Source organism: Lagopus muta, chromosome 11 (genome assembly GCF_023343835.1).
Source record: "Lagopus muta isolate bLagMut1 chromosome 11, bLagMut1 primary, whole genome shotgun sequence".
NCBI lineage: Eukaryota > Metazoa > Chordata > Aves > Galliformes > Phasianidae > Lagopus > Lagopus muta.
In genome coordinates, this window is record NC_064443.1 from 1,370,005 (window position 1) to 1,490,400 (window position 120,396).

The 120,396-nt window shown below is 45.5% G+C and overlaps 2 protein-coding genes across 4 annotated transcripts; both read left to right on the forward strand.

Moving 5' to 3' along the window:
* The first annotated feature begins 1,669 nt into the window (after positions 1-1,669).
* Positions 1,670-66,775, forward strand: SFMBT1 (Scm like with four mbt domains 1). 3 transcript variants are annotated; one of them, XM_048957193.1, is made up of 22 exons: positions 13,856-14,430; positions 30,714-30,869; positions 36,211-36,305; positions 40,734-40,974; positions 41,266-41,354; positions 42,565-42,811; positions 44,086-44,183; positions 45,182-45,283; positions 46,405-46,555; positions 48,155-48,237; positions 49,579-49,705; positions 50,424-50,537; positions 51,676-51,718; positions 52,946-53,010; positions 54,428-54,567; positions 56,207-56,316; positions 58,628-58,803; positions 59,576-59,754; positions 59,939-59,974; positions 60,083-60,184; positions 60,671-60,799; positions 61,488-66,775. In XM_048957193.1, exons 2-22 carry the CDS (start codon positions 30,842-30,844, stop codon positions 61,626-61,628), a joined length of 2,496 nt encoding a protein of 831 aa, XP_048813150.1. In that variant the 5' UTR covers positions 13,856-14,430; positions 30,714-30,841; the 3' UTR covers positions 61,629-66,775. The 3 variants fall into 3 exon arrangements, with proteins under 3 accessions (XP_048813149.1, XP_048813150.1, XP_048813148.1); XM_048957192.1 differs by lacking the exon at positions 13,856-14,430 and adding an exon at positions 1,670-1,775 and having other exon boundaries at positions 59,939-60,184; XM_048957191.1 differs by having other exon boundaries at positions 13,857-14,430; positions 59,939-60,184.
* Positions 66,776-67,303: 528 nt separating this feature from the next.
* Positions 67,304-96,565, forward strand: STIMATE (STIM activating enhancer). Its single transcript, XM_048957417.1, has 8 exons — positions 67,304-67,497; positions 79,136-79,184; positions 81,247-81,342; positions 84,437-84,558; positions 89,740-89,852; positions 90,734-90,811; positions 91,691-91,840; positions 92,577-96,565. Exons 1-8 carry the CDS (start codon positions 67,338-67,340, stop codon positions 92,691-92,693), a joined length of 885 nt encoding a protein of 294 aa, XP_048813374.1. The 5' UTR covers positions 67,304-67,337; the 3' UTR covers positions 92,694-96,565.
* Positions 96,566-120,396: the final 23,831 nt, after the last annotated feature.

The window sequence follows — 120,396 nt, forward strand, 5'->3', positions numbered from 1 at the left end:
GTGCCAATGCCTGGCACCTGCTGCATGCTCTGGAGCACTTTTTGCGAGGCTATGGCTGGAAGTGGCTGCACTGAGTTGCACTCATGCTGTGTGCAGTCACTGTGCTGCTGCAGCTACAGAGGGGAGGTCTGAACAGCTCATCCTGTGCATCTGTGTTAAGGCTGGGGATGGACAGAATGCCTGTCACAGGGCTGCCAGCTGAGCAACTCGCCAACCTTAAACCTGACGTCATTTGCAGACTCTGTACAGCCTGAAATAGGGAGAGAGAAGCAGAAGTCCAGGGATGTCACAGGGGGTGCCATTTTCTTCTGGCATAGAGAGTGTCTGATGCATTGACCTCAGAAACTCCGACGACAGCCACCTCATTTCAGCAAATGCATCTGGTTGCTGTCCCCAGAGCTGTGTGTGCTGCCCATGGGAACATGGAGGGCACTGAGTATCAGCAAGTCTTCGTTGGCTTTTGTTCTCTAGCACTGTAGAATTCTGTGTATTTTGGAATGAGACATGCAGTTCTAAGCCAGTAGCTGAAGAAATTCAGCAGCATTTGCAGAAGTCCTACAAAGTAAGTTGACAGCCCTGAGCTGAGCTCCTGGTGTGGCTGTGGCAGCCTGGCTCTGTCAGGTCCCTCTGGGCACCCTAAGCTCTCACTGTGCCCCTGTGCTTGGTTTCATAGAATCATAGACTTGTTCGAGTTGGAAGGGACCTTTAAAGGCCATCTGACCCAACTCCCCTGCAATGAACAAGGACACCCACAGCTCCATCAGGTGATCAGAGCCACGTCCAGCCTGACTCTGAATGACTCCAAGGATGGGGCGTCCACCACCTCTCTGGGCAACCTGTGCCAGTGCCTCGCTGCCCTTATAGTAAAAAAATTCCTAATATTCAGTCTAAATCTTCCCTTTTAGTTTGAAACCATTTCTCCTTGCTTTGTCACCACAGACCCTGTTGAAGAGTCTGTCCCCTTCTTTCTTACAACCCCTTTGGATACCTACAGGCCGCTCTCAGCTCTCCCCGCAGCCTTCTCTTCTCCATGCTGCACAGCCCCAGCTCTCAGCCTGTCCTCACAAGGAGGTGTTCCATTCCATCGGTCATTTTTGTGACCGTCCTCTGGATGCAATCCAACAGGTCCGTATCTCTCCTGTACTAAGGATGCAGTACTCCAGGCGAGGGCTCACCAGCGGAGGAGCGGAGGGGCGGGACCCCTCCCTCGCCCTGCTGGCCGCGCCGTTTTTGCTGCAGCCCAGGATAGCGGTTTCCTTCACAAATACCCACTTCTGTCCCATTTCCTTAACATAAGGGAGCGACGGGGATCCCGGGACCCCCATCCCGCACGGCGACACCCCCCTCCAGCTGACGGCCCGTGCCCGGAGGCTTTGTGCGGAGCGCTGCGAGAGCCGCGGGATGCCGCGGGCATCGCTGCGCCCGCGGACCGCGTTCCTCCCGGGGGCGAGCGGAGCTTCGCTCGCCCCCGGGAAGGACGCGCTGAGATGTCGGCGCTCCCCGCCGCCGCGCGGCTTCCGTTAGTGGCTGGAGCAGGTGAACGGGGGGGCAGCCTGGCCGCGACGGGGGAAAGGCGGCGGGTTCGGGAGAGACCCAGAGCGCCCGAAAAGCCGCGAGGGGAGGGGAGAGGAGGGCGGAGGGGCGGGGGGGGGGGGAGAGGCAGCGGCGGGCGCATGCGCTCTGCCGGGCCGTGCCATATTGGAATGAGGCGGCGAGCGGAGCGCTGGGGAGCCGGAGCCCCGGGAACGGCGGAGGGCTGGAAAAACTCTCCGCAGGTGAGGCGAGGGGCGGCGGCGTCCGCCGGCGGGCAGAGCGGGTCTGCCCGCAGCTGGTGGGGACGTTTTGCCGGCGGAGCGCGGGGCCCGCAGGGTTTTTCCGGGCTCCCGAAGTTTGGATGCGGGGAAAAAAGGCGGCGAGGGAGGAGGAGGAGGAGGAGGAGGAGGGAGGAGAAGGAGAAGGAAAAGGGAGGAGGAGGCGGCAGGAGGCAGGCGCGGCGGGGAGACGGCAGCGCGGGGGGAGCAGCGCCCCTCCGGTCGCGTCGCGGAGCGATGCGCGGGGCTGCCCGGCGCGCAACTCGGCGCGCTCCCGCTAGGAGCCCCGTCCCGCGGCACGCCCGGCCCCGACTTGCGCTCCCCGCGCCCGCCCCGCCCGAACGGCCTCGCGGGAACTTTGTGCGCCCCGCGCCTCTGCCGCTCCTCGGCCCGCGTCCGCGGGGGGCCCGAGCCCACCGAGCGCCTCGCGCTCGCCCCTCTCCCCTTCAAAATGGCGGTGGAGGGGGACCTTTAAACGCCGCTCCGCGCTTCTCCGCACCCCCGCCCGGCCCGGCCGTGCCCCGGCGCGCGTCCCGCCCGGCGGCCGTCGGCGGGCGGAGCGGCGCGGCCGTTCCCGAGGCCGCTTCCCGCAGCGCCGCTGCGGGGCCTGCGCGTCCGCGTCGTGTGCGCGCCCGGCGCTTGTCTCCGCTCCGTTCCGCTCCCCGCGGCTCCGGCCTTTGTCCTACGAAGCCGCTGCCGGGCCGGGCCGGGTCCCGGGGATGCGCGGCGGGGCGCGGGGCGGGGCGGGGGGCGCGGCCGGGCGGTGCCGCGCGAGTTCCCGAACTTGGGACCGCGGCTCCGCCGTGAGCGGTGGGAATAGCGAGAGCAGCGGGAGGCGGCGCGCGGCCGTGCGGCTGCGGTCCCGCGCGATCCCGCCCGGCCCCGTTCGTTCGGCTGAGGGCCGGCGGTGCCGCTTCGGGCGCGTTACGCCCGCGGAAACTTGTTGCCGCCGTAGCGGGGCCTCACGCGGCCTCTCTGTGCGGGACGCTCCGGCCGCCTGGCTTTCGGGCGGCGCGGGGCTGCGGCACCTGTCCCGGGACCCGCCGCGCCGCGAGGAGCGCTGTGCGGGACGGCGCTCGGACAGACCGTCGCGGCGGTATCGGGGCCGGGCGGGACGCGGTCCGTCCCCGCGCTCCGGCTGGGGCCGGTGGTTTGGAGCAGCTCGTCCCGGGGCCGGGGAAACCGATGCGGAGATGAGAACGTACCAATTGTCGGCGAAGCGTGCGGTTCCTGCGTGGCCGTTGTTGCTGCCGTAGGGTTTGCAGATTAAAAAAAAAAAGAACGAGCGAGCATCCATCCGTCTGAGAGATCGGCTGCAGGAGGAGAGCTCAGGGGCTTCCTGCCCTCGCTCAGCCATTTCCTCTTTTACTTTTGGTTTGCGAATCGGTGCTGTGATTGAAGGGTGAGAAGATCTGGTTCTTCCCGGAGCTGCCGGCTCCCAGGCACGGCAATATTCCCGCTGCCCTTCTGACCCGCTGGGGGCTGTGCTCTGCGATCCCCATCTCTGAGCTGTGTGCTGGCACTGTGTGTGCTGAGCCCTGGGTGCCGGGGCACTGTGTGTGCACATATAGCAGGCGGGCACTGCACTGATCCATGCCGTTCTTCCTCCGCGGCTTTTTCGCCCTCTGCTCTTAATTTACCACTGCTGAAGGAAGAGAGTACCGCAGAAGCACGTTTGGTAACACGTTGTATCGCCTGCCTGGTTATGTTGTCCTGAGGCAGCTCTGATCGCAGCGTTTGCCGTGTGTGCTGCTTGGTGCTGCCCGGCTGAAGGCACTGCCCTCAGGTGGTGCTGTGCAGGCACCGGGGCTCAATGACACCGTGCTGTGACAGCCTGCTGAGTGAGGAGAGCTGGGAGGTGTTTGGTGAGGGGTGTTCTGGTAGGCGATAATATTAAAGAAGAAAGTTGCATTCGTGTAACAGTGTTTTTCATTTAATTATGCGCTTTGGCTGACTTGAATCCCTCGTTTTTTCCAGTGCTCAGTTTTCTCTATGTTGATAAAACCCTATGAAGGAAGCAGGACTTTAGCTATTGTTTATTTGATCTTAAATTGTTTTTGGTTCCAAGAGTGTGTTTTAGTTATATATATATATATAGGCAGACATACTCTCACGTGTTGGTTGTTTTTATTTTTTGTCTTAATATCTGGTTCCAGATGTGCCCCTATGAAGTAGTGAACAGTGAAGTAGCAAGCTGTTCTGGTGGTGCATTACTGTGAGTGATGAGATGTGCCCAGTGCAGTCCTTTGGGCTACCAGAGCCCTGCCACTGCCTGCAAGCCTGCAGCATCATAGGCCGTGCTGTTTTGTTCCAGGATCAGCTCTTCTCATTGCTCTGCAAAGCATTGCCGTGAGTGCAACTGATGCCCTCAGAAATAAGGGAAGCACAGGTTCATTGCAAGCGTTACATACCTAGTGCTAATTACCCAGCTGGACTCATTAACTCCTTTTAAACCAAGGCAGCAGTGAGCACAGACATGTGAAAGCTCTCCCTGCTTCCAGGGCACTTTTCCTCCTGTACCTGCAGAACAGAACTGAGCCATGTGAGCGGCTGGGCTGTTTGGTCCAGCAGCTGAAAACTGAAGTCTGTTTTCTAAGGTGGTCGTTACATCTTAAATTATGTATCTGTTAAACTTAAAAATATCTTATCTTAAAAATAGGTTTGAAGGATCGGAGGGAGAATTCTGAGTTCTCATTGCTCTTTTGGCCAAATGTTGCTCTTTGTTTGAATGTGCTCTCATGCAAACTGAAGAGTGTATTTTGTCACTCCTCTTAATGAAAACCAGTGTTTTTGGGGAAGCAGCTTGGCTAAGTGCTTGAGTTCAGCATCACTATTGATAGGAAGCCAGTTCTAGATAATTCCAGCCTAAGCACCAGTGTGGAGGGATGATGTGCAACAGTTGGCTGGTTTGGTTTCATTTTCTCAACCAGCTCGGCTTCTTTCAGTAGGAGACAGTGGTGGAAACTGAAAAACCGGAGTAGATTGCCTTTTGTTCTTCCAGCCTGGGTACAAAACTGAGACAGGAATGTAATATCTGGGAGGACGAGGTGATGAGAACAACAATCAGCTTTCCTCACTGAAGTTAATGTTCCTTGGTTTAACTCTTTATGCATCTTAAATTGAAATGTTGTCTTTGCACCTGCTTTTCTGAGGTACAAATGTTACTTAGCTAGGTAAAATGAAAGTGCAGTTTTTATTACTAATTGGAGTCCAATTTCCATCTAAGTGCAGCTTGACGTAAATTATAACTCTTAGGATTATCCAGTGAGAAATACAGAATTACCTTTTTATAGGAAAGCTGAGATTTTTATTTAAGTGTTCAGACAATCTATTGCCTTTCTGCCTTATTTCCAAACAGTGGTTGAATCGTACTGGGAACTGTTTTTAGCCTATTGAGAACTGGCAGTATTTCACAGGCTAATAGGCTTTTGTTTAAAATAATTAATATAAATGCCATTCTTTCATGTTCTTACATAGATAGCGGCATCAAGATATGCTTTGTCAGTCTTGATCATGCTGATATGCAAATGTGAGTGATATGTAACGTAACAAAGCAGTGTAACAACTGCTTCTCAGCTGCTGTGGGCTCCTTCCTAGCAGAGCAGCAGTGCTGGTGCTTCTGGTCGGTGTCCTCGCGCAGTGTTGCAGAGCGCACAGCGGCCAGCCCAGCGCTGTGTGTTGGACTCTGGAGACCAATCCATGCTATGTTTTCTGCTCTAAAGGGAGGAGTGTGTTTTATCACAATGCAAAAACTTCCAACAAACCGCACGGCAGAATCCACTTTAATCTATTAAAATTAACCCTTTTCAGTTCCTACAAGAATAGAGGTACTTGAAAGAGAAACGCCAGCATGGCCACTGCTGGGGGTGGCTGAGAGCTCTCTGCTGCAGGAGGAAGTAGCTGCACCTCAGGCTGAAGCTACAGATAACCCTTCTGTATTCTTATTGTACCAGTTATGATTTTACATGTCTCCTACCTGTCCTCAGCTCTGCTGTCCAAGCCCGTCACTGCCTTTCATTGCATCTCCTGCTCTTGTAGCCAGCGCTGCCTGCTGTGTTGGGGTGCAGGTGTGCTTTGGGTTGATAGAATTGTAACACCTTTTCTGTTTTCTTCTCCGTTCTTTGGGGTGAGCACAGAGCTGATGCTCAGAGAGAATTAGTCATAACAGTTTCAAAATCTTCAGTTGCAGCAGCTGATTTAGGTCTTATTGTAGGCAAGGTCATTTCTTTCTCCATGTCTTATTACTCTGCCTTTAATTTTATCCTCTTATTATCCTTCCATGGTTCTTAGCAACCAACATCAATTTTTCACCTCTTACACAGTTCTGTGTAGTGTTAAAACTTTGTGTTTCTTTCACATTTCTGCACTTGTCTGGATTACTGGAAAAGCAGGACTAGGTACAAGCTCGTTAGTCCTTGTATTAATATTGTGAAAAATGAGTTCTCTTCCTGACATCATCACCTATCTTTATAACTGGCCATTAGGATAGGAGATGACCTTCCAGATAATGCTCCGAAATGCTTCAGGTCTGTGTAGATAATAGCAGAAGGACAGTGGTGTGTCTTTGCACCCCAAGCATTGGCAGGTTTGCTTTCCTCAGCAGTTGTGCGTGCAGTGAGGGTGCCGCAGTCGTGCTGGGTTGTCTCCTTGCTGCTTGGAGCAGGCACTTCTGTCCTGTTCTGCCAGGGAGCACAAGGAGCAGGGGCTCCCCGGTTATATACCAGAAATGCTGCTACCATTTGCTATGTATAATAGCTATACTATTTGCTATTTCCATTCTGATTTTGAACACCTCTGCATCTGAGGTGCCTGTTAAAGTTGGTTTTGGCCTTACTGGGTTGTGTCATATCCTGATGAAAACTGTTACTGTTTTCTTCTGTTACATATCCTGAAAACTGTTACTTCTCCCATTCTCCCAGTCCTTGGGTGAAGTGTTTGTGCTTAGGTCTGCTCTGCTGATGGTGGCATTGAGTTTAACACTGATACTGTCTCCATTAAGAAAACACGATGCAGAACTTCTCAGGTTGTAAGATTTTAAAAATGCTGTTATAGAGCTATGTGTGCCAGGCTCCCAGCCATGCAGCAGTGCGGGTGCATCACCCATACAAATGCCCTGACCATTTTCCCAGGGCCCCTTTCACAAGCCCATTTCTTCCCTCGGCAGCTTTCTGTTCATTTTGTGCCTCTCTGCTGTGTTGCCTCCAACCCCTGTGCAGAGGAACACGCTTATGTCTCCAGTCAGAAGGCCATTTCCATCAGTGTGAGAGCTAACGTGGTGCCCTGTAACAGTTTGGGTTTTGACACTGCAGAGGTGCAGAGCTCAGCTTGGGAATGCTGTGAGGCAGTGTTTTTTCCTAGGCCAGGCTCAGCCCATAGGTGTGAGGTGCTGTAATTTCCACCCAGCATCACACTTTCCCCTGAATGTTTTGCTAGCAATTGAATATCCATACAGAGCAAATAGAGAGAGATCTGGGGTGTCACCAGAAGTGTTTGGTTTTCTGTCTATCACACAATGACAGTTTGGGCAAGGATGCTGAGGTCTTATGGCTTTGACGTAATTATGGAGCAGTGAATTACCCAGTGTTGTAGAATTACCCCATGTCCCAGTGTGGTGGGGCCCTTGGTGCATGGTGAGGTGAGGGCCCCCGCCTGTGGAGCCCGTCGAGGAGATGGACTGAATGAGGTTCAACAAGGCCAAGTGCGAGGTGCTGCACCTCGGTTGGAGCAAGCCCAGATATGTGTACAGAATGGGAGAACAACTCCTCAACAGCAGCACTGTGAAGAAGGTCTTGTAGGTCCTGATGGGTGAAAAGCGGGGCGTGAGCCAGCAGTGTGCTCTTGCTGCCCAGAAGACCAACTGCATCCTGAGCTGCATTAACAGGGAAGGGATTGTCCCCTCTGCTCTGCCCTTGTGAGGCATCACCTGCTGTGCTGCATCTGGGCCTGGGGGTCCCAGCACAAGAGAGACATGGAACTGATGGAGCTGGGCCAGAGGATGGCCACCAGGGTGCTCAGAGGACTGGAGCACCTCTCCTATGTAGACAGGATTAGGAAAATTGGGGTGTTCAGCATGGAGAAGGCTCCAAGGAGGCCTCACTGCGACCTTTCAGTACTTGAGGAGAGTTAATAAACAGGAGGGAGAATGACTTCCTACAACAGTAGGAAAAGGGGGAATGTTTTTAAATTGAAAGAGGGAAGTCTCAGGTCAGATATTAGGAAGGAATTCTTTATTCAGAAGATGGTGATGTGCTGGCACAGCTGCCCAAAGCTGTGGGTGCCCATCCCTGGAGGGGCCCTGGGCAGCCTGAGCCGGGGGGAGCAGCCAGCAGGGTGGGGAGCTGTGAGGTCCCTTCCAGCTTAAGCCATTCTGTGATCCTACCATTTCTTTAAAACAAGCAAGGAAGTGATTTTTATTTTTATTTTCCCATATGATCAGGAGCACATTTAAAATTGACTCTTATGGTGGAAGCGTGTGCTGACAGTAAATACTGGAACTTCTGGTGGCTTATGCTCTGCAGCAGACTTCCACGGGCCTGTGGCTAACTGTGGAGATTGGCATGGGTGAAGGAAATCCTGGAGACCTCATGAGAGGAGTCCCTAAGGTGGCATTGTCAGGAAGAGGGTGTCACTTGATTTTCAGAGACATTTTGTATTGCATCCTGCTGCGCAATTAAAGATGTCTGTCTGATTTAATTACCATGTCTAAGATTCCAAAGTTGGAACTGAGTGGAAGCCTCTTATATCTCTTTCATATTAACATTTTAATAACAGAAATAAAGTTGTATGTGCCAGCAGAGTGATGCCTGAAAAAAAATTCACTCAAGTTTGGGGGGAAGACACTGCACAAATAATAAAATGGAAAAAAAAATTGTTTGGATTTCAGAACAATTTTATGAGTGTAAATATTCCAGCAGGATCAAGCTTTGAAATCGTACTCCTAAAAATAGAGGAATCTTTTGTAGCTGCTCTCTGTCTCTTAAGCCCTTGGGCTCCAGTCTTGTTTTTGACTCTGAACAAACAGAAGTGAAAAAGAAGTCTTAAAATGACAACTGATTTTCATGTAGTTGCATCACTGCTGATGCTGTGGTAGCAGGCACGCCTGCGCTCCCTACGAGATGCTCACTGAGACCTGTGCTGTTGCATTCCCCAGGCCTTTATTTATGCCTCTTGTGATTTAAAAGTTGTATTGTTGAAAGCTGTTGTCTCTTTGTGTTTTTTTTTTTGTTGTTTTTTTTTTCCCCCTAAGCTTTAGTTATTTGTTAGAGGAGGAACAGGAAGGAAGCATATTGTTTCATGCACGATAACAAAGGCAAGGCCATATTTTTCTGACATTGCCTGGAGAGAGAGAATTTCATCACATAGCATGGCTCACAGAGCCGCAATTCTGTGCGTAAAAGCAGTGCAGGAAGCTGCTCTGCCATCCCAGTGTGTGGATGCAGAGGGTGGGAGGTGTCAGGGGTCCATGGGGGCCTTCAGGAGCGCTGTGTTTTGACATCTGAAGTTTCTAGAAATTAATATACCCAGTAACACCTATTCTGGCTTCAGAGCCAACCCAGTGTGTGTGTTTTTCCCAGTTTTCTAGATTTAGTGCGCCGCATTTAAAGCCTTCTTGCTCCAAAATGTTCTTAGCCACTTATGAACCTTAATGTACTGAACAGGAAGGACTCGGCTGCTGCTTTACACCAGAAGTGTGTTCTGTGATCCAGTCTGTGAGCTGAGAAATAGCTGTGTTCCTGGGCTCCCAGCTCCTTGTTATTGCTGCTTGGGCACGGAGTTGCAAGGTGTGCTAAGCCTTGTGATGGAGCTTGGTGATGATTTTGGCATCCATTCGGGCACAGAGAGGAATTCTTTGGATTATTGTTGTAACATTCCTCCTGTAGATATTTGTTTCTTTCCATTAAAAACATAATTGGCGATCTGAACTGAAACCCCTTGGAGACAAACAAGTGAATTGGAAAGCAGTGGGAGAACTCAGGGCTGCAGCATGAGGGTGGACCTCAGCCGTACGCAGCCTCCCCTGCTGAAGTTAGTTAGCCCTGTGAGCACGGAGGAGGGCACGGGAGCACAGCAAGGAGAGTGCAGGGGTGTGATTAAAACACACAACAATGTTTTCAGTGTGGTTTAGAGACAGAACAAACAGTGCTTTTTGAAGCAGTCTGCTTTCTATGTGAAGTTTCTACTGCTTAAGATCATTGATTTCTTTTCCCAGGGGAAACACTTTTTATGAAGATGCAAAGGGATTCTGGTGGTGTCACCGTCAGCGTATTGTGACACAGACATTGCTTACATGGGCAGCTTGGTGGGCAGTTTTCCTTTTAAAAATGGAAGGCAGAAAAAGAGGTGGGCTTGTGCACAGCAGGGACTGGTTCCAGCTCTGGCCCTGGGTGGTGATGCCTCTGCTGGCTCGAGCTACAGGTGCTGCTCTGGGTAGCACTCAGAAACCCAGCTCTTCCCCAGTACTTGGGAGCTCAGCATTACAATTTGAAGTACTGTAAGAAACCGTGCTATGTTCTTGTATTGGATGTATATATGCTCACTGCTTGCAAGTTCATAGACAAGCTTCTGCTACTAAGAAAATGCATTCTTCCCTCGTTTTGTCTTTTGCTTGGTATACCTGGTGCCTGCTTGCCTGTTTTTATAGAATAGCTTGTGCTGCCAGTTCAGTTGCTTTCATAAAGCTAATAATTAAACAAATGTGCAATTAGAAACTGAAAGCAGCTATGCTTTCAGCTAGAGAGAGCAAGTGTATAATCATACTGTTCATCCAAACGGCTTCCTGGGAGCATGAGGTTGGTGGAAACCCATGCATTTGCATTTTGAATGCAAAAAAAAAGGTCACAATTCTTTCAGCAAAAATCACCTTTTTCTACCAAAGATGGGTGTGCTCGCTTCCAGCCAGTCAGGTCTGAAATGGGAAGCACAGGTGGCCCATGGTTTGGAAAAGTTCACACGTGACAGGGGTTGGGAAGATCAGGGCCTTACTGTGCTGCGAACACACAGCAGTGCATCCTCCTCTTTTTGTTTTCCTGCTGCTTGCTAGTCAGCCACGAGCTGCTGACTCCTAGCAGGATGGTTTTCCCTACTTGTCTTAAATGTCCCTGTGCCATGAGTTTCTTACCTTGGTCAGGAAGACTTGGTGTGACTGCTCCTGAACCTGACTTCATCAAAATATTGCTGCACCGTTGAAAGTGCAGTAGTAACTAAAATTTTCTGACAGTTTTTCCATGAATCTCCGTTAATTTTGGTTTAAGAAACAACAGGAGTTTAGGCTGAGGCTGCTCCCGGGGATGTAGGCATTGCGCTGGATAAAATGTAGCACTGGGAAACCGAGCTTAGCTGGGTTAGCTCTCCCTCTGAGCTGCTGCCTCTCCTGGGGAAGAAAGGACGAGACCGATACAGTTGGCTCACTGTTAAAGCAGCACAAATGCTCCAGCAAGGGCTGAGAATTGTAGCAGGCAGGAGGCAGGACACATCTTCTGGGGCTCTGCAGGCTGCCTGTCGGGTTTTAAACACTGACATGGAATATTGTGTTAGAACAGGAATGAGATCACATCTGCCCAAATGCAGGAAGCCCTTAACAATTCTGTGGAGCGGCATGAGGAAGGTTAGATTTCCTCTCTGCAATTTCGATGGGTTTGATTTGCTTGCAGTGCATTAGATGTAATGATTTGCACTGCTTACCTGCAGCTCTTGTTTGGAGACCCTCCTTAGCAGCATTTTCCTTCTGAAGACAAAAGCAAGTAAAAGGATAAGAAGAACTGCAGCTTTGGACTGTTGAAGTTTTTCATTGTCATCTGGATGTAGTTGCAATGAATAGTTTCCTCTTTTAGTTAAACTGGTGGTGTGTTTAATTTTGTTCCTGATGGTTAAGTTGGGTTTCTGGCCAGTATGAAGTCTGCAAAGAGCACGTGAGAAAGGCTGTCATTGCTGCCTTCTGCACCTGGGCCTGCGTTAGGCCTTGTGGCAGGTTTTACAGCCTTGGCTTTGGAACTCCCAGCCTGAGCTGTCCTCACACAGGCAACCCCAGCTCTGTCACACACCTGTCTTGCTCTGTTAGCACTGGTGCAGGGACAAGCATCCTCCTTGCATCTTGTCAGGGTACGCGAGGCACTCGCACTGCTCAAATGTGCAGTGGCTCCTGTAGGAGCTCTCATGTCAGGCATCCCTCCTTGGAGGTTTTCAAGAACCGTGGAGATGCAGCACCAAGGGAAGTGGTGGCGTAGTGGCATGGTGGGAGTGGGTTGGTGGTTGGACTTTGGAAGTATCCATGATCCTTCCAGCCATCCAGCTTTCAACACACACGACCCAGGTGGCTTCCAGCTACCTGCCATAACCAATGATTACTTTGGAGAAATTGATGTGCTCTACAAATTTCTATCTTCCCTCTGCTTGATGACAGTTTCTCCTAACCATCAAGTCTTCTGTCTGTGGAATATTCTCCCCCTGAATTTTATGTAATCCATTTATCCAAGATATACATGTTTTGTAAGATATACGCATGTGTGTGTGTAAAGCTGAAAGATGCTTCACCAAGCAGGTGAGAAGTTGGATGTTGAGTCTTGTTTGAACTGTAATCTAGGACAAAATGTTGATAAATATGTTGTAATAATGTAATAAGCACTTTAAGGCTCATCACTTAATGTATTTTAATAACTGTGGTGGCAGCCAGAACTTGCTGCTGGTGGAAATGCTCTCCAGAGGTCACATAGAAAAGCTGGGCTGAGGTGCTGAGTCAGGAAGGTGTGGGTGAGTTCCTGTGCCGGGCTCTCAGGAAGCGCTGACATGTCCCACGTGCTCAGGGCACTGCTGGGCCATGAGTGCTGGGACCATGCTGAGCTCTTGATCCCTCCAAGCTCTGCTTCAGTCTCCGTGACATGTCGCCATGTCTCAGCCTGTGTGACATCAGCAGTGTCGCACTGAGGGGGTTCTCCTCAGGGTACCATTCTGCTGCACCAGGAGTACTGTGTCCAGGTGAATCTGTGTCCCAGGGACTGCACTGCAGGGGGAGATGCTTTTAGAAAGGACTTAATTCCCTTTAGCTTTTAAAAATGCACTCCTGCATTGTGTCCTCAGTGATGGGGAGAAGTATGTGCTGTTAGAGTTAGAGGTTCTTGGCAGCTTTCCTGTTCGTAAGATCTGCAGCAGGAGCTGGTAGCCCCTTACTGCTGAAGCCTGAAGTGGCAGTGAGGAGTAAACTCAGTTCTCACTTCCTACCAACAACTTCCCAGCAGCACTGGATGTCAGCAGTTTTATTTAGATACTGGTATTGGTTTCATTTAGTTCTACTATAAATTAGTAAGTCCTGATTGCATTCAAATTAACTCCCGCTTTACTTAGTCCTGTTGCATTTATTGTCTTAAATGTCAGTGCTGCTACAGATGATGGAAACAGATTTATGCACCCTCTGCCTGGATTGCTATCTGTAATGATGACTAAAAGCTGCCCTAAGAGAATTGTGATTTTTCTTCTTTTTTTCTTCTGGACAAGGTTTCAGTTTAAGAACAGGAGGATGTTCCTAAAAGCTGCTGTCATTGAAGTGTTGGTGGGGTAGCTCTGAGTTCTCTACAGTAGATGTCTGTGCTGTGATCTCTCTGTTGTAACTGCTGCAGATGGAGCAGCTCCAAACAAATTAACCTCGGGCAGGGTGGTTTGCTCAAGCCGAGAATGTGTCCAGTGCTGCGTGGTATCTCTGAGCTGCTCTCAGATGTCTGCATTCAGTGACAGCTAAATCAGAACTCACTGAGTTTTTGGTCATTTGGATGAACAAAGTATGCAGTTTTAGTTTCAGCAGTGCTGTGCATTACTGTCTGACTGTTCTTTGTCATACTTGGGTCTGTAGCTCTGTTAAATGAGAGCTGCTCAGGTGGCATTGCCACCTGAACCCAGGGCTGGGTGTGCTTGTGCCAACAGCAGTGGCTGTGGCTCTGAGGCAGGGAGGCCACACCAAAAAGACAAGCTGGGTGTATGGCAGCTCTTGTTCCCTTTCCTCTGGAGGAGATGTGGGAGGGGAGGTGGCTCTGTGCCTCCATCTCAGGAGAGGGGCTGCAGCTCACAGCCGGTCCTGCTGCGCTCTGGAGTCAGTGGTCCTCTTGTTACACTGGCCAGTAGGAGACTGTTGCACTTACGTGTTGCTGCTCTTTGTATGTGTTTGGCACAGGTCCCAGGAGAGATTGCCCACGCTCACCATTCCAAACCAGACCCAGCACGGTAAGCCAAAGGGAGAGGAGTTACCTTCAGTAAGATAAAGGAGAGGTGGCCCAAGGAGAAACGTTAATGTCACCAAACTGACTTTATCTTGTATCCTAGGCAACAAGTGGGATGGCCAGGCTGAAAAACCATTGCCTTCTCTAGTGGAAGAGACGGTGCTGTGTGCCAGGAGCCCTGGGGCCACCTGGCTGTGGTGTTGTGGGTGTTCCCAGCTCCTGGGCGAGGCGTCCTTGGTGGTGCTGTGGGTCAGCAGAGGGCAGTCCTGCTTGGCAAGAGCTGAGAGCCTGGAGGTGAACATGGCTGTGCATGCTAGTGCAAGGCCGAGGGTGTCCTGCAGCTGGGGCTTGTTGCTGAGACAGTCCTGTTGTGGTGGATTTGGCATCTTCAGTGTAACATATGGTGTATTTTCCAGGTAAAATCAAGTTGATGTTTTTCCATTCATGAATAATGTTTAATGGATCTGACCAAGTTGACTGCATAGTGCAGGATAGTTGTCCAAAGCTGCTGATAGCTCTAGATAACTTATTTCCTATTCTGTTCAATGAATGTTAAGGGGAGAAAGTAAGATATCCCCTGAGCCTAAACTGATAAAACGTAAGGCTGAGTTATCTGATACTGGACTTTGTTCAGCTGAAGAATGCGTCACAGGACAGGCGCTCAGCTCCTGTGTCCTTACTGACAGTGACTGATGGATGTGACTCACACTCTAAATGGCAAACTGGTTCTTGTATTGATTGAAATGCGTCTGTGTTCCTCGCTGAGGGAGAAGGGAAAAGTTTGATTTGGTGAGTGCAGATGCATTTCCATATTATGCTATGTATGAATGGAACATCAGTTTTCAATCCATCTTGTTTTCCATGTTAAGCGTCCACGCTTAATGAAATTGTGGTACCTTTAAAAGCAGCTGATTTCGTTTTCATATAACACAAGAAGCTACAGTATGTTTTTTCTCCTAATAGTTTTTCCCTTGGAACCAGCAGATGCTGTCGGGTTTAGGTCTTACGTGAGTTTCGGAGGTTCCAAACTCTGCTGCAGTGTAAACACAGCTGGTAGTGAGTGAAGAGTGTAGTAGGCTCCAGTCTTCTGTGAAATGTACAAGTTTAGTGTCAGTGCAATAATAAATACTTATTTTATTAATTTCTAGTCTGCCTGTCAGCCCTGGCAGACTAAGTTGATGAAAAACACTACATGCCTGGCCTTCCCTTAGTCAGTAAAGGATGGGAATGGGGAGCACTGTTGGAGCTTGGTGGAGAAAAAAAATGCATGTTCTGGTCATCCAGAGGAACAGATAAAGGGGCTCCTTCCTCAGTAGGATTGGAGGCCATGTTTGTAATGATGTGCAAGCCACATGACTAACGCTCGTTAAATTAGTAATAAATCCACACTGATCAGTTCAGTGATAGTCCCACAAAGCCCAAGCTGTCTTCCCACATCTTCCTTGCTCTGTATTTTATGGACCAAGCTTAAGTATTTCTTACTCCATGGTGCTGAACTCTGCAAAACAGGCATTACTGCCCCGGCAGAGATGGGAATTGGTGTTATGTGATAGCTGGGATGCTGAGGCACTAACGGATCTAGAAATGGCTAGAGTTTGGAAAAGTCATTCATCTTGCTGCTGGGATAGAAGGCTGTAGCCAGTGGGGTGGATGTGCAGCAGTTTCCTGTTAGCAATGAAGAAATTAGCCGATCAGCCATCATTAGATCTCAATTGCTGGCACATTTTTAGCACAGGTCTGGGGGTTTAAGAGGGTCAGTACTTGTGAGAGCATACCAAGGTGAAATGCAGAAACAAAAGCAATATTTGTATTTGTATGTGTATCTGTGCAAATCAGCACATCTTCACCGGTGCAACACTGCTGAGAAGCAGATGGAAGTCATGCTGGAATAAGGATGTGTTACGTGAGTTTCTGGATAATTATGTGGAAGAAACAGTCCTTGCTTGAAGCAAGGGGTTGTGTAATCAGGATGTGTGGCTCTGGGGATGTCAGCACGGGGAGAAGGACTTCAGCCCTTTGAAACAGCAGGGCTTCAGTGTGTGTGAAGAAATAAAAGTGGAGCTGAAGCTTTCCTGCTTTCAGTAGACCTACGTCTTTAGGAAAATGAAGTGGCTATTTTCCTTCCGTAAGACTGAAATTGCCTTTAGAAGAGGGGGTGAATTTCTTTCAGCAAGAAAATGGATTGTTTTCAGTAAATAAGCTATGGTGAGCACCATGTGGTAAATGCAGTGTTTTCTGCCTAAATCAATCATCTTTACAGGCCTTTTTCTGCACAAGCACGTTGTGATTTGACTTAGTGATGGTGCAGTCCTTGCCCAGCCTCCCTCGAGCCTGGTCCTTATGCCCAAGGCCTGGTGCACACAGAGAGGTGCGAAAGACCTTGTCCTGAGACTAACAGCAATCAGGGTTTCACTGAGGCAGTTAACCACCACCATGCTGTCTCAATCCAAGCGTACAGACACCTGGTTCAGTAGACCCAAATCTTAGTTGCATGAGTCAATCATCTTACCCCATAAGTAGCAAGCAGCCCAAGAAGCCCTTGGAGAGTTCCTGCTGCAGCGGGCTGTGCACCAGCATCACACCTTGAGTAGGGATCTCCAGGGAGGTTACTGAACGTGTGCACAGAAATTCACCAGGATGCAGTGATCCCTACTGACAGGTCATTGGTAAGTGAGTTACTGTTTTTGAGCTGTACTGGCTTTGCTAAGATTTGAGCTCAGATTCGTTGTGCACCCCCACCCTCTGTGTAGCAAACAGTCAAGGATATTTAGCCGTTTCAGATCTTGTTATGTTGCTGTTATCATTGTTCAAATTACCATCTTAGATCGATTTATATCAATACATATATTTCTTCCTTCTTCTTACAAGTGAAGTGCACAGTGCTTTGGTCTCCTTCCACGACAGAAAAATAAAAATAAGAGCTTTGAATTTTACATTTTTGTGCTGTAGTTCCTTCCACAGAGTTTCACCTGGCTCTGCAGGCAGGTGATGTCCAACATGGTACAAATATTGGTGTTATTTCTATATGCTTCTTCCCATTCTCTGTTCTGTGATGGTTCAGGCTGTTCTGTACAGTGAATGGTTGATCTGTTTTGCCATGTGCCACGTTCTGCATTTTCACTCCTTGAGCCTCTAGGAGACAAGGAGAAATGAAGGGACACAATACTGATTTAGGAAGGGCACTGTGTGTGAATTGCACAGAAGTGAGATGCAGTGTTTTCTCCTCCTACTGAGAATTTTCAAATGTAGTTCTGTCAGGAGCTATGGAGCAATGTTCAGTTCCAGTTACCTGTTGGGTGGCAGGCTGGAAATAACAGAGTTACACAGATGGGGATTTTTAGGCAAAGCCTCTAGCATTGGACAGACATATGAAATTGTAGGGGAACTGGAGGTGCTTAGTGCTGAAACCTATGTGAGAATGCAGATTAAGATGATAAAATATGTTCTTCCCCTGAGAAAGAGGGTTGTTGAGCTAGTGTTGTTACTGGTATACAGCTGCAGGTTTTCTTTTTTTCCATTTCTGCCCATCTGACTTCATCTTCTAGTTAATAGACATGCTTCTTGGTTGTGTTAAAAGTTTGTTTCTTGATTAACCTGCTTAGAAATCATGCCATTTGCCGTGACATAATGCTCAGGTGTAAGATAATTAGGTTACCAAACATTTGCACTTCTGCCATGCAGATGAGTGTCCGTAAAGCTTTGCATCTGACGTGCACCCTTCCCATGCAGGGGCTCACTGAGGGAATACTGAAGCACACAAGTGCTTTGTGGGCACAAGAGAAAATGAATACAACAGATTTTCTGCGATTTTTAAGCACAACTTTCAGCATTACCCAGAGGAAATCCTTTGGCTGTTGCCACCTGTGCTGGCACAAGCATTTTTGAAACAGGGTTCAGATGAGAACGTGAGGAGGTGGATAGATTAAAAACTGTTGGGTCTGCTGGGCTCTGGGACCCTGTGGTGTCTCATTGGAGGTTTGCAATGAATCACAGATGGTCTGGTCACTACCTGGTAAGTAGGGACACAGCCTGGCCACAGTCTTCTGCTGGGCTTTGCTGCGGGAGTTTGCTCCAGGGAGATGTGTAGTGTGGGGTAGGAGTGAGTGAGTGGCTGTGGCAATGGCTTCTTGGGATCGTGCAGGCTAATTGTGGTTTGATTATGTGTGGAAATCATAATCCAGAATGCTCACAAAGCTTTCGAAATTGGACAGTGGTACTGTCTGGAAGCAGCCAACCTCGTACAGTAGTGTAGTCAGCAGGAGCAGGAGGTGATAGTCTAGCTGTGCTCAGCTCGGGAGAGGACTTGAGTGTTGTGTTCTGTTTTGGGCCCCTCGCTATAAGAAAGACATGGAGGCCCTGGAGAGCATTCAGAGAAGGGCAGTGGACCTGTGGGGGGTTCTGGAGCACAACTCTTATGAGAAGCAGCTGTGGGAACTGAGAGTTGGAAGCATCAGCTGCACCCCTGGTCCTTCTGGGCAGCCCTGAGCTTGTCCTGGCTCTGTGTGCACGATATGGGCCACGTGCAGCCAGCAGGTCATTTTCCTTCTCAGAGGCTGGATTTTACTGCAGAAACTGACATGCTAATGAATGAACTCATAATTAATGTCAATGAGAGTGTAACTCACTTGTTATTAACTAACGTAGTGATCTTGATAGAAGTGTGTGGGGATTCGTGTCATTGTGTAATGAAGACTGAGTGTGGAAAGCTGAAGATAGAGAACAGGAAAAACCATAGAGAACTAACAACAGGGAAAGTGTGTATAGGAATTTACAGCATTAATTATAGAAATAAGAACTGCAGAGCTCATGGATGCAGAAGGTGAATAAGCTCTGTGCAGCAGAGGTGCAGTGTGATGAGTTCATTTGAACTGAAGGAAAGCCTTGGATCCTGAAGGAAGCTGGGCATGTGGAGCTGGGATGCCCGCGGTGTTGTCTTAGTTTCAGCTGGTAACAAACAAGAGGTTTTGTGTGCTGTTGCTTGTAAAAATGAGGCCTGCATAGGAAGCTTGGTCTGAATTCTTCCTCTATCTTCTTTACTTCCAGTTTGAGGTGCCAGAAAGCGTGCACTGTATTGCGCAGTAAAAAGCATTTGCTACTGCAGCATGTTGTAGATCAGTAAAATAAAGCCCCAAATGTTTTGCTAAAGCATTTCATTTGCTTGGGCATCAATCCTTTGGGGAAGTCTCTAGATCTACTAGTTAATGCCCATAAGGGAAAATGGTGTTTCAGAAGCAACTGCCTATGTTCTGGTGCTTGTTCTTTCTTTCATCTTTTCTCCTCAGATTTGGAGAACATTGCTATGGTTGCTATGATCCCACCCGTTTCCTCTTTTTTCTCCTGCTTCCCCGCACACCCAATTTTATGTGTGCCAATGGAAAGAGCTTAACACGCTTTCCTTCTTGGAGCTTTTCTTATCAAATTTAAGCTTTTCAGGCATGATAAAATGCTTCTGCAGTTAGGGAATCGAGTGGGGCTCAAAAATAATCTTTTTCTTGTTGTCCAAGGATTATTCTGGTGTTACTGCTCTTGAATGCAGACAACACTGAGGATGAAACAATGCTATTTGCAAAGCACTGTGCAATCACTGCAACCAAAAATGTTGAGAAAGTGACTAGTAACACTGAATGAGCACGCACAGCAGATAATGTGCTCAGAATCCTGTGGGCTGCAGAGAAAGATTGCTCAGTCCACCTTCCTCAAGATTTCAGACCAAGGTTTTCAGAAGAAAAGCTCCTGCTCCCCCTGACCCATTGCATCCACAGCACTTGAAGGGCAAACTGTATTTGTGTGATTGAGCCACCAGTGCTGCGTGGCCCTACAAGGCTGTAGGGCTGTGTGATTTTGCAACTGAAGTGCTTGCTTAGGAATACAGGATCCAAAGCTGCAGCACCGATAGGCTCAGAGGTGTCAGTGTGGTTTGTGGTGATCTTTCAGGCTGTTTGGTGCAAGCCTGTTCCTTGGGGAGACCTCACCAGGTTGGACTTCTGGCTGCTTGGCCAATATATGCTTGTCCTGACGGCTGGTTCATGGGTATGGTGCAGGCATGGCATGGCAGCAGGCATCTCCCTCTCCTTCTCACATGGACAACTTCTCATTTAGACAGCTACCAGTCACAGTGTTGTTTTGCTCAGCAGGTGACACAGCCCGCTGCTACCATAACCTTGCTGTGGTCCGTCACAGTCTTCAGCTTTGCTTTCTTCCCCTGAGAATCTGCAGAAGCGATCCAGCCCCCTGTGACAAAGTGCCTTCTGCACCTTGAGTCCAAGGATTAAAATTAACCCAGGTCTGGGAACTGCAGGACACATTCCTAATGCACGCTGCTTCTCTTCTGTGGGAGAGAAATAGCTGGCACAGATCATCTGCAGCACAAATCTCTGAAATAAGTTCTGCAGAATTAAAATTCAGGTGGGGGTTATGCAGATTGCCTTATTTGAATATTGAAATCTTCTTTAGCTTTTTGATGACTGCTTTATCATTGTTTTCCATATATATGCAATGATGCTCATTTACAGCCTTTCCCCAATCAGTTCTACAGCAAATACCACTGCTATAAATAAAATGTCATTTGCAGGAGACAGAGTTTTGTAAGTTAAATGAGGAAGAAATATTCCCTTTGAAGAAATGCTAGCCATGATCAGTTGGTTTCTGTGCTGGATGATTAAAAGGGGTGGTGAAGTGGCCATTCCCTGCTCTTCTTCCTTGATGCTGGTCAGGGAATACTGGCTTTTTTTCTTTTTTTTTTTGGTAGTGTTTCAGGAAGGTTGTCTAAAGAAAGGAGTCTCTGACCGCTTCTTTGTGTGCAGCTCAGGCAGGGCAGTGATCTGCTCCCAACAAAGTGCAGAGCTGTTTGTCACTGTCCCTGGCTGTGCCCTCACATCTCCCCTGACACGGCTGCCCTCCAAGTCCTGCCATCAGTCTGTTCTTCTGTGCAGCAGAGAAGCTAACAGTGCTCTTTTTTTCTTACTCTCTTTGTTTTCTCAGCCAGGTCATACTTAGGCTTTTTTTGGTTCTTTCTCCTTACTATACATGCTGTCCACTAAATAATTCAGAATTGTTGGCCAGGAGATATGTCTGCCTGGATATTCACTGTCACCATCTCTGCTGGTAGTATTTGAGTAGTGTCAGTGAAGTTGTATTTGTCACTGTTGGGCAAAAGCAGAAGTGGTGCTTCAAGTCATAACAGCAAAAATAAGGACACAAGTCATGCAGCCACTCGTCAGCCCCTGAGCTGCTCCCGATCATCATTCTGCCATGGGCTTCCTTGCAACTTCCCTGCAGGGAAATCGCTTCACTTCCTCAGCAGCTTGCCTTCATTTATGTGGGAATGGTGAATGCGCTGCGCTGGTGAACCTTGTGGGGTCGTTTCTAAAGTTAGACTCAGGGCTTCTGGCTTCTTCAAGCACTGAGAAATTTCCTCAGCAGTGCTGGCTTTGGAAGATACAGAGCAGCCCAGGTCAGAATTCATGTCTTGGTAGCAAAACTGCAGCTGTTTGAGCGCAGGAAATTCTATAAAACAGAATGGGGGCTAGGTAAATACAAGAGCAGGAAACTCAAACTGCAGGGAAGCTGCTTCCAGCCCTCTTTTTGTTCAAGGGTACTTAAATATGCATTGTAGGAAGTTGAGTTTTCACTCACCTAGGATTTCTAACTTGATTTAACAGTCTTTACTCAAATAGTTGGGATGGAAGGCTTACATATGTAATAAAGAAAGGAGTTAGTAGTTCCAGTGTTCACGTTTGCGGATCTGAGTAAAGTTATCCAAAGCCTTCAGTTGCATTCCTCATGGAGATGTATTCCTATTGGCCATGGTGCATAATAGAATTGTGGTTTAGTTTTGGGCATCTCCCCCCACTTGAAGATGGCAGTTCGTGGTCATGTTTTTGCTTTTAAATGAAGGAATACCTCTGAGTAGGAAACTGTATGCATTTGTGTCAAGGCCTGGCGCTTGGGCGTACTGAGAGCTCTCCTTGCGGTGGCCACCATCTGGTCACCAGGGGACCATCTCCTTGCAGGAGAACATAACACCTTAGCTTTCAGCTTCTGCAGACATCTGCTCTGTGCTGAGACATTGGTCCTCTTTCTCCCTGTGCAGCACCATCTCACAGCCATCTCGTGCAAGGCTGCCCTGCCCATTGCATTGTTATTTCGTCCCATTCCAGTACAGCTGTAGCCATAAGACACTGCCATGCACGGCGGTGAAACACAGTGAGATTAAGCTGTAAAAATAAAACCTGAGGCACAGAAGTTCTGAAGTGACACTGAGCCCTAAAGCCTGGTTCTGTGAGGAATACGGCTCAGCAAGCCTGGCGTCCTGACCCTGGGGAGTTTGTAGTCTCTTTTACTCCTGTCTCATCTGAACCAAGGAGCTGCTTGTTGGCATTTCTGGAAGCATGGCCTGATCTTCGCAGGTCTGGGTGGTGAGAGCTTCATACAGCGTGTGCAGGGAGTGCTGGGTGTGACTGGCTCCTTGTGAAAGCTCCTTCTGCTTACCCTGCCCCAAACACATTGGCCATAGGCTTCAGCACGAGGCCAGTTGATAGTTGAGGGTTAGCTCTTGGTTGGAGGTGGTACCCAATGCTTGCTAGGGTACTTGCAAGGTACTTGGTTTCACACCAGGTGTGTTTTCATTCCCTTTGTATTGTGAGCTGTGCTCACTGCCAGGTAACCTCACAGGGAAAGCAGTGACTTAGGACTTTGTTTTGGTCCAGCTCTTTGCCATGAGTGATTTTGGTAGAGCAGCGCAGTTTCCTATTTCTTCTGCAGCTCTTACAAGTGTAATTGTGTTGCTTTCTGGGTGTTTTGTTTTTTTAGTGCTGCTGCTTGTTAAAAAGGCTCTCTGTCTGACAGCACTTAGGCAGGTGGAACTGCAAGTCAGCGTAATCGTGAACTCAGAAACAAATCAGTTGGGCGTTAGCATGCTTAAAAACAAATATGTTCTTAGTGCAGTTATTTTAAATTGAAATGATTTAAGCTTAGTATAGTACAAAGCCTACAAAGTTAGGAACCACCTATTTTCTATTTTACTTTTCAATCTAGCCTGCCACTGAGAACTGGATTTACTGGAGTTAGTTACTTGCTCAAACCAAGACTGTAAGAAGTGTGAATGAAGTGCTACTTCCTTTGTTGCCCTCAAATATCAGTGCCAGGATTTTTAAAATACAAACCTAATGCTTGACTCCAGATTCTGTTTTCAAACCCAGATCTAGAAGAGTGGTGCTCACAAGCAGTAAGCACCAGACAGTGCCTGTTGAGATGGATTTGATGAGTTCTATGACTGGGTGTCTGTGTGTAAGTAAGTAGGCTTAGTTCCTAACCTTTAAACCTCTGGAGTGGAGAGAAATAAGTGTCCTAGGCGATAAAACCTGAGTTTGTCCTGTGGTTGTGCTGGTGTCTGGGGGAGAGCTGCTCTTTCTGTGTAGCTGGTTGTTTGGAAGCTCTTCTTAGAAATGGGTATAATTTTATTTTATTCATTTCTTTATTTTTGTATCGTATAATATTTCAATGACATGACAAATGAGGGATGCTTTCAATACCTGAAAACATTTTATGTGATTGACTTTTTTATTTTTCAAGTCAGATTTGCAGGGTACCTTCCTCCCCTCTCTGCTTCTTTCTCCTTCCGTTGCTCTGCTGTCTGTAGTGGTGACACCCATTAGGTGCTTAAAGTTCAGCTTCTCCAGAGTGAGGAGTTCAGCTTCAGCAAAGGCCTTGGGAGATGCTGCAGGGTTTTTCACTTTACATGCTACGAGTGTCCTGCTAAGATCTCGTTCAAAGACTTTCCTGTAACATATTCACAGAATATATGAGTTAGCAAAGAGGACCTGTTTGAATAAATAGAGCCTTTCAGCAGCGTATGGAGCTATTTATTGTAATTTAGTTAAGACTGCACTGACCTTCACATTTACCTGCAGGACTGACATCCCTCGTGCATTGAAAATTAGTTTCCAAATCAGTTCTAACAGACAAATTTTTACAGATTTCCCCAGCATTGTTTGTTGGTGTGTTTTGTTAGTTGCCTAAAATATGTGTGCAATTAATGTATTTTTAGGTTTGGAACAGCTTTCGCACAGTGGATAGCTGAGTTTAGTGTCCTTAGTTGTGCTTATCTGCTGCTACTTTGTCTTCTTCCACTTCGCAGTGGAAGTGCTAGCCCTTGGCACCACAGACAGGACCTGGCTTGCTTTTTGGGAACGAGTAGCTGTTGCAGCAAGGTGTTCTCACAGCCCTCTGCCTGGTTGCTCTCTAGGTCTCTGTGTGGCTTATCTCAAATCCCATCCATTGTTTTCATGCTGTAATACGGATGGTACAGAGTCTTTGGTTAAAGCTGAGAAGTCTGTTCTGTCTTGTTTCTTTGCTTGGCCACTGGCTGCCAGTATTGTAGCCAGTATGCAGGAGAAACTAGCTGGAGAAGGCAGAGGAATGCTAGAGTGGGTAGCACAGCATGGGCTGCAAGAACAGATCTCAGCATTTGTTTAGTTGGAGCTGAGTGCTTCAACGTTTATTAACCAGGCTTCCCTGTTCTAAGTGCATTATGTGTCTGGTGGAACTGCTGTAAGCCCTAATTGCTATTGATGTTTACATTCTGTGTTCCTCCTTGGACATCTTCGCTCCATTTATATTTTCCCAAGAATTTCTACAGAAGCACAAGTAAGTGAGGTTTGTGTTCTTTAAATGCGCTTCCCTGGGGGAGTCTCAGTGTTGTGTTGCAGTGGTGTGATGGACAACTTGGAGCTGTCTTGTACCTGAATGGATTGAATGGAGGAAGCACAGAAGGGTACATCTGAGATGAATGCCTGTCAGCAAGAGGGGGTTGCGGTGCCAGTGTGACAGAGAAATACAAGAAGTTTTAGTAATTAACTCTAGTGATAGCGGTTCCCATGTCATCCTTGTGTTTGGTGGGTTTTATGCATGCAGACCATGTGGGGGCTGCTTGGATAAGAACACTTGACTGTCCTTTTGGCAGCCAAAAAAGTACAAAAGGAGCCTTTGCCTTGTATTTGGGAAAGTTTTCCTCGCAAAGAGCAGGAGTTACACATTAGAAGAAAGATAGGCATTGTCCTCAAAGGGACAAAAAACAGATTGACAGAGACTTCTAGAGAAATTTTGAACATGTCTAATGAAAGAACTTCTCAGAGGGGTATCTGGCTGCAGGGTTCTAGCTGCAGGTTGTAGCTGTGAGTGGCTGTCTCCAGGCAGAGCTGTGGAACAGGAGCAGGATGCTGAGACAGTGCTTGGCATCATAGAGGAGCACATTGGTATGGCTTGGCTGGAAGAGGCAGCTTGGGGCTGGGATAACCCAGGTTGGTGAAATCAAATGGGCTACGTTTGGTCACAGTCTAGCAGCTACAAAAACCATGGAAGCATAGCTACCACTGTTCTGTATTTTATAAAATAGCACAGTAATAAGGAGGGTTTTGCTTTTGTTGTATGGCTTCCAGTATGCTACCAAGATGGCTCAAAAGAAATGTTGGTCAACACATCTACAGTAAAAGGCAAATCAATGAGTGGCAAATCACAAGAGTGTAAAAGTAATACTTTAATGAACTGGAGGTCATCATAAGGCTTCTGTTCTCTGTGTTGGACAGGAAAATTTCTTCAACAGCTGACACTTTTGTGAAATTGGTAGCATTTCTTACTGCTTTGTTACAGAAGCATCAAACTTTCTTTTGCCTATTTATAGTTGACGTTCTGGGCTTTGCAAGACTGTCTTAGAAAGATTTACTGTGTGATGACCATCCTGAGCTGAGGGATCTGGGGCAGATGGTGGCTTTGCAGGAAAGAAAACCAAAATTGCTGTTTGCTAGTCACTGGACAGCACTTAGAATGGCTTGAGAAAATTGAAACTCCATCATAAATCAGAGGTTGTGACACATCTCCCACTCTGTCTTTTGTCTAAGGAGGGTCAGGTGCAAGGGAAGCACATGCTTCTGAAAAACCTTGCTTGTACAGATGAAAGATAGAAAACATGTGAGTGGTATCCAGGCTTCCAATTCAGTCACTGAAGACTGAATTACAAGGAAGGTCTTAAAACCTCTCTTGACTCCAAAAGACTTAGAGAGGCAGGAGTGTGCCTGAAATCTAAGCCATGCAGCGTGCACTGCTTGTGGACTTGGGCGAGCTGCTTATCCGTGTGCAGCAGCAGTGCTCGTGCAGACCTCTGCTGATGTGTGAATTTTAAACAGCTTCTTCCCACTGCAGGTTTTAAAGATTGCTTACACTGTTCAGAATATTCGTTTGCTTTTGCCTCTCTCAGTTCTAGATTCAAAGAGGAGATTTTCAAAGCAGCAAACACCTCCTGCTGGGTCCTGGCAGAGGGCAGCTGGTGGCTGTACCCTAACCCAGCTCTGCATTTCCCCATAGAGGATATGGCCCTTTCCAGGAGCCAGTGACCTCTGATACGGGATATCTGGGCATTTCTGTACTGTCAGTATGTTGCTACAAGAGAATGAATGAAACTGAGCAGCTTGGTAGCTTTGGAAGCCTTCTTCAGTGCTGGGGATTTGGGTTCCGATTTCCAAATTTGCTTGCAGGGTATCTTACCTTGTTTTTTTTTGTGCTGAACATACTAACTAATGGGAACTGCAAGCTACTGCAAGCTACAAATCTCACCAGTATACCTGGAATGGATTTCCTAAAAACATTCTGGTACATCTAGTACTACAGATTGCAAGATGTAAGGTAAAGTTGGCTCCTGAAGTATTTTCTTATGTTGGGTTCTGCTTGTGCTATAGAATTCTTTTAAGTAAATTCTATTGCTCAAACAGAAGACTGAAAAGTGAATGCTTGTTTCAGAAGAAACTTTTCAAAAGCAGCTCCCATCCCAGAGGCCCGGTCTGTTTCTGGCCCCCAGGCTGCTGGCAGAGCTCGGTCAGAGCACACTGCCCATGCCCTCAGCTGGGTGCTGTCCCCAGCACGATGTTCTCTGTGAAGGAAGAAGAACATGGATTTCCCTTTCCCGGGCTGGGGACCACATGCCAGCCGTGACGCTTGGCCTGCTGTGTTTGGTGCCGGCGCAGGGCCTTGCTGTGAAAGAAGTCTCCTTCCAGCTCACTGTGTGATACGAGATACGGATCTTAACTGCAGAAGGCCCTTCTAGAAGGTGGATGTGTGAGGTGGTGAGATGAATCGGGAATATCCCCCAGAAGGATGGCTGTGCACGTGGAGGTGTGAGCACTGGGGCTCGGCTGCTGTTGGTAGCTGAGGAGGGGCTGCTGTGGGCTTCCCCTGGGCTCATTCTCCCCGGGCTCATTCTCCCCAGGCATCCTTCAGGCTGGCAGCAGAGGGCTGCTTTGTCCCAGGTGCCTGCTTGTGCTGAAGTGCCAGCAGCGATCCACCACGGGCACCGGGCCGAGCGGGATGTGCTGAGCAGGGCACAACTAAAAGGAAGAGCAGGACTCTCACAGTAAAGAAGTTACCTTCTTTACTTCATCTGAAGAAGTTATACCTTTAGATGCAATGTGTGTGCTATCTCTCCTAAGGAACGCATAATTTGTATTTGCTTGAAATGAGAGGGCATGGGTATGTATGTGTATGAGTGGGCATGGGGCTGGGAGCACCTTCACCTCCTCTCCTCCCACTCCAGGTATGCTCACAGGACAGCTGCAAGACAGTCTGGTTGCAGGATGAGCCCGATGGCAGAGCTAAGGCTTTCAGGTGCTGAGGAACTGCATCTCATGCAGCAGCAGGGTGCTCCTGGCTGTGCTCTGGGCCGTGCTTCCACTGCACACGCAAGGCTTTGCAAGAGATTTTGCTGGATTCTTTTGCATGAAGGAATTTGTGCAACACGACCCTTGTGCAGTGCCCTGCCCAGCCCCTGGGAGTCCCGCGTGTCCCCCTGTCTCGTGTGCCTTTGTTTTAAAATAATATTAAGCCTCAGACGCCAGCTGATTTACTTTAATTCAACATCCAACTTATGTTTGATTTCTTTTCATATTCAAGTGAGCCATCTGGCTTTAATGAACTGTAACTGTTTTTAATGCTGCCTCCAGTTGCTAACATCTGAATATTTCATGTGCTGAAAGGAAGTTTGAAATGCAGAAGTGAGACTGAGGAGTCCAAAGTGTTTCCAAATCATCTTTGCTCCAACAGCACTCGTGCTCCCCTCCTCTTGAGGTTTATCAGAAGATAATCTTTGGGGGTGCCAGACTGTAAGCATCCACAGTGGTGGGTGCTAATTACAAGTGCTTTTACTGTTGTGTACAGAAAACAACAGTGCTGCTTATCGAATCCTGAATAGCTGCCCAGCCCGGGCAGAATATCAATCAGCTTCAGCAGGAGCTGCCAATGTTTGGCATCTTTAAAATAAACAGCCTCTTAATTTTGGGGATGTTTAAATACTTCAATGTTGTTTAACAAAAAAAAAAAAACCACCACCAGATGAGGCTATTTCTATATTGTCTACTTTAATTCTAGAAGTTAACTGAGAGCTGGATACCATAAATTGAAAATAACTTGAACTTCACATACATTTTGAGGGCATTTTGTTAGGACCGCGCTGTCCGGTGTATCTCCACCTTGTTGGCCAGGGTGCTTCATGGGGTGTTTGTCACAGCACTGCCACTGTCTTAGCAGTGTGCAGGTGATGGGCGTCCTACAGGCCGTCACCAAGAAATACTTTGATTAATGATAAAAAGCAGTTTGGTGGTTGCTGTGTGCCAAGCTTTGCGCAGGTTATAGAATCACAGAACCGCCAAGGTTGGAAAAGACCTCCAAGATCTTCCAGTCCAACTGCCATCAGTGTTTCCCCACCAAACCACGGCCCTCAGTACAACATCCAAATGTTTCCTGGACGCCTCCAGGGACGGTGACTCCACCACCTCCCTTGCAGCCCATTGCAGCACCTGACTGCTCTTGGAGAAGAAATTTTTCCTAACCCGAATTTCCTGTAACACAACGTGAGGACATAATATAGAATCATAGAATGGCGTGGATTAGGACCTCAAGGGTCATCAGGCTGATCTCCTAGTCCTGTTTCATAAAGGATAAAAGGAACCTTAGAAGCCTAGACTGAGGCTGTCTGTAGGGTGAAACCACCTTCAGCCAGGGGAGGTGAGGAACTGCTGCAGCTTGCACTGCACCGTGCTGACCTGAAGGGCGTGTGAAGAAGTGATGGAAGCTGGCAGAAATTGGTACCTCTGCTTGGTGGGTCAGTAACGGCAAGGGGGGACGAAGTGTGGGAGTGAAGCTGACTGGTGCATGCAGGAGAGCCCAGGCAGGCTGTGCAGTTCCCTGAAATTGATGCCAAACCCTGTGGCTCAGCCTGCGGAGCAGCTCTGTATGGGAGCACTTTGCAGTTGAGTTGAGCTGTGCGCTGGGGCCACCTCGCAAGCCTGGGTGCTCAGAACACAAGCATTTGCATTCTGCTGCACTCAGCATTTTACAGTTACCCCATGGAAATCCTCCACAAACCCAGATTACAGAACTTTGGGATGATTTTTTTTCCCCATTTGTTCTCTGCCCACTCTGCTAGACCTGGGAGGAGTCTGGCAGGCATGGGCACCTCAGGCCCTTTTCATAGAACTGCTGCTTGAGGATACTTCCATTTCTAGCAAGGGGGCAAATTTTCAAAGGAAAAAACATGGTGTTAGAATTTTTCAGACCAGCTGCTAGTCACAATTTGCTTATTTGAATGTCGGTACAAATGGAAGTGCAGCCTGCAGAAAGCTACTTAAAGTCTGCTGGTGTTTGTAGTGGGATGCAAAACGATCTTTTAGTCCTTTGTAGCCATCTTATGCCAAGTCCAATTAGAATCTCAGAAGTGAAATCATAGCTGCATCTCCAAAGCATTGCCATCATGGAGAACATTCACCCATTTCTGATGCTTATTTTGAAGTCAGATTTTGTGTTTCCATTTGCTCAGCAAATGGTCTTTCTGAAGGATTTGTCTTTGCTATGGCAGGGGGTTACTGTACTTTTAAAAATCTTTAAAAAAAATAAGAAAAGGAAAAAAAAATCCCTCAGAGGACTCTCAGGTGATCTTCTTAGATATCCCAGCTGAATACAACTCAGAAAAATATACGGCTTTGCAAATGTCTCCAGTTTCCCTCTTGAAAACCATAGTTTCTCAAAGTGTGTTTAAGTGAGAAATGCAACCTTTGGTTTTACAACCTGCAGCCTTTTTAGGGGTCTGTAACTTTTTAGAAACTTCCTCTGCTTCTTCTAGTGCTTCACATAGAAAAGAAGGAAAGAAGGGAAGAAGGGAAGAAAGAAAGTGCTTCCCAGGCATTCAGCAGAAGTGCAAAGGGTGTTGGAAAATTACCTTCTTTAAAAAGCATTTCTAAGCTTAAAATGTGGGGACAAAAACACTTGCAGTGGGCTGACTTTAGACCTCACCTTTTACTTTCTACCAGTGATAACAAAGCGATTTAATTGCTCGTAGGAATTGCAGTAGTTTGGTGCTGGATTAGGTTCCAACAGAAATCTCCTGCTTACAGGTTTGAAAGCCACAAGTTCTCATTGTGGAATGTGTAGGACTGTATTTCTGCCTTCTGTCGTTTGTTTATTTGGTTGGCTGGTTTGATCTGAAAGGTTTAAAAAATCGTTTCTTTTCGCCTAATGGACATTATGGGCAGGAATACCTTTAGACTGTACGACTGTGGAACACTCTGTCTGTGTGTGCGCACTGCTTTTGGTGTATTTCAGAAGTAGTTCAAGACCAATAAAGATTTTCATAACAGTATTTCTTCTTACTTTTTTTCAGGATCCCTTCATGAATGTCCTGGCTGCCAGCAGGGTTTAAAGTGGGAGGCAACTCATGACCACTAAACTGTGACAGTTTTGGATTCTCCTGCTTCTGGCTACTTGGAATAACATTGGGCTGCTGTGGAGATGAATGGAGAACAGCGGCATGATGCAGGTAGTGGGACGGCCCAGCTGTGGGGCTACAGGTTCTCAAAATACTTGACAAGTAAGAGGGAACAGCCCTGAGCACAGGGAATGCTCCATAGTGTGTTGTATGCTTCAGTCATGGTGAGTTACGTTCTGACTGCAGGTCTTAAGTTTGCCAAAAGCAAGTTATCACTGGCTTAGAGGAGAACAAAATATGACATCTATGATTCTGTGACCCACAGAGCTGATTACATTTGTTAGAAACTCTGCTTTCCCCTTCATGATGTCAGCATGAGATGAACTTATGGAAAGTTTAGCACTACTGTTTTAAGGCATTTGCTTATCAAAGTGGCTAATATTATCTTTTTGTGCCCTCGTTTGCCTTTGTGTTGTTTGTAATATTTTCACAAGGTCACGTGCTGGTTTGAAGCCAGATAATTGAAGCTATTTGGTGCCACTGTAATCTGTCCTGGTTTTTTGATGTGCCTTGCTGCCCCTTTTGATGAGCCTGGGACATCAGCTCCTAACCTGCTACAGAGTGGTGAATTTTGATAAATTAGTTCAGGTTTTGGTTCACCTTGTAGCACCAGGCTGAGAAGAGTGTCTGGGATGGCTGGGAATATACCAACAGCTTTCTTAAATAGAGTTCTTAGATTATATGCCCTAATGGGGGATCATCTGTTTTTCTGACTTTTCCTGCCACGATTTGTTTACTTTCCTTGAGAAGGTCCCTACCCTCAGGATTGGGACAGTTAGTAAAAAGTAAATTTGCTGTAACTACTGTAAACCATTGGATTAGCATTTCTTTCCTTTGACACTTGTCCAACAAGCAGCCTCTCATTAGACAATTTATGATTAGTGATCTTTCTGCTTCTACCTTATGGAAGACTAATTGCTCTGCTACTGAAGAAATGTTAAACATGATTTTAATCTGTGGTGCTTCTGGCAGAATGATATCACCTGCTGTCTGATGCCAAAACGTGCTTTCTGATTATTAATGATAGCCAATCGCTCAGGTTATTGTCAGCATCATATCCTCCAGTGAGCAAGAAAAAGCAGCGTGGATAAATAGGCAGAGTTTCCTCTGCCACTGGAATGTGCTCTCTTCTGTCATGTAGTGTGGAAAAGAGTTTTTGGAGCTAAGAACAGCAAGGAGCTGTGCAGCTGCTCAGCAGCAGGCTGACTGCACGTCCCTCTCTACTTCCTGTAAAAGTTGCAGAGGTCACACAGTCCTCTCTGTGCTTGTGGAGTAGCTTTGGAGGGTTTCTCGCTTTCTTGAAATGACTGAACAGGAATTTTCCTGAAGTTAGCATCTGGTTTGAGTACAAGCTGCTGTGAAAAGCAGCAACAGTAACTGAGGAGAGCGTTACGTGCTCAGTTCAGAGACAAGTTGCAGTGAGTGTTCCCCATGTAAACATATGCACAGTGGTTTTGGTGTGGTCCTGTGATACGTTCTGCAGTGTCTTGAGTTAGACCAGTCCCAGCTCATTGGGAAGCATTCCCTCCTTGTTGTTTGTCATGTCGCCATCTGATGTTTTATAGCAGATTTTGGAACGTCCCCTCCACCTTTTTGTTGTTCCTTTCTGTTTGTTTCTTTGCTGGCTCTCTGCATGAGGACCCAGGCAGTGCTCAGGGTGTTAGCTGTAATGCTTTCCTGCGCTAGCAGTGGAAGTGACAGCTTTTGTCCCTGTCACAGACTTCCTCAGCTGCCCAGATTCCAACCTGCCTTTATTTATTCATGGCCTTGCAGCTGGTGTTGATGGAAAAGATTAACTGCTGTTAAAATCAAAGTGTATCTGAGTTGCAGGGTGAGAAACCTTTAAGTAAGCTTTAAATTGAAGTTCTTGCAGACTTCATTGGGATGTACTTAAATGTCCAGTATGACAGGCTTCAACTCAATCACATTAAAGATGCATGAAAGTTATTTGCAGGGAGAATTTAACTTGAGTCCCAGGAGCAAAGCAGCCTGCACTCCTTTCAATTCAGGTACATGCAAGGGCTAATGCTCTTAGTAATCCCCTGCCTTGTATCCAGATGGTGCCATTCAGTGTTCTTTCTCTGCCTGAACCTGTCAGAGAGCAACAGGAGATAACATGGTAAAATTCAAAAAGGAACAGTTGGTGTTGAAAGTGATGTTGGTAGAAGCAGCGATAAATGGGAAGGGAGCTTCAAATGTTCTTACAGGTGACTTCCTGCCCTCCGGAGTCATTCTCTGTGCATTCTCCACAGAAGCTCTGTGGGATGCTTCTCACATTTTACTTACAAAACAAGTTAGCTTGATTTGAAAGCTTTATGAGCAAAAGCCGGTTGTATGGTGAGGCCATAGGGAAGAGAACGGCATCTGGTTTCTCTCCCTGCCTTTGCCACTGTTGTGCTTTGCCACCGAAGTAACCTGTGCTTCAGCCATCCGGCTGGTGCAGAACAGTATGTCCCACTGCATAGTGAGAAGCTGGACTCATCTGGGACTTATAAGCAATGAAGGATGTGGAGAGAGAGAGAGAGAGAGAGAGAACATACATACACGTATATACAGCGTTACTTTAAGCAATTGTGCTTTAAGAATAAGTGGGCTGAACATGTTTTTCCTTGTTGTCATCTGTCATCCTAAACTGCAAGTTTTGTCATGGCAGAAGTGAGTTGCTGCTGTAAATTTCTGACATTTCCCTGGGTCATTTGAGCTTGGATTGATTTGGATGTTTAATGCAGGCCCTCAGGGATGCAGCTTGATTTAACAGATCCTCTGTGTGCCCCAGGATCTGCTCACCCACTGAATGGAGCCGAGCTGCTGAGGCTGGTAGAATGCAGTAACAGAATGGGTCAGAGCCTCCTCTGGAATGGGGCCCTGCTCTGCCGTAGCTGTTCTGCTGGTGAGCAGTGAAGGGACGGGATCTAACCCTGATTTCCAGCCAGCCCTGCTGTGGGGGCAGTGCTTTGCCACATCTGGAAGTGTTTCTGCAGTTGGGTACAGAAAACTAGACAGTGTATTTCTGAGATTTCACACATCTGCAGGACGATCCTAAGGGCACCTGAACTTCCCTCTGTGAGGCTGAATGGTCGAGGTGCAAGGCTGAGAGCCCAGCCTCATCCAACTGCAGAGCCCTACCTGCATGTGAGTGAAGGCAGAATGGGCTGAGAAGGGTGGCAAAAGCTCTGGGTGCTTTTTTCAATCAAAAGAAGACTTCTGACCCCGCAAGGAAATCCTCTAGAACAGAGGGTGGAAAGTGTTCATCTTGGCAGTGAGCGTTGAGCAAGAATTTTGGTGTTTTTTTTCTTCCTGTGGCAAACCAGTTTCCAGAGAAGCTGAGTGCTGGTGGGGTTTGGCCACGTTGGGCCCTTCTGACCATGGCAGAGACCTGGCAGGATGTGGCTCTCTTGGTGTGGGAATGTATATGGGGCTGGGAGCGGTGCTGTGAGATGGGCTGTGGCCGCTGTGCCTGGGGTGGGAGCTGGTGGGAGGTGGGGGCAGCAGCCAGCAGGCCTGTGCCGGGCTGCTCACAAGTGCTTGCTTTGAGCTGAAGTTTCATCCCATTTCCTGAACGTAAGCATTTTTATGGCTATATTATGTTCTAACGAGTTAAGCAATTCGTACTCTGGCTTTACAGTGAGGTTAGGTTATCCTTGGGATGACGTGCAGCCAGAGCTTCGCCCCGCTTCGTGCTGGTTTGCAAGCAGCTGTGCTCTGTGCCTGGCCCTCTTTGCTCTCCCGGAATCTGTGAACTAGGATTACTTTTGTCCTTTTCCAGGTCTGTTTCTTCAGTAAGTTAAGAAGGTATCCCATCAAATGGATGATGATTAGAGGAGGCCAATCTGAAAATAAAGGGAAGTGATGCTGGGCTGGGGAGTGATAAGAGCCACCCCTAAAACAGGCACTGTCATCAGCAAACAGCACAATTTGAAGGTGCATTTCTGAATTTAGCAATTGGCCATTCCTAGAGTTACAGTGAGAGTCAAAGATGAGCGTAACATGAATTTGAAGTCTGAGCACTTGCAGGTTTTAAATGATTGAAAGCTGGTCAAACTTTGGGCAAACATTTGCCCCTCTCTGTTCAAGAGGTAAGAAGTGCTGTGGAGCGTGCTTGGCAGATCTTGCAGTGCCCACGGCTCAGATAATGGCGTGTAACAGTATCTCATCCCTTCTTTGGACACTTAGTGTTTCCCGCTGCTACTCCTTCTAAGAGGAGTTTCCACCTGTCCTAATACAAGCTGGGAGCGTGGGGAATGTTGTGCACTGAGCTCTCCTGCATGTCCAACACACGGAGATTTCTGTTCTTAGACATAAAGCAGGGGTTGGTTCCCTTGTACACAGGGTGAGCACCTCGTGTTTGTTCACAGAGGTGGCTCTGGAGCAGGCTGTAGGATTGTGTGGAAATGAAAAGCTTTGCTTGCGTCTCACGTCACTGCTGTTCCTTTTCATTACTGAAGCTGTTGTTTTGTGTTTAGCTTAAAGCTGCTCCTTGCATAGAGTGGCAGCAAGCCTCCCTTGTCATCCCACACTGTGCCAGCCAGAGAAAAACCAGTGTGGCAGCACATTGAACAGAATAGGGGTCCAAATCTACCCTGCTGGAGCTTTCAGTGGGTGGGTTTGCACATCAGAGAGAACGCAATGGAAGGGGGAACAGGGAGGTGAGCCAGGAGCTGAAGGGGAGACTGTGAGGAGGGGCAGGTGTAGTAATAGTGATAGGAAATGTGGCTAAAGGGGAGCACACAGCTCACACTACAGGTGCTCTCTTTCCTGATAGCATGAATGTACAATTATGGCTTGAGTGGGTTTAGCCCATTTTGGCTTTAAATATCTCTAGAGATAGGTTTTCTTGCTTTGAAGAAGCTGTTATACTTTATGAGCTGGTATTTTTAATGACCCACTTGAAAGCTCTTGATTTCAATTGTTCAGAGCTGTGTTTCTTAAAACTACCCTGAATTCTTCTCTTTGCTTTTGGTGCCTTTTAACACCGAAGTAAATAACCTTCCAGCTTAAAAAAACCACTTTCAAACCACTTATGGTATTGCATTTTCTGGGGTGGTTTTTCATTCAATTCTTTGAAGGTCTGGTATGCCCAGAATTGTCAGTCTTGCCCTAATTATTTGTTGGAACAGATACAGAACTTACCCCATACTCCCCTCGCTTAGGTGTGTAAATAGTTTGTGCTTAACCAAAATACCCAAGGTCTCACTATTTCAGCACAAATCCAACTTAAAGTGTCACATACAAGTGAAGGTGAAACAGCGTTATCTGCTGCGAGTTGCATAACTGAAGTCCATTGCACACTTCTGTGGTCAGTCACCTAGAAATGAAGTCATCTTTGCTGAAGTTCTTAGTAGCCCCGTACTTAAGCTGACAGGTTGCTGAAGGTGTTTGGCTTCTCTTCCAGATGCTGGTTCTGGTGTGGAAGACATGGAATTCAGTTGGGATGAGTATCTAGAAGACACAGGAGCGGTTGCAGCCCCTCATGGGTCTTTTAAACATGTGAGTAAGGGAACGTCTTTACTTACTGTCTTCAGCATCACATTTTTATGCACTGAATGTTGAAGGTTTCTTTGAATGAGTGATGTACTGAATGTACTGGAAATCTGGATTTACTGATGTACTGAAATCTGGAAGATTCACTAAAATTATGCTTCTTAGAGGAATGGGAAATTTGGAATTTCACCTTTTTTATTATTATTTCTTGCCTTCCATTCTGAACAGAGCAGAGTAGCACAGAGTGACCCCATTAATGGCCCAGGTGCAGAAAGGCTCCTAGTCTTCTCTGCACCAGAGCATAAGCTTGGTTTTTCTCATGAAGCCTGAGCAGGTGCTGGTCTCGGTTTCCTCTGAGGGATTTCTCCTTGCCAGCTGCAGTAGAGTGGCTGCACTTCAGACAGACGTTGCCATAATTCTTGAATAGCAAAAAGCAGAATTCAGGTGTGCTCTCAAAGAGCATTTCAGTGGTGGTTCTCAAGGAGGCCAAGGAGAAATAATAGCTCCACCATACACTTGACTGCAGTAGTTAGAATACTGATCAGAAAGTGTAATGAGTAGGACAAAGTCTTGGCTTTGCCTTTGAATACCTAGTAAAGATCGTCAGTAAATGGACTTTTTGCTGAGATTCTTCCATATACTGTAACTGTAAGTTGTTCATTCAGTGTAGGCTTTCAGACCTCTCATTTCTGGAGGGGAGAGACCTTACATTTGCCTTGGCTTTTGTTGGTTTACCGAGGCTCTAGGAAGAGCAAGCAGAAGTGCTGAGGAATGGCGTGAAAGTAGAGCAGGGGCATGTTGTAGCAGGACTGCCATCTGTCTGCCTCTCTGGTCTGCTTTACCTTGTTTGGTATCTCTTACAGAAGCCTGTCCTTATTGCTTAATTGTCACACCAGCCCACCAACCTTACTGTCATGGTCAAGGGAATTAACATGGTGACTGTATTTCAGTCATCAGTAGGAGACACAGTCAGAATGACTCTGACACCCCTGCCTGCTGCCCTGTGCCGAACAAGAGCTCCCACCAGTGTCCTCGTGGGCAATAGGAACATGAGGGCTGCTCCAAAAGTAACGCCTTCTATTTTATTATGTTGGCCCATGACATCAGAGGCTGGTGTTGGTGGGATGGCAGGAGAGCTGAACCTTCCTGCCTATACTCTGTGTGTCATTTTGTCACCGTGCGACAGATGACAGCAGAGAAGCACTCTGTCAGAATGGCGTTTGACATGGAAGTGTGTAACAAGCAAAGGTGTGAAATTTATTTCTTCCGTGCCAAAAAAATGGCACCCATTGACATTCGTTGACACTTGCTGAATGTTTAGGGATCATTCCTTATGTGGAGTGAGCAGTGATGGGTGAGTGGTGTGTTTCAGCAATGGCAATAGCAACTGCGGTCACCTCGCTGACACAGATGGTTATAAGCAGCATGCAGGCTCTTGCTCATCACTGGCAAAAATGCTTCAATGATGATGGTGATTATATTGAAAAACAGTATTTTGTAGCTAAGAATTTGCTGTATCAAATAGCGTTATTGTGCTCTTTGTATGTTGTAGTTTCCACGGAAATAAATGGGAGGCATTACGTTTGGAGTAACCTACATCAAACTCGGTTTAAAAAAAAATCCACATCTTTGGTTGGGATGATTTCCTATTTGTGTAGAACACTGCACGGTTTTGCTGATGTAAGTAATAGAGGCACAGAGAGCTCTTTGTGGATCAGGATGGGTGCAGCAGCGTCATCCCATGCTGCTGTGTTGCACTGGGAGCCCTCTGGAGGGGAAACCTGCCCTAGAGAGGGGCTGCCCAGGGGCTCAGGCTGTCAGGGCCTGCATGGGGGCATAAAAGAGCTGAGAATAAGGCCTGGCTGTGGACTGTCAGTTGTAGACTATCAAAGTAGCAGAATTCCCTTAGGATCTCTGAAGGCCAGCCTTAATATTCTCTGTAATACACTTGGCAAAAAAAATGGAGGTGAATGCTGACCCAGAACTGCCCAGCAGAGAGGGGGGGGCGTTTACAGCACTGTCACATCACCTACATCTTGCTGCTCAGAGAAATTCGACAATGTGAGGCCCTGCGCTCAAGGTTCCTGCTGTCCATTAGAAGGCACCTGTGTAGAAAAGGTAGAGGAGGGCGAGCTCAGTGCCTCCTGGTAGGCAGCAGCAGCCTGTCTGGTGAAGCCATATGTATGGCTGTGTGACTGCAGGATACGGTGCAGGAGAGGCTCAGAGCAGAGCGCTGCAGGCCCAGTGCTGGAGCCCCATCCCTCCTGCTGGAGCCTCCTGCTGCTTGGTGCTTCCCTGGGAGAGGGGCACATTTCTGTAATCTAATGCCAGGAGAGCTGGGAGGGAGCGACTTTTGTACTTTTAAAAAAGAGGAGTGAAAAACACTAAGCTGAAGAATAATGCTGGCACAAGAAAAATGGGCTGGTATTGACTTGAAATAAATTTTGGATGGGGGCTTAAGGCTTTGTTTTGTTCTTTTGAAACTGTAAGAGCCTGCCATTATGAGCAGTGGGTGAGAAATACTTCACCCACAGCACAAGAGAGCACACAAAGCAGGTTGGGAAATGTAACCCATGATGACACAGCCTGTGTTAGCAAAGTACTAGCTGTGCTGATGGGAGCTTGCATTAGTTTTGAATGTTTTGCTCTTACCAGGAGTAAGAGGCATTGGAAAATGTAAGCTGTTCTCTCAAGTTAAACATGTTCTAATGTTTAATTTGTTTGCATTTTAAAATTTAAACAGTGTTAAGATTCAAGGGGCTGTTTTTGCGTATGATCTGGCAGGAAGCAGAGCTTAGCAAATACCTGGAGTTGTACTGATGCCAGTGCTGTCATCCTACCTTAAGTACACTTTCTCTGGGACTATTTAATGCTCTTCATAATTCCTTTCTGCAACTTGATGTGCGTACAGTTATCTATCAGTTAGTCGGTGGTGTTATCTTGCCCAGCTGCCAGGAGGGGGTGCTGACTTCTTGGGCTCTGCTTCATCTGCTGGGATCATAGGTGAAACCATCTGAAGAACGCGACTGACTTCAGGGATAGCTCCATCTGCTGCTGCTGGTTTCCTACAGTACAGTTCGTGAGGCTTTGCTGGAGGCTCAGCTAGAGAGAGCTGCATCGACTGCTCAGTTCTCAGGCTTTGTGTCACTGTGGCTTTTCTCTTGGGGTCAGACTGCAAGATAAATAATGAAATCTCTTCAGCAAGGCAGTTACCTTTCTGAACAAGTTGCCTCTGAAACAGCACTTCAGGTAGTCTGCAGGTATTGTGTTCTGCTGATTCTGTTTTTATGAAGGGGGTTCTCCATGTGGTGGATATTAACCTAAAGGGTGTAAACAGTTAACAACAGCCTCATGTGCTTTTCTTCCTGCTGTGGTTTTCTTAGTTTTATTTTTAGCAAACCAGTATGTGCTGGATGATGAGACTATAACAGCTATGGCAGTTACTGAGCTGTCTTCACAGCACTGGTAATAAATAACCCAAAAAACAGCTTCCACATCTGCATCATACCAAGAGCCTTATTGCAGCTGACTCAAAAAAGAAATGGAATTTGGGGCCACTGAAGAGCACAAGCACCAGTTACATTTGGCTGAGAACAGGGGATCGACATGTTTGACTTTTAATTATGACTGAGGCTGTGGAACTGAACGTGGCTTGGAAACTTGCTTTAGTGGGAGCAGCACAGGGTCCTTCTGCCCTTTCAGGAGTGTGTGAGCTTGCAAAAACTAGCGGGGTGAGGAAGTTGGTGTGTTGCCTTTCCTTTTTAAGTTGACATTTCAGTATCGGAGTGCTGGGCAGTTGGATTCCTCACCTGCACACATGAAGTGCATTCACTGTTTAGCACTTAGCTATTGCCTAGACGGAAACTCACTGAAAAATCACTTAAGCTTTTATTAATCTAAGCATTCATGTAACAGTGTTGCACACAATTATTTAGATTGTTAGATACTGTAAATGTCCTCATTCTGCAATTTGTGCAGGTTCATGCCTTCTTAAGCATGGTAGCAGAGACAGTGCTATCATTAACTAAAGTGTATGTATATATTTTAAGTAGACTCTTAGCACAAAGAAGTTGAAAGAAATAGTTTAACACAAGAAGTGGGTGAGTGTGACCTTGATTTTTGTCTAGCTTGGCAGACGAGCTGTGAGTTAGAAAGCTTTTCAGTGGTGGGTGAGGTGCTGTCTGGGGCAGGGAGATGCCTTGCAAAGCCTTAAGCAAAGGTTGGAAGGATACTCTGAAATGCAGAGGAGGTTCCATTAATGCAGGTTCGGTTTTCAGTCTGATTTGGGTCACACGGTGTGATGAGGTGGTTCCTCTGAGGAGACTGAATGGCATTTGACTTGAGGGCCTTTGCTGACGAATGCATCTGAAATGTTCTCTCCCCTGTTCCACAAAGTTCTGGGAGGTGCTCAGGTGCGATGGTCTTTCTCTTCAGGTGGACACAAGTTTGCAGAATGGTTTTGCACCTGGTATGAAGCTGGAGGTTGCTGTCAAGTCTGACCAAAACACCTACTGGGTGGCCACCATCATTACTACCTGCGGGCAGCTGCTCCTGTTGCGCTACGATGGTTACGGGGAGGATCGCAAGGCTGACTTCTGGTGTGACATCATGACAGCTGATTTGCACCCCATCGGCTGGTGTGAGCAGAACGAGAAGGTTCTCAAAGTGCCTGAAGGTAATGCCTCCATGTGCAGAAGAGGGAGGTAAATAAAAAAAAGTATTTTCTTGTCCTTTGTAAGCATTGTCTTCATAGTTGCTTTTATGAGGAGAATGTGGTTTTGCTCTGATGAGGAGGTGAGGTTATCTGTCATGTTTTTTGGAAACCCCGTGACTTTCAGTAGGATGCTACTCTTCTACCAGGGAGAGTTCTTAGCTTGATTTCAGAAGTGGACTTAGCTTTACTCGGAGGCTTGTTGTTCATTTAAACCCACTAAATCCTATTGCATTTACTTATTTTTTTCACTAGGTATCAAAGACAAGATACCTGACCAGGAGGAATTCCTTCAGCAAGTGCTGAAAGGAGCATGCAGTGCCCCTGCTAACCTGCTGGAGGGGGTAAGTGCTTGAATATGCTACATTTTGGTTTTTGGTTTTTTTTTTCCCCTTGTTACTATTCAGATTCAGTTCCTTTTTTTTTTTTTCCTTTTTTTTTTTTTCCCTTAAGTTTTAGGAGCAATGTAGTATGCTGCTGAGCTTAACATTTCCAAACATCAAAACATCAAACAGCTTTTGCAAACATCAAACTATCAAAACATCGCATTGTTTTGATAGTGTTGTGCTGTATAAATAAACTTATAATAAGTTCATAATGAATAAACTTTTCACTGCAGGTTTGGACTGTCTGTCCTGTTCATAGAATCCTAGAATGGCCTGGGTTGCAAAGGAGCACAGCGCTCATCCAGTTCCAACCCCCTGCTGTGTGCAGGTCACCAACCAGCAGCCCAGGCTGCCCAGAGCCACATCCAGCCTGGCCTTGAATGCCTGCAGGGATGGGGCATCCACAGCCTCCTTGGGCAACCTGTTCCTCTGAGTGAAAAACTTCCTCCTGATAGAATTAATGTGAAATGTTCATAAGCCCTATAGAAGAAAGACCTTTTTCGAATTTCCTTAGGTTTCAGTCTTCCTTCTATTCTAGTCCTCCTTTATACAACTCTGAGGAAGTCATCCTTTATTTATCAGGCATTCAGGTTGTTCCCTTTTTGAGCTGACTGCTACCATTAATTTTTTATTTCTCACTAGTGGACAGATTATTGTTTCACTTAAATCTTTAAACTTTGCTAGTTAAGTTGTCCTTCTCTGAACCTAAAACAGTACTTGGCCACCTCATTATTAGTGTCTGCTAGTTAAGTATGCAACACCTTTTTTTGGGAGAGTACTATTGATGTCTTCCTCAAAATTAACACTTTTATCTGTGCATCTTTTCTGTCCAGTCTTCTTTGTATGCTAGATGAGTTAAAAAGGAACTATTCATGTTTACTCCAAACCTTGCATATATAAGGCATAATGCTTCTGAAAATGATAAACAGCATTTAAGTGAAATGTGTGATTGTGCAGAACAGACAGTACAGAAACTCTGATGCAAGCACCAGTGATTCTAAACACTCATTTCTGTTGTCCTGTGTGTAAGTAAGGATGTGACTTTCTTTGCTTGTGTGCTGATACCTGATTTATTCCAAAAGAATGTGGGTAAGGGACAGAACAAAAGTGGAAGTGCAAGGTTTTTGAGTTCTGTTGTAATAATTATTTTCTTGTTCTCTTTCCATAGCTTCACAGAGGGAAAAATCCATTGGATCTCATTGCACCAGGCTCCCGACTGGAGCTCCAGAACTCCCGGGATGCCCTGGAGGCCTGGATTGTCACTGTGGTAGAAAATGTTGGTGGGAGACTCAAGTTGCGATACGAAGGGCTGGAGGATTCTGACAAGTTTGACCAGTGGGTCTTCTACTTGGATCCTTTCCTTCATCAAGTGGGATGGGCGAACCAGAATGGATATAACCTGCAACCGCCTTTAGGTACTTCAAAACTTTCATCTTTTACATGGTGAGAAAGACTGGGGAATACTCCTGCCACTCTGGTGCTCTAAATGCACATTCTGGATGCATACGATGGTCAAATAATCATTATATGATCTGTCAAATACTATTCCTAATAAGAACTAAGTGAAAACAGCACTAATAGTCCTACAAGACGTTTCACTCATTTAATAATTGCTAAATGGTTTTGCCTGTTGAAGCTTTCTATCTGTGGGAAGGGAAGGTCTGAGGAATGGGCCTCTACAGTTATTTTTTAGTTTTTATTCCTGTACGTGGGGGAAAAGGTAATCAGTTGTTGAAGTACTGCTTAATGGGAGCTTTCACAGTTGGGACTTGAAGTCTAGGAGAATACTTCAGGCTCTCTCTAAAGAGGTCTCACATCGTACGAAAATGTCCTTATAAATGTGTGCCCTGAGTGTGGAAAAGGGTACAGAGGATTGGTCAGAGGGGGAGTGGAGCATAAGGAAAAAATGGTGCTGATAAAACCCAGACTGCTTAAATTGAAATGACTGTGCCTTTGCTCATGGTTGACCAATCTCTGCTGAAATGAGGGTAGTGAGGGTACACCACATCACTGACAGGAACCAGATGATTTCACAGCACTACCTGAGTGAATAATGTTTTTTTAAAACATTAGGTTTTGATTTCAATCTAATCTGTGGACTTGTTTCCGTTTTACGTCTGTCCTTACAGACTTGACTTCAGGGATCCTTTGTGCATGGTGCTAGTAAAAGTAATTCCCCTGCTATAGAGAGGTGTGGGATCTGCAGTTACTGAAGGAGTAACAGCTGGGACTGTCAGATACCTGGTTTGATTTTTGAGTGATCCTGTGTGAAGACTGGAGTTGGAACTGAAGTTCCTTGTGGATCCCTTCCAGCTCAGGGTGTTCTGTGATTCAGTGATTTGTTCAGACATCTCCTTTCTCAAGCCTAGAACAAACTAATATTATCCAGTTTTCTGGTCATACATTTCTGCAGCAGTTTCCTCAGGGTTAATGTGACAGTTAATGTTTCCTAAGAAAGACAAGACTGGGCCCCACATTGGTGATGCAGTGTTTGACTACAGTCCCTTCTTGTAACATTTCTAAAAGTCTCACCAAGCTGGAAGTTTCTAAGAATGAAGATACTTGCACAGATTCTGAGCAGATATGAATGTAACACAAATCAAACTTTTGGTATCACTGCATCCATTTTCTGAGGGGAAGGAATGAAGACGGTCACTTCATACACTATTTCCCATTCTTTTTACTTAAGCCATTAGGTCTTTGAAAAGTGAAGCAGATTGGCAAGAAATCCTGAAGAAGGTAAAAGAGGAGGAAGAAGAGTCATCAGTTCCTACAGATCTCTTTAAGGTAAAGACACAATATTGAAACAGAATGCTGTGAATTATACCACAAAATGCTGTATTCCTAAGAAATTATTCAGGGAAGTCAGTCACTGTGCAAAATGTCTTCTATGTTTTGGATGGTTTTTTAAATTTATTTTTGTTTTTGCTTTGTTTAAACTTTTCTCTTTCCTCCTCTCATTGAAAATGAAGTGGAATAAATAAAATGTCGGACTATGATCCTGTTCTTGTGAAGTTAGACAATGCACCCATCGCAATTATGTGAGCCTTACTTGTCATGCTGGGAAAAAACCCTTGTTCTGATCCTCTGATCTGATTTCACTCCTAAATATTTGAGTACATTGGAAAGTTTAACATGTGACATCTAAAATGTAACCTGGTAGAGTTATATGTGCTGCATAATGGATTCTCTTAGATCCTGAGTGTTAGTAAATGTTGCCAGTAAGTCTGAATTTTACATTGAGTGGAAAAAAAAAATCAAAAAAACTGACATATTTTGAGAAGTAGGAATATCAATTTAGTCCTTAGCTCCATTTTCTCAGCTTCATTTGGGTCCATAAACAGAAGAGGAGGTGGTGTTGCTCTTCAGTTTGTTGAATCTTGCACAGAACAGCCAACTCTCTGGAGCAGGAACTGTTAGCTTCTGTTAAGGTGGAAGTGAAGACTGCTTTTGTTCTCTTTTAGTCCAGCTCATGAGTGCTGAAGTGGGGAAAAAAAGGATTTGTATGTTCTTATCAGATCACTTTGCACTGTGAAATCTTGACTGTGTGTAGAGAACGTCCAAGGAGGGAATCTTTGGAACTATGAGTAGAAACTCATAGAAAACTATCAGTCTCAGGTATCACAGCTGGCCTTTTTATTGTAGAGATGTTGCTGGTACTCTGACAGATTACTTTCATCAGATGAACCAATAAAAAGTCAGGTTGTCTACTTCAGTTGAATTCATGAAGTTGGTCTTTTCTATTGAAGAAAGGCAGGTAATGATTCTGAAACTTGATCTTTCAGGATAAACCTGTGATTGGAGTGCATTCATTCTCTGAAGGCATGAAGTTAGAAGCTGTGGACCCATCGGCTCCCTTTGTAATCTCTCCTGCCACAGTTCTCAAGGTACCAGGTTCTCTAAATTGTCCTGCTGAGATTCAGTTCAGTTGCTCCTTGTGAACACAAGATCTGGAAATTCTCCTTAACTGATGATCTTAAAACCTCAAACTAGATGTCTAGTAAACTCTTTGATGTAGTAAGTATAAGTATTAGCTGCCAAAGGATGGGAAAAATTCCATAAATAGAGAAGCTCAAAGGATCGAATAACTGATGTTGTCAAACCTGGGTTTTTAAAACAAGATATGGTCCTTCATAATCAGAGTGTCTGACTGAAGATTTGTTCTGTTGTTTTGTTTTTGCAGAAGTTAATGTCGTTCCTATGTATAAGCTCTGAAATTTAAGTGGTCTCACTTTAAACAAGAGCCCACACGTGGATTTAGAAGCTAAAATTAAAACTCCACACCATAATCAGATTTCAAACAGAATTTTTGAACAGCTTCTCTTTTCTTGTGTTAATAAACAAGTAAAAGGTTCTGGAAGAGACCTGCTTTCAAAATATTGCTGTACAACATAAACCCAGGGCTTATTTTAATTTTTTTTGTATGGATCTGAGAGAATATTTCTTTTACTTTAAGAGCAGATGTTCTCTCAGTATAATAGCTTACATTTCAGTGCTAGCTCTCTTTTAAACACTTACCATGTTGTTTCAAATAAGATGCTCAATTATTACTAAAACAATGCAGGCAGTTCCAAGGGAAGGAAAATCATTTGTTTTTCTGGATGATGATGATGATGTTGTTCTGTTCCTACTTATTGCAGCTCAGTGTTTCTCCTTGTGGCAGTCTATCCTAAGACATAGTTGGATTCTGTTTAAATATGCACCCTGTTATTACCAGCGTGCAGTAAGACTGCAAGTTCTGTTTGCTCTGTGTTCTTTTGTCATAAGATAATTCCATTTAGCACTTGATAACCTTATCTCTTTAAGTGTTCCCACATTGCCTTTTACTATTTACTTTGCCTAAGTTTCCAGATAAGTCAGCAGACTGCCCTGCACTATGAGTCCCACGGGTTATTTTTGAATCATTTTATTTTTATGCTTTTTAATTTAAAGTCATCAAAACGAGGAAGGAGGAATAGATCCATTTGTGCTATTTACAAGACTCCGCTTTGCTTTTGGCTAAAAACAGGTGTACAATGAGAAATATTTCATGATAGAAATTGATGACTTGAGGCCAGAGCGTGCAACCAGCCAGTCTTACATTTGCCATGTCAACAGTGCTGGGATTTTTCCGGTGCAGTGGAGTCTGAAGAACGGCGTGCATCTCAGTGCCCCGCCAGGTATGTTTGTGCAAGCTTGTCACACTCACTCAGCTTTGGAGAAGATTGCTGGTCCCTGGAGTGCTGTGTTCAGGACAGCACTTCTGCAAAAGAATCTCTTGTAGGAGAAGCAAAGAGAATGAAATATTCTGAGAAACAGGAGCTTAGAGTTAGTGAAACTGAAGTCTCCTGGATATGTGCCTGGATTTGAGAAGACGGCAGTGGATGGGAATCCTCTTGGAAACTGTGTTCCAGGGCTAAAGGCAACATTGATTTCAGTGTTCATATTATATCAGAAGCCTATGGTCCATGCACTGGATTTTTGCTTCTGATAAGAGCAGAACATTGTTATTCAGTGTCTTAAAGTGTTTTCAGAGTCTTATCAATTAGAAGTTAATGGTTTATTGTTGTTTTTTTTTTCCCTTGGACCTATCAGGCAAGGTAGCAGATTGCTGAAATGTTGCTTCAGGATGGAAGGGAATGGGGAGTAATTCTCAGCTGCTGAATTACATACATATTTGCAGTACTATTGTAAAACCAGGGACTCAGTATCCTTCTTCACCCCTTCAGTTCAGAGGAGCAAAGACTGTAGCATGTATGTCTTTTGGTTTTCCTTGAGTCAGGTGCAAAAAATGTCTTTGCTTTGCTTGACCCAGCATTATTTGTAATTTTGCATGGGAGAGATGAAATCTTGCTTTCTAGGCATGTGTCTAGAGCTAACATGAATTTTTAGCTTCTCTTCTTATAGACCCCCAGGAAATGGTGGGCATTCAGATTTGTGTGAGGTCTCAAGTCCAACTGGCACTGATAAAACTGAGAAAAATACATGGGTCCTTCTGTGCTTAAGTCCTTCCTTGTTATTTGTAGGTCATCGTGATAATATGATGTTCTGAGACTCATTTCAAAAGTTTTGATTTCTTAAACCCTACTCCCAGATGTCCCTTGGAAGGGAACATTTCAAAGACACTGCTGGAATCACTGCTGCTGTTGTCCCCCTGGTATTATGCTGCCAGCCTCAACCTACTGTGGCAGCACATTTATTTTGCATCCGATTCCCTTCAGTTACTTGTTGATCATAAGGAAGCAAAGTATTTCTCTGAGAGTAATATAATTTCTCCTTTTGTTGGAGTGATGCTCTGTCCCCTGACAGGCTCCACATTAAGACCCTTCCCTTTAAACATGTGTGCAGATTTAGAGCTTTTAGCAAACTTGACACTCTTAGGAAAGACTAACTGCCACCTTTAAAGGCTTGGTATTTAATAGGTGTTTAAGGGAATAGTATGTTGATATTAAGCACATTTGAGATGCTCTATTTAAAAAGGAGGGGGGAAAAAGACCTTTATTTGCTTAGATTTACTCTGTTCAAGTTTCAGCATGTGCTTTGTCAAGTTAGTTTTAGTTTGACACTATTTCAAGAAACAAGAAACAAAGTGAAGCAGTGCCCAAAGTCCTTCTACACTGAAAGTAAAGAGGATATGTCAGATATGTGAGAGATGTGCTACAGGTTCTGGGATACCACAGTCAGCTGAGCAGCTTGAGTGATCCAAAGAAATCTCATGTCAGCTTGAAATGAGTCATTTCACACTGTTAAATTAACCCTTTTGTGTGTTCTTTGCCTAGGTTATCCTGGGCAGGACTTTGATTGGGCAGACTACCTCAAACAATGTGGTGCTGAGGCAGCTCCCCAGGGCTGCTTCCCTTCGGTAAGGTTCTTTTGCAGAAAAGCATCATTTCTATTAGGTAAATTATATGTTTGATTCCAGCTCAACGAACCATTTTGCATGTTTTTGACTTAAATTGTCCGTGATGACCAGTGAAATGAAAGAGTTAAGAGACTGCAAGTGTGGGTTGAATGTAGTAGGTGCATGTGGTCTTCCTAGCTAAGTAAGTAGCAGGCTAAATGCTTCAGTTGTGATAAAGCAGCTTGAAAAGAAACCAGTGTTCTATGACATGGAAGTGTGTTAGAGTCCAGGGAATGGCCATAGAATAACACTGGTCCTTGGCACTGCAGTAATCGTGGCAGCCTTACAGTAGAACCTTGTTTCCATTTACTTACTGTACTCTTTCAATCCTCCTTCCTTTCACTGTGGAGAAATTCATTCAATTGTGTTAAGCAATAACAGGTCAATCTTAAATTAGTACCAGGCAATCATTTGACATTAATCAATGCCTGAAGTACATGATAGATTTTGGTCTTTTCCTGGTAAAACGATAGAATTGCTGCGTCCCAAAGCAGAATGCCTCATCATACATTACACCTACCTTCCAGTTCCATTTACAATATTTGGGCTTTTGCAGTGCTTCAGGGAAGAAGCTGAGATGAAAAACTGCCATTTTTTGAAGAGGTTGTTGCTGGCTGTGAATTCTTGTTGCCCTTGTTCTGTCTTGTAAGTTGTAGTGTCTCAGAACATGGTCACTGAATTTCTTATCCCTTTTCTGAGAAGTTGCTCACTGTAGGCTGGTTTCAGAATTTGTAACGTTGATCCTGTAGTTAGGTTACAGAGTGGCTCTTGGAGGAAGAGTCCTGCCTGGCATTTCATTCAGGTGCCTCAGGTCAGGATAAGCACCCCTTCCTACTCTGTAGGAATTTTTGAATAGACGTGGACCTGTTACCCAGGCAATATAAAATGGACACCAAGCTTCCTGTGCTGTCTGCTAGGACCCTTCTGGATGAGGCAGGAATGTTGTTTATGTACCTAAAACAAGCTTCCAAGCTAAAATAATAGAATAGAAAGCCTTGTCATGCTATTTGTGGGACTCTGCAGCCAGCAGCAGGGAGCCCCTCCTTGCATGGAGTTGCACTGACTCCTTTCAGTGAGTCTCAGCCTCCTTATTTTGAGTACTAATGTGCTTTCCGAGGTCTGTGTATAAAGCCTTTCTTTTAAATTAATATGCTAATTACCTGAAGTCCTTTCTGTCTGTGGATATCATTCTGTGATACTGGAACAGTGAGGGTTTTGTGTGTTACTCCTCTTCATAGCTATTTGTATCATACTTTGGATATATGGATGGTGTTTCACTGAAGCTTTCTGTCTTTTTCCTAGTTAACTTCTGACCATGGATTTAAGGAGAATATGAAACTTGAGGCTGTGAACCCAGTTGATCCAGAGGAAGTTTGCATTGCTACAGTCACCAAGTTGAGAGATTCCTACCTCTGGCTTCAGCTGGAGGGTAAGCCTGACGTGGGAGATCAGAGTAGAATTCACATGGGTTATTCTGTGGTACCATAATCTGATCTGAAGAATATCTGGAGCAAACTCACTACCTGTTGAATATCAGCAACAGATCAGTTTCCTAAAGAAAAACACAGCACATCATTTGCACCGCCTGTTTCCCAGCTAACCTTAGTTAAGCCATATATATAATGTATGTAATATAATTTATGCACTGTGGTGGGTCAGTGCTAGGGTTCGGGTTACAGTGAGTGCCCTGTGTGAAAGGATGATCAGTGTCTTTTAGAAAGCAAGAGCCTTGTAATGTGGGTTGTTTTTTGTTTGTTTGTTTGTTTGTTTTTCATAAATGAGTGATTTCCATTTAAAGCCAAGCTTTGACTTGGTGTTTTGAAGAAAACTTTAAAGAGAGATTCCTTATTAAGATAGGTCTATATCAGACACTCTTCATATATATAATATCTCACTTCTTGATTGAAAGCACGTCAGCATGCATTTACTATGCCCTGTGCATCTCTGCTGGACTGTGGATGGAAAATTCCATCTCCAGCTTTAGGTGGAAGTAAATGACATCAGGAAAGTAACTGGGCAGCAGAGGAGGAGAATAGTTGATACTGATGTATCTATGTACACTGTAACATCCATGTGCACTGTAAGTTAGAAAGGGAGTGAACTCTTGGGATTTTATGAGTTGTATCAAGTTTTGTTTTTCTTAACAGGCTCCAAGAAGCCCATCCCTGACTGCATAGTGAGTGTGGAATCGATGAATATATTTCCAGTGGGCTGGTGTGAGACGAATGGATATCAGCTCAGACCTCCTTGCAAAGCAATAGGTATCAGCTGTGTTCCATTTGCAGTGGCTAGCTGGTTTAATAAAGATGGTGAGACCATTTAAGAGCAAGTTACTGCACAGTTAGATCTGGCATCCCTGAATTTGGGAACTTCCACTGTGTACAGAGAATCCGTGCCTTGTGCAGCTGTTCCCCTGCATGTGTGGTCCAGCTGTGAGAAATGCTCCAGTGGAACTGGAATCCATACAATAATGCCAAAAGAGTGTTATTCTGTGACCCTCACAGGCTGTAAGAGGGCATGAAAACAATGCATGAACCACAGGAAAGAAATCATATGTAAGCATGCATGCATGTACACACATGACATGCACATACATCTGTATGAGCTGTTCTTGCCACATGTCTGGCTGAATCTGATATTGATTTTATGCAAACAAAATTAATGCCTTAGTAAAGCAGTGTTGAGTAGGTAGACACTTGGGAGCTAAATTGAGGAGGATTGGCTTTGTAAATGTGCCAGCTGGTCATGATCCCTTAATGATAAAATGTTGAAAAGTAAATGCTATCTGTTCCAATTATGCTAGTAACGTAAGAGTGTCTTCTCTCAAATGGTTAGTGAGTTCTGTTTATTAAAGCTAAATGGGAGATGGGAAAACTAAGAATGTCTATTAAGTAAAGTTGTAAAATGGTAAGATTGGAATGAGCTGTCATTTACTGCAAGTCAAAGCAGGAGAAACTCATCTGGGAAGTGTCTGAAATGCCAAGAGCAGGAGAGGAAGGAGGAACAGAATTAGAGAAAAGATTATTTTTTGAAAAATCCAGCTGTTTGCTGGGGACAACGCCTGAAATAGCTCAAGAGGCACATGTTTCATTACCCTACTATTATCACCATTGTAATACTGGTAGCTAATTGTAAGAGCCAGTATAGACAGAGCATGAAGAATGGTATCCAAGATTAGCATTGAAATAGTGAGGGGGAGCTTCATCTGTTGGCTGGGGGGCAGGAGTGTAGATTTAAGCATAAAGACAACAAGGAGGCCTTCTTAGCAGTTTTGAACAGCAGAACTTAAAAATAGCATATAACTTCAAGGAAAGGTATCTAATAAATCTACTGTAGTGGAAACATTATTTGCTTGCCTTCTTTGCTTTGTGGAATTTATTTTCTTCTCCTTTCTTTCAGTAAATAAACAGAAAAAGATTGCAGTAGTTCAACCAGAGAAGCAGTAAGTAACAGTGTTGGGTTAGTTTGTGTTTAGTCTTGTTTTCTTCTAATTAGTAAATGATGTTGTCTCAGGGGAGACTAAGGCTACGCTGAGGGCAGAGAGATTCCACAGTTTGTTTGTTGTAATGCTGCAGTTGTTGGTAATGTTGGAAAAGACCTCTTCCACTGCCATAGTTGGATATAGAAAGCATGGGCTTTATTTTTTAACAATGCTAGCACAACTCAACTGAGTTACTGGATAGATGAAGTCACTGAAGATCCGACCTTGAAATTATTGCTCTATCACTTTTAAAAGATTGCAGTATCTGTGAGTTTTGGAATGCATTTAAGAAGAACTAGCCTGATGTTAACAAAGTGAATTTACAATTGTGTGTGCTTGAAGCTTTCTTAATGGTAATTAAGAAGATAACTCGAATACTTCTCAGTTCCCTTTTGGTTGTATTCTCCTTTCAAACAATATAGTTTCTGGAATGTGAACATGCACAGTTCTGCAGAGAGTTTCTTTTCAGTGTGAATACTGTCACTCAGTAGGTGGAACAAAATAAATTCAGGAAGGCAATATTAGATGTACAAGACCAAACTAACAAAAGAGAAAAGATGGGTCCTACTAATATCTACAGATCTTCTACAGACTGTGCCATGCATATGAAATTCCTCTGTGTGAGCTTGTTCAAAACTGCTCAGTAGAATGCCTGACAGTTGGCTTTATTGACTTAGAGCTTTACGAACACCAGATCTGTCAGCAGCCCTGTTGATGTTTTCATTGTTCCTAAAATACTGAGCAGACTCTTTGTCCATGGTTTTGTAATTGCGATTCTTACCGCAGTGCTTGACTCATTTTGATCACATTTTGTTTAAAATCCTCTTTTTCAAAATGTAAGACTGTACATTGCTTTACTGTATGAATGAAGTTAAAAGAAGTAGAAAATGTGAACTACATCTGCTTGCTTTATGTGATGTGATTATCAGCATCTTGCCCCTGTTTCAAGGAAGAGATGATTTCTACTAGCTGTAGCAGTGCTGCAGTCCTTCCCGAATTGAAATCAGTTGAGTTTGTATGTTTAAGTAAAGAAAAGATGAGGTGAGGAATATTGTCAAATGTGGAATATGTAAAAAGCAGATTAATAAAGCTAGAGCAAGAAATACTTTGGCTTTTAGAGTTTGCGTTTTAGCAGCTGAGGGGTGTCATCCTGACCGTCTGTCCCTGACATCTTTCTTTGCATTTCAGAATTTTGTCTTCAAGGACAGTTCATGATGGACTAAAGAACCAGGAACTGAACTCCTCAGATTCAGGTACTGATTGATAGGGCAGGCTAACAAAAATAAAACCCAATGGTCTTCTGTCAGCACAGCCAGAAGAGGAGGAAAGGGTTTTAAGATTTCCATCCTTGACTGTTTGTTGGACATCAGGAAAGAGTGAAGAGAACAAAACCATACGATTAGCTCTGAGTCCTGCAATGCAAATGTGCATTAAACCTGGAAGTTAGATGTTTTACATGAGAAGCAGAGCCAGATATCTGGAGCCAGATGCCTGCTGTCACCCATGCAGATTATTTTTTTACTGTCACCTGCTATGTTCAGTAACACTGGGAAGATCATAATAGGCCTGCTAAATCTGTACTCTTGACTTAGATTCTAGCTTTGAAAAGCAGGTTTCTCTGTTTTTTACGATAACTTTGTCATCATAATAAACAAAGGCAATTCAAATGGTAAACTGTGTTGTGTGCCAGATGGTGAAATCTAATAATTTTCTAAACTGTTGCAAATGAATATGATGAATAAGTACATCTGCTGGTGAAACAGTCATGCAGATCTATTTGTTTGGCAACAAAATGCCTCTTCTGCTGTTTTCTGTGTAGTGAAATGAACATCTGAAGCTGCACCAAACACAGCTCTATTGAAATGATCCATGCTTGCTTAGCATTTTAATTGGTTTTTAATAGAGTCACCATGTAAATTTGACTTCATTTATTTATTTTCCAGTTTAAGACCTTTCAGTGATAGTGTTGCTCGATCAAAAATACTACAACATTCCTAGAATAAGACAATTTCTACATATCTAAATATCTTACCATACGCAACAGCCAGAACTGAAATTGTGAACAGCACTTAGCAGGCTTAACAAACTTGATGTCAATTCATTGGAGGGCACTTCATCAGTTGATACATCTTTGGTTTGACTGAGTGAAAAGAGTGCAAAAATGGAAAGCAACCAATAGTCGAGTTTAGAATGAATAGTGGAGAAAAGCCTTGCTGGCTTCTGTGGTGGAGAAATCCTGGGGACAGACAATTACTTGACTGGAAAAATTGTCTGTAATTACCACGTTGGGGTGTGCTGTGCTACCAACAGTTGTGGATGCCTTTCTGCCTGTACTCACTGATGTGATCCCACAACACAACACATCCATACTGCTGGAAGAAATGTTTCTTTTCCAAAATGTGACAGGCCTGATTTCCAGCTGTTCTTGAGTTTGCTAATATGCATGTAAAGTATGAAAAGTACTTTTAGCAACATGAATGGCTGGCGCTGGGATTGCAAATGTGGCACCAGGATTTGCCCAAATTCAGGTCATTCAAGAACATTCAAATGTTCTTTCCTGTTTTTTTTTTTTTTTCCCCCAACAGGCAAAATATTAAGCATTGCAAAGAAATAATTCTTTGCTGGAAGATTGTGCCACATGATTTAAATCTTTGCTTTCTCCTTTCTCAGTGGTAATTAATGGAAAGTATTGCTGCCCAAAGATCTACTTCAACCACCGGTGCTTCTCAGGGCCTTACCTTAACAAGGGCAGGATTGCAGAGCTTCCTCAGTCTGTGGGACCTGGGAACTGTGTTCTCGTTCTGAAAGAGGTGAGGTGCTTGCATGTGGTGGATCTGCAGAACATCATGAACTCTCTAATTATGGATGGATAATTAATATGTTTAAGGAGTTCATAACCTGCTGATGAGCAAACAGGTTTTTTAATGGAAAGATGTACAAATTGTGGATCGTTTTGTGAATAGTTGGAAAGAGTATAACCCTCCCATGTATCTGAATTAAAGTCAACCTCCAACTGCTAACTCTTAGTAACCTTTAATTACCACAACCAGAGGAGTTAGTATCTTCAGCTGTAATGAATGCTTCCATTCTCATCAACAGCTGTTAGCTTCAGATAAGCCCCCAAGTTTTCCTTTACACCATTGATATTAGAACAGAGGAAATGCAGTTTTTCTTAGCAGAAAGGAGAAAGTATGTGTTTTCAGTAATTGGGAAATGTAAAGAGTTCTTTGTTTTATGGTGTATTTAACTTGGATATAATGTACAAAGATCAGGTTAAATCATGGATTCACTTTCTAACATAACTAAAGGAGGGGAGAAAGGAGGAAAAGACCATTTGTTAATGCTTTAGAGCACTTTGCAGAAAATGTACACATACCCTAAGGTAGTAATTATTTTTTCCAAAATCTCCAAAAAGGTCGTGGGATGGTTATTATCTGAGCTGAGAGGTTGCATGTTTCCTAAGGTGTAACTGTGAGTCAAACAAGCACGCAGCCTGGTGGACATTTGAGTAAGATGTTTGCCCTCCTTTTGATCTCCAAATATTCGACTTGAAAATGAAAACCTGTCTTTTGGCATGCTGATAAAGTTGCTAAATCATTTATCTGCATATCATCTTTTTCAAAAAACATGTTCCTAATCCATCAGCACTTGGGGATGGGGGCAAACAAATTGCAGATTTGCAGGCAGGTCTTTATCCTCTGCTCTGCTTGTTCAAGTACTTGCTCACTGGTGAAGCTTGCTCATACCCAGTCAAATGCATAATGGGCAGAGAGAGTCCCAGGACTGGGGAGAGAAATGCACATCTCTAAATTGAGGGGGGATCTGATTTTAAGATATAGCCTGTATTTGAGCAAATCTGCTAATAGACCTCTCTGAATGCAGATTTTGTGCTATCCCCGCTAACTTGAGGTTCTTCAGAGCTTTGAGTTACTTATTTCACAGCACTAGAGAAATTCTCATTTTGTTACAGTACAGGCCCTATCTTCATTCTCAAAAGCCAAAAAAGAAGAGAGCTTAAGATTCTGGAGTAAGATTTTGTAGCAAGCAGAAGGTTGGCAGGCAGCAAAGCCCAGCAGCGTTTGTAGGCATATCTTCACATGCTGAACAAGACTCTGAGATGGTAACTCAGATTTACCAAAAGTTGTGCAAGTTCTGCAGTGTTCAGCCCTGCAGTTTAATTTAGTGATGTGTAATTCAAAGGCACTGACTGGGAAGTTGCTAGATACACTGGTGACTCTGCGGACAGATTCTAAAGGTTTGGCAAGGTCTAAAGCGTTGACTGCTCTCAGTTTTCATTTTGGCTGTATCTGTAATCCTGCTGTGAATGAGTTCTTTGATGCTGGATAATTCAGATGAATGGAAGTGATCTCCTATTCTACCCCAGCACTTTAAAAAGATTTATTGTACAAGGAGTCTAAACACAGTTTCTCCTCTTCCTCCCTGCTGTAGGTTCTCACTTTATTGATCAATGCAGCGTACAAACCCAGCCGTGTCCTGCGAGAGCTGCAGTTGGATGAAGAAGCTGCATGGCATGGGCATGGAGAGACCCTAAAAGCCAAGTAAATGCTTGTCCCATTCCCCACTCAGTTGATCCTAGTAACACTGTTCTGTGCTTTAACTTCTGATATTTCATTGAATCACAGAATGGCTTGGGTTGGAAGGGATCTCAAAGATCATCTAGTTCCAACCCCTCTGCTCTGGGCAGCGTTGCCATAAGACCAGGCTGCCCAAAGCTCCATCCAGCCTGACCTTGAACACCTCCAAGCATGGAGCATCCATAGCTTCTCTGGGCAGTCTGTTCCAGCACCTCACCACTCTCTCGGTGAAAAATTTCCCCAACATCTAATCTAAATCTCCCCTCTTTTAGTTAAAACCAGTCCCTCTTGTTCTATCTATCTACCCATATATAAAGCAACCCAAAGTTGACTTCCCTCTCATTTGTAATCTCCCTTTAAGTACTGAAAGAGCGCTCTCAGGTCTCCCCAGCTCTCCACACTAAATAAGCTCAGCTTCCTCAGCTTGTCTTTGTAGAGGAGGGACTCTAGACCTCTGATTATCTTCATGGTCCTCATCCGGACCTGCTCTAAAAGCTCCACAATTTTCCCCAGGCCTGGACACAGTGCTCCATATGGGGCCTCATGAGGGCAGAGCAGAGGCGCCGTCCCCTTCCTGCCTGTTGTCACCCTCTTTTGATGCAGCCCAGCATCCTGTTGGTGTTTGAACTGGAAGTGCACACTGATGGCTCATGTTAAGTCTTTTGTCTACCAGGACACCCAAGTCCTTCTCCATAGGGCTGCTCTCAACGAGTTCCTCTCAGTCTATACACGTATCTGGCATTGCCCCAACCCAAATGAAACACCTTGCACTTGGCTTTGTTGAACCTCATTTGGCGAGCCCAATTTCCAAGCCTGTTCAGGTCCCTCTGGATGGCATCCCTTCCTTCAGACGTACCCACTGCACTGCTCAGCTTGGGGTTGTCTGCAAACTTGCTGAGGGTGCACTCATCTCAGAGATGAGAAAATTGTCTGCCAGAATCTTTACATGCTGTAAGCTAAATTTCCAACTCTTCATAAGGTCCTTTGTGAATGTCTGTCAAAGTGCATCAGAATTTAATGTTCCTTAATGTGCCAAATGTGCTCTTTGTTGGCATGTAAGCAGTTATTGGTGTGGTGCTGGTACAACACAGCATATCCACTAGCAGACTAAACGTGAAGCTTGAGCTACTGAATACACCTGAAGATAAGTGTCACTATTTGGAAGCAAAAGTACACTTTTGCTTTGAAAGTACTTTGAAAGTTTAGCAGGCTTCCATGGCATTTCCACGCATTTCTCAGTGGGAGATGAGTTCTCTGAAGTTAAGTTGTAGCAGCACTCTGAAATGGTCTGGCATGGAAGTCTTCCTACAGCAGCCTACCCAAAGTGCTCCCCAGTTTTCCTGTTGAGTCTTTTGGGTTTGAGCTTCTTTGCTAGGAAAAAAACAATGATTGTATTTGTATATATCCAGGTATTCTCTTACACTCTAGCAGTAGCCTTGTAATTAAGTCTCCCTATTTGCGTACTAAAGAGTAGATTTTCCTAATGTGCAATAGCACAGACTTTCCTATATGCTTTTGAATATGTCAGTAATCATTTTGCTGGATCAATTTTGTGTGTAAAAGGGCATTTTTCCATACGCTGAAGGATTACTTTGTATTTGGCTTTGGATAACAGGAAGATCATTTCAGTTTGATGCAAATAAAAGCTGTGGCTGAAGTAGAAAAAAAATCTTTTGATTTGTTTCATTGAAGTTGCTGTGTGCTTCTTTTGTCACCACGGTGAGAGCTAGGATGTCTGCAGTGCAATGATATAATGCTCTTTTTAGTGTATCACCTAGGTATTTGTAGGCCTGAGACATCCCCAAGACATATCAGCATTTGCCAATAGCTGGACTGGGAGCAGGAATGCTGCATGAGATGGCAGATAACTCACTGTGCTGCTCCGTCAGTGTTGCTGCAAGGCTGATAAAGAAAAAGAAATTGATATTTCTTACTTTGAATTCAAACAAGAGCACTATGTGGAGTTATGGCAAACGACTGTCCTGACAAATTCTTCAGCAGTTAGATGAAAGCTGATTGGAAATGTGACAGTATATGCCATAGCATGCACATAGAATGGCTCACTAGAAGCTGTCTGCTGATACTTTTTATTAGCCTGGTTGGCAGAATTCTAGCATGAATTAGTATGCTCAGTCTTTGTTTTAGGGTCCACACCGCAGCGTGGTCGCATAAAGAGAACCCTGTGAACAAAGAAAACAAACTATCTGAACTCTGGGATAGTCTTCTCAGAGGGTATTTCAGGATTCCTGAATTATGACCACATTTTCAATGTTAGGTACAAAGGGAAGAGCTACCGTGCAACTGTGGAAGTTGTGAGGACAGCAGATCGAGTGGCAGATTTCTGCAGGAAAACATGCATCAAGCTGGAATGTTGTCCGAACCTTTTTGGCCCTCAGATGGTGCTGGATAAGTGTTCAGAGAACTGCTCTGTCCTGACAAAGACTAAATACAGTGAGTAGGCTGTGGCTGTCAAACTGAGGTGGGGCTGTTATGGAGGGGTGTTATATTTTGCTTTTGCTCTGGCTTTGGCCTCCAAAAGGAATCCAAAGTGCATTGCTTTGCTTACAGAAGGAAAAGCTCGAGCGCTACCCTCACTGGCCTGCAAAATATCCATGCACCAATGTGTAGGGCAGAAAAAATTAACTTTATATTAAATGGTAAAACTGCGCATTAACTTATTGTGAGCTTAAAGTTTTATCTTCTTAAGACAACTTTTGGGACAAGAACTGGCTCTAATATTGTAATTTAAGTGGCATTGTAATTGCTTTTACCATTCTGTTGTGGAACAAAATAAAATACTTTCAAGCCCTCTTCTTAGCTTTTAGGTTTTTTAGGTTTTTAGCCATTTGACACTGTGAGAACAAACAGTGCATTGAGGCCATGTTTAAAAACTGCACAAACATCACAAGAGACATCCGACAGTGGATGAAGTCTGTAGCTGATGACTTTTTTTTTTTTTAATAAAATGTGATCATCTGGGATTTCTCAAAGTTAAAGAAGTAAATCTACTGTTACTGGGCAAATAAAATGTACTAGTAACTCTTCTTCCTTAAACCAAATTGAAGAGGAAAATATAGATATGCTCATTCAGAAGTTTTGCAGAAATGGGATTTCTACTGGGAAATGTCCTGCTACTGGTTTTCCAGTCCTGATGATGGACAAACATAACTAGTGACATTGAAGGTGCATTTCAACATGATGCTCCTTTCTTCTGTCCTGGTAGCACACTATTATGGAAAGCGGAAAAACAAGCGGATAGGTAGGCCTCCGGGTGGCCACAGTAACTTGGAAGTAGCCATGAAGAAACCAAATAAAAGACGGAAGAAACGAAAACATTTTTTTGTTCATAAGAAAAAACGTTCTTCTACTTCAGTGGATAACACTCCAGCTGGATCTCCCCAGGTATGAGACTGACGACAGCTTTAACAGATATGGTATGTGATCGTGGACCAGCTTCATTTGAAACAAGAAACTGTCAGTTCCTTATAACTTCAGGTTACAGCTGACAAGTGGGTGACTAATGTAGTTCTGTCCTCATCTTCCCGTGTTTTATTTTGTTGCTGTGTTCTTTTTCCCCACCATCCAGGGCAGTGGAGGAGAAGAGGAGGATGACCAGGATGAGGTAGATGAAGAATCTCTGAGTGAGGATAGTACATCCGAGCAGCAAGATGAACTGCTTGAGGAATCAGAGGTATCAGAGAAAAAATCACTGTCATCCTCTCCTACACAGAGTGAGCTGTCTCATTCTCTGACTCAGGACCAAGACAAGAGGAAGAGGAAGCTTAGGACCTTTTCTTTTTCCGATGATGAAAATAAGCCTCCTTCGCCCAAGGTAATTCTGAACATAGATTTGTGCCTTTGCTGAGCGCTGGGCAAGCACAAACATCTTGGAAGTATTAAGCAGTGTGTTTTTTTTAAATACTCCATTATCCCATGAGGGATATTGTGAAGGCACTGCAGAATATTTAAAACCGTAATTTTTATTACAATCGTATTACAGGATCGTAATGAAGACTAAACTGAGGATGGCTGTAGATAGAATGGGGAGCTTTCCACTTCTCAACTGTTGGCACTCCTTGGTTCAACTTGAGCAGGGGCTTGGAGAAATCCTCCTTTTAGATTTACCTTACTGACGATAAGGATGTGGTCTCCAACTGCAGCACAGTGCTGTTCTGCATGTCTGTGCCAACCGAGGAGCGTGAAAACCTGGGAGCTCCCATTAAAGCTTTATTGGGCAGATGAATATTTGGAGTGTGGGATTGTTGGTCCGTGACACCTACAGTATTTTAGTTCTTTTTGTGGTGGGTGGCTTGTCTAGGAAATAAAGATTGAAGTTGCCGAAAAGCTGCAGCTGGACAGCAACCCTCTGGAATGGAGCGTGGCTGACGTCGTGCGATTCCTCAAATCCACTGACTGTGCACCGCTGGCAAGAATTTTCCTCGACCAGGTATGATTTTCTGTTAAAGTACTGAAGCTGCTGCTTTATTCTTAGACCTTTATAATGAATCACAAAGAGGAATGAGTTTAAATTGCTTAACAGATTTTTGAGGGGTAAAAAAAGAAAGCATGCACGACTTCCTGCAGATTCCGGAGGAGACTTAAGCAAATGGCCACAATTGTTCAGGTTTCCAAGTTCTTAGTGGAAGAGATTTTAGTCTGTGGGGTATCACTCAGCACTTCAAAGGCAGTAGCTAGTTTTCTGGGTTTTTGCCCCTTGTGTTGAGGTCTCCAAATGATGTTATTCATTCTGCAGACTGACTGCAAGCGTCATAGTGTTGTACACAGCAAGTAAAGAATTTTGTGTTGAAGTATGGCAACAGGAGTACAAACATGAGTCAGATTATGCATCTTGATTAAAATTTGCCATAAAAATATCTAGTACAGGAACTGGTGCTGAGTATGGTTTATGATAGACGTTAACAAAACAGCATCTCATTCTGTCTCTTAGCAAGTGAATTTGAGCTGACATCTTAAGAAAGGAGTTAATTTGTTGGTGAGAGTTTTTAAGCTGGAGTAGAATAGAAGAATCTGCTAATTTACAAGTGGTCACGATTCTGAAATGACAGCAAGTCAAAGCTGAAGGGAGATGGGAAGAAAAAATGCAAAGTCAATATGGAGGTTTTGTCTTCTGACAGGAAATTGACGGCCAGGCACTGCTGCTGCTGACCCTGCCGACCGTTCAGGAGTGTATGGACTTGAAACTTGGGCCAGCTATTAAACTTTGCCATCACATTGAAAGGGTTAAACTTGCTTTTTACCAGCAGTTCGCTAACTGAGAAGCAGTCAAGTTGAAGCAGACCTTTGAAGCACAACCATGCTCCTTTCTCTCTATCAAGGAAAGCCAAATAAAGCTGAACTGGCAACCCAGGAGCATGAGTCAACCTCCATTTTTCACTTTGGAGAAAAGACAACATCTGGAGGAAAATGCCAGTGCAAAAACAGGGGCTACTCTACCAGCTGCCAGCTTGGGAACACAATAGTCTCTTACTCTATGGTTCCCTTTTTTTAATGTATTTTTTAATGGTTACAGAAAAGTCTCCTCTGGTGGGAAGTGACATTTCAATAGTTCTGTTGGCACAGAACTTTAAAAGGAGAAACGAATCCTGTTTACGTTCGCATGCAGGCTGCCAGAAATAACCTTTCTATATTCCTGGTGATTCGCAGAATCTCCATCCCTCCCCATGGACGGACACTTGCTTTACCACAGCACTGGCTTTGGAATGTGCTTGGTGCACATTCGTTTGTTAATGTGGAGTATTTTGATGAATTTGTTCGTTGTTAGGACAGCGATGTGACCACAAGGTTCTGAATGTACAGTATAGCAAGAGTGAGATTTGTTTCTTGTTTTGTTTAGGGTTTTTTTTTGTCTCTGTTCTTGGGTTTTTGTTTTGTCTTTGTTTTGATTTTACTACCTCTGTGGCCTGAACAGTAGAAATGATGAGCTAGAAAGGGAGGGAACTACTTGTGGATAACCCATAGGTAGCTGCACAGCAGTCTCTCTTCTGTAGGCATGTCAGAAATACAAAGCAGTATAAGCATACAGAGCTTCTGTTCCAGAGCTTAAATGGAAACCTGTGCAGGCTGAACTTGGGTGTTACTTAATTCTGAGGTGTCAGAAAATAATTATTTTGCACTTCTCTTACAGATGGACTGTGGTGGGGGTGGGGGGGAAGGGGTGGAAAGGAAGGAAAGAGAAAGTGCCTCTGCATTTTCTTTTATTCTGGTTTTCAGATAAAAGATATTTTCTTTATTTTGCCCTTCACAATTCTGTGAAGTTGTTTCCCTTTTCTTAAGGAATTGGGCCCTGTACACAGAGCCTGTCAGCAGCTTTTTGCTTTGTTACCTGTGCATCCTCTTGGAGAACACACTAAGAGAACTGCGATCAGTGAGGACTGCAGCATAGCTCTGTGCCAGTGTTTGCATACTGGAAACTATCTTAAAGCATGACTTTGTATTTTTACCTACTTACAGCTACTCAGGAGCACACTTGACAACAATGTGGGGGTTTGGGAAGGGCTTTTTGATCTTTTTCTAGAGAAAAGAAAAAGGACCTGAGGGGCATCTATTTGTAGACCCACAGTAGGATGAACTGCTGATTTTAATTTTAGGCATTAAACACACTCAGCCACTTGCTGTGGACCTGTGCTTCACGCCTAAACTAAGAGGGCTTAACTTACTTTCCATTGAAGATGTGAGGAATTTGCATCAGGCTTGAGATCTGCTTCACATAAGGATTAGGTTTCCAGTGCTTTGCATTCATTTTCTTTGCCTGTTCTCAGCAGTATGTGGAGGAGCATGGGCAGGAGCTTCGTGAAGTCGGGAGCATGCAGCCCTGATCCTTTCTCCTGTTCATTTACCTTTTCAAATACAGACCCTGGCATACTAAGACAGTCGAGGCAGGAAGGTGCTTACTGCAGGGTCTTTAGGTTCTGTGCTAGCTTCTGTGTGGTTACTCTGATCAGTGGATGAATTCAAGCTTCTCTAGGGCCCAAAATGATAGGTTATTCTGGTGCTGGGAGCTGTAGATTCATTGAAGAGGTCATCAGTCATCTGTAAACGAAGAGCTGTAAACGAGGAGCTGAGTTTGCACAGTCTGTATCCACCACACACGTTGAGGGGATTGACGACCAATGAAAACTGTTTTGAGTAAGCAAAACTGCATGACTGATTCTGATTTCTTTTGCTGTGAGCCCCTTAGAATAACTACCTCACTGAGGCAGAACTACTTACAGAAGTGCTACAATCAGAATTTTTTTTCCATGCAACAAGCTAAATTGAAAACAAAATGTCCCTTTTTCTTCCCTGCACCAAGTGTGTGGGCAATGAAAGGATGCTTTGGCTCTTTTTGTGATCCTCCTTGCCCCATTCCCTTAGTGTAAGCTCAGTAAGAACTAATTACACCGGACAAGTTTTTTGAAAGAAACCTTGTTGCTTTGCTGTCAGCATCTTGTCTTGAGAAATTTGACCAGCAGAGAGAACTTCTGGGCTGAAAGATGATGCTTTTGTCATTCTTCAGGGATTCCAGAACTCTCCTGTGTTGTTAAAGAAGCTGGTACCCAGCAGGTTTACTTGCATAGCCAAGAGATGTTACTCCCAGATAGATGTCCTTCAGAGCAGCTGTCAGGAGAGAACAGAGCTTAAAGGATAACTTAGTGAGCCTGTTCACGTGGCACCGAGGGTATAAATACAAAAGTCATACTTCTTTTATTCAGCAGATAGCAGTCAGTTTCAGAGGATAGGGAGAGACTTACTGGTCACCTTTGGCATGTTTTATAGGCTGGATTTTTCTGCCTTGTTTTGGGAGGCACTGACAGTCTGGTCCCAATGGGATCTGTTTTTGTTGTGATTTTCAAAAGGGATGTTTTCATTATTTGTGAAATGTTTTTATGCTGCACACGGGTACTGTACACTCTGTTTCCTGGAAGAAGGTGCACTCTTTTACTGCTGGATTTTAAAGGGATACCTGGGGCATCTTGATGGATGGTGTTTCTACACAACCGTTTCAAGTTTTTTCTCTCTCTCTCTCTGTGGCAGACAATACAACTGCCCTTATATTTGTTCCTCTTGCAGCAATATGACTTCAATCAGCTCACATTCTGCTGTTTTTCTTCAAAACTGAGTTTTTGGGTAGCTCGATGCCTGAATCCTTGGCTTCAGGATTATATCTGTGTTTTACCAGCAGAAATTGCTGGGACTTCAGTAATTCAGATTGGCTTCAGAGGTTTGTGCTGTCCTCTACCATTTCCATTCATCACAAAACATGACGAAGCTGAAGTCCAGGAGGGAAGCGGCGGTACCTCGCAGATGGCTTCATTACAAGAAGAGGAGCCCTCTGCTGGGCCTCGTGTACTGTTTATATAGATGGTAAACGGAGATGCTGCTTAACTGACCCACTGACGGCTTATACTCTTGTCTGTCTGATTTTTGTATGCATTGTCCAGCCTTGGTTTGCACATCATAGCTTTAGAAACCTGATGGTGCCTCTGCGTCACACTCGTACTGTGCTAAGCTTAGCTTCACTGGCAGCAACATTTTGCTGTTGTGTTTCTGCAGTGTGCAGAATCAGCACAAGGAACCCATAAGAGAAATATCTGACCTCTAAAAATGTCATGCAAGGTTAATGTGGTAGAATGATCCCCAAAGGCGTGAGCAGCTTGCTGTTCACCTTATGCTGAAAGTGACCCTTCCAGAAGAGGGGAGGTGCAGCACCAAGCCCTTCTGCAAGTTGCTCTTTGAGAAAGGCAGAAGGAAAAGGAAATTCATTGTGTTGTGTGGAACACCGGGGATGTCTGAAGTTTCTCCTGGGACTGAGTACAGAGTTCAGAGTGCTTAGGATTACTTTTTCCTTCACAACTTTCAGCATTATTTTGTTGTTGCTTTAAACTTTGCTAGGGTTTATTCTTGATTCTAACGATGCTTTAAAGGAGGAAGGAAGTATTTAGCTGCTAAGTCCACAGAAGTATAAATGCATTTACAGTAGATTGGACTGAGCACTCCATTCTTCTGTTTGGAGTACAAAAATGTGGCAAAAGGAGAGGTGGCTCGGGAGATTTTTGAATGTAACTGAATAGGCTTCAGAACTGTCAAACTCAGATTGCAGACTGAATACTTTTGAACCAAACTTGTTGCTAGAGAAGAGGTTCTCAGATGAAGTAGCCTCACCAGAAAGCCAAAAATATGATGATCCTATATAAAGCTACTCCTTAACCAGACCTGTCAGTGGTTACTGCCTACTGAGAGCTCAAATTGTTGAACAACAAGCAAGCACAAAGACAGGCTCTGTCAGGAGGCTTCACACGTTGGCTGAAGGCTCCATTTTAAAGGGATTGTGTGCTGAACCACCTTTCAGGATGCTGCTGAACTTGCCCATGCATGCATGTAGCCTTGTTTTCAAAGGCAGCCTTATGGGTGAAGGACTGGAAGGGGACTTGAGAACATCTGGTGCAGCAAGCCTCTCTACTGTTATGGGCGTGTTTGGTTTTTTTAAATGATGACAAGAATCCGTATGAAATCTAGTGAAAACAACTCACGTTTAGTGGCACTTTGTCCCCATGGTCATTTCTCGCTTCTTCAGAGTTGCATCTCTTGTCCTGAAATGCACCGGACAATAAAGATGGATTTTTTGATGGGAAGACAAAGTTCCCATTAGGTGCAAAGCCAGCGGTGTCTGGCTCAGCTTTAAGCCATGGGAGCGAGCAGGTCTTGCACTGACAAAACTCATCCTGACGGCACAGCGGCGGGCGCGCAGCCTGCACAAGTCCTCCAGCATCGCACAGTTGAAGAGGAACAGCCTGCTGCTCCGGTCACGCTCAACGTGTGTGAATGAACAATGAATTCCGGGCACAAACGTTTCTTGCCCACTCCCCAAAAGTTGTTGAACACCAGTTTCCAAGAAACCTTGTGGAAAAATAATTTTTTCTGGAGGCTTCACGTTTCTCCACACCTGTTTGATTCCTTTTATTATTATTATTTCTGTTTAAAATAAATTAAAAAATAATCTTTGTAGACAATCAGAGGCCTTTGGGGAGACTTGGCCCTAAGGGGAACCTGCTCTCCACACCTGGGCCTGTTTCTTATACTAACTCATCGGAACTGATGCACTTTTCCTGTATTTCGCCTTTTTTAATTAGCTGCTTATTCTTAAACAAAGATTTAAATGCGTATTGTGTCGTGTCCCTTCTGCTTCTTGTTTTATCCTTAACTTTTAAATATATATAAATATATATATATATATATATGCAGTGAGACTGAAATACTAAATGGAAGAGAAACAGGAACAAGAAGATGCGCGTATGAAGTCCCACCATTGTCGGAGCAGGTGTAACAATTTAATCAGAGGCTTTTTTAAAAAATATTTTGGATGGCTATTTTGCTTGTTTTGTCTGTAAATAATGTACATAGGTTTGTGGTATATGACGGTTTTAAGTGGTTGTAAGAAAATTAAAAAAAAAAAAAAGATACTTCAACTGTTACGGACGGCTCTGGTTGTTAACGCCGCTGCTTCCAGCGAGTGATTTTTCCATCTGAAGGAGGTGCTGGGGAAACTATTCGGGTGAGCGGCCGGGGGGAAGCGGGGAACCGGCGTTCCGCGGGATCCCGAAGGTCGCGCAGCGCTGCCTTTCATCGTGAGGAGCCGCGGGCTCGGAGCCGAGCAGCGCCGAGCCTCACAGACGCCGCCGCTCGCTCCGTGCGTGCCGGCTCACGGCGCCCCGTCCGGTCACGGTCGGGATCGGGCCGGCGCCGACGGCTTTAACGCCGAGCGGCCGCAGCTCCGCCGGCCGCAGGCGGGGCTTCCCTCCCGACGGGGCCGCCGTGCCCCGCGCTGCCGGAGCGGCCGCGCCTCAGGCCGAGCCCCGCCCGCCGTGACGCAGCGGGGCGGGCCGCCGGGAGCAGGAAGCGGGGCGGGGGGCGCGGCCTCGGCCGCCGGTCGCGACGTCGCCTCCGCCGCCGTGCGCCGCCGAGGCGGGCAGCGGCCGGGCCCGGCCATGGGGGTGACGCCGCCCAACTGCAGCCTCGGCGCGGCCCTCAGCCCGCCGCCCGGAGCGGGGCCGGGCGAGCGCGGCTGCGAGAACGGGGCCCTGATGGACAGCTTCGGCATCTTCCTGCAGGGGCTCCTGGGCGTCCTGGCCTTCAGCATCCTCATGCGTGAGTGGCGGCCGGGCCGGGCGGCGGGGGGCGGGGCGGCGGCTGGAGAGCGGGCCGGTGTCGGCGTGAGGGCCGCCGTGACGCCTCTCGGAGCAGCGCGGTGCGCTCGCGGCTCGGCCGGCGGTCCGTCAGCGCTGCGTTCCGCTGCTCCTCCGAGCGCGCTGCCGCCATCTCCGCCGTGCCCAGCGCCGTGCCGGCGCGCGTCGGTCGGTCGGGCCGCCTGCAGCTTCACCGCAGCAAAAAAAACCTCCTGAAGAACGGCGTGCGTTCAACACGTGTGTGTGCTGCTGTCTGAAGAGTTAAGGACAGATGCGCAGCCCTTAAGAGATGCTTATTTGTGTCCAAAGGTGATGAGTTGGGACAGGGAGGTGATTGTCAACCCTCTGCACTGCTCTTGTGAGGCCTCATGTGCAGTCCTGTGTCCAGGGCTGGAGCCCCCAGTACAAGAAAGACAGGGAGCTGTTGGAGAGGGTCCAGAGGAGCCACGAAGATGATCAGCGGACTGGAGCACCTTTCCTTTGAAGACAGGCTTGAGGGAGCTGGGCTTGTTCAGCCTGGAGAAGAGAAGGCTGCGGGGTGACTTCATTGCAGCCTTTCAGTACCTAAAGGGAGCCTACAAACAGGAGGGGAATCAACTGTTTGAATGGGGGGAATAACAGCAGGACAAGGGGAAATGGCTTGAAGTTGAGGGAGGGAAGATTGAGCTTGGATGTCAGGGTGAAGTGCTTTACAGAGAGAGTGGAGAGGTGCTGGAACAGCTGCCCAGAGAGGCTGTGGATGCCCCGTCCATCCCTGGAGGTGTTCAAGGCCAGGTTGGATGGGGCCCTGGGCAGCCTGGGCTGGTATGAAATGGGGAGGTTGGTGGCAGCTGTTATCTACCCTTTCAAAGAGTTGATTCCCCTCCTTTTGTAGACTCCCTTTAGGTACTGAAAGGCTGCAATGAGGTCACCCCACTGCCTTCTTTTCTCTGATAACCTCCCTCTCCCTGCTGGCCACCCCTTTTTTCATGCAGCCTAGAACACAGCTGGCCTTCCGAGCTGCAACCACACACTGTTGGCTCATGTCCAGGTGGGGGCTGTGCTGTGCTGGAAGAGCTGCTTCTGTTTAGTCTCCTGCTTTTGCCTTACTGTTTCTGCCCTTTTTGTCATATTCAAAACAGTAACTGGTCCGGTGTTCCAAAATCTTCAGTTAATCAACTAGGCTTTCTCCATACTCCATGAGCCAGGTCTGATAGAAGGAGAATCAGGACTTCATGCTGTGGACAAGAGTGCAGGCGTGACCTCAGCATCCTCATAGCTGTCTCTGACCCCAGTGCAGGGATGGCACAGTCCAGCTGGGTCACGTGGCCAGAGCAGTGAGGAAATGAACAGACCCATGTGTTTGCTTTCAGGCTGAAGTATCTCCCCACTGCGATCCTCCATCCGTTGGGCACAACAGGTAGCAGTGCTGAGGGACAAGTGGCTGCATCAGGGTCAGGCTGAGGCTTGGCACAGCTGTTGGGTCAGCAGTGGGCTGCCTGCCCACATGACATTAATCCTCGGTGCAGAACCGAACTGCTGTGCACAGTGTCTCTCTGTAGCAATCCAGGGAGGAGAGGGCACGTGGCTGCCTGGCTGCTGCTTAAATTTCCTCAGAAGGGAACCCTACGAGGAGATCTTCTGTCATTACTGGTCCAGAACCCCTTGTAGAAAAAGAAATGAAAAGAACATCAACCAAGATGTATTCTGGAATTGTTCTTTATGCACAGAGGCAGTTTTCCTTTAAAAATAATCAATTTGACATCTAAACAAGAAGTTTTGTTAAATGGGTGCACCAAAAGGTGACCCCAGCTTGCCCTTTTCTAGGTGGATCTTACTGTGCTCGCATTCTAATACATAAATATTTTTTTCTGGTTATAGTAGTGAGCAGGACTTTTTTGTACCTCATTACTGGACATCCATCTACAAATGACTGAAGGACTGTTCTAAGGCAAAACTGCTTAATATTTGTCACTCCAGCTTGGCACCTGCCTGGCTGCTCTGACATTATGCTCTCTGTTCTCCTCCAGTAGCATGTTATCTTCCAAGGTCTCACCATGGCCTCCCCAGGATGTTCCTGTGATGTTGGCGTCTGGAGTGATGTGATGGGGACAGTGGAGCAGCCACTGGAAACCAAGCCCAAGCTTCCTTTCCATTTAGCTCACTGATTCCTATAGCCTAAGAGTAGCTTGCATTTGTTCTTACAGGCCTGAGAAATCCCGAATTGTGATTGCTGGTTTCACACCTCATCACCCCTCTCTCTGCCCACATCCCAGAGCAGTAAGCTCCTGCTGTGTTACCCTACTAAGTGGTGAACACAGTGGTGCCAGAGCCTGCTGTGCTGTTTCTGACTGCTGTCCTTCAGTTTAACTGGGTGTGAACCAGAGGTGCCCTGGGATGTTTCACACAAACACTGCATCTGTTCTACAGCAGGAGTTGTGCTGAAGTCAGGGTAGAGCACTTCTGCGCTCCTCTGCTAGCTGTGGTCTGTAATTCACTACAAAAGGGAATTTGCCAATTAAAAATTACCTCTTTCTGGAACATCATCTTGGTCTGGTGACTGTTTTGGATCCCACTCACTGGTTCTCAAGTCTGGTAGCCTGCTTTTTTGAAGTCTGCTACTTAATTCTGCTCTTGTCCTCCTGCCTAGGTGTGTGTAATTTTCCAACCTAGTTTATGGATGCCAAGCCACTTGGTAACAGGAAGCTTTAATGGGTTTCCACTGCCGTAAGGGGTGGTTGGTTGTGCTTCAGGCCAGCAAGGCAGCTATTGGAGCTTCAGGGTGTGTGTCACAGTGTGCCTACCTGACTTCACAGCGATGTTGGTTTAAAATGATATTTGCTTCTTGGCTTTTATTTTTTGGTGCAGTAGTTTCGGATTTTATCACTGGTGCCACAAAGCTCATTTAAAATGTTTTTGTGTAACACAGTGTATTCTGCCAGAAGTGCCAAATGCTTTCTGAGCATTCTCTAATTAAGGGTTTATTGATAAACGTGCTAGCACAGTATTCCCACATGTGTGATATCACTGTAGATTGTTGGGAGGGAGTGTTGATCTGCCTGAGGGGAGAAAGGCACTGCAGAAGGACCTGGATAGACAGGATCAATGGCCAAGGTTAACTGTGTGAGTTTCAATAGGGTCGAGTGTGAGGTCCTGCATTTTGGTCACAACAACCCCAGGCAACCCTACAGGCTTGCGGAGGAGTGGCTGGAAAGCTGCCTGATGGGAAGGGACCTTGGTATGGTGATGGACAGTGGGCTGAATATGAGCCAGCAGTGTGCCCAGGTAGCCAAGAAGGCCAATGGCATCCTGGCTGGGATCAGGAATGGTGAGTAGGCCCAGGGAAGTCATCCTGCCCTGTACTCAGCACTGGTGTGGCCTCGAGTGCTGGGTTCAGTTTTGGACACCGCAGTACAGAAAGGAGATGGAGGTGCTGCAGCAGGTCCAAAGAAGGGCAACAAGGCTGGGGAAGGGCTTGGAGAACACAGCCTGTGAGGAGAGACTGAAGGAACTGGGGCTGTTCAGTCTGGGGAAAAGGAGGCTGAGGGGAAACCTTATTGCTCTCCTCCAGTATCTGAAAGGTGGTTGCAGTGAGAGCAGGGTTGGTCTCTTCTCACTGGTAACAGGACAAGGGGAAATGGCTTCAACTTGTGCCAAGAGAGATTTAGGTTGGATATCAGGAAACACTTCTTTACAGAAGAGGTTGTTAAGCACTGGAATGGGCTGCACAGGCAGGAGGTTGAATCACCATCCCTGGATGTGTTTAAAAACATTTTGGATGTGGTGCTCAGGGACATGATTTAGTGGGGAGTTGTTAGTTGGGGTAGAATGGTTGGGTCGTGGTAGGACTTGTTGATCTTGAAGGTTTTTTCCAACTGGAGTGATTCTGTGATTCCATATCATTGTAAATGATACCATTTTCATGGGCTAAAGCTGCACAAAGCTATGGGGAAGAGTCCTGTTGCCGGTCCCTTTACCTATCTGTCACAAGCTGCTCCTCCTACTTCATTTGCAACATGTGGTTCACGCGCACGGTGCAATTAGCAGAGGACTGCTGGGGCCCCGGGCAGCCTGGTTTAGCATTAAACGTGGAGGTTGGTGGCCCTGCATGTGGCAGGGGGTTGGAGATTCATGATCCTTGAGGTCCCTTCCAACCCTGGCCATTCTGTAATTCTGTGATTCTGTGACTCGTGCCTTCCTGGAGCGCGGCTAGTTCTGTTCCAGGGCGGGGGGCGGCGCGGCCTGGCAGCACCACGGACAGCTCCGGGCGCTGCGGGACCCCGTCTGCCTGTCCGTCTGCCTGTATGTCTGTCTGTCCGTCTGCCTGTCTCTCTGTCTATCCGTCCGCCTGTCCGTCCTCCTGTATGTCTGTCTGTTCGTCTGCCTGTCTGTCTGTCCGTCCGTCTGTCTGACGGCCCTCCGGGGCCGCGCTGCGCCCAGCCGGCCCAGCTGCACTGAGATGAGCGGAGCTTTCTGTCCCCACGTGCGGAGATGCTGCTCGCTGCGCCGTGTGCTTGTTTCTTGTTTTAATTAAATGAAGCGTCAGTCCTTCCGGGGGCATCCTCATTGGTGTTGGAGACAAAAATGGGAGGTGCTTTAAAAACCACAACGAGGGAAAAAAAAAAATAATAAAAAAATAAAACAAAGCAGCCATGTGGGTAGAAGTCAGTGGCTTGCTTTCTTTTACTGTAGTATTCTTTAAAATATGTACTTCTGTTCATTGCAGGCTCTGCAAGAAACAGACAGGTGTTGCTCCCATGCATCACTGTACAGAAATAAGTAGTGACCATGTCAGGAGCTGTTCAATTGGTTTTTTGTTGTTTGTTTTTTTTTTTGCCTTAGGAAGAAAAAAGCCCCGAATGAAACCTTGCAGTAACAATTTTGGAGTTGTTTCTGAGTTCTGGACACAGAGGGGCACTCTTACTTTGTGGCATAGTTAAATGTGCATCTCTGCATTCACTGGACACAGGAGAAATCTCCTCATAATGTGTTGCAGCACTTAAGCTACATTACCTTGGATTTTACTTGGACATACTGCAGAAAAATTTCTGTGTGCAGAATAGATTGTGATATCAACTTATAGGCTGTCTTAACACCCTCATGATGTCAGGTCTTGAGTATTTCCATGTCTCCAAATGCAGCAAGTCTTCTGGAAATGCTATGTCAGTATTTTTGTTTTAAAAAGAGATTTTTTTTTTTTTTTAAACAAACTTTTCATAACAGTTGTGTAGAGCCTGCTTATTGCATTAGCTCTGAACACATTACATGATTCCTGTTACTCGGTTGTTGCTGCATTCAGAGGGACCTGGTCAGGCTGGAGATGTGGGCCCATGCCAACCTCATGAAGTTCAACAAGGCCAGATGCAAGGTCCTACACCTGGGTTGGGGCGAGCACAGATACAGACTGGGAGGAGAATGGCTTGAGAGCAGCCCTGAGGAGAAGGATTTGGGAGTGCTGGTTGTTGAAAGACTCAACGTGAGCCAGCAGTGCGTGCTTGCAGCCCAGAAGGCCAACTGGATCCTGTGTTGCATCACAAGAAGTGTGACCAGCCTGTAGAGGGAGGTGATTCTCCCTTCTACTCTGCTTTCGAGAGCCCCTACCTGAAGTGCTGCATCTGGTTCTGAAAGAGAGAATTGTGGTTCAGACTAGATATTAGGAAGAAATTCTTTACTGTGACGGTGGTGAGGCACTGGAACAGGTTGCCCAACAAGGCTGTAGATTCCTCCCTCCCTGGAAGCTCTCCAGGCCAGGCTGGGGCTGTGAGCAACCTGGGCTATGGGAGGCAACCCTGCCTACAGCAGGGGGTTGGAACTATGTGATCTTAGAGGTCCCTTTGAACCCAAACCATTCTGTGATTCTGTGGATATAATTATGCTCCAGATGATAAGATTGTTCTGAGCATAATTATGCATGTTGTTCACATCATGAAATGTTTAGAAAAAAGGGTGCAATTTTTTTGACATTTGGAAATTATTAAAATGATAAATTAGCCAGAAACTGAAAGCTGTGTTTAATCAGAACTAACTTCTGAACTGTTAGCTAGCCTGTTGTTTAACTGCAATCTGCATAATGAGTTGATGTTCTTGAGTAATGCTTTATAATTGAATTTGTAAGGAGCTGATTTGCACAAACACACCGTGCATTTTTGCACTCTGTAGTGATATTAATTTCATGGTTAATGAAGTTTGCAGACTTAAGCAAGTGTCTGACAAGATCTTATCTGTGTGGATGGTGCTGATGAAGTAGCGAACCATGTCTGCAGGCAGGAAATGCTCACCTTCTCACAGCACAGTCCCACTCAGAGGCTTTGTGATCACAGCCAGAAGTGCACCCTACAGAATGCAGAACATTTGCTGCTCCTGGCAGGCTGAGCACGGGCCTGGAGCTTGCACTGCTCTGCCTTTGTGGGTGGAGGTGGGATGGTGCTTCAGTCAGGAGTAGCTCAGCTTGTACCCGCTGCTGCTCAGCGTGCCGAGGTGTTCCTACCACCAGCTCTGGGTTACGTGTTGCACAGCCTCACAGTTTGTTTATATTCTTATTTTTGGGGAGCTGGTGCCTGTGCTGCGCCTCAGAGGTGTGCGTTGTCTTCTGCTTTGTCTTGGTTTCAGCTGGGATGGAATTGGTTTCTTCAGAGTGCCGGGTTTGATGCTATGGTTTGGTGCTAGGAGAAAAACAATGTTGATAACGCTGATGTTTGTAGTTGCTCCTCTATAGTTTATAGAGCCAAGGGCGTCTGCACAAAGGGCCCAAGTAGCAGGGAGGGAAGAGAATTGGACTGAAAGTGGCCAAAAGGACATTCCATACTGATATATACTCCATAGATACATACTGATATATATTCCATAGTGATATCACATGGCAGGAGATTTGTAGGGGGTGGGAGTTCATCTTGCTCTCTTCCGCTGCTCAGGGGCCAGCTGGGCATTGGCTGGAGGATAGTGAGCAATTGCTTGTGTGTCACTTGTATGCATTCATATGTATATATTTATTTGTCATCATTATTATTGTTTCCCTTTTCTCTACCACAACACACACTGAGTGAAGGAAGATGGTGTAAGTAGCTAAGACCTGGGGCTGGGAGGTGAGCCAGGGAGAGGAGTCCCTAAGTTCTTAGGGGTTTCAAAGGTAATCTGCTTTAGAGAGCTGATAACTGTTAAAATGCTCGAAGTCTGGCCAAGCACTGCTTTATAGGGTTGGTCCCATCAGTCTTCAGCAGCTCCAAAGCAGGCAGGCCAGCACATCACCTCAAGCACTCACCCAACACAGCCTTTGCTTGCTTTTTGTTGCTGTTTCTGTCATTTTCTTCCACTGCCAAAAGTACAGATTTTTCCATGGGCCAAAAAAGACTTTAAAACAGCTACTCACAACTTACAGCATACATATTCTGTCTCCAGTCATTTTTTTAAGATGTTATTCTCAGTATTATTTCTTTTAGAGTTGTTGCTCTTAATTTCTTACTGATGCTGGAAAACATCAGCTATTAAATCTCGTAAAATCTCATTTCAGCATACCTTTCTTGTCTTGAGGGTGATGGTGTGACTGGCAGCATATTTTAGTTTATCTGCATAGGGTTTGAATGCTTTCTGTGGGAGGTAATTGTAATGATAAAGAATGAAGTAGTCTAGACAGCTTTAAAATTGAGCTTAAAAATTGCCTCGTTCATCTGATGCTAAACGCTCGAGCTTTCTTACAGCAGTGCGTTCTATGGTGCGGGCGTTTGAGTGCTGTGAGGCCTTTATGAAAGCTGCACGAGTGCCAGGAGGTACAAAGCTGTATCATTAAGAGTAATGCTCCTGCACATGGAAATTATTGCCGTTTTCATCTGCACCGATCAAAGACCTTGTTGATAGAGGCGCTACATTGAAGCGTACGTGGAAGTACCACGTGGCAACTGGCCGTCAGCTTCCCATTCTTAGGTTTGTTTTTGGGAAAAGAGTATGAAAGCTGGTTGTGTATCCTTTTGCAGTTTTTTTTTGGTTGATGTTATGTGAAATGAGTCTCGCTTTTGCAATGTGGTGCTTCTGTTGTTCCTTCAGCATAAGAATAAATCTGGCTAGCAAGAGCTATGTAGGATTTCAGTGGCCATTAAACAGGCAGGGCGAATCCACCCTTGGCCTCCCTTTGCTGTGTTCATTGTTTTCTACTAAGAGGAACAGCTTCACGTGCTTTTTGCATTTGTCTGAAGGTTCATTTGGGAGTTGGCTTCTGCTTTTAAGGTTGTTGCAGCCTGGTTGATAAGCTCACTGATGGGGGCATTTGTTGCCATGCTTCGGCAGTACTGTGGGTTCTGCTGCTGACTGACAACAACTGGAGTGAATGCCTTGAAGTTCAGTGATGCCTGTTGTACTAGTGATGTCAGGAAAGCTTTATCTGTTATTGAGCAGTAGGTGAAAATGGTGCTGCATGTCATAAATTGGTGCTTAGTGCACAGTAATATGGATTTGTGCTGCTTAACCTTTGCTTGCAATGTTTTATCATTGCTGTACCTTTGACATTTCTTCCAGGAGTCAAGGGCTTGAGTCCTCTTGTTTGCATAGCACAGTTTGCACACAGGTTTTGACCTCTAGAATGCTGCCCAGCAAACAGGCTGGTAACTGAGAGCAGGAGCTTGGGTCTGAATCTTTGCTGAGTGGGTTGGATGTCTGACAGGAAAGCTTTGCCTTAAAAAAAGGGAGCCTACAAACAGGAGGGGAATCAACTCTTTGAAAGGGGAGATAACAGCAGGACAAGGGGAGATGGTTTGAAGTTGAGGGAGGGAAGATTGAGGTTGGATGTCAGGGTGAAGTGCTTTACAGAGAGAGTGGTGAGGTGCTGGAACAGCTGCCAGAGAGGCTGTGGATGCCCCGTCCATCCCTGGAGGTGTTCAAGGCCAGGTTGGATGGGCAGTGTAGTGTGGCATTAGATGTGGAGGTTGGCATCCATGCCTGTGGCAGGGGGTTGGAGCTTGATGATCCTTGAGGTCCCTTCCAACCCGGGCCATTTTATGAATCTATGCATTAACAGTGGGGTGAAAAGTGGAACACTGGGCACACAGTGCTGCTCTGTTTTGTCTGGGGAAATGAGCAGCATGACAAAAGCACTGCTGCTTTCAGTCTTTCATGCTAACAAAGTCATACATTTATTACCTCCCTTTAAAACACACAAGTGAAAAATGATGTTCTTTTTTAAAAAACTCTGGATGGAAAGAGATATTGAGCTCTTCAGTGTCACAGAAGCTTTTAGCCATGTGTGTAGCTTACAGACTTGTTTCCCTTTTGTAAGGCATTGCTTCAGCTCATTCTCATTGCTGTGATGTTTGTTGCAAGGTTGATCTGGGGAAATCTGTAATTTCTTATTCCTTTGCTGCTAAGGGAGGTAATGGGGGGCTCAAGTGAAACTTCAACTGCAGTCTCTTAAAAGCTTTGCTTTATTGTGTGAAGAAGAGAGGTTCAAACAGGAGATAAGACAGGGGACACCACTCAGCAGTAGCTGCCCTGTGGTGCAGCACGTTGTTTCTGTTCACAGGATTTTGGGGAATTAGTGGTGTTTATTTGTAACAGACACAGTTCCTACTGTTGTGGAAAAAACGTAAGCAGAGCAGAGGTTCTGACAGCCTTCCAAAATAAAGTTTAAAATAAGTGAAATCTGTCCTGCATTATTGCTAGCAACTTCATGAAACAGGAGACAACTAATGAGCTTGAGCTTGCATTACTAAATGCTCTGCCTTCCGTGCTGTCTTGTCTGTTATCTGCCCATCTGGCAGCTCCCGTGCTTGTTGGCAGAACTGCTTTTATTCCCTTTCCTGAAGAATTCTGGCATCAGATGTATAAACTACCAGCGCTTCTTTCTTCATTTATAATTGAGTGTGAAATTCTGAACGCTCCCAGCTAATTACTCTTCATCTGCTGAGCTCTCAGAGCAGCAGTGAGCTGCGCCGTGTGCCTGGCACTGCTGGGGCTGAGCACCCAGTGCATGGCCGTTTGGGGCAGGTGGGGGCTGCTCCCCCAGGAGCCAACCAGCAGCTGTGCACGGCCCCTTTTTGCAAAAGTGAAGGTATTATCAGCTCCTGGTGTGGCTGGGGAGTACTTGCTGTAAGCTGTGAACTGGTTGAGTCATCTGGGTGCTGCTCGTGGTGTAGCAGAAGCTGTGTATTTATGGCGTGCTGCTCACGGAGACCCACGGTGACTATTGCTGTTACAACTTTTTCTTTGGTGTACGTATGCAGTCTTTTCCTCTTGCCACTTTTTAATTTCCAACGACTACATTTTTTTAGGAGACTACTTCTGAAATGATAGCATGAATGGTTGCTGTTCAGGGTTGGTGTTGGCTCTGGTAGGGTACACTGAACCTCAGGTGCTCTGGTTCTGTGCTTTGGGCAGTAGAGGGAAGTGGACCCATTCTTTGTGGAAGGGTTTCCATTGCCTGCAACTTTGCTGTGCTGCTGACATGTGCCAGCTGAGTGAGCGGTGTGCAGCTGGAGCAGCAGCTGGCCTGTGGGGGGCATTGGGATGGGGCAGCAGAGGCTGTGGTGGTCCCCTGCTCCAGCTGCCACCCAGTGGGGGAAAAGTGGTTTTCTCACCCAGAAAGAGAGTTAGAAGTGGAGTTCAGTAAGCTCGGACAGGTTGTGTGCAGGAGGCAGTGCAGGGCTATGGAGCAGCTGCTGTTTGTGTAGGCTGTTTTTATCCCTTATCTCTCTATTTCCTCCAGCTTGTTCTGCAAATCACTTTGATCCCTCCCATCCTCTCCTCCAAATCCTGTGCAATCACAGAATGCTCCCCCCCTGCATCCCATGTCGTCTTCCATTAGGTTGGGATGATGCATCCCAGAGGTGCCCCCAGGGATGGATGTCATGCTTGTCCTTCTGAGCCCAAAGTTCATGTTCTCCATCCTGCTTTGGGCTTCTGCTCCACTGGGCTCATGGGGACACACCAGCTTGTCTTGTGGGCAGCATCAGTACTGAAATAGCCACACTTATCTGTGGCTTTTTACCTTTGTGTAGTTGACATCTATTTTAATACTGTTTCTGTTGTTGGTGGTGGTTTTTGGTCTGTCTGTGTTTTATTTGTTTGTTTGTAGGCTATCAAACCTTCTTGTGAAAGCAGTATCTGATTTTAAAATCCGTCCTTGTTTGGAATTCAGTTTGCAAACAAAAGTCTAATTTGTCATCCAGAAAATAAATAAGCTTTGTCAGATAATATGTTTGTCTTGTTACTCATCCTTTTGATGTCTTTCTGATGTTATAGTTTGCCCCTACACTGCAAGCCACACTTTTCTATTTGGATTTTGGTCTCCAAATTGTGAAAGAAACTACTTGCTCTAATATTTGGAACATGCTTTACTATGGGAAATTAAATGTTATGGTTGTGTGGTCATAAAGGATATGGCTGTGGCAATGGTAATCAGGCAGTGGGTGATTGCTCTGTGTGGGGATGCTGGCAGCAGGCTGTTGGTCAGTGGGTAAGAGGAGGGATGGGGTTTTCTTTTACAATCTGTCTTCAGGGATGGATAAAGTGAAATGCCTTGGGTAAGTCCTGACTTATTGAAGAGTATAATGCTTCTGCAAGGAGGTTTGCTTTTACTTCTCACTATGTCTCATGGTTGGAGTTGCTGATTATCTCCAATTGTTTTTCTTCTTTTGTAGTAAAACGATTAAGAGAACCAAAGCATGAAAGACGTCCTTGGAGGATATGGTACGTGGCTGCAGGTTCAGTCCTTCAGTGTGGCTTCTTGGGTGTTTTATGTGTTGAGAGAATGATTGTTTGCATATGATACTAATTAAAAAAGAAACAAACATGATGACAAGAATGTGATGAACAAAACAATTACTGAAATACATTGGTCAATGAAATGTTGTATTCTTTTGGGTATTTCCCTTCCAGATATGCTTCCAGATATCACCACAAAGATACCTTCAGACATACAGCTTTAAGTTGCACCTTCTCCTGAAGTTAGAATCTAGAACTGCCCTAAGATCAAAGAGTGGCTTATATTGGAAGGGGCCTTACAGATCATCGAGCTCGCCCCTGCCATGGGCTGGCTGCCCCCCAGCTCAGGCTGCCCAGGGCCCCTCCGTGGCTTGGGGCACCTCCAGCTATGGCACCCACAGCTCTGGACAGCACTGCCAGCACTCTGAGTAAAGAATTTTGTCCTCGCATCTCACATCAGTCTTCCCTCCTTTGGCTTAAAGCCATTCCCCCTTGTTCTGTCACTATAAACTGTAATAAGTTGATTCCCTTCCTGCTTAAAAGTTCCCTTCAAGTACTGGCAGACTGCAATGGAGACACATCTTAACATTTACAAACTTGCACAAGCTCTTAACTTCAACAAAGCTTCATATTCCATACCCTGTTTTTTGTAAGATAGAAAACATGATGATGAAAGATAATACCTTATGAAATCATAGAACGACATATAGCATAAAAACATGTTTTTATTACTGTTAAAATACTGTTTTCTTGTAGTGATGCCAGCATTACCCACACTTGTTTTGAGACAGATGAAAAGTTATGCTGCTGTTCCAGGTTTTGGAACCTATAGAAGTGTTAGCTTTGGGCGTGTTTCCAATGGCTGAAATTCATCTGAAAGAACGCTGCTGTTCATAATTAATCCTGATGTTTATTTTATGGAAAAAGTAAATACCAGTTCTTTGTTTACAGCCTGCCTCAGTCTGCAGTTCAGTCTGGCTGCTTTCAATTTTTAAGCCAATGATCTAGTTGTGGGACTTGAGTGTCATTATTTATCATATGCTGTAGTGATTAGATAAGTGATGTGCTGGCCTCCTGCCTCATCCCAGCCCTGTGCTGCACTGTGTGTTTGGGAGAGTAAAGTTTTAATACCAGATTGGCAGACAAATTCGGGCATGAAATGTTGTTTGGGTCTGTTTGGTTGGGTGGTTTGGTTGGTTGGTTGGTTTTAAGACATAAAAACAACAGGCCAGGTGAGTGTTGAGCTGTATAAGGAGCACACTCTTGTCTATAGAATACTTGTGATGTGATTCCAGTATTTAAAAATAATATTGGGAAGTTGTAATAATAACAATAAATAGATAATAAAAGAATGATAAGGGACCAAAATCAATATTGAATTTGTACCTAAGTGTTTTTTAATGTTTTCCCAGTGAGTAGTAAACTGTTTTCTTTCCATCTTTGTCTTCTGCTGTGGAGGTAGTGGTTTCAAGGCTATTGCTTCTGTTCAAATGAGCTTTAGCTGCAATTCATTGAGGCTTCTTCATGCTTTCAGGTGAAAAATACCCACGAAGGCATCTTAGCAAAATGCACCAGATAAAGAAGTTAGCTATTAAATTGTCCACCTACAAGAATGTGATGACAATTTTTCCTCTGTCCCTCCCCAAAACTTGCCAAATACACAAAACTGTAAAGGAGCTGAAATGTTTTGTGAGCCTGGGATACTCGTTGTGTACAGAAGGTTATTAAAGACTGAGCCAGGTTTAGTGAAGATTAGCTTGTGAATGATGCATGTGATACCAGGAGGAGCTCCACAGTCTTCAAATAAGGCCTCAAGTTGGTATGATTTGATTTACTGTCAGCAAGGTTCAAGGAAGAATATTCCAAAGGGTTGAACTTAAAGTGGAACATTGCTAAGTAAGTTAATTACCTTGGCTTTTCACCTTTTAGTGTTGTTATTTTATGAAAAATGAATAATTGGGTTGAAATTTCAATATAAATTTGCTGTGTCCTACTGTGTTGTAAACAGTTGTATGTTTCTTAATAGCTGTTTTCTTATTCTATGCAGGTTTTTAGATACTTCCAAGCAAGCCATAGGGATGTTGTTCATCCATTTTGCAAACGTCTACTTATCAGACCTTACTGAAGAAGACCCTTGTTCACTGTGAGTGCTTCATTTTTGAACCATTGATGAATATGAAGGGTGCTGCTGTTGAGTTTGCTATACTTGGAGACTAATGCAATTTTCATGCAAGAAGTCAGGCACTTTCAAAGACCTTTGTTTGAAGCTTAGTTAATTTAGGATCCAAAATTTGCTCTGTTACAGGCAGTCAGGACATAGGAAAGTGGTTTGGTTTTTTGGTTGTTTTTGTTGTTGTTGGTTGCTTGCTTGCTTTGGGGTTTTTTTCTGGTCTGTGCATGGATGCTTTAGATTGAGGATGAACTGTTGCTCCTCCTCCTCCAGTTTCCTAATGAGGACTTAGGGTGCACATTGTAGTACGAGGCTGTTTGCTGGAGGAGATAAAAGATACCAAGGACCAGAGGACATGAAGTTGTGTATGCTCACCTCCAGCTTCACCATTCTCTGCAGCAAGGTGTTAATATAAAGTACAGGGATAATAATCAAAAATCTTTCACACCTGTATGTCCTTCAAAAGCTTACATCATCTACTGCAGTATAATTGTCACTGTTAAAAGCAGGAAGTCTTGCTTGATACCCAGGCAGTTAGTACAGAAACGAATATTGCAGTCTCACACTAGGAGCAGTGTGACTAAATAGATAAGCATTTCACTGTGCTGTATTCAACTTGAAGAGGCTGTGATTAAGACCCTGTCAGGCTCGTCACAGGAGCTACTGAAGCAAATGGTAATTGTTTGGGTTTGTTCTTGATGAGGCACATGCTCAAAGAAGCCTACGCATTTCTGCTAATAGAAGCAGGGGAATTACTTGTCACAGCCTACTCCTTTGCCCCTTGGAACCAAAGGCAGTTACTTTGATGATGGCAGCTGCTCACTGTTGCCCTTCGGTAACCAAAGAAGTTAAGTGACTCAAGGAATATGTTTGTGGTGTTTCATAAGCCTAAAGATTTCTCTTTATTTCTCCTTAGTTTATTCTGTTTCTACGTGCAATAAATCTGCTGGTAAAATACTGTTTTTCTCCTCCCACCACAGCATTTTGGTAGGGAAAACGCATTGTTGTAACACACTAACTGCAGAGGTTAAGATATAATCATGAGAGTTTCAGTAATACCAGTCATCACTGTTGGATTTCTCTTCCTTACTGACTTAATTTCCCCATGATCTATACAAGTGATTTATAAAAGGTGCAAATTGCTTTTGTTCCATTTTCATGTATGTATTTAAGTAAGCTAATGAAAACGTGTCTAGAATCATCAGTGTTTAAAGATAAGCCTAGTACTTCATTAAAGCATCTTAAAATCTGAGCACTCTGAGGCTGCTGAGGTTCCAAAACAAAAGGTCTTTGGCGTGTGTCTGTATAGTCTACATAACTTCATCTTCAAATCCCACTGTTCACACAAACGTATCGTGGCACACAGCAGCCAGGAGGGGGGGAGGCAGAAGTGTCATTCAGCATTCTCAGGATAACTGCGTGGAGCTGTGCAGTGTTTTAGGCAAGGACCCAGGACTTATCATCAGAAAGACGGTGTGCTACGTCAGCCAGAGCCGCTCTTCCTTTCTTGGGCAGAAATACACCTTAAGTGTATGAATGGGTGCAAATAGCTGAGTAGAGGCAGCACTTCTGCCTGTGAGTTCAAATAACAGTAATTTAACTCGGCAAACTTCACCACGGATAGTTTTCTGTTGTGTAGTTTGTGGGTTATTTTCAGAACAAAACCAGAAAATGTTGTTTTAGAGGACACTGTGATTCAGAGCTTGGAATGAATTAGGACTGGAAGCAAGTGTTTGTCAGCTTGGTATTGCAGTGCTCTAACTCAGGCAGGATGAGATGAAAGCTGACCAAGCACCTGTTAAACAACCTCTGGACAGGTGCCTTGTGGCTGGAAGGACTCTCAACAAACAAAGCAAGCAACAATGTCCCTCAGCACTGGGTGCTGCTGCTGGGCTGGGAGCACATCTGGCCTGCAGCACAGCAGTGGGATGGCAGCAGGCAGAGCTGGGCCTTCTGCTGCAGGCTTAGAGCAGCCCCTGGTGGCCCTGACCGACTTGTGGATCCCTGCAGTTGCTGTGCTTCATTTGCTAAATGCTCAGCATGGATTTTAGTTTGTCAGATACAAAAGTTCATTCAAACTACGATTTAACGTGCAACTGTTGGAAAATAATTGTTTTTTAGAAGCTTACAGTTGCATCTTGGCTGAAGAAGGGCATGTCTAATTTTTTTTGCTCTTGAGTGCATGCTTGAATAGGATTTTTGAGGGTCAGAACCGCTCCTCCTATACTGCTTTGAATGCACGTGTTCTGCGTTTGCTTTCCTCTTACTAATGTTTTGTCCACATGCACTTGACTCTGCCATCAGCAGAAGCCCACAGCTCTGATCTGTTATTTTTATCACTGCAGATAAGAACCTATGGACTCTAGAGTTTACTTTAGCATTGGGAACTGCCAAATAAGCATCTCAGTTACAGGGATTCACTGTGTGGCTTGCAGCAGGGATGACCTTCGCTGTCTCTTTCTCAGCTGCTGTTTTGTTCAGCCAGAGTGGAGCAGTAGTAAACAAACCACACGGGTTCACGAGGCACTCAGAAGTCCAGCTGCACCATTGAATGGGCCTAAGAATTAATTTGAAACCCGTAGCAATCTCTGTAGTTTTTTAAAGTGTAGGTAAGATTGCAGAAGTTCCTCCTGAAGCAGTTGATAGTGCACCAGTCTTGTGTCCAGTGCCCTTAGTTGTTTTGTGGGAAGGTTTGTTCTGGATTCAATTTCAGATGTACTTTAAATAAGGTCTAAAGTGCTAAGGTAGATTATTTCCACTGAACCCCTCAGTAATTTGAAGTGTGCCTTTGATAGTGACTGCAGGCATTGCATGCACACACAAACCTGCACCCAACGTTGGCAGGAATGTAAGTTGAAGCTAAAGCCTAAGGTCTGAAACAGAATATTGATACTCTGATAAAACTATTTAAGTGTCATGCTAGGTAATTACAGAAGTGGGTAAATATTAATTGAAGTGTTCCAGCTTCTCAATAAATATACAGATTTATCAGGTGCGGATTTAAAATACACTGAATTTCTGGAAAACGGACCCGTGCTTCTTGCTTAATCTTTGTTTTTCTTTTCAGGTACCTTATCAACTTCTTGTTAGATGCCACATTAGGAATGCTGTTAATCTATGCAGGTATACGTGCAGTCAGCACCATTGTGGAATGGCAGCAGTGGGAGTCCCTGCGCTTTGGTGAATATGGTAAATGTTTCTCTTTTTGCACTGGAACACTTTCCAAAACAGAATTCCAGGATGTTTCAGCTAACAGTTAGCTGATCTTTAAGCTGTAGCACAGCTGTCATAATAGCTGTTGTAATATTTCACTTGTCACTTACATTCTTGCAAGTTCTGTAACTTGGCATGCAAAGCCTTTAGCAAGTTATAGAATGATGGAATCAGAGAATGGCCTGGATTAAAAAGGACACAGTGCTCATCCAGTTCCAACCCCCTGCTGTGTGCAGGTCGCCAACCAGCAGCCCAGGCTGCCCAGAGCCACATCCAGCCTGGCCTTGAATGCCTGCAGGGATGGGGCATCCACAGCCTCCTTGGGCAACCTGTGCCAGTGCCTCACCACCCTCTGGGTGAAAAACTTCCTCCTCATATCCAACCTAAACCTCCCCTGTCTCAGTCTAAACCATTCCCCCTTGTCCTATCGCCATCCACTATTTAATGAGTCTCTAAGTGCTAGTGACTTTGGAACAACTGCTTGGATTTCTGTTTTTACTTGCAGTACTGTTTTACTTAGCATTGGCTAATCCCACGGAAAACAGCAGCAAGATAACTGTACTATGAAATGTTTTTAAATAACTGGTAGCCAGAATTATCATTTCCCATAAGAATTTTCACTGCACCAGATGCCATTGCATAAAGATCAGATTCAGCATCCTGCCAGCATTCTTCAAACAAGCACATATTTTTGTGAGGAGAATGTGCTTGTCCTCATGTAGGGTTTACTTGAACTCCTGCACACAGGGCTTGATGAAAAATACACAAGTCTTTCTTACTGGCTAAAGGGCAGAGTAGTGAAATTATTTTCATGTGAAGCTGTGGGTTTTGTCTTCTGATAGTCACAGCAGTCTGCTGACCTGCAGAAGCTGGGGCTGTGCAGGTGCAGAAAAACTTCATGGAGATGTTCTTGTCATCAGCATTCAATTCTGTTCAATCTGAACTTTTCAGATTGTTTAGGCTGGCTGCCTGGGGATGGAAGTTTTCCTAAGAAAGTATTCAAAGTGGATAACAATAAAAAATAAATAAGGACTGTGTTCAAGTACTGTAATAAGTTGGGATTTTTTTTTTTTTTAATTAAATCAAATAACGTTAATTGTTATTTGCTTTTAAAGTTAGAAGTTCAGAATAGATGTATGCCCAGCTTATGAGAAATTGTACCATGATGTGTAGTGGTTGTCATACAGTGAATGTGCATCTCTTAGGCTGCAGCTTATGACCGTTTAAGCTGTTTAAAGCTGCACTGCCACAACTGTTTATTTTCTTCTTTTTCCCCATGTACCACTGTCTAAATGTTTCCACTCTTTTCCTTGGACTGATGCTCATCTGACTCTTCTGGGAGCTTAGGCCCAGAACTAAAGCATCTGGGAATTCACTGTGTGTACACAAGGAACTAGTTTCTGCAGACAAGTCCTCAGACTGGAGTTTCTATATTTCTTGTGCTGAGGTTGGCTGGGACTGATCCTTCACTGCCATTTTCAGGTAGCAGATCTAACAAAGTGTAAGTGGTGTAGGAAGTTCAGTAATTCCTTTGTAATTAGCTTTTCTTTCCAGTGTCAGATCTTTTTCTTAGTGACATTCCCTGTTGTATGCTCATTAGTATGCTGTTCCTGGCCTTAGCCTGTGTTGTTTTTTATTAAACAGGCTGTGATAAGGACTGATAAAAAGTGTACTGTATATCTTTGTTTTCATTAGTTGTGTGGGAAATGCTTCTAGTATAAAGAGGACTGGGTTACAGATGGAAAGCTACTGGTGGTGACTGGGCAGGAAGGTTAGGCCTTATGCAAGAAGTCAGGAACTGTCTAAAAAGGGTAAGCTGTTTTCTTCTGTTAAGCACTGCTGTCATTTCTGAAACCAAATCCCACGTGTTACCATTTCGTTTAAAACTTTTTGCCTTGGCTCTGGGAAAACTCTTCTTTTTCATAAGATTCTTAAAAACGAATAAATGAGGTGTTGTGACGACAGGAGACCGAACTGCAGTCACGTTTGGAGGTAAATATGGATGTGTAGCATCCATGAACGGTGAGGTGTCTGCTCACTGAGGTGTGTTTGGGATTTATGATGTTTTATCTGAAGTACCAAAGAAGGTCTGCTTGAAGACGAGCGTGTTTTCAGTTGGTTTGCAGGCATGGAAAACCAAAGCCCACAAATGAGCAAGTCTCTTCTTTTGACTGAGTGATGTTGTTGGTGTTTTTAGAGCCTAAATAATCGTTTGTCTCAAGCTCGTTCTCACTGTGAGCTCATTTCCCATCTTAGCTCTATTACTTGATCCCTGGTGATTCATTACTTGAGAAGCTGTCATAAAAATAGCTGTTGTCTTGCTGGTTTTAAAAGCCACTCTTTATACGGAGGGTAGTTTTTAAGCATAAATGTCTCAGGAAGAGAATGGATACCAAGGTGCCAACATGGGTGCTGTTTGTACAGCGTGCTCATTTATGAACCTACTAGCATGGGGCTCCATCAAGGGCTTTGTTGTCAGAATTTTTGCATCTATTAGATCTGTTTTCATATTTCCAACTTTGTATTTTCAGATTCATTACATCAGCAGCCGGATTGTAATAGAAGCGTGGAATCAGTTAATATATTTGAGTATGTAAAGAGGAGAAAAGCAGCTGTGACCTGTACCAAAAAGAATGTTTCCTGCATTCCCCCTCCCTTCTTGCACTAGGTTGAATTAGCTGCGAGGAGTAGAAAACAGGTGACCAAATTCCCCTGGCTGACAGCGAGCTCTGTTGGCAAATAGATGGCTGCGGTCTCTGCTTCTCACATGGAGAAGCTCAGAAGTTGTTTCTGCTGCATCTTTTCCCCCAAGCCCTTTGCTTATGACTTGCAGAGCAACTTAACACATTTTAGCCTACCTACAGGGTAATAGATGCTTACTATAAAGCTTTTAAATGTCGTTTTGGAGAGATTCTTCAAGTTGGCGCTTCTATAAGAAAGTGTCTCAGGACGTGGCTATAGTTGTCATTGCTGAGACTTCCATTTTTTTCAGTTTCAGTCTTTCAATCTTAATGTGCTTTAATGTGCTTTTTTTTTTTTTTTTGGTAACAGGATTTCTGCTGATTTGCAAATGTTCTAAATATGCAAGTTTTACTCAGCAGGTATAAAATCAGAATTTGAGAGGCTGTCAGTGACTTTGGAAATGGAATTAGGGCTTTATGGCTTCAACATCAGCTTTAAACTTCTAATTTCATAGAGTCAGAAAAACTTTTGAGTTGGAAAGGACCTTTAAAGGTCATCAAGTCCAACTCTCCTGCAGTGAACAGTGGTGCTTAACAGAAGACACTGTCAGAGTACGGTTGGCTTTCTGGGCTGTGAGGGCACACTGCTGGCTTATGTCAAGCTGCCATCCACCAGTACCCTCAAGTCTTTTTTGGCACCTATCTTTACGTCCTGCAGCTTGTACTGATAGTGGAGTCATGACCCACTGCAAGGCCTTATACTTGAATTTTTTTGAACCTCCCGATGCTCACCTGGGCTCCCTGCTCGAGCCTGCCTGGGTCTGTCTGCATGGCATCCCATCCCTCAGGTGTGCTGACTGCACAGCAAAGCTTGGTGTCATCTGCAAACCTGCTGAGTGTGTGCTTGGTCCCACTGCCAGTGTCACTGATGAAGACATTAAAGAGCTGCGGTCCCAGCACAAACCTGGTCAAGCAGGACCTGCCCGTGGTGAAGCCATGCTGGTTGTCCCATATTACCTCCCTCTGTTCCATGTGCCTTAGCACAGCTTCCAGGAGGATCTGCCCCATCATCTTGCCTTGCACAGAGGTGAGGCTGACAGGTCACTAGTTCCAGGGTCATCCTTTGTACCCTTCTTAAAAATGGGTCTGATGTTGCCTGTTTTTCAGTTGCTGAGGACTTCACCTCACCACTGTGACTTTGCAAATATCATCGAGGGTGGCTTGGCAACTAAATCAGCCAATTCCCTCCAAGGTTTGAGTTTATGTACTGAATCTTTGAATGTACAAATGTCCCACATATTATTGGAACACTTCTTGGATATGATGTTGCTACAGACTTCTTTTTCACTTGAATTGCATAATTTTATAAATTATATTTTAAAATTACAGTTTGAAAGGATCTCCAGAAATAGAATTTTTCTGTATTTTACTTAGTGAAGAAAACTAGAGAATGCAAACAAAAATGTGGAGTATACAATGTCATTGTCAAATTTAACTCAGTCTTCTCATCCCCAGGAGAATGACAGTTGCTCACTTCTGACTTTGTGATGTTTCTGCCTTCAAATTTTATCGCTGTTCTTCTCCCTTTACAAAAGAAGCCTTAATTGCAGGACATAGTGGTAGAACTCAAGTGTTTAACTGTTTTTGTCTTGGACTACTGAGTGTTGATCCATTACCTCTTACTGTAAAGCTTACTTAGAAAATGTCCCTTGTTTTGGACTGTGGTCTGATTTGTTTTTGTTTTTTAATCAGCAAACAGTTAAGTCTCAAGATCATCACCAAGTATTAACACTGAAAGCCTTTCAGAAATGTTCCATAAAAGGAAGTAGCAACTATCCATTATGCATTACAAATACACGAAGGCATCTGAATTTCCATTGCACATTATTCACCCCCAGGCTGACAAGATCTAAGCTGCAGTTGCAGACAGAAGGCAGTTGGGAAGCGTAAGAGGCCAACAGCCTCCCCCAGCAAAGCTTCCTTTTGGCTCCCAGTGAAATGCTACCATTCCTCTCTTTTCACTTCTCCATGCATCCACAAAATCTGCCTGTGGTTTTCCTGCTCAGATGTTTGTGTACCATCATTTTTGTCCAGGCAGATAACAGGCTTTCACTCTGCCATGTCCTATTGGGCTGCTGCAGATACTCAAACCCTTTCAGTTTGAAATGGAAGTGTGATCCTGATGAACGTTTCATTCATTTACATTTTTGATAGTGGCATTTGCACCTTTTGCTGTAATTACCATCGGGTGATTACAAAAGCCAGCTTTGTAGAGAGGAAAGGTATATTGAAGGTAGCCTATATGTGCTAAATTGGGGTGAAGTGGGGCAGGGGTGGTAGGGACAGCACTTGGGAAGTAGGAGAGGGCACTCCAAAAGGGTGTAACTGTCCTTCTTCTCAGACTGCTTTTCTCCAGTGTTTGCTGTGAGGTAAAACCAACCATATGTGTATATTGAACTTTTCTTCTCTCTGGCAGGTGACCCACTGCAGTGCAGTGCTTGGATGGGTCAGTGTGCTCTGTACATAATGATTATGACATTTGAGAAGACCATCATCATTATAGTGCTTCTGATACCTCAGTGGAAGGAGGTTTGTAGTTTTACTGCATCTTACAGGCAAAAAAAAATTCAGGCACAAGCCATAAATTCTGATTTCTGATGTTCCAATGTTTATTGGTTTGACTTATCCTCAAGCATCATAACTGACTGCACTCAGTGCCATTTCATTCTGTAGGATAGGTGTGTTCCTGTTCCTTGATTAGGTTTTCTGACATTAATTGCCAGAAATATCCTATCATAGTTTGTTTTTCTTTTATATACACTGCAGTATATAAAATTTTATTCTATCTGCTTGTCTGAACACTTCTAATTGTTTAACTTATATTTGTAGGTACTTCATTTTCCTTTCTATTGTATTTTAAATTTCCTTTGCATCACCTTCTTCATAGAAGTAAACTGCAGGCTGTTGGTAATTTGCAGTGGTTCAGGGAAGCTGGCTGCTGATGACTGGATTCATTTTGATAGCATCTGTGTAACTTAGCACTGAGAGTGATGTGTGAGGTGCTATAGCACACTAAAACCAGTTAGTCCCTCTTATGTGGGCTAACTGGGGAACTGAGTTATCGTACCATGTGTTTTGTACAGCCCTGGTCTGTTTAAATTTCCTTAAGATAAGACTTAAAAACAAGTTCCCAAGGAACGTGCAGCTCTTAAATGGTCGAAATTATTTGAAAGCATCTCCTCAGACTTCTGTAAACAAAAATGACAGAGATAAGTTTCTTGCCAACCCCACTCACTTATCTGTGGTGATTTATAAGCTGTCCTAAATACTCTCCTTTTCTACAGAGCTATCCTTTTTTTTGTTCATATGAACTGTTTATATAGTTAGCTAGTACATCAGCAGTTGCACTTAGTAATGCAGTTGTGTGCCCATGCTGCCATGATCTGAATTTACTCCTTTTCTTTTCACAGGTAGCTTTGTTGAATCCTATAGAGAACCCCCAGTTGGAGCTGGCTATCGTCATGTTGATAGTTCCCTTCTTTGTTAATGTCAGTATAACTTGCATGCTTCAGTGAGATGTTTACTTGCATTTTTCTCCCATCTGTTAGTTAAATATCATTAATCCTTAATTAATGTTAATCCTTAAAGCACAGTGTATCTTCGTGTGTTAATTATCTTCATTTTTTTAAAAGGAAAAGTGTTAAAGAGAGGAGAAAATGCCTGGATATGTGGATTGCACATAGCTGAAATGCACACATAACTAAGTAACCAGGCTCAGGAGAGGTATAGAAGTGCTTTGCTGACTTCTTTGGGCTGATGACATGAGTAGATTGAATGTAGAAATGGAACACATAGGGATTGTAAAATGACAATGAAATCTGCTTTAGAAAGCAGTTAGGCTAAGGATAGCTGCAGTGTGAAGTATCCTGTGTCTGACCACAGCTGTTAGTGACTGGGCAACACAGGAGTGGAGAAGTGCAAATGTGCCATCATCCTTACCAAATCCATCACCCTTCCAGCAGTCTGGGAGTCGAGACCAGAGCCAGAAATGGTGTCTGCATTTAATAACTGCTGGCAGCTCTTTCTCTCCTTATTTTGCTCAAGCATGGATTTTCTTTGAAATGGGAAGCTTTGTTGCACTAAAATGTCTGCCTAAAGCCACTCAGGTTTCTGCATGAGGAGTCAATGATCAGTCTGAACAACAGTTGTTTTTCTTGTTCTCTGCTTCCCTGGAATAAAGTAGATGTGTTCTAGAGAATTTGTGCAGTGTATGATAAGCCATGGAGCCGAGTGCTTATGTAAAACTTAACTGTTTGGCCAATTCAGCATTATTGTTAAGTTTTCCTGATTCTGTCTACGTGTTGACCAAATGAGCATATGCTACCTGAAGAGAACTGAACTGTCACTTTTCTCCTTCTCTTTACCAGGCATTTATCTTCTGGGTTGTAGATAATTTTCTTATGAAGAAAGGGAAGACAAAAGCTAAACTTGAAGAAAAAGAAGCAGGACAAGATTCAAGAAATGGAAGTAAAGTCCGCTACAGGAGAGCAGCATCACACGAAGAGTCAGAGTCAGAAGTATGTAGAGTTCATTATTGCAATCAATGCAGTATCAGTGCAATTCCTCCCTCACGCCATTGATTTCACTGTAACATTGTGGAATTGGTTTTGATGTTCTTTGCAGGCTTCCTAGTGTTGGCAGTTGAGAAGCAGATAAGAAGATGGTGCTGTTGCACCACTCATTAGCTGGTTGTCTTCCTTCTGCAGGGCAGGAAGACACAATGTGTACATAAATGTCGCAGATCATAGAATGGCCGGGGTTGAAGGGACCTCAAGGATCACAAATCTCCAACCCTCTGCCACATGCAGGGCCACCAATCTCCCCATTTCATACCAGCCCAGGCTGCCCAGGGCCCCATCCAACCTGGCCTTGAACCTCCAGGGATGGATGGGGCATCACAGCCTCTCTGGGCAGCTGTTCCAGCACCTCACCACTCTCTCTGTAAAGCACTTCCCCCTGACATCCAACCTCAATCTTCCCTCCCTCAACTTCAAACCATTTCCCCTTGTCCTGCTGTTATCAACCCTTTCAAGGAGTTGATTTCCCCAGAGTCTGACTATAGTGGAGATTAATAGGTGTGTGTCCTTCTTTGAAACTTGCTTGAGGTTCTAGGTAGGATGTGTGATGTTGCTGGGTAGAACTGACTGTAAATCCAAATTGTGTTCTGGAGTAAGATGCTTTGCAAGTGTAAAGAGCAGGATGAGCAAAGACTGTGACTTTGTACATCACTCAGAAACTGTGATTTGTTTGTAGATCCTCATCTCAGCAGACGATGAGATGGAGGAATCGGACGTGGAGGAGGACCTGCGTAGACTGACCAACCTGAAGCCCATTAAGAAGAAGAAGCATCGTTTTGGTCTGCCAGTATGATGCATGCCCTGACCTGTGTCAGCAGGTTTCACGGCAAGAACTTCTCAGTCAGTGGGTTTTAATGTTGCAGTTGCTTCTCACTTTCATACAAACTGACTCCAAAGCAAGGTCTGTCAACACGATGCAGTCAGTTGGAAGACTTGCAGTTCAGTTGCACTACAGACACACTGACCAATTATGCAAGAATGTCTTTTCATCCTATGTGAAAGCAGCATTGTTAAGGAGGAGTCACTGAGGTGATTGTATCTGACATTTCAGAGAAGATAGAGAAAACAACTGCAGTAACCTTTCCTTTATGGTTACTGAATGATGCAGTGTAAGATGTTCTCTAAAAGGCATCCAAATCGAATAAGTTAGAGTGTGTTTTATTACTAAAACTGGCTTTTGCAGCATAATTCCTAGAGCAGAATAGTTTATGGCTACAAGCTGTAACTTGATGTTATTTTTTTAAGTACAAATGTTTACTTGCTACCAGGTACCTATGGAACTAATAGGTGGAACAAAGATTTTTTCCAAGATTCCTCAAATCTATTTGACTATTTTATATTTAAGTTATATTTTCATACGGTTGTATTTAAAGATTCTCTTTGTCAGAGAAAAGGGTGTTGTTCCCTTTTTTTGTGCAGAAAAGGTCAAAAGATTTGTAGTGAAAATCATTTTATCCTTGTGTCCTGGTTTCAGACAAAGGGGTTGCAAAGGGAAAAGCTCTCTGTCACTGCTGAAATCACCAAACATCACTAAAAATGCAGTCCTCAGCGTGATTTCGACCACGTGATTTGGGAATACCTTGGTTTGATAAGAGGTGTTGTTTGCATATTTGACAAATGTGCACTTTAGTGTGTAACAGAAATCTGTCGTGGTAGGTTACTTCTTTGTGGGATGAGTATCTATGGATGAATTTATTTCCATTTCTAAAGTCTGTTGTATGAATCTCTCATGCAATGCAAGAGGGATGGAACCTTCCTGAGGCTTTTCCTTGCATAGCACCATCCAGGGCCTTGATCTGATTGGAGGACTTGTGCTACAATATTGTGAATAATTCTGTCCCATGCTTATTTTTGTTGAAAAAGCATTGTTCTACGTCATCTGCTTAAAAAATTGGTTTCTTCTGTTTAATTTCCTGTCAGCCTGGTTATCCTCTTGTGTGTAAAAGAAGAGAGGTGTAGTACAGTCACTGCAGAACTTCTGCAGTTCTCAGCATATGTCTTCTAGCAATTGACAACGTGTGCTGCTCTAAAACCCTGCAGACATTGTCAGGGACATCTTTTGCTTTGCCTACATTCTAAATGATTGCTTCTGACAGCTTTCCTTGCTGAGCTGAACCTTGTGCAGGACAAGGCGGTGTGTCAGAGGAGTGACAGCAGAGACTAATTGCAAGTCTGTTTTAGTGTTTGGACATCAGAAGTGTTCCAAGCCTTAAACCAAACAGTTTCATCAGAAAACTGCTCAGAACTTTGTAAGATTTTTTACATTTTTTATGAATTTACTAGGTCTTAAAATGATGTATTATCCAGACCACCTCCATGTGGTTCTCGGGCCTTAGTAAATACTGAACTGTGCACTCCCTTCCTTCTCACTGTTCCAGCTTTCCTTTTTCCTGCTCGGCTGCTGAGGTGATCACAGCACTCTGAGATTCAGGGAGCACCTTGGCGTGACTCAAAGGGACATTGTACCAAACCTGACGTTTGCAAGTTTAGTTGAGCCACTGACCTCTGTTACTGTGCACTGAAATGTAATAACTGCAATAAGTTTAAATACTAGTGTTTCTTTGAGACTAAATCTAGAAGCTAATGACAATGGAAGCTCAATTGAGTTTTTCTGAAGTGGAGGATAGGGAAATGGGAAAACGTCCCTCATCAGGGTTGCCTCTGTTTCCGTTTTTTGTTTTGTTGTTTGTTGATTTCATTGACTTGCATCTTCTGATTGTTGTTGGTTGGGCAGGCTCATGTCTCCAGAAGCACAGTACTTCAAGGAATTCATTTGCATCAGCAGAGCAGCCTTGTGCAGCTCACTGTCATAAAGGGATGTGGGAGATGGGGCTGGCTCTCGTCGTAGATGTGTTTATATTTTCAGCATAGGCTTTGTTCAGTTTCAGCTGGTGAAATAGAAGTGTGTCACACATGCTGCACACCACTGCACAGTCATTACTGTCCTCATCAACTGAGCAGCGTATACAAATTCAACTGTACAAGCTTTCATTTTATCTTCCTTTTCCCTCCTCTAATTACTTAAGTTATTGAAATGATATCTATTTCTAGTCTCATGTTTAGTCTGTGAAATGTCAGTGTGAAATTATGGCCTTAATCATGTAAAATGCTTGTTTTGAGCAGACCTCAAACTCACTGACCAAGTACAAAAGGATAATTAGCACTGCAGAGCAGTTTCTTGAGGGTGGTTTTAGTGAGGGCTACAGATGCCTAATTTTTCATGTCCTAAGTGCTTAAATGTCGCTTGGTTTGAGATTCCGATATGCCTAGCAAGAGGAAACAGTAAAGCACTGTGAGCCAAAGAGACAGAAGTCAAGCGCTGTGAGTAAGGCAGTAATGGAAGGAGGGGTGTGTTTTCAGAGGGAGAAAAACAGCTCTAACTTTCTCTGCTAAGACAGGGTTCTTGTTCACAACCTTGGCCAAATCCCCAAGCCTGGTTTTCTGCTGGTCGTTTCACATTATCACGCGAGAAAGAAACACAAAATGTACAACTGGCAGTTCTCCTCTTTGGGAGATGAAAGTCAGAGTTGTAGTTGTAGGTATGAGATGGCGTGCTCCTGTCTGAAGAGCTCCTGTGCAGGGGGAGGATTTGCCCAGCGCTGCGCTGCATCGTGCTGCTCATTGGCTTGGACTGCAGGCCAGCTGCAGTGAGCATTTCATCGAGAGTTGATCCAACCATCATAATATCACATGATGGCAGCACTTGTGTTTGTCCTCAGATTGGCACTCTGAGTTCACTCCTGGTAAATGCAGTTCATGATAGCTCATAGTGAAGTTCAGTTCAGGCTGTGCTTGAAAACATGATTGTTTATTGAAAATAAGCTGTGTACTATATGCCAAAGTAAGAAAAGGGATTGTAACTTACCGAGAAAGTGGTATTGGTGGAGATGAGATTTACCAATGTAGGTCAGCCTGGATGTAGTAACTGTTCCTGGTTGTGACCTGCGACACATCCGCACGGATTTGTAACGCCGGTGTTGTCTACTACTTGGTTTTCAATTTCTGGCTTTAACACATTCAGGTCCCCTTATCTTACTTTCAGTAGAACGCTGTATGTTCATGTTGCTCACTAAAATGTACTTTTAGCTTTTCTTCAGGGAAAACTCAGAAATTGAGTTGCAAATTAGAGCAATGCAAAGTGATCCCTGCCCGCAGGTGCCGGCTGTGGTGCCAGGGGAGCAAGGAGCGGCTCTGAGGGAGCCGAGCATCACAAGGGATCTCTGCCACTGTGCTTGACCGACCCACGTTTGCAACTTTGCTGTGCTTTTGCAGGAGAAAGCGGTAATGGAAGAGAATAAATTCAGCCACATCAAGTCAAAGTAGGTCTTACAGCATCGGGGTGCAAACTTTTTGTGTATTTAAAGTTTCCAGTTCAATTACTGAAAATAACTACTATAGTTTTACAAAGTAAAACTGCAGTATCTTTAAAAAAGGGACTCTTTTGTAGGTGTTTCTGTCTTTGCGTGAGTATCTGCCTCAAACTGAATGTTGGGTTTGTTTGTAAGTAAAGTCAGAGCAGAGCCTGCGTGAGCAAAACAAACAGCTGTATTCTGCTGCCCTCTGTCTGGACCACATTGTTAATCAGTAGTGTTACCTTAAACTTCTAAGGGTATCTTATGTAATTGCATTGTATAACAGTTTACAATAAAGTTGACTTATTACAGATTTGTACACTTGTTCTGTGCTCATTCTTTGTAAAAGTGAGCCTGTCTCAATGTTCATAACCCTCTGTATTCACAAATGGAAGGTTAAGCCCTGTCTGTGCATCCTGAGAGGTGCAGAACGCAGACCCAAAGACCTCTGGGATGCAGAGCTTGGTTAATGTGCTTTTCCACCCAGCTCATTGTCACAGCCCACCTTCTGTTCTTTGAACAAAGTCACACCTGTTGGTCATCGGGGCACAAAAATACGTAAACTGAGAAATGGCTGGGTTTACCTCCAGCATCCTGTCCCTGCAGGGGCAGTGATGTTTGCTGAGAAGCCTTGCAGTACTGCAGAACTCCCTGGTCTTACCTGTGAGCCAAGGACTGCATGGTGACATCTGCTTCCAGAGCCCAGCAGCCTCCTGTCACCACCTCAGGAGCAACGTCATCCTGCTCCCTTGGTAGCTGCTACACAAAGCAGAGTGAGATGGGGAGGGGGAAGCAGTGCTGGTTCTCTTCTGGCTGAAGAAGGCAATGCTCCTGCAGTCTGTGCAGTGCAGGGTTGTCTGTGGTTACTGAAGGGTTCTGCAGCAAGCACATGCATGTCTCTACACCCAGTAAAATGAGTGTAGCCCATGCTTGCTTCACAACCACCACCCCTATTGTGGGGGCATAATGACGCTGTCTTACTCTTCAGGTGCCTTCTTCCCCAGTTGGAGCATCTGCCATCCATTTCCTAGAGCGCTGGTGGAGCAGGGAGTGCTAGCAAGAAGGAGAGCTGCAGCCCTGTGAAGCTGTGACGTGAACCAGAAAACTTCGACACCGTTGTGCTGAAACAGCAGGAATCGTGGTACTGATGAGCTGCTGCTGCTGCTTCCACCACTTCTCTCTCAGTGGAAGCAGCTTGGTTCAGTTTGTTGGGCTGGGCCTGCACAGTGTCAATCCTTTGTTACGCCTCTCTTGTGTTTGTGCATTACTTTCATTGCTTATCGCTTACTGTACCCAGGCAGCCCTGTCCCCATACTGCATCCTTACAGGGAACTCAAGGAGCCATCTTCTGCCTGGCAGCCCACAAAGGGGTGTGCACGGGTTCCTGGAGGAGAAATCAAGTCTGCAGCGAGAGCTGTGACTTCTGGAGGGCCAGGTGTGCACATTCACTACACTCACTGTGGTCATCGCCCTCTTTTCACCACCTCTTAGGAAAGGAGTTTTGCACACCTTGGTTACAGAGAAAGGAGGATAAGTTGCAATAAACTGACTGGACTTTGATGCTCCTTGTATTCAGAAGTCCTCGGGACCTCGACCAGGTGAGTGAGGCTCATACTTGGAAAGGCAGCACAGGTTGGTTTAAGCTGAGCTTTCTTGTGAGGAAAAATTGGCCCCCACTCTGTAAGAAGAAATGGTTGTGATTTTGCTTCAGCTTTGGTTTAGAAAATGTGCCATTGAGTCAAAGAGAGAGGATCTGCCTGGGCTGGGACACACTGGAGAGCATCGGGCTGTGCTGCCTACGCTGATGGGAACCTCAGCTTTCTCCTGGGGAAAAAACAGTACTTTGCCTGGAGCGAGTGATTTTCCTTCCCACTGTTATCATAGCGTTATTGCACAGAAACCTTTCTTCCAGTTTACTAAAATGCAGCTTCCAAACACAAATTCAGCATAAGGAAAGGTTGGGTGTGTGACATCCATAGTGCTGCCTAACAATCCAGCCATTGCTCCACAGTTGCAAGGAGGAAGGTGCATTGGGCAGAGCTGCATGGGCAGAGCTGCAGTGGCAATCAGTGGGTGCATGGAGACGTGGGGAGGCTGGGGAGGTTTGTACTGCCGTCCTGTTCCTGGTAGGCACTGCTGGGAGGAGCGCCTGGCCTGCCTCTCCAAAGCTGGCTCCGGCCCTGGTGCTTGCTACTTGTGGGTTGTGGTCACAGAAGCCAATTTTTTGTGTGATGCAAAGAATTAATGAAAAAAAAAAATTACAAAAATCAGGAGACAACTTCCCTGGCCTAAAGGTCTCTTTCTTTCTATTTGGTTAAAAAATCATTTAGGAAATGAATCTGAGAAGCTTTGGAGAAAGTTTTGTATTAGTGAGAGAGAAGAGCACTGAACCCATCCCTGTGCACACCATGGGGAGCTGCTGAGCACTGCTGGAAGCAGGGAGGGGTTTTGTTCTCCGGTGTGTGAGAGCTGCTGTCAGAGCAAGCTCAGCAGCACTCCCCGTCAGGGTAAAGCTGAATCTGACCTCACAAACTGCAAAACTGAGTTTTTTTACCCCCAAACAATCACAACCATTTCTTCCTATGGAGCGGGGTCCACTGCTTCCCATGCAAGAGAGATTCAGGGCATCGTGTTATGCTTTTGATGCTAGGTTTACATAAATTTCACAGCTTATTCCCCTGTGCAGGAAAAGAACGGCTGGCCTCCCTTCCCATCGAGAGAATTCAAAGTTTGTGTCTGTAACCAAGTCTTGCCTTTTAAAGTTCATTTAGTCAGATCCCGGCGGCCCCCCTGCAGGGCAGCCCCCCTCCCACCCCAGCTGTCCGCTCCCATCACAGCCGCGCTGCGAGCCCTGCAGTCACCGCCAGGAATAACCCCGCGCGGCCTGAATCATCCGGGCACTGCTTTGGGAAGGTGACCCCACCCCTGACCTCACGCTGGATGCTTTATATAAGTCTGGGAGAACAACGTGTTTTGCACGGCGCTGCATTTAAGCACAGCTGGGCGGCAGGGATCGGAGCCGCGGGAGCTGCAGTTATGTCGCAGGTACGGGGCACGGCTGGGAGGCTGGCAGCGGTCAGAGCTCACAGCTCACAGCACAGCTTGGCAGCGAGCAGAGCAGCTCTGGTTGTGCAGTGAACGCTGTGCTCTGCGCTCATTGTTTGCTTATGGTGAAGTGGTGAAACAGGCTCTGCTCGTAGAGCTTGCTCACTGAGTTTTATGGGGTGGTCACTGTGTGGCAAAGGAAAGCAGCTGCCTTCTGTATGCTTAATTAGTTGGCTCTTAATATATTCTGTTGTACTGCAAGCGCTCACGTTTCTGTAGGAAGGGAAAGGAATTTTCACTGCTCTGGTCTGGGATGTTGTCCTGACAGATCTCTGCTTTTCCAACACGTTTTCTCAGACAATTATCTGAAGCTTTGACAGTAGTTTGAAAGGATGCGTCTGCTCTAAGGTGTGCTGCCGTGTAAAGCAGTGCCTGACATGTGAGCGTGCAAGAAAAGAAGAGGTGGAGGACATGGGAAGGGCAGCGGGGCACAGTCCCTCAGCCACACAGAGTAGCTCAGTTCTCCCTGTTGACTTTACTGCGAAGAAGAAGTCTTGAAAGCAGTGCCCCACACCTTCCAGCACAGCACTCACAGCTTCACTGCTGCTGGCAGCGATGGGCGCAGCTCTGCACCAACAGGACTGGGGCTCAGTGCTGTGGCTCATGGCCACCTCGCTGTGCAGCACTGTTGTGCTTTTAGCTGCAGGACAGCTGACCCACAGCAACTGCTCTGGTGGAAAACCAAGCCCTGATCGCAGCACGAGAAGTTTTACTTCAAAACTGGATGGAGTTCAGCTCTCTGTTGGTGACTCGGTGTGTCTCCAGCGCTCCTCTCCCTGTCCCAGGAAAACCTCTGGGAAGCAGCCTCACAGTTGTCAGCCCTTGCTAACAGCAGGCAAAGCACCTTAGCAGGTTTCATATTGCTGTTAACAAAACGTGGTTTTTCTTCCCCTTTCTATATGGGCACCAGCACAGCTCTGTGCTCACTTCACATGGATGACCCCAACCAGTTCCCATAGCAGATGGCCATGGAGGTGGTTTTGGTTCACAGCTCACCAGCCCAAACCCGCTGTGAGTTTGGAAGGATTTGCTCTCAGCTCAGTCTTCCTTTGGATACTCGCAGTGTTTTCCCCGGAGATCTCATGGCTGTTTTGTTTCCCACGGCACGCTGTGGGGCTGGCAGTGAGCCGCTCCGAGTTCTCCAGGAGCTGACAGCCAGTGGGAGCTGTGCCAGAGCCCCAGCACGGCCAGGCCCCCCGGCACCCACTGCTCCAGCAGCTTGTGCCCTGCAGTGTTCTCTCTCCACAACCCCTTTTTAGCTTTACAAGCAGTGGCACAGAAATGTTCCACCAGGCTCCACCGCTGCCAAAATCCAAATCACAGGACCTGCGTGTGGACGGGTGGTCAGAGAAGTTTCTCACTGATGCACACGCATGTTGCTGTCGGAGTGCATGCGTGTTCCAGCTGTTTGATGACATGATGATGAAATGATGACATTTGCTGTGAGGGTGGTGAAACTGAGCTCCCCACACCCCACTGCGTGGTCTGCCCAGTCCTCAAACACAGTGAATGCACTGCGGGGCGCTGAGAGTGCCGATGGGGGTTGTGTTGGGATTTAATGTATGTTGTAAGCACTTAATGTGAGGAGAGGCTGATACTCTTCTGTGTTACCCTGATTTCCTGCTAGCATGATAGACTGTAAGCAGGTTTGGGTTGTTTTGTTGTTGTTTTTCCTATCCCTTCCTGAACATCAGACAAATACTTTGATTTCCGATCTATCTTGGTCTTCACTTGCAGAAGGACCAGGCATCTCCATAGGGTGGGCAATCAGAGGGCAAGTTCTGAACCAGAATGGTAATGGTGACCATTTGGGGAGGGGTAATGACATCCTGCCCCGATATGGAGCTGAGGATGTGTAAAACATGGAGCAGCTGTGTACGGTCTTAGAGGTGGAGTGCAGAATTATGGGTGGAACACAGGATTAGCAGCTCTGCATGTGGTAGCCATCGCATCCAGGCAGCTCTGTTCCCTATGGGTCCTAAACATGAAATGCTGATGTGTAGGTGATACTTTTTTCTTATTAGCCAGAGCCAGTGAAAAAGAAGCGCCCTCCAGTGAAGGAGGAAGATCTCAAAGGAGCTAGAGGAAACCTTTCCAAAAACCAGGAAATCAAGTCCAAAACCTACCAAGTCATGAAGCAGTGTGGTGAGTCTCCTCTGTTTAATGGAAATAATGAAAAAAACATTCCAGTGTCAAGCATGAACTTAAAGCTATTGTCAGTGAATGAGTGCAGCTCCAAATGAGCAGCCAGCAATGTGCTTACACCCCCTGGCCTGGCTGCACAACCATTTAATCAGTAGATGGCATCAGTAGGTGGCACCCAGGCTCTGCCTTAAGTGGTCGTTCTCATCTGGACAAAGTGGAAGGGAGAGCCCTGACTGCCTTCTGGGCTGAGTTCCGACCACATGTTGGTCCCACAGTCAAAGAGTGGTTGCCCAAACTGAAAATCTGGATCCTTTTTCCTAGACTTGGGGTTATGTGTAGATATATATAGATATATATATTGCTTTTCTACACCAGTGGGAGATTACAAAGAAAAATGATGAATTAACACCCTTATTCAGGGCGATATCTTGAACCTCACCGTAGTTTATAAATCACCTGCAGGGATTTGGGGTCACTGATGGTGATGACCACCTTCAGATGCTGCCAGTGCTTGAAATAGGAGCGCTGGGTTTGCAAAGTTGATGGGCTGATGAAATATTTCTCAAAGGTTTCTCTGCTTTAGCAGCATTAGCATTACTGCCAGAACTCCTTCACTGATTGCCTGCTCTCCTGGTTTTCTTTTTCAAGAACAAATGGGCACTGCAGCACCTTCCATATTCAGCCGGGCTCGGACGGGCGACGAAACGGTCTTTGAGAAGTCTAAAGATGAGCCACCCAAAAGCGTCTTTGGTTGAGAGCTGAGCTGCACAACCTCACCAGGATGATTGTTGTGACATTATTCCACATTTCTACCCCTTGCACTAAGCTCACCATAGCCATGGGTACCCAATTTCTACCTTAAGTCATTAAAAAGGGGGTGGGTCAATATCAAAGCGTGCAACTTCCATTTTAGTTTTTATTACGGGCGTTCTTTCTATGTGTTGAATGGTGTTTGCTACAATGGTTTAGTAAATAAAATGATTGTTGGACACGGTCTGGCACAGAGTGGTGACTGCTTTTAACTCAGGCATACGCTGATCTTGTGGGTATTTTGGCATCACAGCTACGTCGTGACTGCTGAGCGCAATGAATAAATACGCTGACAACACCATTGTAGCATCTGTGAGGTTTCTTCACGGTACTTGCCTCTAAAATATCAGTGAAGTACCCATAGATGCATGCATTTCTGCAGGTCATTTGTGTTCATTTCGGATAAAGAATGTCATTGCCTGCCATGCAATTGAGAAAGCTGCTCTGACAGTATTTTATCCCATTTTATGATGTTGATATACAGTGTCAAAGACAGATGTTGGTGGGATGGCAGTGGACAGGCAACCCTCCTGCTGGTATTCCATTACATGTTCTTGCTGTGTGACAGATGGCAGCAGAGGGGCAGCCTGACACAGTGGCATCTGACATGCAAATGCATATGGAGCAAAGGTGAGGAACTGAACCCCTCTGTGCAGAAAAAATGTCACCCACTGACATTTGTTGACATTTGCTGAGTGTTTATAGAGACCAAACAGTGGCTATGAGCACAGTGAGGTGGGTGGTGCATTTCAGCAGTGATAACAGCAATGGGAAAGACAAGCCACGTTGTAGCTGAGAATTTGCTCTACCTAATAGTGTTACTGTGCTCTTCATATCTGCTGTGGTTTCCATAGAAATAAATTTGAGGTCTTAGTTTCGAAGTGACATACATATAATCATAGGATCATAGACTGGCTTAGGTTGAAGGGATCTTAAAGCCTGCCCCGCTCCAATCCCTGCTGTGGGCTGGCTGCTCTCCTCCCCTTCCCCTCCCACCCCTGCTCAGGCTGCCCAGTGCTGCTCCAGGGATGGGTACCACAGCTTTGGGCAGCTGTGCCAGGGCATCACCACCTTCTGAATGAAGAATTCCTTCCTAATATCTGACCTGAGACTCCCCTCTTTCAGTTTAGAAACAATCCCCTTTCTCCTATCAATGTCAGACTGTGTAGAAAGTCATTCTCCCTCCTGTGTATTAGCTCCCCTCGAGCACTGGAGGGCTGCAAATGGGTCTTCCTGGAGTCTTCTCCGTGCTGAACACCCCCAGCTCCCTCAGCCTGTCTTCATAGGAGAGATGCTCCAGCCCTCTTATCTTCATGGACCTGCTCCAACAGCTCCATGTCCTTCTGAGGTCCCAGTACTCCACATAGGGCCTTGCATGGACAGAGTTGAGGGATCACCTCCCTTGCCCTGCTGGCCACCCTCCTTCTGAGAAATGCAGTTGGCCTTCTGGGCTGCAGGCATGCACTGCTGGCTCATGCCCAGCTTTTCATCCACCAGGACCCTCAAGTCCTTCTCTGCAGTGCTGCTCTCAAGGAGTTCTTCCATTCTGTACACAAATTTGAGATTGCTCCAAACCTAGTGCAACACCTTGCACTTTGCATTCATTGAACCTCATTAGGTTCTCATGTGCTCACTTCCCAAGTCTGTCCAGCCCCCACTAGATGGCATCTCTTCTTTCTATCATGTCAGCTGCACCACTCATCTTGGTGTCATCAACAAACTTGCTGAGGGTGCATTCAGTGGTGAAGCAGAAGAAACAGCCTTTGGAAGTGGGGTTCTTCCTGCTGTCTGTTTACCATGATGCTTAAAAAACACAATTATTTCCCCACAATATATCTGAAATGCTTTGGAAAAGAGGAAGACATAGCAACTGTTCACATGGGGGAATATTCCTGAAATAATCATGCACGTTCTCTCTGGATAGGAAACTACCCAAATGCCAGGTGAGTGACCATGTGTCTTAGGAGTCACATTAGTATAATGTTGTCCATAATTATTCACATATGAAAATATGGAGATGTGACAAAATTCATTGTTCCGGGGCTACAGCTCAATCCCAGACCAACAAAAACTTCTTGAGAACTGTTTCATGGCCCTCTTGGATGAAGGCTTCGTTTTAATACAGGAGATGAAAACAGCCATCCCACCCGATTTACAGGTAAGTTCTGGTGCAGAGCTCTCCCAGAGCTGAGCTGCTGTGCAAACAGCCCTACTGGATGCACAGGGTCAAGGCAACTGTGCAGGACTCATGGCTGGAGGCATCAGAGCTGTGTTAGGGCTGGGTAAGGCCAGATGTGCACCCGCATACAGCTGTTGCTGCACTGATTTTTGAGTGGTTTATGGCTTCCTTGTACACTGAGATATGATGCACACAGGCTTAGCACCTCTCTAGGTAGCCCAGGCAAAGTCTGTTCTCATTTTATCACTACAGATCAAACAATTGGTACAGCTGTTGGGCAAGTGAGGCTCGGGTCTGCTGGAGAGGCAGCAAGAAGGATGCTTCAAGAGGACCTCTCGGTATATCTCATGGGCTGGTGGGCAGGGAGGTGCAAAAGTTGAAAAAGACACCAGCTATACAATCTCATGTGGATGTTGCGTGTCTCAGCAGCCTCCAAAGGTCTCAAAGTGCTTGAGGTGATGTCAGTTATTGCTTTTATTTTTTTACCTTTTTGTTTCCCCAGATTGTTACAGTGGGGCAAGGCAGAGATCCCTGCAGCCAAGAAGGCAGCTTGTTGCACAGACCTGCTCAGCTGCCTTTGGGATTTCCTGTGCCCCGGTGGAATCTCAATTCCAACAGAAAACATAAGCATTTCTTAGTTCACGCATTATGAAACATTAAAACACTGATGTTAAACAGCAAAGATCTGTTCAAATAAAGAAACTTTAACCAAGTCCAAGCTTTACGTATGTTTAACAGGTAAACATGAAGTTTCCATCTCTCTCCAAAGTCTAGGTAACGTTCCCAAGCACAAGTCACTCATTAACTGATTAAGATTAATTGAGTTTTCTTTGAAAATCTGGCCATTTTAAAACGCAGAGGAGAAATGTCTTTTCAGTATCTGAAGGGGAGCTGTAGGAAAGAAGGGGGCAGACACTACAGCAGGGTCCATTGTGACTGGACAAGAGGAAATAGCTTCAAGCTTAAAGAGGGAAGATTCAGGTTGGATATGAGGAAGAAGTGTTTGAAAATGAGAGTAGTGAGGCAGTAGCACATGCTCCATCCCTGGATGGTGCTCCATCCCTGCTGACAGCCAAGGTCAGGCTGGAGGGGCTCAGAGCACTGATGGCGCTGTGGTGTCCCTGCTCAGCACAGGGGAGTGGGACCAGTCATAGAACCACAGAATCATAGAATGGGGCAGGACCATATTGGAAAGGACCTCAACGTGTGTAATGTGAGCAAAACGCAGGAAAGCTGGGGAGCGACTTTTTATGTGGGCATGTAGCTACAGGATGAGGGGAAACAGTTCTTGAGTTGGCGCCTGATGGTACTTAGGCCGTGAAGCATGAAGACCACAGCCACTGCCTTTCTCTCATCTCTATGGGAAGCCAGGTGGAGATGGGAGTGAGGGGGAGCAGGGCCCTGTAGCACAGCAATGGGGGGAGAGCTTTTTCCTGCCCTCTGATCGTCTTCATGGTTCTTCTCTGGACTCGTTCCAAGAGCTCTGTGTCTTTCTTGTGCTGCGGGCCTGAGGTCTGGGCACAGCACTGCAGATGGGGCCTCCCAACAGCTGAGTAGGCAGGGACAGGCACCTCCCTCTCCCTGCTCCAGAGAGCAGTGCCCAGCTATGTCTACCTGCTCCTGAGGGGCACTTGCAGCACTGTCAGCCATTGGCTCCTCCTAGAGAAGCTGTTGGAGTTTGGAGTGCAGGAGCAGGTGGTGGGATGCTCTGAGAAGTGCTGAACGGTCACAGTCAGCAGGTGATGATGTCAGGAGACCACGCCGCCCGTTGCCATGGGTTCTTGGAACACAACACACGCAGTAACGGTTCAGGCCTGCTGGCCGTTGGGAGTTGTGCCGGTAGACGGGAAGGATGCCTGTGCTTCAGCTCCCCACCAAGAGAAAAGCACCAAAGTCCCATCTGAACTGGGAGCCTCCTGCAAAACGTCAGAGGCTGGATGAGGTGATGAGGCTGAGGCGGAAGAGGAAGCTGAGCCAACAGCATGGGAAACGTGTGTGGCAGCCCCCAGCCAAACATCCAAGGATGGATGAAAACATAAGGCTGGTGAGGAAGAGAAAATTAAGCCAAACAGATGACATCCTTGTTTGGCAACCTCCAGCAAAATGTCAGAGGCTGGAGGAAACTATGAGGATGAGGAGGAAGAGGAAAGCAATGGAAGAAGATGATGACATCAAGATGCAACCTCCTGCAAAAAGGCCAAGGCTGAATTGAAGAACGAGGCTCACAGGAAGAGAAAATGAGACCCAGGACTGAACATCTGGAAGGGGAATCTTTGCACAGGGCCCATGTTGCTGCACATATATAGGTTATAGCACATACAGGGAGATGTAATATATTTGAGAGAGATATAGAGAGAGATATATATATTTGTACTTAATATAAGTTAATAATATATGTCAATAAACCTGAATATGTTATATTGGAACTGAAGTTGTGTGATCTTCTGTTGATGGGAGAATTTGTCTGTTGTGAACAGGCCCATGAAGCCAATTTGCAAAAGCAAAGTGTTTGAAAGAAGTGTTTGAAAATGAGAGTAGTGAGGCAGTAGCACATGCTCTATCCCTGAATGGTGCTGCATCCCTGCTGACAGCCAAGGTCAGGCTGGAGGGGCTCAGAGCACTGATGGTGCTGTGGTGTCCCTGCTCAGCACAGGGGAGTGGGACTAGTCATAGAACCACAGAATCATAGAATGGGTTGGAAAGGACCTGAACGTGTGTAATGTGAGCAAAATGCAGGAAAACTGGGGAGGGACTTTTATGTGGGCATGTAGCTACAGGATGAGGGGAAACAGTTTTAAAGTGGAAGATGGTTGATTTAGACAAGGTATTAGGAAAAAATCTTTACTGTGAGGGTGGTGAGACACTGGCACAGGTTGCCCAGCAAGGCTGTGGGTGCTCCCTCCCTGGAAGAACTCTAGGCCAGGCTGGATGGGGCTGTGAGCAACCTGGGCTACGGGAGGTGTCCCTGCCTGCAGCAGGGGGTTGGAACTACGTGATCTTAGAGGTCCCTTCCAACCCAAACTTTCTGTGATTCTTTGGTATACAGATGCATAAACTGGAGGAGGTGATGACAATAAGGAAACCTCCCCAGAAATTGGTGGTGTGGATGTCGTGAAATGGAAGAGGCACTGTGGGTTTAATGAATCAGAAACTGTAATTTGAAGATGTTTGTTTTTTTTAAATTCTGTGATTGCTTCTTGGTGGTCATCTGGGGGTCGAGGGAGGAAGGCTTTCAGTCTTCATTGCTTCTAAACTTTCCTCCCTGGTCTCAGGAGCATGCTTAGTCCCAGTGCTTCTGGGTTGGTATTTCTGTTAGGCTCACCCATCCTTTTTTAGCTTCTTCCTTCCTTATCTTTGAAGTTCAGTTGTAGACAGTCCACTCGGCTCCTGGAGATGCTGATGTGTGCCATATTGAAGGCCCTGACTCCATCCTAAAGTGAGCAGTGAGCAGCTGCTCATGAGAACATCTGTGTGTGTGCAGGTCCGTGGTGGGGTCTGTAGCTGGGAGTTGCTGTGGAGCTGCCTCTGTGCATGCGGTCAGATCCTCAGGTCCTGTTTGAGCATGGAGCAGTGCAGGGTGGGCCGTGCACTTTCCTTGTGCTTTGCTCGGTGCCTCGATTGGGTGCAGACAAGTTCGTTGGCAGAGACTGCCATGGCCTGGTTTTGTGTCCATCTGCAAGACAGAAGAGCAACAAAAAAGCCGGTGCTGCCTGTGCTGCCCTCCCCTGCAGCCCCTGCTCAGCAGCTGCAGAGCTGAGTGTAGGCCCACCAGCGTTGTGCTCTTGGAGCATGGCTGTGCCAGCTGCAGGGTGGTGCCTGGAGCTGCTGGCTGCCCCTGCTGATGTGGCCGTGAGGTGGTAGGGCCAGTGCTGCCTGGGATGGGGCTGCTGCCTTCCACCATCCATATAATAAAGAAAGCAATTAATTGTTCTTGAGTTGGCGCCTGATGGTACTTAGGCCGTGAAGCATGAAGACCACAGCCACTGCCTTTCTCTCATCTCTATGGGAAGCCAGGTGGAGATGGGAGTGAGGGGGAGCAGGGCCCTGTAGCACAGCAATGGGGGGAGAGCTTTTTCCTGCCCTCTGATCGTCTTCATGGTTCTTCTCTGGACTCGTTCCAAGAGCTCTGTGTCTTTCTTGTGCTGCGGGCCTGAGGTCTGGGCACAGCACTGCAGATGGGGCCTCCCAACAGCTGAGTAGGCAGGGACAGGCACCTCCCTCTCCCTGCTCCAGAGAGCAGTGCCCAGCTATGTCTACCTGCTCCTGAGGGGCACCTGCAGCACTGTCAGCCATTGGCTCCTCCTAGAGAAGCTGTTGGAGTTTGGAGTGCAGGAGCAGGTGGTGGGATGCTCTGAGAAGTGCTGAACGGTCACAGTCAGCAGGTGATGATGTCAGGAGACCACGCCGCCCGTTGCCATGGGTTCTTGGAACACAACACACGCAGTAACGGTTCAGGCCTGCTGGCCGTTGGGAGTTGTGCCGGTAGACGGGAAGGATGCCTGTGCTTCAGCTCCCCACCAAGAGAAAAGCACCAAAGTCCCATCTGAACTGGGAGCCTCCTGCAAAACGTCAGAGGCTGGATGAGGTGATGAGGCTGAGGCGGAAGAGGAAGCTGAGCCAACAGCATGGGAAACGTGTGTGGCAGCCCCCAGCCAAACATCCAAGGATGGATGAAAACATAAGGCTGGTGAGGAAGAGAAAATTAAGCCAAACAGATGACATCCTTGTTTGGCAACCTCCAGCAAAATGTCAGAGGCTGGAGGAAACTATGAGGATGAGGAGGAAGAAGAAAGCAATGGAGGAAGATGATGACATCAGGATGCAACCTCCTGCAAAAAGGCCAAGGCTGAATTGAAGAATGAGGCTCACAGGAAGAGAAAATGAGACCCAGGAATGAACATCTGGAAGGGGAATCTTTGCACAGGGCCCATGTTGCTGCACATATATAGGTTATAGCACATACAGGGAGATGTAATATATTTGAGAGAGATATAGAGAGAGAGATATATATTTGTACTTAATATAAGTTAATAATATATGTCAATAAACCTGAATATGTTATATTGGAACTGAAGTTGTGTGATCTTCTGTTGATGGGAGAATTTGTCTGTTGTGAACAGGCCCATGAAGCCAATTTGCAAAAGCAAAGTGTTTGAAAGAAGTGTTTGAAAATGAGAGTAGTGAGGCAGTAGCACATGCTCTATCCCTGGATGGTGCTCCATCCCTGCTGACAGCCAAGGTCAGGCTGGAGGGGCTCAGAGCACTGATGGTGCTGTGGTGTCCCTGCTCAGCACAGGGGAGTGGGACTAGTCATAGAACCACAGAATCATAGAATGGGTTGGAAAGGACCTGAACGTGTGTAATGTGAGCAAAATGCAGGAAAGCTGGGGAGCGACTTTTTATGTGGGCATGTAGCTACAGGATGAGGGGAAACAGTTTTAAAGTGGAAGATGGTTGATTTAGACAAGGTATTAGGAAGAAATCTTTACTGTGAGGGTGGTGAGACACTGGCACAGGTTGCCCAGCAAGGCTGTGGGTGCTCCCTCCCTGGAAGAACTCCAGGCCAGGCTGGATGGGGCTGTGAGCATCCTGGGCTATGGGAGGTGTCCCTGCCTGCAGCAGGGGGTTGGAACTACGTGATCTTAGAGGTCCCTTCCAACCCAAACTTTCTGTGATTCTTTGGTATACAGATGCATAAACTGGAGGAGGTGATGACAATAAGGAAACCTCCCCAGAAATTGGTGGTGTGGATGTCGTGAAATGGAAGAGGCACTGTGGGTTTAATGAATCAGAAACTGAAATTTGAAGATGTTTGTTTTTTTTTTTTAATTTTGTGATTGCTTCTTGGTGGTCATCTGGGGGTCGAGGGAGGAAGGCTTTCAGTCTTCATTGCTTCTAAACTTTCCTCCCTGGTCTCAGGAGCATGCTTAGTCCCAGTGCTTCTGGGTTGGTATTTCTGTTAGGCTCACCCATCCTTTTTTAGCTTCTTCCTTCCTTATCTTTGAAGTTCAGTTGTAGACAGTCCACATGGCTCCTGGAGATGCTGATGTGTGCCATATTGAAGGCCCTGACTCCTTCCTAAAGTGAGCAGTGAGCAGCTGCTCATGAGAACATCTGTGTGTGTGTAGGTTCGTGGTGGGGTCTGTAGCTGGGAGTTGCTGTGGAGCTGCCTCTGTGCATGCGGTCAGATCCTCAGGTCCTGTTTGAGCATGGAGCAGTGCAGGGTGGGCCGTGCACTTTCCTTGTGCTTTGCTCGGTGCCTCAATCGGGTGCAGACAAGTTGGTTGGCAGAGACTGCCATGGTCTGGTTTTGTGTCCATCTGCAAGACAGAAGAGCAACAAAACAGCCGGTGCTGCCTGTGCTGCCCTCCCCTGCAGCCCCTGCTCAGCAGCTGCAGAGCTGAGTGTAGGCCCACCAGCGTTGTGCTCTTGGAGCATGGCTGTGCCAGCTGCAGGGTGGTGCCTGGAGCTGCTGGCTACCCCTGCTGATGTGGCCGTGAGGTGGTAGGGCCAGTGCTGCCTGGGATGGGGCTGCTGCCTTCCACCGTCCGTATAATAAAAAAAGCAAATAATTGTTCTTGAGTTGGCGCCTGATGGTACTTAGGCCGTGAAGCATGAAGACCACAGCCACTGCCTTTCTCTCATCTCTATGGGAAGCCAGGTGGAGATGGGAGTGAGGGGGAGCAGGGCCCTGTAGCACAGCAATGGGGGGAGAGCTTTTTCCTGCCCTCTGATCGTCTTCATGGTTCTTCTCTGGACTCGTTCCAAGAGCTCTGTGTCTCTCTTGTGCTGTGGGCCTGAGGTCGGGCACAGTACTGCAGATGGGGCCTCCCAACAGCTGAGTAGGCAGGGACAGGCACCTCCCTCTCCCTGCTCCAGAGAGCAGTGCCCAGCTATGTCTACCTGCTCCTGAGGGGCACCTGCAGCACTGTCAGCCATTGGCTCCTCCTAGAGAAGCTGTTGGAGTTTGGAGTGGAGGAGCAGGTGGTGGGATGCTCTGAGAAGTGCTGAACGGTCACAGTCAGCAGGTGATGATGTCAGGAGACCACGCCGCCCGTTGCCATGGGTTCTTGGAACACAACACATGCAGTAACGGTTCAGGCCTGCTGGCCGTTGGGAGTTGGGCTGGTAGACGGGAACGATGCCTGTGCTTCAGCTCCCCACCAAGAGAAAAGCACCAAAGTCCTGCTGCAGCTGGGAGCCTCCTGCCAAACGCCAGAGGCTGGATGAGACGATGAGGCTGAGGCGGAAGAGGAAGCTGAGCCAACAGCATGGCAAACGTGTTTGGCAGCCCCCAGCCAAACATCCAAGGATGGATGAAAATGTGAGGCTGGCAAGGAAGAGGAAATTAAGCCAAAAAGATGACATCCTCGTTTGGCAACCTCCAGCAAAATGTCTGAGGCTAGAGGAAACTATGAGGATGAGGAGGAAGAGGAAAGGAATGGAAGAAGATGATGACATCAAGATGCAACCTCCTGCTAAAAGGGCAAAGCTGAACTGAACAACGAGGCTAAAGAGGAAAAGAAAATGAAACCCAGGACTGAACATCTGGAAGGGGAATCTTTGCACAGGGCCCATGTTTCTGCACATATATAGGTTATAGCATATATAGGCAGATAGAATATATTTGAGATATCGATATATAGAGAGATATAATATATATTTGTACGTAATATAAGTTAATAATATATGTCAATAAACCTGAATATGTTATATTGGAACTGAAGTTGTGCGATCTTCTGTTGATGGGAGAATTTGTCTCTTGTGAACAGGCCCATGAAGCCAATTTGCAAAAGCAACTGAGGCGTTTGGTGTCCACTATTGAGCCTAACACAGACAGGTATGGCAGTGCAATGTGGCTGCCAGTCGTTGCCATGTGGGGCACGTGAGGCTTGTGGCAGCTGCAAGAACAGTAACCCAGGCCATTGTCCTTGTCACCACCCCAGCTATTTCTGAAGCCTATTAATGGCGTTTTTAGCTCTTGCAAACCAAATGGTGGGAATACAAATCTGAATATTCAAATGACCCTGGGTCATTAGGCAGAGCTTTCTAAAGTAAGACCTCAGTTTTGAGAGTTCATTTGAGACACACACACACACACACAAAAGACATTTGAAATGATGCAGGTGTTACAGCCTTACCAATGACTCATAATGAACCCATTCCCTTTCACCAGAGGGGAACGCTCTCCTTGGCCCGTCTCCTCCTGCCCATGTTCCTGTAGAACCCCTCCTTGTTATCTTTCACATCCCTCCCTGAGTTCAGCTCCTTATGCGCCTTGGCTTTCCTCATCCTATCTCTGCACACACGCACAACAGCCCTGCGTTCGTAGGATTTAATTGTTATTAAATAATAATAAATTATAAATAAATAAATAAATAAATAAATAAATAAATAAATAAATAAATAAATAAAGTTATTGAACAATTATTTAATCCCACAAGGTAGTAAAATTATTTGGGTGAGGAAAGCTGCAGGAAAGAGAAACTTGCAAACTGAAATCCCTCCATGCAAGCAGCATTTTCCCACTTAGCACACAAAGAGAGGAAAGCACTCAACAGGTGAATCTGATTGCTTCTTCCACTCCGTCTGCTTTTTCTTCCAGGTGCCTGAGGGAAGTCCTTGCCTTGGTGTGTAGTGAATAGAATACTGCCTGTCTCCGAGGTTATGTGATGAAGGGATCCAGGTGCACCTCGGTATTCCATGGCACCACAGGGAAGGCACAGTTTTCTGTTTGTTCACCTGCTCTCACTAACTGCAATGCACAGTGAACAAGATCTCTGCTGTGTGTGTCAGTCTTGCGCTGCCAGTCTTCCTGGATTTGGAACCACCTTCTAGTTTTTATGAGCATTCAGAGATCAGCTGGACTTCTCCCAGGCACATGGAAGCCAGAGCAGTGGTTTGGGTGGATGTGGGGGTTATAGTTTCATTATTAAAAATAGGAGATGACAGAAAAAAAGAAAGGATGACAAAGAAAGTTGACAGTAGTGGAGACTTGTGAAAAGGAAGGTGCATGGAAAGAAAACAGGCTTGTATCGTTTGGGCTGCTGATTATTCCAGAGTAAGCACTGTAGTCCTGGAGAGTCCGCAGCCCTGCTTTGCCTCCTTGCTCCAGGTTATGGGATGATACTGGTGATACCTGGTGTATTGCAGCACTTCTGCTTTCACGTGTGTGTGACTGCTAAAGCTTCTGTAGGGTTGGTTTGTGCTGCACACTGAACAGGAATTCTGACCCCGTGCTTCAGCTGCAGTGCTGTGGTGTCTCTGCCTTAATCACAGGTTAATCTATTAACACAGATACCCGTGGAGTATTTTGGAAGGGTTTGTGTGTTTTGTTGGCATGTGTGTTTGTTTCAAAATTAAAATAAAAATAGAGTTGTGCCATTTCCTTTTCCACTCGTTCCAGTCGACTTTCATTCCCTCGACTTCTCCCTAGTTTGCATTTGCTGGATTTTCCCATTTATCTCTGTTCTGTTCGTGCTGTGCATTTTACAGAAACTGTTGTTGTCTGCATTTCCATATGAAGGCTGTGCAGAGAGGTGAGTGGTTGCATGACAGAGCTACGTTCTGTCTTACAAGATCTCCACTACAAATCCATCTTATGAGGGGATCTTCTACCAGAATCGCTCCCATCTCATCTCTCCTCAGCACTGCTGCTCTTGCAAGAAATCCTTTCTCTGGCAACATCACATAGCAGGGATGCAGGTTTTTCTCCAAGGGCGACCTGTTTTTTGAAGTCATTAACGGCAATGACTGGGTTGTGGGGTTTTTTGGTTAGTGAAGTTTTCTTCCCTCTTCCCACCACCGACTGGCAGGTGGCTCTGACCTGCTGTTCAGTCACAGCGCAGATCACCAGCAGGCACCGAGGAACCATCAAATCACAGGATGCTGTGGGTTGGAAGGGACCTCTAAGATCACGTAGTTCCAACCCCCTGTTGTAGGCAGGAACATCTCCGCCTGGCCCAGGTTGCTCACAGCCCCATTCAGCCTGGAACTGAGTGCTTGCAGGGAGGGGGCATTCACAGCCTCACTGGGCAGCCTGTACCACCGTCTCACCGCCTCCTTCACAGGAAAGAATTTCTTCCTAATATCTGCTCTAAATCTCATCATATGATTCACTTCTCTTTTCTTACAAAGAGGTTTGTGGGTTTTGTGTGTGTGGTTTTTTGTCTGTTTGCTTTGTTTTGGTTTTGTTAGACTAATGGAGAGGATTCCTTTCAGGAACACAAATATCTCCTTTCCACAATGCAGATAACAAAAAGATCCCTGGTGCAGCATCAGGTTGGTGTGGCAGAGGCACGGGAGCCCCCAGAGAATGGAACTGGTACTCAGTTACATTTCTCCTGCTGGCTTTCATGACCTTGGCAACACTGGGTCGTTTTTCCTCCGGTATGGTGAGCAAAATGGCAGGTAGTTATTTCAACTGATTTCTCTTTCCACGGAAACACAACAGACTGTTTGCACATACAGATTACAAATCTCATTCAACCAATTGCTTGTCATAATTATTTCTTCCTCAGATCAACCGGAGTGAAAGTTCAGCTTTTCCCTGTGTTTTCAGTAGTCGAGGTGACAATCTGCATCAGTGACATGTGAGCAATCAGAAGCGGGCAGCAGCAGCTGCAGCAAACCTGGAGGCATCTTCAGGTTCTCAATCTCCACGTGTGATGCTGTGCAGTGATTTGTGCTGTGTGAAAAGAAGCAGACATCAGATGGCAGTGGGGAAATACAGAGACAGAGAGTAATGCTGCTATCAGAGATTTAAACAAAAAAGACTTTATTACTCTGACTAAATGATTTAATGAAAGACTTGGGATGATTTAGAATAGTTTTCATTGCAGAAGTTGTCCCCCATTTCTACATACAAACACCTGAGACAAACAAGGAAACCTTTGGTACCAAACTTGAATGCCTCCGATTTTCTGTTGTGTGGAAGTAAATTTTACCCGTGCCAACTTCCATCTTCATCAATCACAGCTGACCAGATTCCAGCTCCCTCCAGTGATCTGCCTCAGCCCCATGAATCCAACAGAAACACTCGGGCTGAAATTGCATCCAGTGCTGCCTTGCACCTAAACTTCACCAAGGCAGCTCAACATCTGTTGTCCACTGCTACATTTTTGCTTTGGCACCACACCAAGTGAGCGCGACACCCACCTGGTTGCACAGCCCCACAGCTCCTGTTACAGGATCCAAAGTGGATCACTGCTCTTACATAGATATTATTTTCCTCTACCTAAGACATTATTCTAGAACACAAATTCAGGATCATGTGAACTTCCACTTCCTTGTCTCCACGCTCTGAGCTTTCTCCCTCCCTCCTCTTTCTCTGCCCGCCTTCTGCCGTATTCAGTAGCTTATTTCCTCCCACAGAAACCGCTGTCCTGCACTCAAAGCACACTGCCAGCAGCCATCCCAAGTCACAGCACTGGCCCAGCCCTCACTGCTACGTCAGGTGACTGTAAGTGTTGCTGAACTGATCTGAACTGTTTTGTTCTGTCAGCTGCCCTCCTGTGTTCTGTCCCAAAATACAGCTGACGCCCTGAGCTTGGAGAAGCAGGCATTAAAGCACTGACGGGCATTGGAATAACAGAACAAGACATTGAATGTTGATGCTTTTATTTAAATTGCTCCTGACACTCAGCTACTAATCACAGATTGGAGGAACGTGCTAGGGGATTGGGGATGTCTGTGCACACAGGCAGAACCGCAGTTTCCCTCTCAAGATCTGACTCTGGTCGATCTTGGCACTGTCACACATGGCAAGATTGAGTATTTTTAACACTTCTTCAGCAGTGAAAAGTACTGCTTTTCCAGAAAAAAATACTCTGTGCACCCACGACTTTGGAAGGTGCTGCTGTTTAAAACAGACTGGAAGCAACGTAGTCTGTATGAACACCATCTATTAGCCCAGCTCCATTGTTATGAACAAACCAGCAGGGAACATCGAGGCCATGCTCAGGATCTCTTCTGTAATCCTTCTGCCAGCCCCTGCAAGGCAAAATACAGCCACACAAGTATCAAAGCAGAAAATACAAATTGGCAAAATAAACTTTGCTTTGTCTTTTCTAAGGATTTGATTTCTGTTTCTTTTTATTTTACCTTGTTACTATCAGTTCCTTGTTTTTAAATATCATTGTGGCATCTGGTTTCTTGGGGTCAGACCCAGGATGCATTTCAAGTATGGCAAAGTCAATGGGGTGGAAAAACTGTCCTAAAAACAGAAGCCAAAATTAACATGTCAAGTATGCTGCACATACTGAAGCAGAAACAAAATGAGCAGAGCCCCCACAATGTCTGCATTGCCATGCTGCTTACCAAGGTCCCTCAGGGCTCTGAATGCACAAGCAAACACCAAGTTCTGTGCAAAGTTGCATGTATGACTACGATGTTATTTACTGTGCAGAAACTCTCTGGAATTCTCTGCAGACCATCTGGATGTGGTTCCACCTTCTGAGGGTAAGGTAAAATTGGCCTTTTCTAGATGGCCGGCTCTTCAGGTTACCTCACTTGGTGTCCTGTCTGCTCGCTGTATTTATGACATACCACTATCCAAGCCTTCAGCTTTCTTTGAATCAAATAATGCGTTTGTTGATCTCTGAAATCACTTGATGAGACTGTGCTTAGAAGCAGCCTGACATCTAAGGGATCCTGTTCAGGACAGGATTACCTTCTGGGCTCCTTCCCTAAGGAACACAACTCTTCCTTCACAATACGCAACAGAAAAGTGTGCTGACATTGCACCCTTATTCTCTTCTCTGTTGCGTTACAGCATTTGCCAAGAGTGACAGACCCCACACCCTCATCCACACTTAGCTTGGCTCACTCTCCTCACACCTCCAAGTGCACACCAGGACTCAGAGGTGAGTTCACAGCAGCTCATTATTTACCACAATGACCCGAAATGCAGGTCTGCTGCCCTTACCTGATTTTGTAGGACAAAATAAGGATGCAAGGAAAATGGCTGTGTGTGAATGGAAGTGTGAAAGCACTGCGTACATTTCAGCAGAGAAAGCACCACAAATCCCACTACACTGCAGGAAACAGGGATTCAATGAAGTCACAAGTTTCATCCCTCGTTTACCAACTTGACCTCCTTCTAGAGCAGTGTTATCTAACGTGAAAGAAATCCTAGGCAATACAAGGCATTCTCTGGTTTTCATACATGACAGTCAACCAAGATACACCTGAGCAGCTAGTTTTCTGCAGATGGGGCCTCCCAACAGCTGAGTAGGCAGGGACAGGCACCTCCCTCTCCCTGCTCCAGAGAGCAGTGCCCAGCTATGTCTACCTGCTCCTGAGGGGCACTTGCAGCACTGTCAGCCATTGGCTCCTCCTAGAGAAGCTGTTGGAGTTTGGAGTGGAGGAGCAGGTGGTGGGATGCTCTGAGAAGTGCTGAACGGTCACAGTCAGCAGGTGATGATGTCAGGAGACCACGCCGCCCGTTGCCAGGGGTTCTTGGAACACAACACACGCAGTAACGGTTCAGGCCTGCTGGCCATTAGGAGTTGGGCTGGTAGAAGACAAGGATGCCTGTGCTTCAGCTCCCCAGAAAGAGAAAAGCACCAAAGTCCTGCTGCAGCTGGGAGCCTCCTGCCAAACGCCAGAAGTTGGATGAGACGATGAGGCTGAGGCGGAAGAGGAAGCTGAGCCAACAGAATGGCAAATGTGTGTGGCAGCCCCCAGCCAAACGTCCAAGGATGGATGAAAATGTGAGGCTGGCAAAGAAGAGGAAATTAAGCCAAAAAAATGACATCCTTGTTTGGCAACCTCCAGCAAAACATCCGAGGCTGCAGGAAACAATGAGGATGAGGAGGAAGAGGAAAGGAATGGAGGAAGATGATGACATCAAGATGCAACCTCCTGCTAAAAGGGCAAAGCTGAACTGAAGAACGAGGCTCAAGAGGAAAAGAAAATGAAAGCCAGGACTGAACATCTGGCAGGGGAATCTTTGCACAGGGCCCATGTTGCTACACATATATAGGTTATAGCATATATAGGCAGATAGAATATATTTGAGATATAGATATAGAGATATAATATATATTTGGACTTAATATAAGTTAATAATATATGTCAATAAACCTGAATATGTTATATTGGAACTGAAGTTGTGTGATCTTCTGTTGATGGGAGAATTTGTCTCTTGTGAACAGGCACATGAAGCCAATTTGCAAAAGCAACTGAGGCGTTTGGTGTCCACTCTTGAGCCTAACACAGACAGGTATGGCAGTGCAATGTGGCTGCCAGTCGTTGCCATGTGGGGCATGTGAGGCTTGTGGCAGCTGCAAGAACAGTAACCCAGGCCATTGTCCTTGTCACCACCCCAGCTATTTCTGAAGCCTATTAATGGCCTTTTTAGCTCTTGCAAACCAAATGGTGGGAATATGAATCTGAATATTCAAATGACCCTGGGTCATTAGGCGGAGCTTTCTAAAGTAACACCTCAGTTTTGAGAGTTCATTTGAGACACACACACACACACACACACACACACACACAAAAGACATTTGAAATGATGCAGGTGTTACAGCCTTACCAATGACTCATAATGAACCCATTCCCTTTCACCAGAGGGGAACGCTCTCCTTGGCCCGTCTCCTCCTGCCCATGTTCCTGTAGAACCCCTCCTTGTTATCTTTCACATCCCTCCCTGAGTTCAGCTCCTTCTGCGCCTTGGCTTTCCTCATCCTATCTCTGCACACACGCACAACAGCCCTGCGTTCATAGCGTTTAATTTTTACTAAATAAGAATAATAAATAAATAAATAAATAAATAAATAAACTTTACAAAAAAAATGTTTACAATAAATAAATAAATAAATAAATAAATAAAGTTACAAAAACGACTTTATTACTCTGACTAAATGATTTAATGAAAGACTTGGGATGATTTAGAATAGTTTTCATTGCAGAAGTTGTCCCCCATTTCTACATACAAACACCTGAGACAAACAAGGAAACCTTTGGTACCAAACTTGAATGCCTCTGATTTTCTGTTGTGTGGAAGTAAATTTTACCCGTGCCAACTTCCAGCTTCATCAATCACAGCTGACCAGATTCCAGCTTCCTGCAGTGATCTGCCTCAGCCCCATGAATCCAACAGAAACACTCGGGCTGAAATTGCATCCAGTGCTGCCTTGCACCTAAACTTCACCAAGGTAGGTGTCTCACTCCAATTTATAGGAGGGAGAGGAGGTTCCTTTATTATCTCTATACCCGGCGTGAGATTAAGAAGCAACGGTTCAAATGTTGGTCCGACCAGTTTATTACAAATCTTAATCAGGGAAATGGGGAAGGGGAGGACGGACACTATTATGTTTAGGGTAATGGGGAAGGGAAGGAGGGCGATAGAAAAGACAGAAGAGAAGAAGCAAGGAGTCTTTATAGGAAGCAAGAGGGAGAGAGTCACCACCATGGATCCAGCGAGGTTCGTAGTTCCGTCTTTGATCCTCAGTAGTGGTGGGTGGTTGGGCAGAGTTGTTCTATTGACGATGATGGCGATGACGAACGATGACCATGGTGATGATGGCCCCTTTTCAATGCTTCAAAGTGGTCGAGTCAGCTCTCCTTTGAGTGACAGCTCAAACCCAAGGTGGCAGAGGCAGTTCTCCTTGCGGTGGCAGCTTCTGGCTTGGGGATCTCAGCACGAACCTCCTTAGTTCTAATCTTGCTGGCCTTGACAGCAGAGAATAGGAAGCAGGGAGGCACCAACTTGTATCTTGCCTTGGCAGGATACAATGGTATCATCCCCCAGCCTCCCATACTAAGCTGGAGCCGTTTAGTCACAGGCCAGATCTTCTGCCAGTGAACACTCCTGAGCTCTTCCGCTCTTCTACAGAGCAAGCAGCTCTGGGTGAAGGGGCTTTCAAATGTTCCCAAAGCGATAGCGATTGTCACACAGT

Coding starts and splice junctions, on each gene's coding strand:
- STIMATE (XM_048957417.1), top strand. CDS start 67,338: ATGGGGGTGACGCCGCCCAACTGCAGCCTCGGCGCGGCCCTCAGCCCG. Junction 81,343..84,436: donor GAAGAAGACCCTTGTTCACT/GTGAGTGCTTCA, acceptor TTTTCTTTTCAG/GTACCTTATCAACTTCTTGT. Junction 91,841..92,576: donor ACGAAGAGTCAGAGTCAGAA/GTATGTAGAGTT, acceptor ATTTGTTTGTAG/ATCCTCATCTCAGCAGACGA.
- SFMBT1 (XM_048957192.1), top strand. CDS start 30,842: ATGAATGGAGAACAGCGGCATGATGCAG. Junction 42,812..44,085: donor TAACCTGCAACCGCCTTTAG/GTACTTCAAAAC, acceptor TTTTTACTTAAG/CCATTAGGTCTTTGAAAAGT. Junction 44,184..45,181: donor TTCCTACAGATCTCTTTAAG/GTAAAGACACAA, acceptor TTGATCTTTCAG/GATAAACCTGTGATTGGAGT.